Source organism: Halichoerus grypus, chromosome 5 (assembly GCF_964656455.1).
Source record: "Halichoerus grypus chromosome 5, mHalGry1.hap1.1, whole genome shotgun sequence".
NCBI classification, from domain to species: Eukaryota; Metazoa; Chordata; class Mammalia; order Carnivora; family Phocidae; genus Halichoerus; species Halichoerus grypus.
In genome coordinates, this window is record NC_135716.1 from 23,077,226 (window position 1) to 23,221,404 (window position 144,179).

General features: G+C 36.5%; 1 long non-coding RNA gene across 1 annotated transcript; it reads right to left on the reverse strand.

Moving 5' to 3' along the window:
* Nucleotides 1-22,621: 22,621 nt before the first annotated feature.
* LOC144381709 (uncharacterized) lies at nucleotides 22,622-87,763 on the reverse strand. The gene is made up of 3 exons (XR_013447479.1): nucleotides 87,602-87,763; nucleotides 86,668-86,742; nucleotides 22,622-22,818 (listed from the first exon to the last, which is right to left on the reverse strand). It is a non-coding gene; the product is annotated as an uncharacterized LOC144381709 (long non-coding RNA).
* Between the last annotated feature and the right edge of the window lie 56,416 nt (nucleotides 87,764-144,179).

The window sequence follows — 144,179 nt, forward strand, 5'->3', positions numbered from 1 at the left end:
CCCTCCCTTCCCCACTCCCACCCCCACCTCCTACCACCCGCTACTATATTTGTTTCACAGGAAGGGACTATATAGTAAAACCTTGAGAGATTAGCAGCTATTGGCGAGTCAGGACTTCATTTTTTATTTCCTAAATCATTGCCTTTTAGACACAATACCATAAAAGAGCATCTGGGATATTCTCAATGAGAAAATTAAGAAAGTTCACTCTAGAGGAAGGTTTGAAACCACAACCTCACTTAGTTTATTTTGAAAATTAATTTTAGTCCCTAAGTTTTCCTATTGGCGTCAGTCAGGATGACATTTTCATTTAAAAGATGAACTTTGAAATCTACTTATATGTACTATAAAGCCTACTTATATAGAAAGAAGTTGCTGTTCTAATTCAAAAACAAAAAACAAAAACCAAAAAAAAAAAAGAAAGAAAAGGCAATTATACTAAAGGGTGGAACTGTGCTTTAAAGTCCAGCCATGTGGCTTCTTATGGAAGTATAATGAGTTAAAGATGAAATTCTTTTTCTAGTTTGCATACATCTTGTAAAGATTCTGCCCAGTCAAATGGTAATTGGAGTCTCTTTTACAGTAAATATTATAATTTTTAATCCTAATATTGTAAGCTATAAAATGTCTTCCATTTCCCTAGCATATGTTTTTTGTCCTGTTTCTCAGTCCAAGAGACAGAAAATAAAATAAACACCTTAATGAACAAAATACCAATCCTCCTGAGATTCTGTGCCTATCTTATGGACATAACATGGACCAAGGATTTGGAGGATTCTCCCCAGAGAGCAAAAACCTGCCTCACTTCTCAACCCAGTGTGTTCTGCAGAAGTATTCACTTTGGTTTATTGCTAAATGGCTGCAAGCTCCCAGTAACTTGCAATTTGCAATTATAAGTGTATTTGTAAAGTGTAAGTGGGTTAATTTTCCCCCTTTGAGCTGATAGTAAAGCACTCCAAGATGGCTGTGAAGTTAGGGTGGAGTCCTTTCAGACACTGGGAGGCTGATCACGAAAATATGGCTCTCTGTTGGTCTTTTTTATTAATTGCAAAAACATGAGGAGGAACTCCTGTTAAGGAATCATATTAGGAACAAGCTATTTTGAATATTTCTCCCTAGTGATTACAGACACGTCATGAGGAGAACTGAGACTTTGAAGGAAAGGGTTTTCAGGCATTGAGTGTTTAAGTGGTTATTTGTCCCCAGCTTGCCTGGTCAGTGTGTGCACTTTTCAAATGACCATTTATTCCTTTTGTCAATGCAAACATCCTGACTATTATACATTACAGTGAGGGAGAAATTCTACAGAGATCTAGATAAACTCATCACAGCTGTTCTACCATCTGACAACCTGATGGTCATGGGGGACCTCAATGCACATGTTGGCAGTAGTGCCAAAATGAAGAATTATTGAACCACAGAGGATTAGTTTCTTCCTGCATGGTGAGCAGACCAAGCAAAAACTTGTAATCACGGACAGAAGCTTCAATCATAAAAGTTAGAAGAAAAATATCATGGATATGCCACAAGTCAAAAATAATGGCACCTCACCCATTCTGCCATTGTTTTACAGCAGAATGCCAAGGGGTTAACAATCTGAATGGGTCAAAGACCATTACCCAATATGCTTCAAATCATAAGAACATAGGATGGTTGTGTACTACCATGAGTTTGATATTTGAATAAACTCAACTCATAGAGAATGATGATACCTATAAGGAATTTTTAAGGATAATAGAGCAACCATCATAGAATAGAAGACTCCCTTTGGCAAACTCAACATAAGTCATTTTGTGCTGTCATTTGCCTACGAATACACCAAACTTCAAACTGCGGTGTTTTCCATTCTACAACATTGTTTTTAATGGTTTCCCAACTCTGAAATCCTGTAATTCTGGTGATTCCATGAAATCCCCAACCCCTTACCCACACAAAATACATCTGCTGAAGTCTTGACAACTTTTAAAGCTCAATTCAACTGTCAGTCACTCTTTAAAACTTGCCCTTCCCACACTCACTTGAAGTGATCTCTTTTTCCTCAAAAGCTTGTAGCATATTCCTGGCAAATGCTAGGGACTTAAAAATACTTCTTATAGGTAATTATTTATATGTCTTAATTGACCTATAAGATTTTTTGCCTTTTTTTTTTTAAGTTTTTTTTTTTATTAACATATAATGTATTATTTGTTTCAGGCGTACAGGTCTGTGATTCATCAGTCTTACACAATTCACAGCACTCACCATAGCACATACCCTCCCCAATGTCTATCACCCAGCCACCCTATCCCTCCCACCCTCCTCCACTCTAGCAACCCTCAGTTTGTTTCCTGAGATTAAGAGTCTCTTATGGTTTGTCTCCCTCTCTGGTTTCGTCTTGTTTCATTTTTCCCTCCCTTCCCTATGATCCTCTGTCTTGTTTCTCAAATTCCTCACATCAGTGAGATCATATAATTGTCTTTCTCTGATTGACTTATTTCGCTCAGCATAATACCCTCTAGTTCCATCCATGTCATTGCAAATGGCAAGATTTCATTTTTTGATGGCTACATAATATTCCATTGTGTATATATATATATATACCACATCTTCTTTATCCATTCATCTGTTGATGGACATCTAGGCTCTTTCCATAGTTTGGCTATTGTGGACATTGCTGCTATAAACATTGGGGTGCACATGCCCCTTCAGATCACTACATTTGTATCTTTGGGGCAGATACCCAGTAGTGCAATTGCTGGGTCGTAGGGTAGTTCTAGTTCAACTTTTTGAGGAACCTCTATACTGTTTTCCAGAGTGGCTGCACCAGCTTGCATTCCCACCAACAGTATAGGAGGGTTCCCCTTTCTCCACATCCTCGCCAACATCTGTCGTTTCCTGACTTGTTAATTTTATTCATTCTGATTGGTGTGAGGTGGTATCTCATTGAGGTTTTGATTTGTATTTCCCTGATGCTGAGTGATGTTGAGCACTTTTTCATGTGTCTGTTGATTTTTTACTGTCTTTAGTATAGAAAATGTAATATATTCATTTTTTGTTTCCAATAGCAAAAGTCTTTTATATAGTAAGTTCTCAAGAGTAACTGAATCAAACATCTATTAGCTTGGATCTGAAAGTGATCTGGACATCATATTGTGCTTTTGAGATTCCCCAAGGACTATCTTTTCCAACCTCAATTTGATTACCTACTTTTTAGATATTTAGAGGACCAGTGACCAGAGTATCTGTATAGTGGTTTTCAAAAATTCCAGCTCTGAATTGTCAGGGAAAAATGTTGGCTCTACAGAGTCTCCATTGTAAAAGCTGGTGGTGAATTCATGTCATGTCTCTTTTCAAACACTGGCTTTCTGAAATACGATGAATTACCTCTCTCTTATAATTTCTGTCAAGAAACAATTATTTTTATAATGTGAAATGAATATTTAATAATACCCTCCCTGGTTTGCTGGTTCTTGTTGTCCACTTTTCCCAATGATCCTTTTTTTCTTAGAGAAGGTCATGTCTACCAATTAAAATTGAATTATTTAATCCTCTAAAATGATAACAAAGTCAAGATAGGAAATCACTTCATAAAAAGGGAAAAATCAGAGCCTAAGATAAGTTTCTGACAATACAATGGTAGTAAATGTAAGTAAAATGGTATAGCATGAAATGAAATAAGGAGTTCTATGACATCATAACATGGGTTTTAGCCTAGGCTTACAATGTGAATGGTTAACAAACCCTTCTCTAAGTTTCTCCCTCACTGACAATATATTCCTCCCATGGAAGGTTCTTTATGAGTTCATTTATAAAGGCCGTATAAAGTGTTTTGATCTAACTAGAGATGCATTTTATGTGAAGATAAAGCAAACTCAACAAAAGTGTGCTTGAACTAAGCCATCTTTGGGGCAGGTCAAAGTCAGGTGCTTAAAAAAAATAGAATTAAATTTTCAAATCATTAAAACATGCTTCCTCCATTTATTCTTTCTTCTGTGCCTGTTTGAGACAATAAGAGAAGACGTGTTTGCTTTTTAATGTTTCATATGAGATTTAAGGGAACATAGCTTTCTCTCTTCCAAAGGTAGGCATAACTTGGATGACTGCTAAAATAAACAGTACACATTATGTGGCAAGGTCGCAGCATGCTTTTTTTTCTGGGTGCCAAGATTTCAAAGGATAATTTTACTTTTACCTCTAAAGACTCTGGGATCTTGACTTCATTACACTCTGAATATTGTATTTTGTTCTGTGAGGTCAACATGAGTAGTGATCGGACCAGAGGGAAAAAGGCACGACCACCTTTAGAAAACTCCTAAGTCACAAGACAGATTCTTTTCACTGGATTATTAAGGTTTTTCCTTCTCAAGCAAAAGATATAAAGAATCTTTGGGGGAGTGTGGGTTATTCTCCAGAGAGAAGGGAGCAGTCGTCCCTGGTGAAGCTTTCGGCTCAACAACAGCATCCCCACACCACATCTTGCTCCCATTACTGCTCTCTTCAACTTATGCTGACAGCCAAAGTTCAGGGGTTGCTTTGTTTCCCTTGTAGTTGATGTTAGTTCAACATTTGACTCTAAAGGTGGAACAAGCACAGAAATTAGTGCACAAGAATAGGAGAAGAACCTTGGCAGCCAAGAATAACATATGTTTTACACTTGGGGCAAGTACATAAATTAAAAATGGAAAAAGTGGGCAAAAGTGAGATAATTGGCTAATATAAATACCTGTCAAACCTGACTTTCTCACAGAGATTCTGAGCTGAGAAACAAATAAAATCGCTCACCACCCCCAACTCACATGCTATGTCTTGACGAAAACCTCAGGGTCCTTTTACGAGTTTTGGCTCAAGGAATCTGGCATATAAGTGGGAAGGAATTAAGGACAAGCTTTCCCTAACTATTTTATGCCAAAAACTTGTGTCTAAGAAGAACTCCAAAAACAGTATCTCTGTTTATTTAGACATAAGTGTAGGCTGTTGATGGGAGCCTAGAAAGCATGAGAAATTGCCTTTCCTTCTTCTGAGGGCCCACATTTGAATGTGCTACCTGGATTTAATGGATCAGTTTGAGGAGTCTACGAAGGTAAATGATAAGATTAAGATTAGTTGAGGAGTTCAAGTTCACTTTATGATTGATACTTAGGAGTGGAACTGAAATAATTAGATGTGGCAAGCAGAGGTTCAATAAATCTATATTCTGGTGTTGAGAAGGGGTCAAAAGGCTCTATCTGATCTTATCTTCATCAGCATACTTTGAAAACTTTTTGTACTGAATTCGTAGGTACTGTTGGAAAACCTGTTTGATCTGTATTTCATTTAGATAGTATAATATACATAGGATTAAGGGCTAAGCTTCTTTTCTAATTAATCATAGAAATATATAATAGGTATAGGAAAATTATTTCCCCCTTAGGTAAGGAACTCTTTTTTTAGGGAAATTTTCTTTTTAGGTGAAGTGAGTGGGACTCATGAGACTGCATGGTTATAGATTCCAAAAGAGCAGAGATAAGTAAACTGCTCTACATAAAGCGGAACAGAAATATGATGGTGAAGGTAAAGCATTGTGAGAAGAAAAAAACGTGGGAGAGAGAAAAGGCCAAAGAATATGGCAGTGACTGGGCCCTGCAAAAAAGTAAAATAAAATTGTACACCTGAAACTAGTATTATACTATATGTTAACTAACTGGAATTTTAATAAAAACTTGAAAAAAATAAAAAATAAATAAAATAAAGAGACCAGTGAGAAATTCCCAGAATTACTGGAAAAACCCATTTAACAGGGATATATAAGGGAATATCTTAACTTTCTGTAAAATTGGGACACATCATGTCCCTACCACAAATCTCTACGTGAATGCAATATTGACTGAACAGCTCAGTAGCAAGTGTGGAGATAAGCCTGACTTTGAGAGTTCAACAGGTACAGGAAATAGGATCTCTGGGTCACATTAATCCCCCGGATTTCTTTGAAAGTATTTTATTTTCCTATTGCATATCAGATAGAATTTTTAAGTGAATGTTATCTAAAGCTAAGTTACTGGGGTGACCTCAGTTGATACCTGGGTTGTTTGAAGTAGAGCGCTTCTATTTTTCTCCATTAGTTGTCACGGGACCACTCAGGAGACCCCAGTCATGATGGATATAGGGTACATACAATTTGGCCATTATGGAATCCGTACTTAAGTAGCATAAGAGCTCATCAAAATAAATGAGGCTAATACAATAATCAGAGGATCTTTTCGAATCCTCTTCATACAATTGATAATTAACCACAGTTTGGCATTGAGATAATAAACTAAACTTTGGATATCTTTCATATATTCCATCTTATCCCCAAGAACATGCTTTCCTAAATGTTTTCATGTTATTTTCAAATTATTTTCAATGCCCTAAAAAATTGGGGCTGTCAAAAGTAAATAAATAAAATAAAATTTTAAAGTAGAATGTGTGAGCAATTTCAGCAAACCCTCAGGAATGTCTTTTTCTCCCTGGGAGACAAAAGATCCTGCAACAATATGCCTGTGTATCCACCACATAACTTCATAAGGGTATTTCCAAGATGACACTACCTAGAACTACCTGGCTTCCTTCATGTTTCCTCTATGAGAGGACTTTCAAAGGAGTTCTAGGAAAAACCTTATCCTGACAATGCTGTCATTAGTAACAGCCTCGGAGACCATAAGGACCTTTTCTTATGAGAAGCTTAGCAAAAAAATCTGGTCTTATTTAAATCAGCCAACAGCAGTATAAAATTGTCAGAAAATTAAGTCACATTCAGAGAATTAAAGAGTATTAGAGACATTTTTTGATATCTTCATTTATTTTCAATCCATCCTTCCTCAAATTAGCTCATGTCTAATAGCCACAAGTGAGGCAAGGAATGTCTTTAATCTAATACAAACCAACATATTTTACATCTTTTAGAATATCATGGTTAAACAGGTGGAATTGTTATTTTCTTATAGTGTGCATGATAATTGAATTTCAGCCTGAATAGAAGCACTAAATTGAGTATTCTATGCTATTCCAGAATAGAACTTGTTTAAGAAATTATGACTGCAGCAAAAACTAAGATTCTTTTGAGGCTAAAATCCCTGAAATTGATTCCATCTCTTAACCCCAAGAAAGACACATTTTTGGCATATTTCAACCTTTTAAAGTACTTACCAATAGATGCAGGTCCAACATTTAGAAAATCTTATTGAAAATGTGGTTAAATTAAAAATACAACAATATCTCTGTTATTTTTAATTTAGATTTAAGGCTTAATTTCCACCAAACCAAGAGTTGTATGTAACAATACATTTCTAAAAATCCCAGAGATATTTGTTTAACTCAGAAAGTCAGAAAACAGCTACATGCACAACTCTCCTTAGTATTTGTCTTAATTATGATATAATGATGAATTAATCTTATTTGATTCACTTAAGATCTTTTCTGAGGCAACAAATCCAGCAATAAAAAAAGAAATAGAGAAACCCCCTGATTGTACAAAAATAATTCTACATTTAGATTCATTTTTGCCATATTAATTGCATTATTAAATAGAACAACACATACTTTAGGGGATAACATACATAAAAATGAACATGTGTCTTGGGCATTCAACTTGAAAACAGTCGGGTTATTTCCAAGCCAGAGCCAGGATCAATATTTTTTCAGGATTTGGGAGATGATCTAAGGTCTGACTTGACATGATCCTTTGTGTTCATTATCAATCAAACACACTCTTAAGGCAAAATATTTTTCATAACAATGATCATAATTACAATTCTATTTATATAATTAGTTAGGAGTTAATTTATTTAATGACAACCTCCAAAGCTGTAAGATCTATGAGAAAAAATCATAAGTAGGGGGCACCTGGCTGGCTCAGTCAGTAGGGCATGTGACTCTTGATCTTGAGGTTGTGAGTTTGAGCTCCACATTGGGTGTAGAGATTACTTAAAAATAAAATGTTAAAAAAAACCCACCATAAATATATGTTGAATGAATGAATGAATGATTGCTTGAATAAGCATTTATTCTTATATTTTTAAGTTTTTCAAACCAAGAGATAAGAATCTCTAATTTATTAGACTTATTAGATATTTTGCTATTTATTAATTTAGTAAAAAGAAACTAAATCATGAAGAAAGCAGTTAAATTCTGAAGATGAAGTTAAATTCAGTTTTTATTTCATTGCTATATACATGAAGTTAAAAGGTTTTTGTCTGCTTATTTGAAAATTCATTATTCATCAAAACTAAGGCATTCTTTTAGATCATTTGGCCCAGGGACCATTTGTGTTTTCCCAAATTCCCTACCACACACTGTTCTGAACCTACTGGCTTTTCAGTGAGCAGTATCTAACATTATACACAAAACATTCCTCAGCGGTAACTACCAAATTACTTTAAATTATTTTCCTTGCCAAAAAAAGATATCTTAGTGTACACATTATAAAGCACTTTTCTTGTAAAGCATGCAATTAATATTTAATTCCTAGAAATTATCATCAATTACAAAGCCATTTCTTTACACAGTATTTGTTTTGCTAAATACAGTAATGACTTTGAATTTAATTACTGTACTTTGTTATCAAAAACTAAGTACTTCCACAAATGGCTTGTGAAGGTGCCACTTTTTTTTTGCAACTGGCAAATATAGTCATGTAAAAAATAATTTGTTTTTACCTCTTAGAGTTTACATTTCAGGCAGAGGGAGTTTCAAGTAACATAATTCATAGAATTATAAAACTTTAAAATTTTGTGATAATTTTGTGAAAATGACTTTTAACCATACATTTTTACTACTTTCTAGAACATGTTTATAAATTCTCAAATACATTTTTTTGCTGTAGAGGCAAAATAAGTTTTAGTATTTATATAGTCATTACAAATATGCTATGTTCTTCATAAACATCTTATTTTCTGGAATTTTTCAAGGCCGATACTGCATTTGACATACAAGTTACAGAAATACTAAAATCATTTTTGTCTTACTCTATCAAACATTACACCACAACTGCAAAAAAACAAAGGCTTTGGATGAAGAAACAGTGTGGTTTTGTACCTGAGTAACATCTCTACATCCTGTATCAAATGTTATCATTGTTTTTAGTAATTACCTTTAAATCTGTAATATATGTTTACGTTGCTGCATTGTCTACTAAAAACAGTGGCAGTGAAAACTCAATCCCCTATAGCATTTTTTTTCCAATTAGAAACTTAAAGCCATAAGAAATACTTTAAAAATAAAAAGCACATTTAAATTGAAAAGTCTATCAATGAAATACTTTAAGATTTAAATTGCTTAAAATTTTCTCCAATGAAACTGGGATAGAAATATGAGTTCAGGAAAAAAAGTACAATGTAAAATATTTGTTAAAAAAGAGCTCTTTAATATGACATCTAAAAATGCATAACAGTGGGTTTCAAATGGCCATGGTATTGAGATTATATAAGTATGGTGTAGTCATTTTATTTGAGGATGTCAATATTATGACATTTTGGAAACTGTAACTTTTGCAAGTGTTTAAACTGGAGATGAAAAGTTTTAGAGGCCAATTTAAAAATCTGTAAGAAGAGTTCCATTTAATATATGTAAATATTCCCCCATTTAGTAGATGGAGCTAAATCTCCTAAGTCCCCGTTGAGAGTGGGCTAAACATAGTACTTGATTCAAAGAATAGAAAGGGAAAAATAACAACTTTACAGTGGAGAAACCTGGCAAACACTATCTCAACCAATTGGTGAACATTAACAGTAGCAGTATAGTCATAAGGATATTATGATTTGATATGATGAGGAGGGCATCTCACACTTGTGATCTTCTTTCTAAAACTCCATAAACCCAAAAAAATCATGAGAAAAAAAATTTTTTTAATTGGAATTTTACAGAATATGTGGCCAGTAGTCCTCAATATTATCAAGGTCATGAACAATTTAGTAAAGACTGAAAAACTGTCACAGACCAAAGGAAACTGGGGAGACATGAAAACTAATGCAGTCTGGAAGCCTGGATGATATCCTGGCACAAAAAGGAGGACATTAATGGAAAAATAGGTGAAATCCAGATAGAGTCTGGGGTTTAGTTTTTTTAAATGTGTAAGTATTTCAAAGGAATTAAAAATTCTTTGAGGGGCACAATGACAGAAAGTTTAAAGATAATTGACTACATCAAAAATCTGACAGGTATGCAAGTAGATATGAGGGATTTTTTTTTTATTCAAACATGGCTTTTACTATAAACACTTTGGGAATATCTTAAATACCTACCAATAAATATTGGTAAAATTGGATAATGAGTACTACACATCCATTAACAAGATGAAATAGAAATTGCCTCATCAACAGAATTAAATCTAAAAAATAAGAAAGTTGTCAAATGATATGTGCAGTGTGGTGCCATTATTTAAGGTTAAAACATACCTAAAACAATTTTATGATTTTTTTTGTGGATACACCCATATTTAAGAAAAAAATACATGCATGGGAATATTGCACATCTACTTCAAGTTAGTGGTGAATTCTCAGTAGGGAGGGAAGAGAATCTAATTACGGAGAAGTCTACAGAGGGTTCTAATTTTATCTGTAACATTTTGTTTGTTTTAAAATAATCTTAATCAAATACGGCAAAATGTTGAAAATCTGTTATTATATTATGACATACATTATTCTGAGTAACTGCAGTTTTTAATACATAAAACTAAATAAATAAATAAATAAAAAGGATTTCAGGTGAGCAGTCGAGGTTGGAGTCTAATAGGAAGTTACTAATCAGAAGTCCACAGGAATAGGTAGTACTTAAAACTTCAAGTGATGGACTGGAGTAACCAAACTTGTCATCTGCCAGGTACCTGGGCCTTAGCCATGTCTAGATCAGGAGTAGAAATCAAATTGCATGGATGGTGGCAATGGACCTGGTGAGAAAGAATTTCAGTCTAAAAGCAACCAGGGCACTCAGGATTCATACATAAGGACACAAAACCAAAATCTAGCTGTTAGAACTGAGATTCAACATTGGGACCAAGGCAGCAGAAAGTAGGAATTAAAACCAAGTTCCATTAAATCTGGCTAAGGAAATACTTCCATGATATTTTCCAAAGCAGATGTCATTACTAACATGTCACTTGGGTCAAGTTACTTACCCTTGCAGTGTCTTAGTTCTTCCATCTATAAAATGGCGACCTTTATAGAGTAGTCATGAGTATTGGATGATTATTATTTGTTAGGTGTTTAGAGCAATGCCTGGCACCTAGTTAAGTGTGACATAAGTGCTTACAAAATAAAAATAAATATCATCATGTCTAATAGAAGTACTTTTCTTTTGCAATGTTGATGTATTCTACTTAAATTAATTGTCTCATTTGGCAGGAACAACATGATCATATGCCAAAGCTTGAGTTGCCCTACACAGCCCTTTCTCTAAAAAAATCCAGAACGTATCTCCTTTGTGTGCACTCCTTTGACAAGCACTGAAAAGTGAAAAACTTTTCTTTTTCTTGTCTTTCATGGCAACACTCATTGACCTACATGTTCTGGGTAAGCACCGTGTTAATAAGGACTGCAGCAGGGAATGGTGAAAGTTCCCGAAGAGGCAGGTGTGAATCATTTGCATTTTATCAAGATATAAGCACCTCAGGTTTTACATAAAAATGAAACCACCTATTAATATAATAGAGCAGCTTGTTTTTTTTAAATCTATATTTTCACCATGGAACAGTTTGAAAAAGTAAACTTCTGTCTGTAGAAATATTGTGATTGCTATATGACACATGATCTGGCCAAAATACAAATGCTTTTTTTTTCTGAACTTTAAAACAGTTCCTTTACTAGCATTATTGCCTAAAACATCATTAAAATAAGTATTTCTCTTCCCTACATCAAACAGAAATCTACATCAGCTCAGAAAATATTATGGTTTATTAAGTGATCTATCATTCCATAATTGAGGATTTATACATACTTTCATGTAGTAAAATGCCTCTAGCCTTTAATGTACATACCATGTCAAAAATATGTAAAACCTCTCTCCTGAGATATTCACAGAACATTCAGACAATTTCAAATGCTGTTGATGGGAATGATGGTAGAGGGTTTGAATTCACTAATGTCGTTGAAGGAAATCTAATGAAACAATGCGTTGTTTAAAACCTATCATTGTTTTGTCTCATTTTTCATCACAATATCATGTAATGTGGATGCATATGGCCACTGCTTGTCAATTATGACATTCACAGATAGCACAAGCCCGTAGCTGAGAGCATCAGGGAATGAGAATATTTGTTTCTGCAATATTTGTTTCTTAGTGCAATTGCACTAAGAAAGTCTACCTTGCTTGGGAATAAAATAGATATGTTACCGGAGTTACAGAAAACAGCTCTGTCTAAAATTTTGGAAAACCACTTTGCTCAACATCGGACATAGAGTTATTTAATTTTTATTATGATGATGAAGTGCTGAGCAGTAGATTAAATTATTAAATGATTGCTTTCATCTTGCTGTTGGGGAGCGAAAGAGAGAGAAAGAAGCCCTTGGTGCAAAATCTTATTTTGATTATTTGCAATGATCAAATAACAATAATACTTATTCAGTAAGTTTTATTACTCATCACTTAATCTGCACTAATCACTGAAATGATTAACAAGTGACTCATCGTCAAACCAGCAATCATTTTAATCTGATTAACTTATTCTTTTCACCAAAAATACTTTCATGAATATGATGAATACAATATCACAACACATGGAACATAGAAAAAAATATACCTTTATATCCAGCCTGATGGTGAATGTATATCAGGTTGAACCACATAAAATTGCCCTATGTGTAGGTCGAAAACAGTAAAATATCAGCAACATTAGTTGTTGGTACAATCTAATATTTATGGGTTTTAAACAGAAATTACCAGTTTGGCCTTCCAAATGTTTTAAAATATGTAGTTGTATACTTGAAATAAGAAATCTGAATTTTCATGAATAAAATAGAATGATTTATCAACAGAAGACACAATCTGGTATGACCTGTCTAAAAGAAAGCCCATTATCCAAGAGAAAGGAAGGTTATAAGTAAATCAAAACAGTAGATTGTTCTTTCATTTTTATGACAATTGACCTATGCTTGACTAAAATATTGTGTTTAATCTATGACTCTACAAAGTAAAAGGAAAATAAGACATAAAGAACCCCAAAAAGGCAAGAAAGATACTAAGAGTATGCAAAATAGAACTGATACATTTTTTTCCTTATGGTAACACTTATCTCTTATTTCAGTAATGGAAATCTATTTTCCTTATATTGTATACTTTAGGTGAGTTTAATGCCATACTCTACCCACTCCCTGCTAGGGAAATGGCACATGACCTGGGTATGACCAACCAGGGTTCTCCCATAACCTGGACTACAGGAATTGTATTGGAGATGGGTATGCTATGGACATTGGCTTAATTTGATGATGGGCTTTTTGGAAGAGAGTATCTCCTTTCGGCTGGGATAGCAGGCTGTAGGTACAATGTTAGTCTGAACCTGCTGGTGATGAGGTTTCTCATGAGGAAACCCCTTTGCCTGACAGTGAAGCCAATAAGAAAAAGATAGCCCAGAAAGAAGGTAATGTTGGGATGAGGTGGGGATGAGGCAGGGGCCAGAGTGCATTCCTTAACCCTCATGTGTGAGGTATTGCCTGAAAGGTGAGGCTGGATCAAGTGTCTCAAGCATTAAGACACTGAGGTTGGAAGTAAGGAAATAGAATCCTGAAATGAACCATGGACAATGAGGCTGAGAAAATGCCTGGGTGGGGATCAGAGTTGAAGTTGACCTACATTATGATTTTTCTCAGACCAGCCCTGCTTATGAAGCTGACAGGCATTTGCCTGAAAAATATTTATAATCTGAGTTGTTGTGGCTTAGGCATGTTCTATAGGGAAGTAAGAGAAATAGAAAAGCCTGGGGCGTAGCTATCAGGAATGGACTGATCATTCTTAACCAAAGGCTTTGAGCTTTATTTCTATAGTTTCTATGTTTTAATTGTTGAACTGGCCATGACACATCTATCTTTCAATATTTAGCTGAATTACATTTCAAATATGTAATATTGATGGGGTTGGAATGGTCAATGCAATGACCATGTCCTAGATGTAGTAGTTGGAAGTGGAAATGTAAAAATATAATCATTACACATTGTAAAAAGCAACTGGAATTACAAATTGAAGCTGAGCATGAACATCAGGTAGAAAAAGACTTGATTGTGAAACGGTTTTTCACAATTACCTTCCAAAATTAGGCTCTGAAATTTTTCAATATGGTAGTCACTGTCATGGTTACAGGATATGCTTAGTGGTTAAAACTTTAATGTTGGGACCAAGCTGACCTGTCAAGTGTCAGCTCTGTCATTTGATATCTTGGGCAAGTTATTCAATCTCTCTGAACCTATTTCCATGTCCACAAAGTGAGTCTAGCGATACAAACCTCAGGGTTGTGTTGAGAATTGAATGAAAGAACAAATATGAAGTGCTTGGCACCTGGAAAGGGCTCAACACATTGTGGCTATGACTTTTACTACAGAATTAGAGAAATGTGAAGAAAATACATGATGTAATTTTTGCCTTTATACAATCCTATTCATTCTATAATGTAGAAAGTTGTTTCAGCATCTTTGAAGATCAATAGCCCATGATCATAAGTTAGAATTCAATTTTTCTGAAATCAAGAAATTCTTCCATATGTCAACCAACATTCTTACTAAAATCTAAACATTCCTTTAAGTTTTGTCTTTTCAGAGGGAAAAAAAAAACTGGTTGTTTTCAGTTTGATCATTTTAAGCTTTGTTACCATTTTCTCTCTTTCTTCAGGTTAAGTAAGCAACCTTAATTTTTAAAAATGTTCTTTTGGCTGCCATTTCTTTTTGTTTTGTCACTGTTACTACAAAGCCTGTGATCATGAACCAAATTGTAATGATGTTTTCTGTCCCCAAAAGTCTAGACAGTTGGCCTATCACTTACTGAAGATTACTAAAGTTGAGGGAATATATTCTAATGGCATCAATAATGGTTTTGTGATTTTGATAGAGTAGTAGTATTGTGTACATTTACCTCATTTCTTCTGTTCAGAAGAAGCAGCCACCACAAAACCATAAACTGATGAATCAAGTTCCCATTAAAGATAGAGTTTTGTGTTAGAAGGAAAAATATTTGGGCATTAAAGGAAATAGCTAAGCAGAGAACACAAGATCAGGGGAAAAAGTAGAAAGTAAAATTAGTATAAAAGGAAATCCTTAAGCTTTATTCAATTGAACCATAATGCCACAATGCTCAATCAGAAATTGAACTGAGTACACTCTTCAGACTACCAAAGCCTGATTCAGCAACACTGAAAAATTTATTGATGGCTCTTCTTGGCTTTGGTTCTCCCTTCCCTGCGACAGAGATTCTATTAATGGAAATTGCACATAAGTTTTCTTGACTTTGTTTCTACAGATTTATTCCTATGTCAGCAGGTAAGAACGGCAACTTCTTTTGAATCAAAAGCAGCATTAAGAAAATATCATTGCCTTTTCCATAGACTCTAATATAATTATTGCATTGCTACTTTAAATATTCAATGCCTAAGAAATGAGGCAGTAACTTCTCTCTGGTGGACTAAAAAGAATCATAATCTATGCATTTTGTTGGTAATTAGTGCCATGGGACTTGATGAGATTATCTGGGAAGTGAGTGTAGATAGAGGAGATGTCTTAGGACTGAATTGTGACTGTTAACAGGTTGGGAAGGCAAGGAGGATCAACAAGAAGACTGAGAGGGAACTGCTCCGGAGGCAGGAAAAGGACCAAGAGAGAATGGTGTCCCAGAAGCCAAGTGAAGAACCCATTTCACAAAAGAGAGATTATCAAATGCTGGAATATGGAGTAAGATGGAGAAAAACAGTGGTATAAGAGATCTAAATCCTCAATTTCAGTACTAGGAAGTGAATAGATACTACCTACAACAACAAGCTTAAGCAGCAATAGTATGTGCATGTGATTTAGAAATATGAAGTTAATGGCAAAAGAAATAGCTAAAGGTGCTGAAAATAGTTGCCTCTAGGGAGTGAGGAGGCTTAGGCAGGAGTTGCTGTTTTTATAAGCTATATGGAATTTGTGGATTCTTTAAGTTATGTGCCTACACAATTGTGATAAAAAATGTTAATTAAAAAAACAAAAAGAATCATGATCTAGCCAGTATATTTTCAGCTTTTGGTTAAGCCTGAGGGAAGCAGGTATGTCTGGAGATATATATATATTTTAATCTGGAGAAATAGCACATGACTCTTCTCTGCCCTTCTTCTGATAGCACTAGAAAGCACATTGAATGACAACTAGGAGAGAGTCTTATTTTCAAGCAACCTTGGCAAAGCATACCCTTAGCTCGTCATCATTACAATTTCTCCATGCCAGAACCTTACAAGTATGGAATAGGTCTTCAGTTCTCAACCCTAGGATATCCTCCTTTCTCCATTCTAGGACTAGTGTCCTGGATTCTTACGCTTTGGCAGGGCAAGAAGGGAACTGGAGAGGTTATTAAAGGTGACTCAGGCACAAAGAGATACACAGATCTGATCACCTGAATTGGATGAAAAGGTGGAGACTGAGACTCAGAAACAAAGCAGAAGCCTCTGTTCCAAGGTCAAGGCTGACCTGGTAGCAGGAGTGACTGAAGGCTGTTTGACAGTGTTGGAATGGTATTTCTGAATTCCAGCATGCCTCAGGTAAAAAAAAAAAAAAAAAAAAAATTGGTCCGGGTCCGGGGTGAGTGAGGTGAGAGGGTCTATTTAATCCTGCAGTTGGTAGTTAACTTCATATCCAGGGTGAGCTTGGCAGTGCTGGGCAATGCTGACCTCATCATTTCAGGATGGGCAAGACCAGAATCTAAGCCAGGATTAGAGTAAAGCCAAAACTAGATCTCAGGCTGCTTTGAGGTTCATTATCTCCTTTTCCACATCAAGCAATCAAAGTCTCACTGGTATGGCCCAGACCTGCTTGTGAATCACGGAGATAAAATGACTCGATACTCTATTTGACACTGACAGCTGGTTCAAACAACACACCCACGTGTGGGAGCTTGGATTCTTTAGTCCTTCATTTGATCTGGAGGCACCTGTCATTGGAGTTGTGATTGATTTCCCAGATTTCTTTGGCCTTCCTGATTGATTCTTTATATCTCCATCTCTACCATGTAACCCTTTGCCTTTTTAGAACCTAGGCCACCATAGTCATTGGTGCACTTTAGTTCTTGGTAAATGATAAGCACCTTTGAAACTTTGAGGGATACCTTTGCTGTAAATCACAATATGGCTCTGTCTTCCCTGAGCTACACAGAGTTGGAAAAATACTTCATAACTTTGCATTTCTTCTTGCATTTGTATTTGGGGGAGCAGAGTCATCAGTAATAGCATATCAGAATGAGTGTCTAAAAAACATCTGATGCCCTAAAATATGATTCTACTTATCTGGACATTGCAGATTCAGTGGTGAGGCAAATAAAACTTTCTCATCCCTAACCAGTGCCATAGGATAAGATCATAAAAACAGCGCTAAAACCAGTTCAGTACCAAGCACATTACTGAAGCAGGAGAGAGAATACTGCCTTTCAGCAGTGCTGTGAAAAATGGTATTTTGAACAGTAAAGGGATAATAAAAAACATTATTATTACAACTACCACTCACTACTGAAGGAAAGTTGCTGTGGTTATTAGAAGTTTAAAAAAGAGAAGCGTATATTATTTACATTAAAGTTTCACTATGACCTTTCTGACAGTGAAGTTTGGTGTATGAATATTTCCATGAATTATCAGAGGAGGTTGTGAAATTTTCTTTTCTTTTCTTTTCTTTACAATAGTATCATGGTTAGATTAGTTGCTCATGGGTGTGGGTTGCAGAGGTCTTGTCTGTTTGACTAGTGTTATGTAATGACTAAGGGAGAAGTGGCACCAGTTGGACCAGCATGGAAGTCTCTCTCTGGGTTTTGGAACTTACTTCTTATCTTCTTCACAGTTTATGTGGGGAAAAAAATAAGGTGATTGAGGAATACCCTTCATCTGAAAAACAGATATCATGAAAACATAAAAGGAATAGGCATAGTTAAGAAATTATATATGAGTTTAAACTTACCGGTAGAATATCCTATACTCTATGTATGCTCAGTAAATGTATCTTTCATGTTGTTTTCTTTATGTAAAGGCGATTTAATGCTACATTCAAGAGCATGGAATTTGGAATCAAACAGGCAAGTGTCAATTCAACTTCTTGCTCCACCCCTCACCATGTACCTCTAACCAAGTTACACAATTTCCTTAAGCCCAAATCACCACAAGCTCAAAATGGAAATAATAACCTCTGACTGATGGAGTTGCGAGTGGATTAAAATGAGAACATTTCTGTAACACACTTAGTGTACTACCTAGGATATGGTAAACGCTTATTAAATGATACCTACTTTATTGTTATCCTCATTTAAGAAAGATTCATTTTCGGCAGGATTATAAGTCAACTCTGATATGTCACTGTGAGAGCACACTGGTGGGGATATTTTTTAGGTTGGGCACCACCAAGAATCAGTAGAGGTAAATTCAAGTTTTTGTGTTTTATACTTCTCAAAGCCACTTAAAAGTTATCCCCAAACGAAACATTCATAAAAGCATAACATAAACGTTCCAGGCACAAGGTATGAAGTCTCGTGATCTGGTTTCCAAACTTATTTTCATAGTATTCTAGGTGTGTGATTCTGGACAAGTTTCTTGATCCTTTATGTACCTCAGATCCCTTATATGTAAAATGGGATAATATTAGTAATGCTATAGATTAATCGGAAGTATTACGTAAGATTAACTTTGAAAAGAGCTTAACACAGTGCCTGGCACAAGGTTCTATAAGCTATTATAATTATTGGCTGACATGATTTCATTCTTGGGAGCTGCTATCTTGAAGAGGCTTTCAAAAAGTGTAATTGTTAGAGTTTTTTAAAAGATGGTTAAAAATAGACCATATTTTTCTCTCAAACTGCTACTGTCATAAAGTACGTTACATGTTTTTTTAGATCGTCACATTTTAAACTTATATTTCTATATCCTTTCTTCTGTTGCATGTCACTTTACTTTTGACTCTCAGCAACTTAAAACTGAAACTCCGTCGGGATGTGAAGTTTACCCTCTAATCAAAGTGCCAGTGCTCTTCAAAAATCCTTTGTGTGTGAAGTTTAGAATCACAAAAGACTGGAACCCTTTCTGCCTTTTAGATAGTAAGGGAGCATGCTACAAAAATATTCTTTAAAAGACAATACTGAGATTTACATTATCAAAAATTCAAAGATGCTCTTTTCAAAAGCCAAGACCACCAAAGCCTCAGGCCAATCGAGACATGGTAAGATGCAGCCAGCAAAGCTGGCCAGGATATCACTGTGGATGAGTTAGAGGAGGAATCACCCCCAAGCAATGGTAGCTCTCAGAAGGGGGCCTGCCCTTCACAATTTAAGCTCTTTGAAGCTGCATTTCCTTCAAGCAATGAGAAGTCTTTGTGGTGATGGGAAACATACATTTATAATTATAGAAGAGCATAATGTACACTATACATGGCAGAAAAGAATGCAAGGGTTTAAAGGGAAGTCTTGATATACACACAGCCTCACTCACACAGTGTCTTTCCTAAAATGTTGGGTATTTCAGTTTGTCCTTAATTGAAATGGCCAGGAGGCAGCATGGTGCATAGCCTATTCCCTTTCCAGCACCCCATTTGGCCCTGACCCAACCATGCCAAGATGGTACTATAGTATGCTCTTTGTAAACCCAACTGCTTAAATAAAATGTATAAAAATCATGAAATGATTTCAAAATGACATAACTATATGCTTATACAGCATTTGAGAAAGTTAGCAAAATGGAATTGAATGACGCCCATAATATTTTTTTTAACTCCCCCTAAGTAAAACTTGAGCTGATTAGCCCATTCTACCTGAATTGTTACTTTTTTTCCTTTTTTTAATTTTTTGTTTATTAGTTCCAGAGGTAGAATTTAGTGATTCATCAGTTGCATGTAACACCCAGTGCCCATTACATCAAGTGCCCTCCTTAATGCCCATCACCCAAGTACCCCATCCTCCCCCCACCTCCCCTCCAGCAACCCTCAGTTTGTTTCTTAGAGTTCAGCATCTCCTATGGTTTGCCGACCTCTCAATTTTCATCTTATTTTATTTTTCCTTCTCTTCCCCTGTGTTCATCTGTTTTGTTTCTTAAATTCCACATATGAGTGAAATCATATGGTATTGGCTCTCTCTGACTTATTTTGCTTAGCATAATACCCTCTAGTTCCATCTATATCGTTGCAAATGGCAAGATTTCTTTCTTTTTGATGGCTAATATTCACATATATATATAGAGAGAGAGATAGAGAGTACATCTTCTTTATCCATTCATCTGTCAGTGGACATCTGGGCTCTTTCCATATATTGGCAATTGTGGACATTGCTGCTATAAGCATTGGGGTGCATATGCCCCTTCAAATCACTATGTTTGTATCCTTGGGTAAATACTTAGTAGTGTAATTGCTGGATGATAGGGTATCTCTATTTTTAACTTTTTTTTTAAAGATTTTATTTATTTATTTGACAGAGAAAGACACAGCAAGAGAGGGAACACAAGCAGGGGGATGGGGGAGAGAGAAGCAGGCTTCCCTCTGAGCAAGGAGCCTGATGCGGGGCTCGATCCCAGGACCCTGGGATCATGACCTGAGCCTAAGGCAGACGCTTAATGACTGAGCCACTCAGGTGCCCCTATTTTTAACTTTTTAAGGAACCTCCCTACTGTCTTCCAGAGTGCCTTTTTTAATTTAACACTGACATCTCTAGTTTATACATTCAAACATCCTAGGATATGGGTAAAAGAAACTCATGTTTGATTGATTGGAGGAAAAAAAAGCAAAATAAGCAGAAGTATCAGAATAAATAATACTGGTAAGTTTATTAAAACATTAAATTTGTTTTATATTTCTATATTCCTTTAGGAATTATAAATTTATATTTTGAATACTTAGTGGAGAATACACAAAAAGATAAACTAAATTATAAGAAGTGTAGGTAAAGCTTCCAAAGTAGACTTTAAACATAAAATCAATGGAAAAAAGAACCCACAGTGGGAAGACCAAAGATGAAAAGAAAAAAGCCCCAGAAAATTCTCGAAGAATTTTCTATTGGACGCCATGTTATAGATAAACTACTAGAGATATAATGTAAGCTGATAGCCCCAAACTGTTCAGCAACAACAAAAGCAGAACCCTACAATTTTATCCTAATAATTGGTCATCATTACACAATATGGTATAAAAGGGAAACATAGGCTTTGGAATCAGTTAGAACTGAGATGTGCATTCTGGATTATTATTTACTATCTGTATGAATTTTAGCAACTACCCAGCCTTCTTGAGCTTTGTAAACTCCTATGCACATATTGAATATGAGAGCTGCCACAAAGTATGTGAGAGGTTAAAATATGATGATCCACATAACAAGCCTAGCTCAAGGACTGGAATATAATTGGCTCTTCAATGTTAGTTCTTTTTTTTCTCTCTCTCTCAAAGCCATTTTTCTTCTAAAATTTGAATATGCTCTAAGGAGAAAGGAGATTTCTTTCACTATGATAACCAGTGTAGGTTCATTTGAAAGGCCTTTTTTTTTTTTTTTTTTTTTTTAGCCGTATGCTTCTTTATCTCTTCTTTTCATGAGTACATGTGCATTTGCATGCATGTGTGGACATGTGTACACATGTGTAAAGTCACCTTTCTCTGTACTTGCTCTTGTTGGATATAGGTTAGTTAGGGGCAAAGCATAAATTGTTCTAAAGTTCAGTAGGTAACTCATTATTTAATCTTGGCTTAATAGCCTACATAGGTCACGGGAGGTAGAACTTGAAGATAATGAAGCAAGTGATTCATTGAATTGACAACATTATTATATTCATATATTTCAATTTCATTATGATGAAGTAGATGGCACATTTGACTAGAAGTTTTGACGAGATTCTCTCCTTGACAACACTACTTACTGATTTGTCATATGACTATAACTGGGGTGTGTCAATTTTTTTATCTTCAAAATAGAAATCACAGAATAGTTGCTCTCTTTCCCACAGCAATTTTTCATGTATAAATTCTAATTATATTGTAAGTACCTTGGAGACCCCTGATACCAATTCAAAATAACATTTTGAGCATTTCAAATGTACTCTGAAAACTAGCAGTCTCTGGGTGGACTGCTTTCCTCTAATATGTTATTTTAGAAATATGGTGAACATGTCTCTTTTTGATAAAAAGAAGAAGAAAAAGAAAAAAAAATAGTGCTGGTAGATAGCCAAAAGTTTATGGTGGGGGAGTATAAAAATAGCATTTTGGGGGTTGATATGCTTTCATTTAATTATTCCTGAACTTCATGCCAGAAACCACTGAAAATAAGTGGCAGTGTCACATGGTGTTTGGAAGAGTTGACAGCAAAAGTAGACATCAAAATCAGCATCAGAAAAGCACCAGACCATTTTCCAGGTTGTTACCAAGGCTGGTGAAGAAAAACACAGAGCAAAATAGCTTACATTGGAAATAATGATTTCTCAGTTGTATTCACTCTTTGATGATACAAATACAGCCAGACCCAATTACTTCTTAAGAAAACGCATTGTATTCTTTGGGGAAAGATTAATTATAAAACAGTTATAGGGATCATGGAGGGAACTCCCTGGAAATGAGTATCAGTCATAATGAAGGACCAAGGAAACAGACTTAACTGGAAGCCATGTGAGGACAGAGGATCATCATTCTTCTTTTCATCATGGTGCCCAGCACGATTCCTGACCTATAATGGGGGATCAATGAAAATCTGTTGAATGAATAAGTAGACCCTTGATATGAAGGAGCTGGTGTTCCTATATAAATTATGATACACATAAAGTGAAGGACATTAGTTTATAAGACTTGGCTCTATATACTTTTCCCAATTCTTACCACCAGAGGAGATGACATATAAAAGGATGATTAATCAATTTCAAACATCTCCCTTCCTCTTTAGTCCATGGTCTTCCCAACACCAATCCATCACCATCTGCATTGGTTGACTTCAGTTGTGCACCACCCCTGACAATTGGTTTCATTGGCAGTTACTCTTCCCTTTAGCCAGAGGGAGAACATGTAGGCTTACACTCTACCTGTTTACTGCTTCAGCTAGGACTCAAACCGAATGGAGAAGCTTGCTCTTTTGCAGCTCCCTCAGAAAAGGAATCAACAACAGTGACCACCATTTACTGAGCATTTACTATGTACCATGCTCTTCTGAGAGCTGTACACAAGTGGCATTTTTAGCCGTCAAATAACTCCACAAGTGGGGTAGTATTTTTGTCTCATTTTAAAATAAAATAAAAAAAAATAGAAATACAGAGGTCAAGTAACTTGCTCAAAGTCAGTGAATTCCTAAAAGGCAGAACTGGAATTTGAACCAAAGTCTGTCTGACGATTAGGTCATTTCAGTGTTTAAAATCATCCATCTTTTCTTTGAGAATCTGTGACAGGCACCCCCCTCGAGACAATTAAATCCCCTTCGTGTCAACAAGACACAGCTTTTCTCTTATACCTAGCACCCTCTTGAACTATCTTCGCTTCAATTTTTATTTTATTCAGGGCAACTTCATTATAATAAGATCAACCCTATTGAACTAATCAAGCTGAAAAAAAGAAATTTAAAGATGGGCATAGTCTTTGCTCAGTCACGACTTGATTATTGCTCACTCTCCCATGAATGTCTCATATTCTCAACAGTCAAGTGTAGTATGGTTGGGCTTTTACTCTCTGCCTCAGGCACAATTAGAAGCAAGAGCACAAATAGCACCAGGACTCTTCATTGACTTTCATCTCCCCCTTTCTGTGGAGAGTTGATTTTATTCTCAGACTGGCTTTCTCCATATTACCAGGAACATGACCACTGGGAAAGGGGCTGCCTTTTTTCCTTTAAGTGCATTAAAAAAACTTGAAATAACCCTGCCTATCTCTGTTTGGGCCTATGTCTGGACCTATCAACCCCTGGCCTAGATAGCAATTCTCATCAGAACCACATAGAGCTTTGGGAAAGAAACAGTTTCTTAAGGGAAGGAGGGGTCTAGGCAGACAAATAATAGATCTTCAACCAGTCTCATCAGGAAGTATGCTTAGGTAATACAAATTTGTAGATACTTCTAATGAAGGGAAAAGGAAAAGTATAAGAAAATTTCAGTCAATTAGAGAGATACAGTCTCAATTGTTGTCTTCTGCAGACCCTCCATTTAGGGGAAAACCAAGTACCTGGTGATGTACTTGCTGGATCAAAGGAGTGTGATAATGCTCCTCTGACTCTCCTATCAGAATACTATGCATTCAGCCATTACTTAATACAGGGGAAGAAGAGGAAAAGGAGAAGAGGGAAGGAATAGAAGAGAGGGAGATAGAGGAAGAAAATAGAAAAAAAATGACAGAAGAGGGTTAGAAAGAAAATCCTATTGTCATATAAATCCACTGAAATTTGTCAGAAAGCATAAAGAAAACAGGTAGAGATGTATACAAATGGAGAATTTTAATCTATATCTGCCCTTGTAGATTAGATATTATATAACTATAGTTTTATTTTTTTAAGATTAAATTTCATGTAATTTGATAGTGTTTTAGGCTCTTCCAGGGAGTCAATATGAGTGTTAAATTGGATTACCTAAACCCTTGCATTCTCTCTTTGTTCTACTTCATCAGCTGGCAAGCAATTGCAAAAACCCAGCCAGGAACCAACGTTCTGAACAGGAGTTGTCCCTATATTCTATATTTACTCTGTTTATTCTTAAAGCGTACAACGTAAGAAGTGTCCCTTTGAGAAAATGGTGTTTTCTAAAGTCCAAAGTTATCTGAACCTATATGAAACTAAAAAAAGTCTTGGGTTGGGCTTATGGTTTGAGGTTTGAATTAAAGCTTAGGTTATTCTTATTTTATCTGTACTAGTTTTCCATCAGTAATTATACTGTTTCTATCTCTCTGTCTTCCAAAGCAGGACATTATCATGGGTTTGGATACAGTGAGAACAAACTAACCAAGTTTTCTGCCCATATGTCAGAATGAACCTGGGCTAAACATGTCTACAGGTTTAACTTTAACTACATGTATATTTGGTTCACTTTGCTTCGTTTACATTTCTTAGCTTTAGCAGGCCATATTTATATACCATAAAAATACCAGTGAGATACCAGGATCTTTCAAACCCCAATATTATACAAATAGTTGATTATAGGATAAGATCATGTACAATTCATGTACTTCAAAATAGAATATCTTCTGGATTCTTTCTTGGGGAATAAACTCAACATGTCATTTAAAATCTGTTCTACTCACAGCTCTTTCTAAGTGAGACAGCCCTGTCTGAGGATACTACTAAAGGGGGAAATTTATGAGACTGTATTTTGCATTAGCTTGTGCATCTGTACTTCTACCTGCCTCCCACAGCCATTAGGACAAGACTGGATAACTGACCCAAGACAGCCAATCTGTAGGCTAACCATACACCTAGAAATTGTCCTGCTATGGAAGATAGATTTATTATCATAGTCAATAGATTACTTTCTTGGGAACTTAAATGGGGTAATACAGAAATAATAATGGTGTTAGCATGGGAGCCAAAGCTTCCAAATAATGCTGAGTCAATCAGGGCCATGATAGTCCTTAGGCATAGTAATAAAATAATAGTCAACAATACTAACCATTTCCAGTAAAGCAGCTATTTTACTAGTATTATCTCATTCATTAAATTTAAATTAGTTACTACTTTCATTTTATCTTATAGTTCATGAAACTGAAATCAATGAGATGAAGTATATTACCAATCTGAACAGTCAACCACTGGCAAAACTTGCATTCAAATTCAGATTTATATCACTTTATAACCCATGATCCTTATTATTATGCTATATTATAAGATGGAATTTTAGGAAGCAGAAACAATGAAGAAGCAGAAGTTAAGAAAAGACACAAAACAAAGGAAAAAATATGCCAGTTGGTATTGAGAAGAAAATGAAGGTACAGGATAGAAAGCTTTGTTAATTTAATGGTGGGTCACTTTCTTAAAAGTTCAGATTTTACTGCTCCTATGGTTCCTAAAACTAAAACCTATATTCTATACTCATGAGGAAGGATCCTTCTATGGCTTAACCTATGGGGATGATGGTAAGATTATATCCTTCAAATGTACCTCCAAAGTATTTCTAAGGAATGCCCCCTCCACCCCTGCCATCTTGCCACTTCAGTGAGGGTGTCCGGCTCTCCCAACTGAGAAAAGCTAATTCAGAGGACTGCCGCTTATTAAGAAGATCTTAAGCAAGGTCTACTTATCCACTTATTCATGTGTAAGTTCACTTATTCATGAGCAAATTAGTAACTGTGTACAGCACTATATAATCATAATAATTTCTCTTTTGAAGAAATAGAGGAAAAATATTCTCCTTTTCTATAGAGAGGATTTGTAGATACTCCACTGTATTTGAGTAATTTATTCATTCAATTAGAGCTGCCTCTCTATTTATACATACATTAGAGTATAAGAGACTGATGTCACTGAAAGGAATGTCCTTAAACACATAGGAACATTTCAAGTATATTGCAAAGTATGTTAAATAAGAAACAGTATGAAATTTAACAAAGTAATAATATTTTGTGATCATATAGTAGAAAAGAGAGATTCTCATAGATCAGCACATGTGTTTGTACTGATCTTTGAAAGAATGACAGAATGTGAAAAGTAAGGATGATGTAGCAAGCTTTTCATAAAAATAATACTGATTTATTTTGGTACAAAAGTATCTTTTGTTCTATGAGAAAATGATGACAATTGTTATAGTTATTTTTGTACTATGTGAATTTCGCAAAAAGGTTTGCCAATCCTATTGTTGGTTTCCAGTTCTTATTTATTTAAAAAGTATTTTCTTGTAGGTAAAATCCCCAAGTTCAGGAATCACTGATACAGAAAATGATCATTATTATGGGAAATTTTGGAGATTAAGAAAGAAATATGTGAATGAAAAGGGGAAAACAGCTTCCACTAGATTTAGTCTCTGGGAATAATTTTAAAAAATAAAATAAAAAAGGGGCGCCTGGGTGGCTCAGTCATTGGGCGTCTGCCTTCGGCTCGGGTCATGGTCCCAGGGTCCCGGGATCAAGCCCCACATCGGGCTCCCTGCTCTGCGGGAGGCCTGCTTCTCCCTCTCCCACTCCCCCTGCTTGTGTTCCCTCTCTGGCTCTCTCTCTCTGTCAAATAAATTAAAAAATAAAATAAAATAAAATAAAATAAAAAGTTAGAGGCTAGGAACTTTTAAATTTAAAAGCTATTTTTTAATACACCCAAACTTTGGGCTATGTATCTGTAATAAGCTATGATTTTTTGAAGTTTTCTCATTGTTGATGGTATTTCTATTTATCTGTATTCCATGTGAATGAATAACTGAGTGATTGATAAGACAGCACCCATAAAGTAAACTTCTAGAAACATTTTCATTAAAAAGGCAGAGCTAATCTTACCACAGAATCTCATTGGCAGAATAGGGAAATATTGCAACTCACCACAATAAAGTAAATATTTCAACAAGATTAATACCTATTTAAAAATGAAAACTGCTGAACCGTGGCAAGTAGAAGTCACTAAACATTTGATACATGTTTCAGCCAGGTTCTAGCCAAACCACCGAATTGTCCTGTCAAGTTATGCATCAAATAGAAGCTCAAAGAAAAGGAACTGATGCTAGAATCCAGGAAGGAACAGGACAGGCTTAGATTTCAAAAGTGGCCCAGTAAGCCTTGTGGTTCTTCCCCAATGCAAAGGGCACTTTCTCCTGGTGCAGAAGGACACTTTTGTATCTGCTTTAGGAGCTACTGGGTTTCACTTATGATCAGGTAGCTTACTTTTGCTCTGCTAATTGCCCATTCTTGTTTATTTACAATTTGGAGTAGCATCCTTGTCACACACCTCCTTATCCTTTCCCTCAGTTATCTTTCTTCTAACGTTTCCTTCCACACTTCCTGTAACAGATGGAATGAAGGAAATGTCTGATCTTACTACAAACGACTCTCACAACACTCTCTTTATTGAGGAACGAGGAACCATATGAAATGATTAAAAATTGCATTGGAAAGGCTAACACTTAAAATCTTAGAAATAGATGCTTAACAAATAAAATTCAAGTCTAACTTTATTCTCAAGACAATTTAATAATTCAGTAGGACTAAATCTGAAATTGAGATAATTCTGTTAGGGTAGACCTAAAACTTATCTCCCACTATCCTTAAAGCAGGAGAATTCTACATAAATGACAGTATATCTGGGTAAGGGGAAGAGAATCATAGAATTAATATCTAATTTTCAGAGAGAACAAATGTAAAAAGGATTTACATTTTTTTGTATCCTGGTAAATGCCAAAGCTGACTACCTCTTCTTTCAAGCAAATGAGAAAGGCATCTTGTTTATTCTTTGTTTATGATGATTTGACTGTAAGAAAACTGGATTTTATTTAAATATTCTCTAATTTGGATGTTACTGAATCAGGTTAGTCCTGCCTTTGTTAGTCCAAAACAAGTTTCACTAAATGAAAGCTTTTAATTATTTAATTATTGATCAAGAAATCAATATCTTGAAAAGATATCTTGTACTTCTCTGCTCATTGCAGCATTATTCAGAGTAACCAAGATGTGGAAGCAACCTAAGTGTCCATAAGTGGATGAATGGATAAAAAAAAGTGTGGTGTATAGACACAGTGAAATAGTATTCATCCATTAAAAAAGAAAGAAATCCTGCCACTTGCGACGAGATACATAAAACTGAAGGGCATTATGCTAAGTGAAATAAGCCAGACAGTGAGAGAAGCAGACAGAGAACACAAATACTGTATGGTACCACTCATATGTGAAATCTGGAAAAAAAAAAAAAAAGCTGAACTCATAGAAACAGAGAGGAGAATGGTAGTTGCCAGGGGCTAGGGAGGTTGGGGGAAATGCAGAGAGGTTGGTGTAAGGGTGCACACTTTCGGTTATAAGATGCATAAATTCTAACGATCTAATGTACAATGTAGTGCCTATAGTTAGTAAGTTGTATATACTTCAAATTTGCTGAGAGTGGATCTTAAGTGTTCTCACCCCCCCTCCCCAAAAAAAAGTAACTGTGAAGGGATGGATGTGTTCACTTGATTATGGTAATCATTTCACAATTTATATGTTTATCAAATCATATTGTATGCTTTAAATATACACAATTTTATTTGTTAGTTATACCTCAATGAAATAATAAACACGTAAATACAAAAAATAAATACAAAGCTTAAAATAGATTAAAAATATCTATATATGTCTCAAAAAAAAACCACATTTTGATGAATTTTTTTTTTTAAAGATTTTATTTATTTATTTGAGACAGAGAGAATGAGAGAGAGAGAGCACATGAGAGGGGGGAGGGTCAGAGGGAGAAAGGCAGGCTCCCCACCAAGCAGGGAGCCCGATGCGGGACTCGATCCCGGGACTCCAGGATCATGACCCGAGCCGAAGGCAGTCGCTCAACCAACTGAGCCACCCAGGCGCTCCATTTTGATGAATTTTACAATATACCTGATCTTAGTGAGATTGGTACATTAAATATAAAGTAGTCTTTTCTTCCAAAAGGTTACATATAAGAACTCCTCCTGTCTTTCTCTGTCCTGAACATCATTCCATCACAAATTTTGGGGACCAGGACTATTTGATCTATTAAAAACAAAAACAAAAACAAAAACACACAACTAGAAGAGCTGATAAAGTCAACATATGTCCTATAGAAGAACTCAGAGAGGAGATGGGCCAGTCCACTGTCCTGCTAATTATCCTAATAAAGGAATGGAGGAAACCTGTCTTAAGTGTCTCTCTTAAGAGGCATACAGAATGTTTATTAAAATTCTTTAGAATGTTTATATGAGGGCGTGCCTGGGTGGCACCGTCAGTTAAGCCTCTGATGCTTGATTTTGACTCAGGTAATGATCTCAGGGTTGTGAGATCCAGCCCTGCATCAGGGTCCATGCTAAGCACAGAGTCTGCTTGGGATTCTCTCCCTTTACCCCTGCCCCCACTCTTTCTCTCTCTCACTCTCTAAAGTAAACAAATAAAATCTTTAAAAAATGTTTATGTGAAATAACTTCTAGCAGAGACCCACTAAGGTAAAAGAATCTTTATGAACCTAGAAATGTTTGGCTTTGGGAAAGACACTGAAAACCAGGTCTGGTTCTTCAGGCAAATTGGTTTCCTATGACTTTGGAGTGGAGGGCTGGTTCACTAGGGAAGGCATATTAAGAAACTGGATGTTTTCTTTTTAGTTATAGTGTCTAGAAAAACCTTATTCATACAGCATGGACAATGAGGGTCAACGAAGAAAGACTGTCATATTGGTCACAGAGACAGTATTTGAGCCCTGTCATTGTCTTTTATCCTGTCTGAAAGTGAAGTCTTAACTCTGGTCTGCCTTCCAATGGGGTAGAAGTACCATTGCAACAGGAACCAGACAGCCAATATAAGCAAGTATAGCATTTGACCCTGCACTCTAGTTTCCTTTAGGAAACAATTTCTCTAGTCATTTTAACACTACGTTGACTATTAAAGGGACAAGTTAGGTGCTATAGAGGCATGTCCCTATCTTTTAAAAATAAGAGCTAGCAAGTGAATACTAAAAAGGAAGTCTTCTTTTCAGGTGTCTAGAAAAGATAAATTGTTACCAAGAATATTTAAAGGTAAGTTTACCTTACTATCAAATTGAAAAAGGAGAATTAAAGTAATATCAAAGAGGTAGAAAAATCTTATGTGTCTGAATTAGCTAGATGATTTCTATATAGTAAATTTTTTTGAATGGCTATACACTTATCTATCGATCACCTATTGATATAAATCGTAAATTTTGTTTTTGTAAAACTGTACTAAGCTTGGGAAATTAGGAGACATTTCACTATTAATGGAGAGTTGTAGGAAGAAAATGAACAGTGAGTGAGATGATGGGGGAAAACCAGGAGGAAATACCAACAACTTTGTTCAACAAATTGTGTGAGCCACTTCCCTACCATCCCAGTTGCTGAGCAGAATTTACATTTCTGAGCTCCACTAGTGGGGCCATTTGCATGACAGTAGAGAGATGCCTGTGTGTCTCTTCCAGTGGGTGAGCCTTCCCCACCCTCACACCTCTGCCCTGGCCTAGTGCAGAGGATCATGATGATCTTGGCAGGGTCTTGTGGAAGATGGTGGAAACAAGTGCAGAAGGGCTGAAAGGGGGGCCACTTGATGATTAGGAACAGGAGTTTGGACTTTATGGAAGCAATAAATGAGCTTCAGTAATATTGGTTTCATTGGAAGAGTACCTAGCTCTACCCTAACCAATATCTGAAACGTCTTTTACTCGAAATTAGAGTTGGCTGGATTCAGGATTGAAAGAGAACATCCAAAATAAATTGCCCCCCCCCCAAATCAGAGAACGTTCTGCCACCAGTATCCCTGCAGTAGTGACATATCTTGCCACCTGTGGTCCCCATTCTTATTTCTTGAAGTTAGCACCACCCAACACTATACTCTGTGTTCTACACAACAAAACAGATAGTTTTGTGCTCTTGAAATGTCCAAAATTTGTTTATATTTTGTATTTTTACTAATAGCATGTAATGCGTAGAAAAAGCCGATGTTCCTGGAGCCTTGTTAGCACATTTTCCTTATTTTTTATTCCTTTTTGTTTGTTTTGTTTTTGTTTTTGTTTTCTGTAACTTTACTATATCATTTGATTCTCTTTGGTAAACTTATAATGAAATTGTGAAAATGAAGACTGGATTTACTATTGTCTACTTCTAACACATGGCATCAGCTCGGTCACAGTTTCAGGCCATTAATGATACAGAAGTCTATAATTAGGAAGATAGTTATCTAAATTGTGCTTTCTATCACTGTGTTGTTCTATTTTCACAAAGACTGTAACAATAATCTGATTCTCCACTAGAGAAGTCCCACACATCCTGTGAAATGATGACATGCTAACAGCCTACTATGGGGACAGAGATTTCTGGATTAGATGATGGACATTGGAAATCTTGTACACTTGTAATTTAAACCAACAGGTCTTGCTCTTGAATGCGGTGTCAAAATAGATGGAATCAGTTTGATTTGACAGTAGCCTGTTCCCCCATCTTTTCTTCCTTTCTGACAACATGTGTTCCTTATTTTCAGTGCAATCACTTCCCTTACTGCTCACTTCTGATGAACCACTGCCCTAGGACAGCAATCGCCCAAGGCTACTGTCCTTTGGCCCATGATTAAAATCCTCACTTCCCTTTTCTCTCTACCCAAGTGGTCCTCCCCATAAATACTTGTATTATCTCAGAGCCAGATGTTAAGGGAGAAACTGTTTGATATGGGAGAGGGTTGGGGTGGTACAGTGGTTCAGAATCTGCAGTTAGAGTCCAAATTTCTTATTAGCTGGGTGAATTTAGGTCAGTCTTGAGCCTCAGTGTATTCATCCATAAAATGGGGAAAATAATGCCTAAATCATAGGGAAAGCATTTACCACAGTGACTGAACATACTGATTCTCAATAAATACTGTTATTACCATTTTCAGGAGGTTTTGCCTTATCGAAGACCTTTTTCAGAGCCCAAATTAAACTCACCTTGGTTAATTTTGTGGGGTTGGGTAGGTATTGTGATAAAGTGAAGTAAAGAGTCCTAATTACAATTGGAGAAATTTTACAAGGCAATAGGGTGGGAGAAGGAATAGGTCACCTAGGTAATAACTGAAATCATATCTCTAAAACTTGCTCTTCTGCCATTGGAAGAGAAACCCCAGGGAGCTCAGGTAAGTGCCTCTCAATATTGTCATCACTGTGATTGGGAAAACTGGTCAGTCTGCCTGGGACATCCTGTGATCCTTCCTCGAGCAGGTTAACATCTACGCGCACCTCAACATTTAGCTTAAAGTCCTTTCACTCAGCAGGCCTCCGGTGACCTCTTAAAACTAGGTCAGCTGCCCCTCCTGCTGTAGACCCTTCCTTGATGCGGTCCTAAAGCAAGTCACACTTTCTTGTAACTGTTCTTCTTCTCACGGTCCCGACTGTAAGGTTCTTGAGAACAGGGCTTTTGTTCAACATTGTATTTTTCATGTCTAGTGCCGTCGTTAGTTCAAAGGACACATTTAAAATACTGATGAATGACTAAATAAGTACACTGAGAGATTGATAAAGGCAGGCCACTGAGGGAGAAATGTAAAGGAGAATAGGCTAAAATAAAAAGCAAAAGTAAATTTAAAATGTATTGGCCCGGAGATGTGAAGACTACAAGGGAATATCATGGCCATCTTTAAAATTTGGAAGGCTGTAAATTCATTGCCTTATGTTTAGTCAATTAACAAATAGTAGCTGACTGGCTTCTTTTTTTTTTTTTTTTTTTTAATTTTATTTACTTGAGAGAGCAAGAGAGCATAAGCAGGAGGAAGGGCAGAGGGAGAGGGAGAAGAAGACTCCCCACTGAGCAGGGAGCCCGAAGTGAGGCTCAATCCCAGGCCCCAGGATCATGACCTGAGCCAAAGGCAGATGCTTAACCAACTGAGCCACCCAGGCGCCCCAGTAGCTGACTGCTTCTGATAGGTTCCGAGGATACAGGGCAGAGAAGTGAGGTTCCTGACCTCACAGTGATCAAAACAAAGCAGAGAAAATACAGATGTTAACAAATAATAACAATGTGATGTGGTTAGTGCCACACAGTGGAGAGGGCATTCAGCTAACAGGTTCCAGAAAGAGTTCTCAGGCAGCATAACGCCTGAGTTAAATCTGAAAGGTGCCCACAAAAGGAAGGAAAGAACTAGACGGAGATGACCTCTGGTGAACATGTTAATTTTGATCCTGGGTCTCCCAGTCCAGAATAAGCTGTCTGCATAAGGAAGAAGAATGCCTGGCTCACAGAACCAAAGCATCTGGTGGAGACTTCAGGAATGCTTAGGTCAAGAGGCTCAAATATTGTCTTCAGACATCTCTCTTTCTCTCTCTCTTTATCTATTTACCTATCTCTGTCTCTGTCTCTCTCCTCCTGTCTCTGCTTTTTGCTTTGTTGACGTTTCCTTTCTCGATTTTTACTTAATGAGCCATGGCAGCCACCAGCAGCTGCAGATACCTCCTCCCAATTACCACCTCACCAATCCTGGTAGAATCACAAAGCTCTGCTTTCTTTTAGCACCAACAAAGCCCTTGAATCTAGTCATATTGGTCTGCCTCATGATATGCCCATTTCTTAACAAGTCAGTACAGCCAGAGAGATGAGCTGCTCTGCTTGGATGTTTGAATCATTTGTTCACCTCTGGAATCTAGGGTGAGGTCAAGCCCATCAGTTCACGTGGCCTGAAAATGGGGAGTTGTGTCAATGGCAAAATGTGGGGAGGAGCTAATACTAGAACAAGGCAGGGATGGACATCAGACTGGCAAAAACCAGGTGTTCATTAAACACATACACACACCAGTGCACCTTAATGACATTTCTTCCATATGTCTGTCTTCCATAATAAACTTATTAAATATTTTAATATTATTCCTGTACACGTATCCTCATATATTATACCACACGCTCATATAAATAAACACAAACATACCTGGCAAATCACAAATTAAAAAAACATGATAAAAGTTTAACAATAACAACAAAAAGGTACCTGTATAATACCATAAATATCATTACACTTGTGGGGTTTGGTAGAATCCATACTAGCCAAAACACTTTATACTTTGATTATTCACTACCTACATTATTGCTGGCTGCCTCATGCATGGCCTCCAACTATCAATGTCAAGTGTGATGGGCAGGTTATCCTCTACATGGTTGTGAGCATTCATTTGATAGGGATCACTGTATTTTTTTTTTTTTAACTGGAAAAGATCTTAAAGACCATATTGTTTATCCTCATATCTTACAAATAAGAAATTAAGTCCAGAGAGGTTCAATACCATGCGAAATTTTCAAGTCTGATGATGAACCAGTTTCCTTAAATAAAACACCAAATGACACTTCTCAATAGAAAATATCAGATAGGCATCCCCTACAGAAAATAATTCTAAAACTGGAATGAAATCTTAGATCTTTTTATTTTTGCAAAAGCCTCCAATTCTTGAATTCCTGGATTATAGTCCATCCTACTAATATTCCTCCCTCTTTCTGGAAGTTGTTTTAATGTTCATGTTTGACATAAACGGTAGGTGTAACTTGATATAATAAATGATCTTATTTTTGTTCTTGGGGTTACTTCACCCTTACTCAGGAATGAACCATTATGCTTTTCGATGTGGTTTTAAGAGATCCTTGTTCTTTAGTCACTTTTTGACTTGACTTTACTATGATATCAAAAGAAAAAAAAAATCCCTGTAGGCATTCACAGTTATATTTCACTCTAATTACAGAATTCTTCAGCAGTATACTCTGAAGCTCTAACTTTCTGAAATGGATGTTTTTGGGGTAGATTAAGGTGACAGCTATAACGCTGGGTAGGACTTTGAAGTGTTTAAAAATTCCTCCCCACAAGATAAGCCTGAAGCTGAATTTCAGCCAAGAGTCTGTAATAGCCTAAAAGTGTGATGTTTTCCATTTGTTTCTTCAAAGTTTTTTTCCCACTTTATCCACAGAGGCAGAGTTTTCCTATTCCAAGCCTCATCTTTTCCACAACCTTTTCCTACCAGCAAGAGATTTTAGAGGATCTACCTCAGAGAAAGCAAATATGTTATGACAGGGGATCGGCCAACCAATCAGTATCTGATCACCTATGAGATGCATTCATAGTGCTTTTAGAGAAATGTGATTGCTGCAGGTTAGCCATCCCTAGACAAGATTGAAACAAAGGGTATTTGCAGGTGTGTCAAAAATGTCAGTTGAAGGTCAGCTATGGTTTATAATAATGATTTTTTTAAAACAAACTTTATTAAGATATACTTCTCATATTATACAAACCACCCATTTCAAGGATAGTTTTTAGTAAGTTTACTGAATGGTACAACCATCACCAGAAATCAGTTTTAGAACATATTCATCCCCTCAAGAAGATCCCTCATGACCATTTACAGTTAATCCCCATTCCCACCCCCAGGCAGCCACTAATCTACTTTCTGTATCCAGAAACTTGCTTTTTCTGGACATGTCGTATAAATGGAATCATAGACTATGTAATCTCTTCCATCCAGTTTCTTTCATTTAGTAATGTTTTTGAGATTCATCCATGATGCAACATGTCATTGTTTGTTTCTTTTTATTGATGAATAGTATTCCACTGTGTGGAATGATTTTTAATGGCAATGGTTTGAAAACTATGTTTTTCATAGTGCCTTAAAAGCTCTGAATGTTGATGGATGAATTAAGTCTTATTTCCCCAATAAGTTAGCACAAGAGAACCTATGACTAAAAGGGGCTTGAAAATCGTTGACCTTTGGGTTGCTGCATAATTCCTTCATGCAATAATTCATCAAATACTTATTGAGGTCCTATAATATACCAGGTATTGTGCTGCCCAATGAGAAGATAGGAGGGAATAAGGGAGGCATCATTTCTGTGCTTATGGCCCCCCATTACGGTCCTTTAGGGGAGATGGGCTTTAAACAGATAATTAAACAAGTATGTTTTGGCTAAAATTGAGATAAATGCTGCTATATAAAAGTGCAGGCTGCTGTAAGAATGAGTAATGGAGGCATCCAGCCTAGTCTGAGACTCAGGAAAGATTTCCCTGCAGGAGTTGTATTTAAGCCGAGATCTGAAGGACAAAATATTTGGACAGGTTTACTAAAAATAAGGAAAAGAGATTTCTGCTCAAAGAACAGACTTGGGAAGGATGAATGCATTCCAGGAACTGAAGGGATGCCAAGGTGGCAGAAGTATGGTGCTGAGATAATGGGAGATGGGCACGATGCAGGAGGGGCCCGGGGAAGTAGCAGAGGTCAGGCTGTAGGACTTGGCCACTATAAAGTTTTAGAATTTTATCTTGAGGGTAAAGGATACCATTGCAGTGTTTGAAGCAAGGGAGTGATATGGTTAAATTTGTGTTTTCATAAAAAAGCATTACTCTGTTGTATGAAGAATACATATGTGAACAGCCACAGTATTGTAACAAACTGGGACAGTGAGCTCACTATTACATGAGTTTCACATGTAATTTGTTCCCTGATAACTAAGTATCCCCATTTCCTAGAACTGTGCCTGCTACATCATAGGAGCTCTTCTGGATATTTTTCCAAAAGAACTGAAATCAGGATCTCGAAAAGATATCTGTATTCCAGTATTCATTGTAGCGTTATTTATAGTAGCATAGATTTGGAAACAATCTATATGTCTAACAGTGAATCAATACATAAGGAAAATGTGGCATATACATGCAATGGAATATTATCCAGCCTTAAAAAAGGAAATCTGGCCATGTGTGACAACATGGATGAATCTAGAGGACATTATTCTAAGTGAAATAAACCAATCACAGAAGGACAAATACTACATGATGCTTATATGACATAGATAGATAGATAGATAGATGATAGATAGATAGATGATAGATAGATAGATAGATAGATAGATAGATAGATAGATGATATATATATATATATATATATGAGAGTGAAACTTATAGCAATGGAGAGTAGAGCGGTGGTTGCCAGAGACCAGAGGAGGGGAAATAGGAAACCGCTCTTCAGCGGGTACAAAGTCTCGGTCACGCCAGCTGAGTTACTGCCAACAATCCGTTGTCGTACAGCAGGGGGCCTATAGCTAACAATACTGTATTGTACACTTAAAATTTTGTTAAGAGGGTAGATCTCATGTTAAATGTTCTTCCACAATAAAAAATAATTGTTGAATAAATGAATAAATGTTAATAAGCAACATCCCTGAATTTAGGAATAGCTTACTTTCCTTATAGATTAGAAGGGATTCTTGATTACCTCAATAATGAGCTTATTTTCATCATTTGCCTGCTAATATGTTTTTTTGAGTGGGAGAGAAATGAGTGAAGTGAGAGCTAGTGTGCCAAAAATAATGAATAACCTTGGGTCTGGGCAGGGAATGCATCCTTCATCCATCACACATAATGGCAAGAGAAATGGTGAGGATTTTGAGGTAACTCATGGTAGATATAACATCACATAGGATAATGCTAACTTCTGTTCAGTTAGAATGGCAAACCTATTCTAACCAAAATCAAACAAAACCAACCAACCAACAGACCATTGATTATTTGAGGAAAAGTACAGAGAGTCAAATAGACTTTTCCGGGTGTCAAAGTGATTATGGGTTTCTGATTTTTGCTTCTAGTAAAACTGTTTGGAGGAATGTTATTACATCATGGCTGTTCCACACCTGCTGAGGGATGTCTTCCTTCATCAGCCTTGAAATTGGTTCTTTCATCTCCAAACTGCAAAATGTAAAAACATTTCCCTCTGCTTTGGACTATCTGGTTGCTGGAAACAGATTCTGAAACCCATCACTGACTTATTTACCAGGAATACTAGTTACGCTGTCTTCCCAAAGCAGAGAACTAACATCTTGGGATAGCAAACTTATGACAACCTTTATTATTAGTGTCTGTTTTAGAATATTTTAGAAGTCCCTACTTTGAAACATCAGTGAACTATTTTAGAATTTATTGTGCGAAAATTCTTGGCTACCTACTTGCCTCCATTCATCAAAAACTTAGAATGGGTTTATACCAGGAACGAAATGTTCCTTTGGATTTTTACTAATAGATTAATGATGCTAATAAACATGCAGGCAAACCAAGAAAAAAATGGTGGGACGTTTATTAGACTCACTTCTAAGAATCTGTTAAAAATAAATGGAATCATTTAATGATTGAATGTACTTGTTTATATTTCAAAGCTGATTAACTTAAATTTAATCTTTGTTTTCTTTCATTAGATGCTGTGGAAGTTCTCTATCATTACTTTAATTAGATGCATTAATAAGGTTTTAAGACACCTCTGCACAGAACTATATGCAAATTCAGGAGGATGAACCTGAATCTGGTAAGGTAAAAGTCCTATTTCTAACGTGTTTACTGAAAGCTGGTTACATTTTTTTAGTCTTTTTTTTTTTTTTTTTTTAATGTATGTATGTGAGTGTTCACTAGGATCAATAAGAAATCTTAATCCATTTTAGTTCTCATTTGGATCTCTAGAATGTACTGAAGCTCCCAGGAGAAACTCAAGATCTTTATCTGCATTTCATATAATGAACCTAAACACTATGGTGCTGAGACTAAAGACAAAAAATTAAGCAAGCACAGATTTGCTCCTACAGGAAAAACAGAAGACTGCATACATACCCGTAACACAAATTCCTTTTTAAGTAGATGTTCATGTCTTATTTATCTCAAAGGAACATAAAAGAAAACTCAAAATTCATTTTAGAATCAGCTGTCTTTCAGAACTAGATGATTACTTAGAAACTCTTGAATCATAAGCCATGGTTAGCCCATCTGAGATTTGGAGGGGCGGTGGATTCTTTGGCTTAAAATTTAAGAGCAGTGTAAAAACTTTGCACAGCGAGATTTGCTTTCTGAATTACCTTGTATTTGACCAATCACTAATGCAAGAATTCATGTGTTTATACGTAGAAATAACAGAGATATGTGAAAAGCATTTCAGTAGTCAGTGTTTTAAATCTTTTCTTGAGCCTTAAAAGAGTTTCTTTGATTTTATTAGTGATAATTTTATATGCATTCATGTAATCTTCTTTCATTTGGGAATCACCTTTTTCTTATATACCTGCCTAACAGACCTTGAACATTAAACTAAGATTTATAAATATGTAATTGGTAGCATATATCAGCATGAACTATAAGGTTCTTTCTTAAGAAGCATTATATAATAAATGACTCCTATTAAAATGGTCTAATTAGTTTTAAGTATTTAACCAGCATTAACAGAGAGATTCAAAACTCAGCCTACCTAGACTGTGTATTAGCTTATAATGACTTAGGAGTAATCAGCTTTCCCCGATGGGAAAGCTCTCACAAGGAAGAGCGGAAATAAAAATAAAACCGTTTTAGAAGCAGGTAACTAATTATGCGCAGATCATTTGTAAACAGCTTTTCCCCTTTGAACAAAAGAAATAAGCTTAGCTGAACTGAACTGGAGCGCTCACTGCCAAACCCACAACAGAGCCATTTTCTTAGAAGAATAGTCCTATATTATGGATGTAGTGATGAGTAAGACACCAAGCTGGGCAGTGATCAAAAAACAAACTGATATTTGCTCTAGCTAATTTGAATGGCTGGGCTTTGGGGCAGCTGGGATGGAGTTTGTATCTTCTTCTTCTTCTTTTTTTTTTTTTTTTTTTTGAAAAACAGAGGCCTTTGTCTGGATTCCCAGTGAGATGCTGGATTACAAACATTCCCAGTGAGATGCTGGATTACAAACATTACAAAGCATTCTTCCCCACCTCTATTTTAGTAGCTACAGCTTTTCAAGGAAGTCTTTGCTTCCGTCATTCTTTCCTGATTTGAAGGGTTCTTGGAATCCATAGTAAATGCAATTGGAGAAATTATCTGAAATTTTTGTGCTATGTTTCATGTCTTCATTGGCAAAGATCTTCATTTCAAAGTTATTTTTGGAGTAAAATCAGACCCATGTTTGCTTTGAACCTAGTTGTGTACTCTGTGAGTCTGTTTTGTTTCTCATTATCATTATATTAATTGAAGTTCTGTAATAGTCACTAGTGCCTATTGTATGTCAGGTATTGAGTTAGTACTTGACCCTGGCTCTCACTTATTCATCAAAACACCCCTATAAAGTAGATATTATTATCCACATTTTCAAGATAAGAAGACTCTGACTTGTTGAGGTTAAGAACTTATCCAAGTTAAACAGCTAGGGAGTGGGAAGGCAGAAATGGATCCTACCTGCCTGACCTCGGCACGGTGTGCTCTTAATCACTGTGCTTTAGAAGAGAAAACATTTTCATGATCTTCACTTCTTATATAAATAAAAAATTGGTTGCTCCAGATGCCAAGGATTCTGAATACGGTGAGGGCTAGTTAGATGAAGGTCAAAATGCAGAAGGCTATTCCATGGGGTTAAGTTTGTTCTTCCATTGTGCCCAGAATCTGCACTGTAATCAACAGTCGTGTTTACTTTTCTCAAAAATTTGGTTCATGGCATTGCTTTGCAATGATTACGGGTTTGCAAATTTCCTTATCCTGGTTCATAAGTGATGTCTTATTCACTCAAAATTCCTTCAGAAGAAAAGCTTTAGAAATGCAGCCTTACCAGAGGTCATCTTTCGAATACAATTGACTCCGCTGGGCACTGAGAGGAGCAAAATGCACTATGGTGGTCTAGAACAATAGAAGTCTAATAGGCATATTTGCCCGTCTTTGAATTTCAGTTCTGCTTTCTGAACAACGTGCTTCACTAGCATTCAGATTGCTCAGTCTAGAAAATGCTTGGTGAAAATTAAATTAGAAAGAGTGTGTGTATAATCACCACGGGATGTTTGTTTTCTTCCATCACCTCAATTTCTCTTCGTTATTCTTCCCCCATCTCAGTATTTCCTCTTTATTTTCTCTTTCTCTCTTGTTCCCTCCATTCTCACATTCTCATTCTCACTGAGTTTTCCCTTCTCATCATTGATTTGATATGGGGGAAGGTAGGAAAAGTGGTTTCTAAATTCTCTTAAAGTAATTCTATTCTGCTACTACCCATTTAGCTACTTATGATGGTCATATCACATAACTGACATTCAAATTTTCATCTCCAGTTTTTTAAAAATAATGAACATCTGAAAAATGGCCACTAAGGGGAATCCATTGAAAATGGATACCACATTTCAGGGTAAATATTGCATTTTGTGGCGTATTTTGACAAAAAAAAATTGTCACTTTTTTACCCAACAAAAATGCATGAGAGCAATTTTCACTAAATATGTAACTTTTGTAGAATGATTATAATGAAGATTAATTTTGCTAACATGTTCTGTGGCCTCATTAATTTTTCCAATGCATTCCTTAAGTACTAGTTGTATTCTTTTGAATTATCTAGCATGTGACCATCCTTTTTGATGTTCTCTCTCTCAATAACTGGTAGGGATGAATCCAAGTTTTGTGGGACTTTTTAAGAAAAAGAATACAATATTATGAAAATAAAATGGTTAAAAAGTGAGCACTTACTTCGAATGAGCAAAGGAATCACAATAAATTACAAATGACAAAATTCTGACAAATATCCAGATAAACACAATAAAGCCAGAAAGCATGATAAAATCCAGAAAAACAACAAAATATTTTCATTAATTAACTGCTTGATGTACATCTATAATAATTTTTCCTACTTTTTTGGCTGCTTCTTTATTTTGATTGCCTCTTTATTTGACAATGATTTTATGTTTTCTGTAGTGAACAGAAATATATTTGAGTCTTTTCTCTAGCATTACTATTTTCTATTATTAATGGTTTAGAAGATTTGTTTCAGTTCCACTACTTGATATTGCTTAATGTCGAATACCTCTTAGAATATATGTTAAATTTTGAAAAACCTGTCAAGGTTTTGTTTGTTTATTTGTTTGTTTTCATATAGCAGGTGTAAGATTTGGAGTAATTTTCCATAGACCAGCTCTGGCTCTAGCCAATTATTTTCTTTTGGGACTATTTGCCCTGTGTTATCAAATATCTTAGCATGATCCTGAGATGCACATTTTATGTGAAATTTCCTCACTTTGAGGTGTTAAGAATGAATTCAGGTTTTTAAGAAACACTACGTGGATAAACAAAATTTGTCTGTTGGTCTACACAAAGGAAAATGAAGACATTACATTTTAATTTAATTTTTATTTTGTATTTATCTTTTGTTTTATTTATTTTAAGATTTTATTTATTTATTTATTTGAGAGAGAGAGCATGAGAGAGAGCACAAATGGTGGGGAGGGGCAGAGAGAGAGGGAGAAGCAGACTCCCTGCTGAGCAGAGAGCCCAACGGTGGGGGGGGAGGGGCTGCAGCTTGATCCCAGGACACATGAGATCATGACCTGAGCCGAAGGCAGAAGCTCAACTGACTAAGCCACCCAGGTGCCCCTATTTATTTTAATTTTTATTTTATTCTTGGCATATATAGTTCTGTTCTTTCAGACTAACACTTTTTAAAAAAAAATATTATATTACTTTGTGCCAACGTATAATTTTATAATATTCACATTGTCATTTTATACATTTACAAGGCTCAGATATTGATGCCAAAATGAAAATGAAGAGGGACTATGGAGGGGTGAAATATTATTGTGTAAGTTGAAATATGGCCAATATATTCATTCACCCATAGGTTAGGACACAGCTGGAGAAGACCAGAATGAAGCCGCATAAAACGTGCAACAAGAGCTGGGGTCCTGTTTGCCAGTATCTAAGAACTATACCAGATTTCCACACCAATTTATGAAAAAATATTCTTAGCAAAAAAAAAAAGGGAATGCCTTTAATGTGATAAAGTGTATCTATTGGGGCACCTGGCTGGCTCGGTTGGTGGAGCATGGAATTCTTGATCTGGGGATTGTAAGTTCGAACCCCACGTTGGGTGTAGAGATTATTTAAAAATAAAATCTTTAAGATAAAAAAAAAGTATCGGGGCACCTGGGTGGCTCAGTTGTTAAGCATCTGCCTTTGGCTCAGGTCATGATCCCAGGGTCCTGGCATAGAGCCCGGCATTGGGGTTCAGTGGGAAGCCTGCTTCTCCCTCTCCCCCTCCCCCTGCTGGTGTTCCCTCTCTCACTATATCTCTCTCTGTCAAATAAATAAATAAAAATCTTTAATGAAAAAAAAAAAGTATCTACCAAAAAATGAACACCAAATCTCATACTGAGGAGTAAAACACTGAAAGCTTCTCCCTGAGATTAGCAAGAGGGTAAGGATATTTTCTATCACTGTTTCTATTAAAAATTATATGATGGACTTTCAGTTGGAAGGCCCATTCAACTCCTTTTCCATCATTTTTTTCCAGTTTCTCCTCTGTTTTTTCTGAGGCTACTAAAGGGACATATTGACTATGACTCTCTATCTCAGGATTCCCAAAAAGCTTTCATTTGAGAAAAAAAAAAAAATACCTTTCTCAATCCAAAACACAAAAATCTTCAGAACTACTTCTCTGATTCCATTGTTGTAATGTATGCCTTTTCAGTTGGGACTAGAATCTCCAGTTGTTTTTTTCCTTTTCTTCTTTTTTTTTTTCCTGAATCTTTTCGTCTTTTTCTATACGCTTCTTAAATTTTAATAATAAAATGTTCCATTAAACCCCACACAATTCCATAAACAAACAAAATTCAAAAGCTATGTTTTATATTTTAAAATTACCTTTAAAATAATAATGTTTACTTATTATTATTACATGTAGTCCACCCGTTGCAGGTTCCATCTCTCTCTCTCTCTGTCTTTTTGGCTTTAATAAAGTATGAAGGACGCATAAATGAGAAATGAAATGTCTTCATTCCCTGCAGTGCTAGTTATCTGCTGCCACCTAACAAATTACCCAAAAATGTAGTGGCTAAAAACAACAAACATTTATTAGCTCATAGTTTCTGTGGATCAGGAATTCAGAAGCGGCTTAGCTGGGTGGTTCTCAGGAGAGTACAGACAGGGTGTTGGCCTGGGCTGCAGTCATCCAAAGACTTGACTACAGCTAAAGGACCTGCTTCCAGGATCACTCATGTGGCTGTGGGGGGGAGATCTCAGTTCCTTGGGGCTGTTGGTTGGAAGTCTCTCTTCAACACATGGCAGCTGGGATCCCCCAGAGCCACTGATAGAAGAAAGGGCAAAATGGAAAGCAAGCAGAAAGCCATAGTGCCATTTCTGACCTAGTCTTAGAAGTGGCATGCATCATTGCTGCTGTATTCCATGGTCACACAGATCAACCTGGTATGATTTAGAAGGGAACTACACAAGAAGATGAATACCAGGCTGGCTACTGCACCTGACAAAGGGAACTCCTTTCATATTTCATCTTAAAGGATCATTTTATCTTGGAAGCAGTTGGTGAAAACTAAAATAGATGAACCCAAAAAGTCTGTCGTAATTTAAATCATAGTCAGTTAGCTATTTTCATAAATTTTAACAGTGATTTTCCAGTTGGCAAAATAGGACAATACTTACATTTAAATATACGTCTAAGTGTATGTCACCAATTAAAAAAAAAAAAAAAGCTTAACATGGAAGGATTTGATTTTAGATTCCAAGTAACTTTTGTTTTTACATTGACAGTAAAAGAGAAATGGATGAAAGGTTTATATTCTTTCAGAATAAGTGAAATCTGCAGTGAATGGTGTGCAAAATTTTGTCACATTGCAATCCAAATGAAACAAACGAAATCCAGACTTATTTTGAGTGAGTTAAATCAACCTGAGCCTATAGCCCAGCTACTGACTCCACCATAATTAAGTGCTAATCGCATGGGTGTGCTGTTTTGTGAGGCAGTAAACCAGTTTCCTGAGTGGATAAACAAGGACGTTGAAAGCCAGGGTGCTTAACCTATCAAGGAACTGCAATTTTCTTGTAGAAAAAGAGCAGACCTACCTGTTTTTGCTATTAAAAGTGAAAATTCCTAAAAAGTGAAGGAATGGGTCATTTTTAAAATTGGCTAAGGAGTGGAGGCATTGGTGAATGCAGAAAAGTGTTTCATAGGCCCATGGTCTCTACTTTGAATGTCTTCTGTAGAATTCAACAATAAACATATTTGTCTACTTGTCAAATACTTTCTACCTGTAAAACATCTTTTATGCAAGCACCTAAACTCATGAGTGTTAGAGCTGAAATGAGCTACAGATTTTGTTGGTCTATACAAGTTTCCTCTCCCATTCATACCAAGAATTTTACAGATGAGCAAAACAAGATCCCAAGAGGTCAAGTTACTTGTCCAAAACCACATATCTAATATAGAAGAGCGATTAAAATACAGATTCTGTGTTCCAATTGGCTTGAAATTAAATCCCAGTTACATGCACACTCTATGATCCTGGGAGACTTAAGCTCTGTGCAGTTCAATTTGTTCATCAGTAAGTCAATCATATCTACCACATTCATCAATTCCACAAATATGAGGCAGGCAATCAGGATAGATTGCAATCAAAGAGTTTTTGTCTATGAAGGAAATAAAGGAGAGTGCTGTGGGAACACAGACCCTAAATCCAATTTGTCATAAGTAGTCACATATGAGCCTTGCATGGCAATGGGAGGATGAAGAGGAAGACAGCAGGTCTAGGTGGACAGTATAGCATGTGCAAAGGTCTAGAGATTACAGTGAGCATGGCATAGCAAGGAATGGCAACATTGAATGAGGCTGGAATATGGATGGTGAGGTGGGAAGTTTTAAGGACTAACTGAAATTTAAGATAAATGGTTTAGCATAGTGCCCAGTCTATGATAAATACTTGGTAAGTGATAGATGCTGTCACTAATTTTAATATTGTTATTATTAAACATTAAAATTATAATTGGAAATCCAAATTCCTAGTTGAACTTACCTCTGATTTCCAATGTCTTTTTTTTCTCTCTCTCTCTCTCTATCAAGGTGATTTACTGTAGTTGTTTTTCCAGTGATAAATATCTATTGCTTGCTTCTTCTTTACCAGGATCTGTTCTGCTCTAGGCATTGGGAATTTGCTAATTTGATATAGGATTTAGAGGATAAGAAGGGGTCCTCTGTGGTAAGGTGATTGGGTTTTATTTTACATATGTTGGAGAGCTTTAACCTAGGGCGTGATATGATCTGATTTATACTTTACAATAGAGCTTCTCAATTATGACACTATTTGCATTTCTGGCTAGATAATTCTTTGTTTTGGGGGTAGCATATGGACCTGTAGGATCTTTATGGCATCCCTGGCCTCTACCCACTTAATGCCAATAGCAGCCACCAAGTTGTGTAAATCAAAATTGTCTCCAGACATTGCTGAATGTCCCAAGACAGGCAAAATTTCTCCCAGGAGAGAACTACTGTCTAAAAATGATATCTTTGGTCACTGTGTGGAAAATTGGCTGGGGAAATGGGGTGGAGGGGAGGGCAAGGTATAAACAAAGACTACTAAAGGCTATTATAGCAATCCAGGCAAGAAAAAAGTGACTTGATGGTGGAATAGTAGAGACTAGGAAAGAGAATGAAATGCAGGATATATTTTAGATAGCTAGAAAGTACTTCGGAGGTTGAACCAACACAACTTGGGTGCGGTGACACATTAACCATACATCTTGATCCATCTGAGAGAGACCTGGCTCATCACTATTTCCTGATATAATTATTAATAGTGCCCCTTTCCGTTTCAAAGGTGTCCTCATTTTGGACAGTAAATGACATGTTTGCCTTGTGATAGTTGAGTGACAGTCCTGAGACATCTACTTGTATTTTTCATATTATCTTGTCCATGCAAGGGTCTTAAATTTTCAGTCTCTCTCATCTGATGAGATAAAGAGAACACGATGTGTAAATATTTACATAGAGCAAGGAATAGAGTAATTCAGAGGAAGATAGAGGGGCAATATATACCCTAGTCTATCACTTGCAGTATGTTAAACACAACTTTATAGTTTAAATTACCATTCATCTCTGGGCTTTTCATAGATAGCATCTAGGGAAAAGAGAATGAGGTACATATAATAGTAATGTATCTATTTGTTCATTACATTTAACATGTCTAAGCAGGGTAGTTTGTTTTGGTTCCACAAGTTATATAAGATACACATATATTTAGGGATTTTAACAAAATGTAAACTTGTAAAACATTTTTAAAAAATTTACCAATTAAATAGATGTGTAATTTTCTTCATTTCTCTGTCTAATGATGAATTAGTTGTTGGAGCTCCATGCTTGTTTTAATAAGGTCAAGGATGTGTTAATCCTCATGTGGAATGGGAAAGACACTTTGCCAGTAGTATTTTTAAAATAATGCATTTTGGGAGGCCACAAGAAAAAGAGGAAGAGAAAGAAAGGCCAAAGGAAAGAAAGTGAACATCTCTGCACAAATCCATCTCCATTAGTAGAAACGAATGAATGAACAAACAAGAAAACACAGATGCCCAAGAGACTGTGTGTAGGAAATATGTCATATCCAGGACAGACTGTTACCACAATGTTCAGAAACACTTGTGGTTTTTTGTTTTTGTCTTTTCCATTATTTTGTATTAAAGTACTATATGTGAAGAAAGTTCCCTAATCTAATCTGCACTTTAGTCTTTTGGGGTTACTGCTATCATCCTCATTTTTCAGACAAAACGCCCGAAACTCAGAGACTCAGGTGAAAGGTAACATGACCCTGATGAAATTCCCACCCAGCTGCCTCTAGCTCCAAAGCCCTCCTTCCTCCCATTTTACCTCCCTGCATCGTGATATTACTGAGAAAAGCTCTGTTTTATTGTTGGGAAATTAACATTCAGAGTAATGAGATGATCTGCTCAAGGTCCTAAAGACAATGGGTGAAGGAATGGCTTGAATGGAAGCCATCTAATTTTTAGTTCAGCTTATACCATAGTATTTGGATGTTGAGAATATTAAAATTCAATGAGTTTCTCAAGCACTTTCAACAGCCTAGCATGGTTTATCAGCGATTCATTTTTCTCAAACAGTCTCAGTAAATTAAGAAAAATATTGTCATACAAACCAAAGGAAGAGGGATAATGTTCAACTCCATAGCAGAGATACTGAGAAAGTGCCTACATGCAAATAGTATATGTTCTGTAGCTTGAAGCACAAATGGAAGATTTATAGAAAACTTACTATGTTGCCTCCCCAATTAGTAATCGGGAGAGACTGGTTATGGTTGTATGGTGATTAAACATATGGACTTTGGAGTCTGAACAGCCTTAGGTTAAATCCTGGTTTTTTCCTCTTAGAACTTTCTAACTCCATAACTGTATCTCAGTTTGCTTATCTATGAAGTAAGTATAAAATGATATTTATACAAAGGATTGTGCCGAGGACTAAATAAGATTTTGAATAATAAGGATTCACTGAATACTAGCCAATACTATTTACTAAGTGTTTCAACAAAAGTCTACTTGACTACCTGACTTTTCAGTGCCTTTTAATATTGGACGGTCTTTTTTAGGGATATCTTGACAACTCACTTCTGGGTCTTCCCTTTTGTGTGTAAGTGAAACAATTACTGTAGACACTTTTGAAATAATCTATACACAAATCTTCCTTTCTCCCTTTAGAGTCATAGATATTTGGGGATGACAGAGAAACCTTAGAAATCTGTTGTTATTCTTTTATTTACAAGCACGTAGCCTATGCAGTTTAGAGTGTAAGGGCTTGCCCACACAGAGCACGGCAGTGCTGGTATAGGAACCTGGATCTTGGCTCATTGTTCTTCCTTCTCTCCCAACATTACCACATCATCCCTGTGTAATGTGTCCAGCTTATTTATGTCTCCGATTTAATTTTTGGTTTCAGCAAATTGCAATAGAGCAGATACAGCTCTTTTTATTACTGTGGTGGATTGAGTTAAAAGGTAACTCAAATTTAGAATTATCATTTTTTTATTTTGACTAGCCAGCCTTTCCCAAGTTACCTTTAAATATGTCAGGGAGCTAAATATATATCGATAGTAGGTTTGCCTAAGGGAGATTTAGTTCATTCTAATTGGCCAAACACTTTCAATTTATTCCTACTAAACAGGCCTTTGATATGGAGAGATTTATAGCTCCTCTTTTTTCTATCTAGAAGATAAATACAGTCTGAGATCAGAAGGGACTTCCTGTAAACCCAAGAAGGTTTCCAGATTGATGGGTTTTTATTTGTCCTAGCTTGTACTGGTTTTTAGCCCTGACCCATTCAGCGTGTTTCAAATATATTCTATTTTACTTTATTTTTACATCTTTCTTCAGGCGACTGACCTGTGTCTCTGTTTCTTCACTCATTTGTGTTAACTGCATATTGTTTAAACCAAAGGATTAAGTGGGGAGTCTGTATTGCTTAATAAATTTGCCAGAAACTGGGTAGGCCAGCTTGCCTCTGTTCATGGAAAGCATGAGTGTTTTACAATTCATTCTGGGAAAACTTATGAACCCATACAAAAGAACTACTTGCTGTCTTGGACTTTGGATACCACAAAGGACTATTCAATTAGAGCTTCCATTCAGTCATAACTAAAACCAGTGTTGGGTGAGAATATGCTCATTTACAAATGGGTATTTGGGTAATAGTCTCTTGATAATCCCTTCTTGATCAGTTCTGTATGTGCCTCATTTTTTAATTTCTTTCTTTATTATTTTGTTTTATTCATAATGTCTAATTATAATTCAGTCCCACACTAACAGAGATCTTTTGAAGAATCCCTTTGCTCCCCAAGGGTCTTGACCAACACCCATTTCATGTTCAATGTTGCATCTCCATAACTGTTTCTTCATGTCTCTCCGTCTTCCCTTAAAGAATGTGGCCTGGAGAAGACCCCAGATAATGAATTAATACCCACCCCCCCTCAAATACTTCAGTTCTAACTGATGTGAAATCATATAAAGACAAGCATAGCCACAAACACTCACCTCTATTTCTACACCTCCACCCCTACTCAGTACAAATTAGCATATCCTCTACCCTGGCCCTTGAGAGCCCAACTAAACATGTCACTCATCCATCCAACAAACCAAGAGTACCTTGCTCTGTACATAGTACCATACATGCAAAGATGAACAAAACATGATCCATCCAGTGCAGGAGACACATAGCTTACTCAGGATGGAGATAAAGTTAGAGGAATCTGAAAGACCCCAGACATTTGTGACATACATCATCAATGTAGTTGGTTTATATGTATCAGCTACTTCTTTGCTAGATGTCATTCCTAGTCAATTCTGAATGTCTGCTGGGTGAAATGCAGAGAGTGATTCCTGTTGTGATCTCTGACCAAAATGCTAACACAAACCAGATTGCTAAAGGTTTCTACATTTACCCTGGGGAAATCATATCATTAGAAATTTTTGTAAGTTTGCCAAGCATTTTGCAAATGATACTTACTAATCTTTGTATGAAGTGAGCTCAAATCAATATAAAAGAGGAGAAATATTTAAAGAACTATCAAAACAACTGTGGGTACCAAGCCTTCATTTGGGGAAACCTAGGAAACTATAGTAATGAGAAATGTAATATACTGTCTTATTTTCTCATTTATTTTTTGTTTAGTTTCTTGGCAAATATGAGTTTGAGTATTCCAGGGAAGGTGAACTTTACCAACTGTTCCTGGAGACTGAGTAGGGTTCAAGGATTTACTAATAAACAAGAAAAATTAGCTAAGTGCTAGGTGTTTTGTGAAATTGAAAGTTGTTTTTACAGGTTAAATTTTATATGAAAATTTAAATTATTGTTTCTGTTTCCAAATCCTTTTTCTCTTGATTTAAAGTATTATTACTTCAACCAGTAAAAATAAATTCTCCCAAGTTACATCAACAACCATGCCAAGAAAATAAGAGTTCAAATGTTGTAACTATTAGGCATAAACTGCATTAATCTATTTTACAATAACCAAGATTATTTTTAAAGAGAGAACAATGTTGCTATGACCCTTCAAATTTTTATTCACTACTTTTTTGCCCTAGCATATACTTTATTTAAAAATTACATTTACTCTAATTCTTCAATCCAAAATCCCATTTCTAAGATGTTTTAGCAAGTTTAGACTATCAAAGACTAAGGTGAGATATTTAGAGACGTATTTTTAGAAAGAGGTCTTTCTAGCAAAGTTTCCCGTCTCATTTCATTCCTTCCAATTTAGTTCTTACCCAAAGCAAGACGACTATCTTTTAGAAATATGAAGATTAGGAAATGAGGCAATATTCTTCCTATAATTTCTTATACCCATTCCCTTCATGTGGTCTAGCCAAAGACATGTACTTGTTAGGGATCCAATGACTACAAAAGATTTGTTATATCACACCTTAAAACAAGGATATTTAGACAATTCATATTTTTCAACATCTTTCAGAATAGTAGGTCTTTAAATGATATAATAGTTTACTGGAACTGATGAGGAACAGACAAATGAAATATTAATTAAATCTTCTAAGTTACTTTCTGAGATTTTTTTTATACTGAAAGACAAATTAGCAAATAACTTCTGAATTGCTTCTAAATCCTCAAACATTAATGAACATTTGTGGTTAATTTTGTATATTTTACCTAGCACAAATAGGAATTTGAAAATTAATTTGATTTTTGCTAATAAAATGACTGTAAAAATGCTTTCTCAATGTGCTAGTAATCAGGACATTTACTGATGATTCTAGTAGCAAATGATGGTAACCTAACTTGATCCAACTTAGGTATAACGATTTATTGGTTCATCTGATCAAAATACAGACAGGGCCTATTTAGGTCTTAGGGACAAATAGGTCCACAGGCAAAAACTTTTCCCAATTTCAGACTATTCTTTTGGAAAAGTAGGGCAGGAAATGTTTAATATCATAATTATAGTGATGATTTTCCAGGTGAATACATATTTCAAAACAGATCAAGGTAGATACTTTAAATATGTGCAGTTAGTTTAGTGTACTTTGATTATACCTCAATACATTTGTCTAAAAAAAGAAAAGAAAAATAGAGAACTTCCCAAACTTACATTCCCCAATTTTTCCCTCCAAAGGGAGTAATAAGATCTGCATCCTTTGGTCAAAATCCCAAGTTCTCTAACTGGTCCATCTTCAATCAAGAGCCATGGCTAGCTCATCACCACGACCAGGGAGCTGAGATGAGGTCTTTAAGAACATAGCCATTCCAATTCCATCCACATGGTAGAAAAACATTTCTACCTCCTCCCACAAAAAAAAAAAAAAAAAAAAAAAAAAAGGAAGTGCCATTATGACTAGGAAAAAAATATATATGGGCTCTATATTTGAATCTATGACTTTCATGGGCAAAATATACAAGTAAATATCAAGTCAGCTAACAGCATTAAATAGATTTTACTTAGAGGAAATTTAGCAAAAGTTTTATCTTATGCTTTTTTTAATATCAAAGGGTTAAAAAACCATTAGGAAGGTTTTTCAATGAAAAGCTCATTCATTTCCTTAAGGCAAGGCATGTTGTAGGGAGGAAGGTGGTTGGACAGGAAAAACGTAACATTAACTATGAAAATATATTCTTTAAGATTCAGATTTAAAAATTAGTTAATTGTCACTTCTTAAGGGTCTCAATAACCTTAAATATTGCTGCTTAAGCAATAGACAAGTTTTGCTGGGAAATTAAGAAATGCAAAGTGGCAGAACACATAGACACATACATAGTGTTTCCATTTTTTTCTTGACGTGATAAGTAGCAATAAAATACAATGAACACTAAAAGGTCTTTTCTGGGGTGGGGGGGCGGTGAGTAATAATCATTCAATAGGTGCAATACTTTTCAGTTTCTTTCCATTGTTTTTTTCCCTGGGAGAGCTCTGAGTCATTAGCTGGTAAATACAAAGGGAGAAAGGAAAAAATAAAGAGGAGAACTAATGATTTTTTATTTATTTGAGAGACACTTTAAGAGTTTATGGATTGTCATCTTATTTAATACTGACCACCCTGAGTCTTATCTTCATTTTACAAACAGAAGCTGAGGCTTAAAGAATTAACCCAATTACGCATATTTAATCAACGTAGTAGATGCTAAATTTCTCAAACTTCAAAGCCCATGTTCTTTATCTTACAGCAAACTGTTTGCCATTTACAATAAGGAAATGAAAGAGCAGCATTTAGGATCCTTATTTAATTCTGCAGTTAAGTGTGGGAAGCCAACTGGAGAAGTCCTACTGTCCTTTACTCATCATGCCATCTGCCCCCCCCCTTCCATTTCCTCTTTCTCTAGAGAGCCAGAAGCTTCAGTAAGCAGACTTTGAAATTGCATGAAATGGGACTCTTCTAGATTCTGTTTCCATTGAACTCCAAGATCACTGATTGTAAAGGGATTTTTTGGACTAGGATAAAGTCAACTACTAAAATTCCAATGTTGTAAGGTGAAGAGAAATCATATTTAGTGAGTTTCTGCTTTCTACATTAGTATCATCAAATGTTTTATCGATTTGATCACATTTCCTCTGCACAACCATTTAGATAACTATTATTATCCCAGTTCCATGTAAGAAACCCAAGGCCTCGAGAACTTATATGCTCCTGAATTGATGGATTCAAATTCAGATCAAACACCAAAGCTCAGACTTGTTCCTGTTAATAAACAGAGATTAATTGCATGTATTCCACATATGAAGGATTGTATTATCAGAGTGTCGGATGTAGAATCTACTCTAAAAGACTCAATTTAACAAATATATAGTAGGGTCCTGATTTATGGCAGGCTAGGTCCTTAGATAAAAAGAAGACTAAGACATTCCTTACCCTTCAGGAGTTCATAATTTCTTGTAGAAAACAGATTGAGAGTAATTTGAATAAACCAGAGGGTAACACAGTCTTCATAGAAGAGAGATATAAACAAATTAACACCAAACTGTCTAATCCTGAGAAACCCTTTTCTTCTTGTAAAAATACATATGTATATATCCACTTTCGACTTCTGTTTTGATTTTTAACCTCCTACTAAATAAAGCTGCTCTCTGAATGAGGGCCCAAGTTTAGCAAGTATCTTTGTATTACTCATTTCCAGAGTAAAAGATTTCCATATAAAACCCTTATAAAATATTTTGTAACTTTTCTATGATTCAAATCTTTTTCCTAAATGTTTTGTCACTTAGAGAGACCTCTGGTTCCATAGCACTAATGTTTCTTCAGTATTATATTAACTTACATATTTTCTATAATTTTAAACAAAAGCTAAGTCTTAAATGAAAACAAAACAAAACAAAAATACATAGATTTCAAACAAACAACCAGAAATGTCAATCAACTCTATGAGATTTGTGACAAATCTGGTTAGGACCTTTTAAGAATTGTATAATTGGTTTCAGAATGGAAAAAAAAATTTCATTAATACAAACTTGTAAAACTGTTTTTTATGATCTCCCCCTGTTCCAGCATGAAAATCAGCTATAGGCAAAGCTGAGCTGGCTGTAGATGGTCCCCATGTAGATTTCCTCGACACTCAAAATACCTCTTTGGCAGTTTAATTCCAGAATTAGAGATTTACTCCTATGGCTTAAGATTTCTTAACTCTTATTAAAATGTAAATATGCCAAAGAAAATAGTATCTTGAACTTTGCTAGTTCAATATTTACTAAAGCTAAATATATGCCTACCCTTTGATACTACAATTGCTTTAGTAGATGTACAAGCAATAGAAATATTTTCATATGCTAACAGAACTAAAATGTTCTGACAGCACTATTTGTAATAACACCAAATGTAAACTACTTAAGTGGTTATCAATAAAATAGTGGGTAAATAAATTGTGATTTATTCCACAATGAAAAATACAGCAATGAGAATGATGAACTGCAACTATTACAACAATATGGGTGAGTCTCACAAACGTAATATTGAAGAAAGAAGCTAGATATGAAAAGATATACATATGGTTTCATACGTATGAAGTTCAAAAAGAGTTCAAAGTCATCATTGATGTTAGAAGTCAGAAAAATGGTTACTCTTTGTAGGGGTGGGATAATGCTTCGAAACAGGCAAGGGAGTCGCTTCTAGAGTCTGGTAATGTCCTATTTCTTGATCTGAGTTTTCATTGTGTATACATGGCCAATTTGAGAAAAAACACTGAGCCATAGTTTTTGATTTGTGCACTTTGTGTGTATATATTGTATCTCAATAAAAATACAAAAATATAATTTTAAAAAACCACAAAGCTTTGCCAGTCACTATAACTTAATACCAATAAGTTGAACCTTTTTTTTTTTTTTTTAATTTTGCTAAGGTGTGTACCAGAGTCAGAACACCTGGATTCAAGGTCAGAATGTAGCTCAAGAGAAAGGTGATCCAGAAAGGGAAGGTTATGGGATGCTAGATGTATATAGGCATATAGCTGAAAGAGAAAATGGAGCTGGTGATTCTCCAAAGGGTTCAATTCACTGTGATTCAGATTTTATCTCTTAGAGGAAGGCAGTTTATTTCAAAGTAGACACTCATTAACATAGCAACATGCTTTGTTTCTTCTTTCTCTCTCTCTCTCTCTCTCTGCTTGTATGTGTGTTTGTGTGTGTGTGTGAGAAAGAGAAAGAGCATAATGCTCTGAATAGGTGAAAATTTCCTTGCTTCCAGTTCGTTACATGTTCTGTAGGCACTGAATTAAAATTGTCATTTTGCTGCTTTTGGTGCAGGTTGATCTTTCTAAACACAACTCTTTCCAATACCATAATTAATGTCTTGGTTTCCAGTAGCTTCACATAAAGCCCAAAGTACCCTTATATAATTCCCACATGACTATCCTAAAAAACAAAAAAAGACACAGACTATTCAATCTCCATGCTTCGGTGGAGACAGGACATATCCAAGTCTAGAGACAATTGAATCCACAGGCAAAAATTCTCCCCAATTTTGGACTATTTCTTTCAAAAAACAAGCAGGAAATGTTTGTAGCATGATTGTTGTGATAATTCTGATTTACTTTGAATTCTTATTGTATTAGTTGTCTGTTTTCTGCTGTGTATATATGTGTACAACTTGCCCTAGTTTAGTTGATTCAGCCCTCCACAGGCAGGGGACATTTGGTGGAAGCAATGTGCCATGCTTAGCCTGTAAGATGATAAATACAGCTTTTTGATCCCCTAACACTCAAAGATTTCTGTTGCCTCCACCCAACCAATTCTAGCTGAAGGGGAGCAGAAAGATGTAGCTGCTTGCTCACTTAATACAAATATATTTTGCATGTCACTAACTAGTCTTAGAACTATTTTTAATAAGTAGATTTTATTCCAGCTTCCAGATTTGCCTTACATTGTTTAGCTGAACCTCTACTGTTGGATATTGAGATCATTTTTATTTTTGCTTCCATAAAAATATCTACATAGGTATTTTTTGCAGACCTTCATAGCTATTTCCTTAGGGTAAATTTTTAGAAGTCGTATTACTGAACCAAGAGAGTTGTATATCTTAAGGCATTGGATATTGAATATGTACCATTAAATTGACTGGGATCATTTTTATCATTCTTCAAGTTTTCCAAAGGGATTAATTGGGCTTAAGAGAACATCATCAGTCATAGTTGAATTCTCAACTCCTTTTCTATAGAGAACAGAAGTTAACAAAAACTTTTTTTAAAGGTATAGAGTCTGACATGGGACACCTGGGTGGTGCAGTCGGTTAAGCATCCGACTCTTGGTTTGGGTCAGGTCGTGATCTCAGGCTTGTGAGATAGAGCCCCACATAGGGCTCCATGCTCAGCACAGAGTCTGCTTGAGATTTTCTTCTCCCTCTGCCCCTCCCCACCGTACTCACACTCTCTCTCTAAAATAAATAAATAAAATTTTTTAAAAAAAGATGTAGACTGTAACATAGAAGCATATTATAAAGTAAAAATCCTAAATCCTTAAAGTCAAAATAGATAGTGGTTCACCTAGGTGGATTCATAAATGACTGAACCACCGCATTCAATGCATGTGGCTTAACAATAGTCAAAATCAAGCTATAAGTAATCGATAGCATGCCACAGGAGGCTGTATTCAGTTCTGTCTGGTCCAATAGTTTTATTAATGATTTGGTTAAGAGCATCAGCTTGTGTGTTTACATATTGTTTGCATGTTTAGTTGACATTGTTTTGGGAGAGAAACATAAACTTTTGGAAGATAAAATTCTAAGGAGGCTCAACAAATTAGAATGGTAGATAAAACTTAACATGACATTTAACTGTTGTGAATTTGCATATTGAGAAAGAATAGGAATAGATCAGCATTTATAAAAGTTAATAAGGGGTTTTATTTTACCAAAGCTGCACAAGAGGTCATTGTTAGATAATCAAGTTATTATGATGCACGATTTTATTACTAGATATATATATTCTCTAGAATGAGGGAGGTGATATAACAAATCTATGTACCTCATACCAAGGACATTGACAGACTAGAATTTATTCAGAGACACATGATTATCTTAGCATGAGTCTCTAGTTTTATTGGGTGATGAAATCTCTGTGCAAAAAGAGTGATAGAAAATGAGAAGAGAGTCAGGGCAATAGGGAAAGCTTACAGAGCCATCCAAAGCCTCCTAAAAAAAACAGTCAGTTGCTTAGTCATGTGGGATGTCTTCGGCAAGATACATAGAACATTTGGTAGGGGAGAGAAAGATAAATTTATCTGTGGGCTTTTTCCCATCTCTTGTCTCTCTTGGGTTAAAATTTGTCCTACAAAGTCTTTAAATGTCTGTATTTCCAACTTGAATTTACCAAGCCCTCTGGGCATCACTGAGGAAGCCAGAGACTCCATAGATTTGGTTGCTTTGGTCTTCAGTTCTGGAAATGCTGGAACCCCTACTGCAGTGGATGATACAGTGAAACCCTTGGTGAAGCCCAGATCTTGGGGGAATGGGCAGAGTTGGAATCTTGGGAGATAAGATGACAGAGACAATGATGGGGTTCTCCATTCATCAAATGTCCAAGGCCCAGAAAACAGGATGTCAAGTAAAAATGGAAAGGCCCATGAAATGGATCCAGAATAATCCACTACTTTATATAATCCACTACTCGAGCCATTCAGATGCATTTTCATTCTTTGTTATATATACACATATAACATATCTTACATAAGAACTAGATGCTTTCATTTCTTCCCAAGATGGGACAAACAAGAACATACCAGGAATGTAGTGACTAGTGAGGAACGTAGTGACTAGTGAGGAATGTAGTGACTAGTGGCAATCTCCTAAAAAAGACTTAAGGAATACTAGCCAACCAAGCCACTGCCCCTCATTGCTACAGCTGCATCTGGGGCTCTAATATTTATGTCATCCTCCTTTATCACCCTTTCTGGATTTCCTCATCCTCAGCCAATATTTTGGCTGGTCTGATTGCTTATCAGGTGGAATGGCACAAACCTTCATTTTTCAGGGGCCTTCAATTACTCATTCGCAGTTGTTTGGGTATGGGAATAAGGGTTCCTCTAGTGAATATTCTGGGTTCTAGGCACAATTTTTCTGCCCCCACTGTGTAGTAACAAACCTATGATTTAATATAATCAGAATTGATTATCCGAAGAAACAGAACCTCCTGTCTTTGTCCACTGGTTCATTGGTATGAGGTATAAAAAATGGCCAGATGGTAATTGGTAGTCTCGACTTCCTCATCAATAGAACTTTTACTGTGTCCCTTTGTAGAAGTATCTTCCCTGGGAACTGGCCTCCTAACTATAGGAATGGAATGCACCAATTGCACAAGTGGGTCTCTAAGAGTGATAGTGACAGGAGCTAATTATTTCTTATTTTCACCACTTGGCTCCTGGACCCATATACTTTGTTTATTTGAGACATAGCACCACAAAAAACATGTTTGATTGGTAGCCATACATGATATCTTGAGGCTAAGATAGGCAGGGGGCAGCTGTTTCTCATCTCCTGCCTATTGGTCAGATGGTCTCACAGGATGTTCATTCCTAACACTTCAGGGTTTTATTACCAAGCCCTTCTGGGCCTTCTGGTGGAGCCAAAGTCTCCATAGGTCCAGTAGGATTGGACATGGACCTTCAAACTAAGGAGAATTAGTGTGTGCAAATGAGGAACTTTTAGTAGTACTAATGTTATTAAACTCAAGACCAGAATACTTAACTGTCTGTACATATTTAAGATATTCAATCAGAAACTTGACAACTATTTGCTGAAGGATTTTATAGAAGAATTTCAATAGTACCTTGAAATTTGTGAGACTGTGATTCTTAGAATGGTAAAGCTCTATTTATTAGGTAATTTTTCAACAGTTTCAAACAATATACAAAACTTAAACAATGCACAGAATATCTTTGGAATATATTCGCAGCTAGTTAAATTCTTTTCCTGTTGAATGAAATTGGATATCTGATTTTTTTCTTTTGGGGACATAGAAGAAAACAGACTATGAGCAAAATGTGACCAGGGCCATAGGTTGACAAGTGATGAGTTATGCTAGGAAACCACAGCATTAGTATCAGCAGTCTTGGAGCACTCAGTATGGAAGTAACCAGCTCCCATAACCTGCACACTATGACCTGAAAGCACCACGATAAAAGCAAATTTATTTTGATTTACTCTGCTTCCATGTGATCATGAATATTGCAATATATTGTAGAAAAGTCTTTTTACCATATTAGTTAAAATGAAATTATTTTGTGCAAAGACTAATTCAACTTAGCAATTATTTATAGAGCACTTACATTGAAGGAGTCCCTCTTGTCATATGTGGAGGAGGAGATAGAAAATTGCTTCAAGTGTACAATAAATATTTGTTAATTGACTGTGGATTTACTTATGGCATGGTCTACCCAATGGTAAAAGTTTTTTAAAATAAAGACTAACTTACAAAGTAAAAAAGGAAATTTTGTGCCTATGTGTAATCTTAAAAGTGTCCTGAAACTGTTAGATCTATTTTTTCTGAAAGTATCTACCACTGTTTCATTTATCTAATTCTGTCTACCTCATCATGCAAGAAATTAGTAGCTTACAGGAACAACTATTTTCTTATCTCGCATGGTTTCTGTGGCTCAGGGATTCAAATAGGGTAGTTTTTACTCGAAGTTTCTCATGTGGTTATAGTAAGACATTGACTGGAACTAGAACAGCAGAGGGGAAGGTGCTGAAGTACCTGGGACTTGTCTTGGCATCTCTCTCTTCATGTAACTTCAGGGCCTTCCATGCAGTCTCTTGGCATGTGCTAGTTTGGGCATCCTTACAGCATGGAGGCCTTAGGAAGTTGGATATCTTACATTACATTACAGGCTTCTGTGATGATGTAGCCTCAGAAGGCACACAGGGTGACTTCTGTCATAATCTATTGGTCACAATAGTCACAAAAGCCTACCCAGTTGCAAGAACAGAGGGTTGATTCTACCTCTTGATGGGAGGAGTGTTAAGGTTACACTGGAAGAAGGGAATGTGGTATGGGAAATACTGTTGTAACCATCTTTGGATAATGCAATCTACTACAACTACGTTGAAAATATGAAAACCAAAAATTATCTGCTAAAACATAGGGGTAATAATGTGCCCGTGAAAGTGGGTTTGCATTGCTGCATTCCATAGAGAAACACTAACACTCCTTTAAAAAATTGAAATAGTGTTATGCGCAACTAATGAATCATTGAACACTACAAAAAAAATTGAAATAGTGCATTTAAAAATGTGACACTACGCAGTGTAATCTACATATTCATTATGCTCCTATAATTCCAGATGTTAGGGATTAAAAAGGCAAGGAATAGCTAAAACCTGACACCCTTTAACTTCTCCCTTTCTGTTCCCAAGTAGAGAATCAAATAGAGTTCCTTTTGGAGAAAATGGAACTTAATCACATATTTTGTTCATGACAAGTGAATCTGAAAAGCAGCAAAGAACTCTTGGCAACTTTTCACATTATGTAGTCAGAGCGATGACAAGTGCCTCCAAAACGGGTGTCCTACTATACTATAAAATAAATTGTTCATGTACAAAGAATCTGTACAATGCTCATCAGAAGCCTCTACGGGGTCCTCATAGCTGCTGGATTACAAATGCACGAAAGCAATCTCAGAGATTCCTCGGAGGGTACTTATATTTCTTTAGAAAGAAGATAAAGAATTGCTCAAACTAGGTTATTTGGGAAGGAAAATATTCACAACCACTCCTGGGTCTAACTACCTCAACAGATTCAGTCAACAGATGAAATCAATATCTTGGTTTTAATATGTCATCCCTTTCTTTGTAACATGCTCGGCCCTTAAGAAATACTTTCTTTCAGGTCCCCAAATTTGACTGGGCATTTCTGCCCTTTAGCCACTGTGGATTCTTATAGATACCAAAGTAAAAGGGAAAAAAAAGCATTGTCATTTCATTAAATGCTATTATTTTTGTGTTCAGACAATAACAAGTGTTTAGTGATGGAAAAAATCTTTCATTTCCTTTTTCATCTACAATGAAAGGTATACTCTCCAGTTTGAGATCTTATCAATTTTCCCCTTAGGATCAAAACATAAACAAACATATTGCTTCATTTAAAGGGAAAAGATGCAAAAAAGCACCAAAAAAAGTAGACAAGTTGACAGACACATTTTAGTCTGCTTGTTTCTGTAAGGAAGACATTGTTAACTATGTGCAAATATTTTCTGCAGGATTTTTTAAGAGTGTAAGCTGTTATTTGGGGGCCATATCTACCTGTTGTGTGGTGAGACTCTTTAGAAAATAATTATTTTGAAATTTTGATTTTTGTTCCACTTCAGTAAAGTGAATCTCAGCCTTGGTATGGACCAGTAAGTAAAAAATTAATTCCTAATGTAGATTCCTAAAATAAGCCACTGAAAATCCCAAGCGTCAAAGTGGGAGAATTATGACTTTGTAATGTAGCCATAGCATTAAGGAATGATTCCTAAGGCATTTTCAATCTGCAACACCTTTTAAAAAAATTAGTAAGAAAAATGACCTCGCTTCTAATTCGTTTTCCCAACACTGATGTATTTGACTTAGCAGTGTCTGGATCTAAATTAAGATTAGTCTCTAAAGTACCTTTTGGCGAAGGAAGACTATAATGATTTTATTACTCTTTTTACATGAACCAGGAAAAGGAATTTTACAAGCATGAAAAGGTTCTTAAATAGAGCGGGTAATGGAGGAAAAAGAACGAATGAAAAGGTAAAATCGAGATCCTTCTCTCATTGCGTTGTTCAGCTTCCCACATCACAGATAGTGGTGAGGCTGTTTGCTCACTTGGTTAATCTCATTTTTCCCTTATCAACCCACAGGGTGCGTCTTCCACCAGTGTTAAGTCGGAGTTATAAAATGGACTCTAGGGTAATGTAAGGGGGGGACAAACAAAAGGGGCTATTCGCTCCTGCTGCCTGTGTGTCACTCTGACTGGTGTCAGCAGGGATTATGTGCCCCGTGTAGGAAAATGTCTGTTTACAACTGGAGTGGATGCATTACTCTGCCCTATTACCACCATCTCACTTCAGTTCATTGGAAATGGAATGGATTCGTATGGGGTATGTGTGTGTTTACTTCAAAAAGGCATCCTTTCAGAATGGGCCACTAATGTTGTAAACCTCATTATGTTTTGGTTTTCTTTTTCTATATACTAAAGTAATACAGCTGGCTTTCAGTATTCATTCTTCCTTTTCCATGCCCTACCACCTAAACTTAAAACACACACACACACACACACACACACACACACACACGGGCAAAGGCACTGTTCAACTTTTAGCTCATTTACATTATTTTTTTAAGGCACGCAATATAGTTGAGTGATGTTAAGCTCAACAGATTGTAAATGGAACCCGAAGTACCTTGTTAAGACAAGATGTGTTTGCTGTCCACTTAAGCACTTCTTGTTGCCGGTAGTTTTTCCCAAAATTATCTGGGTGTAAGTGATGTAGCCAGTGGTACTTGTGCCATGGAAATAGCTGTGACCTATATTTTTATGCTTCAGGTTAGTTTTTATTCTGCTTTATGGTGCTGATACCCTCCACACTCTCACCTCATTCTTTTAAAGCAGATCCTCTTGGCATAAAACAAAGCAAGCTCTCTGCTCCCATGGAAGCTGCAGATTTGTAAGCCTGCTGCAAAGATCTCTTACTTTTGAGCAAAAAAGGTCGGGATGATTAACATAATGCTAACTCTGTTGGACCCCTTCTGTGCTTCAGTTTCTATCCGTGCACCAGTCAATAAGGTTAAAATTATACAGTCAGGGATTGTTTACTTTAAAGCTGCTTGCAAAATATCAGGAGAGTTTTCAAAGCATTAGCAACCAATTTAAGAGAAAATGAGTGGTAGAGGGGTCAGGGGGAAATATTTACTTTGGAAGGTCAATTGAATATTTGAAGAGAGTAACAGGTTTGGCTTCTAGGGTCAATGTTAATGTATCTAGTTGTCTATTTGATCCTAAATAATTAAGCTGTAGAAGCAAGAGGTCGAAAAACTTGTTGTAGATTAGGTCCCCAGCAGGGACCGTGCCTTAAAGTAGTCTGAACCAAAAAAAAAAAAAAAAAGGGAAGAAAGAAAAAAGAAAAGGCAGTGCGAAGTTTGTTGCCAGGGCAGGTCATAGTCTACTGTCCTGGATCTTTAGTCTGGGCAACTCCACAGGGATCAAGGCAGTTACATTCTCCTCTGTCAAGCCATGTGGGCACCGTTTGTCCTGTTACGTGTATTTTACCTGTTAGTGCCACCAATGGTGCTGACTCGACAGATGTGATTGCTTCGGGGAAATGCATAGCCTGGTGGCTTCTGGAAGTTGAGTTATCACCAATGTTTGAGTCACACACACATTTCAACATGGTTGGCTTTCTTGAAATCAAAGTACACCCCCTAATTATGCTAGTTAATTGCAATTACTATACTTGAATTATATCCATGATAAATGAGCACTGGCATCTATCAAAATAGTGTGTTTTTTTAAATTTTTTAATTTTTTTATTATGTTTTGTTAATCACCATACATTACATCATTAGTTTTTGATGTAGTGTTCCATGATTCATTGTTTGCGTATAACACCCAGTGCTCCATGCAGTACGTGCCCTCTTTAATACCCATCACCAGGCTAACCCATCCTCCCACCCCCTCCCCTCCAGAACCCTCAGTTTGTTTCTCAGAGTCCATAGTCTCTCATGGTTCGTCTCCCCCTCCGATTCCCCCCCTTCATTCTTCCCCCTCCTGCTATCTTCTTTTTCTTTTTTTTTTTAACATATAATGTATTATTTGTTTCAGAGGTACAGGTCTGTGATTCAACAGTCTTACACAATTCACAGCGCTCGCCATAGCACATACCCTCCCCAGTGTCTATCACCCAGCCACCCCATCTCTCTCACCCCCCACCACTCCAGCAACCCTCAGTTTGTTTCCTGAGATGAAGGATTCCTCATATCAGTGAGGTCATATGATACATGTCTTTCTCTGATTGACTTAATTGTGTTTTTTTTTAATAGAAAAATTTGTGTACTTTAACATGATTGTGTTATCTGCAAGAACATTTATGTTGTAAAAATCAGGGGGTGAGAAGTGGAGAAGCGTTGTGCTTTTCCAGCGGTAATTTTACTGGGCTTATGGCAGGCATAATTCTCACAGATGAACAGCTTAGTTTTTCCTTTTACACATCACACTCAGTGAATTGAGTGGTCACAAAAGTAATAATGATAAAAATAAATAAAATGTTGGGCTGTTTATTTTATTATTAATTTAATTATGTGTTTTTAAATGTACCATATCCAAAATCTTTTCTGGCATTCTCCAATTTAAAAGTCACTGTCCAGTTGGAAATTAAATAATTTTTCATCCTCTATCCTCTGATTAAAGTAAACTGAAACCAAAGGTTTATTTAGGATGCAGATCTGATTTTTAATATTTTTTTAAAGATTTATTTGAGAGAGAGAGAGAGAGAGAGCACAGAGGGAGAGTGAGAGGGAGAAGCAGACTCCCCACTGAGCAGGGAGCCCGATGTGGGGCTCGATCCCAGGGCCCCGAGATCACGGTCTGAGCCGAAGGCAGATGCTTAACTGACTGAGCCACCCAGGTGCCCCGATTTTTAATATTAAAATCATATTTTCTTGGAAGAATTTTCATTGCTATGTCTATGCTCTGTACTCTACTGTTTTTTTTTTGTGAAAGTTCAGGAAGAAATTTAAGATTGTTTTCAGATACAAATCTTGCATGTACCCACCATGAATCTGGAAGGAAAAATTATATTTTTTTGCACATGGTGTGTCTTCTCAAATTTTATATATTATAGAGCTTCAGGATATAGACAGGATTAATTCACCAGATTTTGAGTACTTTTTGGTTAGTAAAATCAAACTATGCAAAGTTCCTATTTGTGTTAATAAGTGAAATCGGGATGAATGGTTTTATGTAAAACAGAAAACAAAAACTCTATTGATCTCAATCAAATTCAGGTGAACAAAAGGAATTATATAGGGTTGAATTGAATGATCTTAAAATGCTTCATTTTTACCTCCTGGGGATTATTCTCTAAGGTGTTCCTGAGATGTTAATACTTTGGGTGTCATCCTCAGTCCAAAATATTTTAAGTTTTGTAATAGCAGTTATTGTCATCATATAATACAGAAAAAAGAAGAATCACCAGCTAGCCTGGCTCTGGTATAATCATGATATAAAATATATTTTACATTTAATAAACGTAAATTATGTGTCAAAAGGTAAAGCAACCTATAATTAATAGGAACTTGGCTTGTGATAGCCAAAACACATCAAAGCAGTCTGTTTCTTATTGACTAATGCATGTGCTCTGGGCAATCCCTCCTCCCCCTACCCCCCATCGGTTGGGATCTTTTAAGTTTAATAGTATAAAATGTCCATGGAAAGGTTTATTTTTCTTTTTAATAAAATGTCTGCTGGTCATTAAATTTCATGGGTGCTGGATGATTATTCTAATGGGATTTTAACATATGAGAGAAGAGGGGCGTGTGTATGTGTGAGTGCATGCGCGTGCGCCCATGTGTGCGTGACAGTTTCGCACCCTTCAAATTGCCAGATGAACAAGGGCACAGATGCCTTTTATTATCAGCGATTAAGAAAACACACACTTCTCCTTGAAGGAAAATTTTGTATTTGTAACTGAAAATTATCCCCACGCACTCTGCATTTGGCATTCCTCGTGCCAAATGGAGGGAAAAAAATAGATACCTTTAAGATATTAAGAAGAAGTATGTATTTATTACCTCTGAACATTCTCTCCTGTTAAATTGTCAGGGTGGAGTGCTTCTTTAGCCTGAAATACTCCTGTTTGTTTTTAAAGCACTTTAGAATGATTTGCATTAAGACAGAGTATTGAAAGCTTCAAAAACTGGAAGAAAATTGTATCCCTCTTATAGGAAGCCATAAATTTTTTTTTTTTTAATCCTTTGCCTTTAGAAAGCTTTGAAATGCTTTCTAAAAGAGATTGGAGAACCAGACAAGAATTTATTACAACCGTCTTTTTAAAAATGGAAGTCAAGCTGAAAGTGCTCATTTTATTGTTACTCTGGTTGTCGTTGCTGCTGCCGCTGCTGTTTTGATAGAGTAGAATCTCCCTGTACCTGGGCCCTTAGGAGACCTGCATTTGCTGAGCATCCTTGTTACCTTTCAGAGCAATCAATGATTTGATGAGCTATGCTGCGAGCGGGGTTTGGGAAGAATTTCTCGGCTTGAATGTCTTCCCGTTTTTAGAAACTGTGTCTAAAGGTTTGCATAATTAAAAGTTGGACCAGAAGTGCTCACAGACCCCAGATCCTTTCTTTGCTTCAATTCTGCCCAAGTAATTCATCTATTACAGTTGTTCTTACTAGAACACAAAAACACTTCCCTTGATTTTTCTGTAGATCTATCCTAGATAGCAGCTCTGTTTCACCTTTTCCTTTTAACTTTTTTTTATTTTGTATAATGTCTTTCTTAAGCTTTTATTTTTAGTAACACTCAAGGTAGACAGAACGAAGATACATGTTGTGTGTGTTAAAAATCTTCCACATAATCCCTAACAGAGTCGTCATATTTGGTCACAGACCTATTTGATTTTTCTTTTCTCAAATACTATTTTCTTCCAGATGATAATCTCTACACATGTCTGAATAATGCCTTACCGCTTAGTGAAGAACTTCAAACAGCATTAAGAGCAAGGCTTCATTTTCTGTGCATCATCGCAGGGCAAGGGATTATTGTAATCCCCATTTTATAGACGAACCATTTGAGATTTAAGTAACTTGGCCAATGCCTGGGAGTAAGTCAGACACGAAGCCAGAGTAAAACTCGCAGTTTATGATTTTGATCTTAGATGAACTTCTCTGTCTTTCAGCAAGTGAACTTGTTTTCCAGTTTTCGAACATGAAAGAATGAGGTTATTTGGTGCGACTTCTATCTGTAAAAGGCAGAACTGAACTCATAGTGTTAGATCATTTCCTGACCCAGTTTTAATCCTTCTATAGCCACTGATATAATTAAAAGCTTCTCTTCCAGTTTGCACTTTGGTTTTCTTATTAATCAAAAAACAGCTTAAGTTAGACTTTTGCAAGGGCCAAATATACCATTGCCAAAAATTCTATCAGTGGAAGAAGTGCTGAGTATATAGCTTTTTTTTCTTGCTGTTTAATTAAATGTATGAATAACAATACCTGCATGGCCATTCTCCCTGAAAGGTAATACGTATAGTTTAGAATGCACAGAAGATTTTTAAGTGATAGCTTCAGGATTTCTACACTAATTTCTAGACTGATTATGTAAACATATCATCAAGACTTCAGTATCACTATGCCGAAATCTGACTGCTATACTACCCATATGCATATTTCATAACCAACTTGTTTGCCATATTGTAATAATAGTAAGAATTTATAAGCCTGTGACATAAGATGTGATTTTCTTTTTCATAACGAGGAAAAAGTTCCATGTTATTGAAGATTTGAAGAGTTATTTTAAGCTTTTCATTAAAAAAAAAAAATAGCTCTGAAATTTTATAGGAAAATAGTCTGGAATTTCTGATGTCAGTCACAATAGTTTCCAAATCGTAAAATGGTTTCTTAAACAGAAGACAAATTAATTTTTTTAAAAAAGTAAAATTAAGCTAGTTCTGGAAGAAATAAGATAGCTTTATTTCAATCCACATGAAAATTAAAATTAAGATTAAAATAAAATAAATACAAGCTTTCTCTTCTGTTAGACCTGGGATGTGACACAGCTGACCTAATGATTCTCATTTATAACTAATTGCTTGCAACCTTCTGAATAATTTTCCTTTCCGTCTAAAACTTTCCATCGTTAATCTCAGGCCAATAGTAACTTTTTGTATTTTAAAAAAATATTTAAGGAGAAATTACTAACACTATTTTGATAATTCTTAAAGGGAATTGACATATCCTCTTACATTTAAAATATTATCCAAATAATTCAAAAATACACCCTCAAAATGTCAAACTTACGTAAAGTCCTTCATTCTACACAGAATTATTGCTCTTTGAAACTTTAAACATATACCAAATACATTGAGGTGCTAGGAATGTTTTAATACACCGGTTACATAGCATTTCTATGAATCTCTAATCTGTTGCTTTTAGAAACATACCCTTAAATGCTATATATTCCATATTCCATGACAGAGGCTGTTCCAAAGCTAAAAGACAGCACTGCCTAATAGTAATGTAATTGGAGAAAATCCTAATTGTGTTTCACCAACTTGATTTTCTCTGATTAAAAAGAAAAACTTTAAAGTTGGAATAGTAAACATTAAAGGCAATTATACATTGCTAGCTTTAAGCAAATAATGTGGAAATCAGAGTTGAAAAAATACCTTTTCTAATTCAGGCACATGTAATATTCTTTATTTTATTGTATAATAGCTAAATGAAAGACAGAAGGTAATAGTTGCTAATGTATTTGAGATTCAAATAAGTAGCATGGTTGCTGTACTCCTATTCACCTCTTAGGCAAAACTAGTTTGAAACAATGCATATGTCCTATTTAAATAAAGCTCAGTCAAGTACCTCGATCACTACATAGAAATAAGGCAGAGGGGCGCCTGGGTGGCTCAGTTGGTTGGGCGACTGCCTTCGGCTCAGGTCATGATCCTGGAGTCCCTGGATCGAGTCCCGCATCGGGATCCCTGCTCGGCGGGGAGCCTGCTTCTCCCTCTGACCCTCCCCCCTCTCATGTGCTCTCTCTCTCTCTCATTCTGTCTCAAATAAATGAATAAAAATCTTTAAAAAAAAAAAAAAAAAAAGAAGAAGAAATAAGGCAGAAAAAAATAATCAGTAATTAAAATGCAAGTTCCAAGGGGGAATACCTTTCCGAAGATAACCAGAGGAGCACCTGACTCTAAAAATGGCAGGCAGTTCCCAGAACTGTTGAGTGCCGTGTGCTAGCAGGTGGAAGTACAAGTTTTAGAACAGCACTTGCCTGTCAATAGCTTCATTATAAAGCTGGCAATTTAATGAAAACTTCAAAATAATTATTGAATAATTAAAATATTAGAATAATCTCTCATACACTCTGGTAGCCACCATTTTAATTATGGCAAATTATATCTTCCTTTAGTGATTTCACTTCCCGCAGTTCTTTAGCATTTTCAAAAATTAGTGACTTGTCTAATATGTTCTGTGAGATGCTGAAACTTAACAGGCAGATGGAAGCTGTATATACTTTTTCAATATAAAAAAGACGCCTCGCGTGAACGTATGGGTTACAGAGCCCTAGACTAGCACTCTTAATCATAGACATATAACAAAATAGTTCCGTTTTTATAAAAGTGGCCTTTTCCCTCTATCTAGTTTATATGACTGCAGTTTAGGATCTCCATTTGAAGGCAAAAAAAGGTAGAAAGTAACAATCCACTTATCATCATCACATAGCCATTAAAAAGATGAATCAGAAGGTCTGCCTGCTGATTTATTTAGTTGCATTTATCTAGATATTTTCTAAATAGGAGAGTTTAAAATTTACTCTTCCCTACCTAAAAGCTCTTTTTATATTTAATCTTTCTTCTTCAGACTAATGACTTTATTACTAGAAATCTGTAATTCCATGTTAGTTTATCCTAACCCAAAAATAAGCCTCAAGAGTTTTGCGTGTTAGCCTTCTAGAGAACTTTGCCTTGACTTATCTTCGTAACATCCCCCAGAGCCTTCCCCTTTCTCATGTGTGAACCTACTTATATGCCCCCCCTTCCTACTGCTTCTGGTTCCTCTCGCTTTAGTATGTTGGGCATTCCTATAAAGGATTTATAAGTACCAAATATAGTTAGTGGTCGCCTGTTGTTCATAAAGGCCATGTGTAAACTTCTTCCCTTGAATCCTTATTGAACATCTCCTATGAGTATTTAAGTAGATAAACTGCTTTGATATTTATATCCATGCTCCTGACCACAAACCAATTGTATAGGTAGAACCATGGCCATTTACTGGATGAAGAAATTAAGAGGTACATGCTGAAATTCATATGAAAAATTATCAGTTTTGTAGCCTGCACTCTGTAAAGCATTGCACTGGATGCTCTCTAGGTAGGATCATGTGGATTCTTCACAATAACCTAAGACTGCAGTTTTCCTTGAGCCCTGTCTTTCTTTCCCATCTCATATCCATCTGATCCCTCAGCAAATCCTGTCTTTTCTACTTTCAAAATATATCGAGGATATGACTGTTTCTTACCATCTCCACTGCTATCAGCCTGGTCCAAGCCACCAGTCTCTCACCAGGAGTACTGTGATAGCTTTCTAAGGGACCTCACTGCTTGTATTCCCTCCACAACAGTCCATTCTGTTCATAGCAGCCAGAGTGTCTTGTCAAAACACAGGTCACATTATATCACTCATTTGCTCCCTGCCCTCCGTTGGCTGTCCATTTCACTCAGAGTAAAAAGCACAATGATTAGTCTGCCTTGGTAAATCCTATATCATGATCCTTTCTGCTGCCCTTCTCTAATACCCCACATCTTCTCTCAACTCACAGTCTCTGCTTCTGATCTTCTCTTTTTTTTAAATGAATCTTTCCTCAGATGTCACTTTGACAAGGTGATGCCTAAATTGGGCTCCCTACCCCAAATGCAGTCATTTTCCCCACCCTGATACTTCCTGTCATTCTTAATGCTCTGTTTTTTTTTCTCCACATCACATAACACTATCTAACATACCATATATTTTGCTATACATTTTAACATATATTAATCACGTCTGAGTTCTTCCAGTCCTAATAGAATGGAAATTATATAAAGGTAGGGATTTTTAAACTTGTTTATAGATAAGGATGGTGCCTAGCACATGCAAAACACTCAATAAATATTTGTTAAGTGAATGAATAAATACCTGCATGAGGGTGGTACTATTACCTGTATTTTAGCAACAGCTTAAAGATGATGCTTAAAGTGATCAAATCATTGTCTGAGGGCACAAAACTAGTCTAACTCTACAGCCGTGCTCTTCAGTACTACTCTTTTCAGCCTGTTAAACTGGAACACTAATTCCTGAGACTGGTGCTTTTCCTACTTGACCATGCGATCTCCTATATAGCATGTCCCTGTAAGACATGAGTCCAGACAAATAAAACACAGAGTAAGATGGCATTCTAGCTGTACTAAATATAATGTCTTGCAGAAAGTGGGCATGTAATGCATACTTAAGGGCATGGGATAAATTGAAAGATTAAGAATTATCACATGCATGTTTGCCATTTATTTTAGATATAAGAGTTGTGGTGTTTATCAGCAAATGACTCCATTTCTTACCAGCTGAGTGACTTTGGAGAAGTTTCTTTACTTCTCTGTGCTTCATTTTCCCATTTATGAGATGGAGATAGCAATAAGGGATAGATGAGGTTATGTGTAGTGCTTAAAGAAATGCCTAACACATAATAAGCGCTCGATGAGTTCCCTCTTGCTAGTAGCATAATTATGGCTTTGCTGTTATTTTAGGTTGAATAAAACACAGACTCCCTACTGCTACAGCTCTACATGGTCTCACTTCTACTCAACACTCAACTTCATTTCTTCTCCTTTCTGCCCACATGCTCCAGCCGCCAGGCTTTCTTGCTCTTTCTTACCCAGGTCATTTCCAGCTCAAGGCCCATCACCTGTCTGTCTCTCCAAGAGAAAAAACACCATCACTGCCTTTTCACTATTGAAGTCTCAACAAAAGATCGTCTGGCTTCTGCAAGGCTTCTGCAAATGACCCAACGAAAGAGATTTATATCTCTCCCACCAATCTTTCTCTATCAGTTTTCCTTTCTGATTTTTCTTTCCGTATTTGGAGTTACTTAATTTCTTTCTTTTTTTAAAATTGTCTGCCAATGGGAATAAAAAATTACAAGAGGACAGTAACCTTATTTCTCTTCTTTACCACATCTCCTTAGTACCTAAAGCAGTGCTTAGAACATATATTCTGGGTGCTTAGTAAATATTTGTGGAATTATAGATGAGTAAATAAATAAATAAATAAATAAGGCAGCCTGGTTTAGATTAGGGCTCTCAGGTGTAGTAGTACATGGAAACACATCTGACAAAGAACAATCTAGGAGGTAAAAAAGAGGGCTCTAAAGAGGGACAATCCTTGGGCAAAATGGATGTTTTGTTTAACTTCAGGTACAAATGTTATATTAAACTCTTTAAATACAGCTCTTACACTTCCTCATAGCATTAAAGTGCAGTATTCAAAATGGTACAATTGCAGAACATTTTGAGGCTTGGTTCCCATCTGTGTTGAAGCTTATTATTTTGGTACATGGCCCATGTTCCCAAGGCTCTTTTCTCTAATATAGCCAGCATATCATTTGACCCCCTAATTACTGAAGAGAATCTGAATCCCCATGCTTTTGAAGTACCTACAGGTAATGTGAATCATTAGAAGCATATGTCATAAAAACTGAAGACATTTTTCAAATCACTTAAATTATAATAATTAATTTAATATGCTTCATATGTTTAAACTATATTTAGTTTCAAGCCATATGCTTTCTTACATGAAATGGAGTTCCAGATTTTTCTATTGCTTTTAAAATACAGTATCCAGCACATCAAGGGTTAACATGCCTACACTAGAGAAACATGTCCTAGTATCTGAAATAAGTATTAAGAAAGTATTTTGCCTTTCAAAACAGAAAAGACCCATTTTGAATAACACCATATCCTAAGCCACTTACTTCTACAATTGTGAATGCTTGTTGCATCCAGGCAGTCTTGAGTTTTCTGTTCAAAGACCTATGCGGCCAACTCGGCTAAGAATATTGATGTCACAGTCTAAGATAGGTTCCTAGCTCTATTTTGCAGACTTCTTTTTTTTTTTTTTCTCCTGAAGAATCTGTTTTTCAAAATACTTTTAGATGTTTTATTTTTTGTCCATAGATTGTTCTACTTTCTCCCCCATTCTTTCAGAGATGAGTTAGCTGTTCTAAAGTTTATCATTGCTTCTGTTTTATATTTTGCTTAGCTTACTTTTCAACTGTTAGCATCACAAGGCCATGTAACAGTTAAACCATGCCATCGCAGCTTTAAGGATGAATCAGATATAAGGGAGAGATTGCTGACAATTTACACAGAGGCAAATAAAATATTTTATGACATAAATATAACTCAAAGTGGAAATACTCATCAACCAGCACTGTTTCTTCTTCTTAGATTTGAAATGCTTTTTTCTTTTAAGAGTATTTAATTTGTGGCAAATACTAAGAAGTAGATTCATTTTAATTTGCTCTCCCTACTGCTTTCAACATTTATTGGGTAACTGGGCTGATGATGGGATGAAATGAAGACTACCACTTTGTGACAGACAAGTTCGAATTAAAGGCACTAATTATTAAAACTATTGTGTCAGTTCTTTGACTTTCGTAGACTTATATGTAGCAAAACAATGATATCATTTTAGGAAACAATTTTTGATAGAGGTGGAATTTTTTTTCACCCTGATTGAGGACTCCTAGTGATCATTTTATTTAAGAGAAAAGCCTCTCTGTTTCAGTTTGTATAATTTGGGTTACTTCAGCAATGTAATAACCTGTGCCGGGGTCTATTGTCAAACAGTTGTGCATAAAATCACCCTGATATTACTCTAGGGAGATTAGGGCAACCAGAATATACCACCACCTACATAGCTAAATTCTGAAAGGTTCTTATTCCAAATACACGTGAATACTTGTTTTGTTTTGTTTTATAGACAAGTGCTTTTGCCACATGTGTAAATCCCGGGGAATCTAGTTGACAACATATGATATTCCCTATTCAATGTTTGTAAACTCAAATGAGCTGCAGAAAGAGTGATTTCCAGGCCAGTGTGTAATGCTGCTAACCAGCTGAATGGACAGGGCTGGCTATCTGCTTCTGGACTTGCTTTAACTAATGTCCACTGGAACATGAGAAGAAACATAAATAATTTTTCTTTTTGCAAAGACTACTTCATTACAGGCCAGCTGTAACCTTAATGATCAACAGCTGTAAGTATGCATCAGCCAAAAGCAGAGAATTAGGAGAATAAATGGAGATTTAGGAAATAGAAGAATTGACAGGTGTTAGAAAAAAAATGCATTATTGCTCACAGTACTAGAATAGAATATTCAAGTACAAAGTTTATAGGAAGAACGTTCTTAGTATTAAAAAAAAAAACAAAACTACTAGTAATCAGTATTTCGGCAAAAGAATTGGTCCTTGGTTCTTAAAGTTATATCCACACTTCTAACTCTAATGCGGTATTTTTTACAAATGCTGTGCCAACTTGGTTGGCAACGGTCAGTGCATGAGCATAGATTTTTGTTTTGTTATATGTGCGTTTTGGGAAAAATGTGCACTTATTACTCTGGAATTACTAAATATTTTTTGAAAAATAGTTTCTGACCTATGCTAAAGTTTTGTTTACTAATTAATCATACATTTTTCTGCTCAGAAAATTAAAGTGAGAACTGTAGCTTTAAAAGCTCTGATTTTTCTCAAATAAAAGCCAAATTAATAATTTTATGCTATCCTTCAGGATATTGGAAAGATCTACTTCAGCAAATTTTGAACATTACTAATCACTTTTATGACACATTTAAAATTTTGCTGGGCATTTTTTTCTACTGTACTAATTGTTTAATTAAAGGAATTGGGTCCAGAATATCAGGTAATAAAAGCATTGTTTCCAAGGACTCTGTAAATGACTCTCTGATTTTATTTTATTTTTTTAAGATTTTATTTATTTATTTGACAGAGAGACACAGCGGGAGAGGGGACACAAGCAGGGGGAGTGCGAGAGGGAGAAGCAGGCTTCCCGCTGAACAGGGAGCCTGATGCGGGGCTCAATCCCAGGACCCTGGGATCATGACCTGAGCCGAAGGCAGACACTTAACTGACTGAGCCACCCAGGCGCCCCTCTCTTTCTGATTTTAAAACTGTGATCTACCCACAGGTTCTCCAATTCACTGGATATTTTAAAAGATAGTTGTTTATAAGAACTTTCAATATGCAAATGTGTGCACTCTAAATTGTTGCTAGTCAGTAAATATTACTGGCGAGTTATTTTATGTACAGCCATTTCAGGTTTGTGCAATAAGCAAAATCTGTTCTATAATTTCAAATAGCTCTTGGAAAACAATTATTTAGATGATAGCTTTGGGTATAGAGTATACATTTAGAGTAACATTTAGGGGGAATTAGGAGGTAGGATGAAGGATAGCAGGGAAGGAGTCCTTGGTAATCAACTCGCTGTTCGTGTTTATTCTCGGAACTGCCAGGTGATGATTTATATGTATATTTTCTTGTAAAACCACAATTCATTAACTTCCCTGAGACTTGTGGCTCTGGAAATTTAAGTTACATTAAAGCTGCAGCACCTGCTTGAACTTCTATAGGTTCTTTGCTGGTCTCTTGGTCTCTTTCTGCAGACCATCTGCCCATAGAAATGCCAGTGCTGCCTTCTGGCACCCTAGTGATGCCATGCTACCATTTTACAGCATATTGAAAACACAGTAAACACTCGAATCTCCAAAGATGCAATGTGAGCAGATTGCAGGACTAACCTCTTTACACTACTGGTGCCAATTATAGCATTCTACAAAGCTACTGCCTCCAAAAAATATCATTCTTCTCCTCCTCATCGGAATTACCTTCTTCTTTTATTGAAAACCTTTTTCCCTTCACTGATTTTTGCTAACCAAATTTTGCGATAAAATAAGTGAAAGGAGGCACACTGGACATATATTAACATACGTTAAAAGCATATCCATTTACCTCCCCCAGCCCTTTCTTGTCTATATAACAAGGCTCATAATGTCTTCCTTGTTCTTGCTATTAAAAAAAAAAGTTTACAATTCATACTGCAAAATATTCTGGTAAAGCCTCTGGCAAATGCATACAGTAAATCAGCCCTGCCCTTGCCGGAGTTTTAATTTGCATGCCTGCGTCTCTGGAAACATTCCGGAGTCTTCTAAGAAAGCATTCCAGTGTCTGCCTCTGTAAGAGTCCATATGGCAAATGCCTCTGAGATCACAGAACTTTTCTTATTTAAGGCCAAACATATCCCCTTTATGTTTGGAGTTCTCAGTAGGAGCCTAACAAAGATTCTGGAAATTATGGGGAAAATAAAGGCCAAGTGGAGTCAAGAGAATGAAGGAAAGTATATTGGAAGACAAAAACCTATATGTGCTGATTAAGCGGCACTCACATAATGCACATCTTGGAACAAGGTACACTTCTCGTTCTTTGCTTCAGGAAATGAGAATGGAGAGGGCATATATCAGATGATGGAGTTGATTAGGTTAGCAGTTCAATTAAAATGTTTAAATGTTCCCTCTGATACATACTGATTTTACATTTATTTTACTCAGGGGACACCTACTATGAATGTTATTTAAAATGAAAGATCTTGCGATTTCAAGAGCATTTGATTTTTTCGAATGGGGCACTTATAAATACCATGAGTGTTCAGACAAAACTTTCAAGTGTGTGCTCACCCAACCCAGCCCTAAATGTAAAAGGCAGCCTTGACTCCGGAAAAATAAATCACAACATCACTCTGTTTCTGAAATGCAAAATTACAACTTTGAAATCACATTTAGGACCTTGTGCTAACAATGAAGAACTTAAAGGCAATAATGACAGGGAAGATATTTTAAGTGAGTCTTTGCCCCTAGAGACTTTGGTGGTATCCATTCATTCCGCAAGCATTCACCAAATGCTCTGCATCCCACTATGTGCTGGGAGGGGGAAGAAACAATTGCACCATAGTTCATCCCTTTAAGAAACCCACAGAGCAGTGAGGGAGACAGACATGTAATAGATGATTGTAAAACCACGACATGACAGAGCTGGCTTCAGAGTTAAATTTCTCTTCCCACCACTACCACTAACCTGATGGGGTCAAGGGTCTTGTAAAAAATAACCATTGAACTGAGTCTGAAGGCTAGGAGTTAGCCTAAAATAAATTGGTCTGGGATTGGAATGGCAAAGAGACATCATGAGTATGGTTTGAAGTGGGGCAAGAAAGAGCCCAGAATGCTCCCTTAACCACACGTGGTTCTGCACAGCTAAGATGGGAAGAGTGAGGAATTGAGTGGTGAAGGGTGATGTTTTAGAGGCGAGCAGGATGGATCTAGGCTCTGGAATGCTTATTAAAGAGCTTAGATTTTTTTATTTTACGTCTGGGTGCCTCAGACTTTGTGTTTTTTGTCACAGTTCTGTATCTCTATAAATACGTTTTTTAAATTTATCCTTCTGTTTAATGTCAATAAATCTATTTTAAAAAGAAACTTCAGGGACGCCTGGGTGGCTCAGTCGGTTAAGCGTCTGCCTTCGGCTCAGGTCGTGATCCCAGGGTCCTGGGATCGAGTCCCGCATCGGGCTCCCTGCTCCGCGGGGAGCCTGCTTCTCCCTCTGCCTCTGTCTCTCTCTCTCTCTGTCTCTCATGAATAAATAAATAAAATCTTTAAAAAAAATAAAAATAAAAATAAATAAATAAATAAAAAGAAACTTCATGTACATTGGTTTCAGAATGATGGATTTAAAGGGGAGTGACTAGAAGTGTGTTACCTGACAGCAGAGAGGAGGACAGGAGGTGGGATAGAGATGGGTGACACAAGCCTTAGAGGGAGGGAGTCCTCATGGTGGGGGGGACCCAGGACAGTACAAAACCACACATCTGGCCCTTGGGGACTGGCAGAAAGAGGAGCCTCAACTACATGAGCCACAGGGACAATATTTTCAGGAGAAAACCAGGTCAGGCCAAAGGAAAAAGAGTCCTCTGCCTACATTGCGAAGATACAGTAGGATCTGTTAAAAACAAATGAAGACTTATTTCGCTCAGCATAATACCCTCCAGTTCCATCCACGTCATTGCAAATGGCAAGATCTCATGACCTCACTGATATGAGGAATTCTTAATCTCAGGAAACAAACTGAGGGTTGCTGGAGTGGGGGGTGGGGTGGGAGGGATGGGGTGACTGGGTGATGGTCACTGGGGAGGGTATGTGCTCTGGTAAGCGCTGTGAACTGTGCAAGACTGTTGAATCTCAGATCTGTACCTCTGAAACAAATAATGCAATATATGTTAAGAAAGAAAAAAAGAAGAAGAAGAATGTAGCAGGAGGGGAAGAATGAAGGGGTGAAATCGGAGGGGGAGAAGAACCATGAGAGACGATGGACTCTGAAAAACAAACTGAGGGTTCTAGAGGGGAGGGGGGTGGGAGGATGGGTTAGCCTGGTGATGGGTATTGGGGAGGGCACGTTCTGCATGGAGCACTGGGTGTTATGCACAAACAATGAATCATGGAACACTATATCTAAAACTAATGATGTAATGTATGGGGATTAACATAACAATAAAAAAAATTTAAAAAAAACAAATGAAGAATTCCAGAAGCAAAGAAGCAAGGAGGGTGGGCCACCATGAGGCTTCCAGGAGAGGACATTTATGACAAGAGCAGCCTCAGGGGACTGGAGAGGATGGGAATCTGTGGGGAGCAGGTGGTGTCATCCAGAGCCCAGGAGAGCGACTGAACTCAAACGGTCAAACATTTGCCCACTTGTTTTAATGCCAGAACTGGTGGAGCCATTGGAAGCTCAGGCTGATAACAGAGTAGATTTGTAAGAGTAGTTTTTGATTGCCTTTTATCAACCCTGTCCCGAATCCAAGCTACAAGGCAAACTAGTTCTATTAGCAGGACTGCAATATTGACTTTGGTTTCTTACCTGTTGTGTGAGCTTGTGCCTCAGTTTCCTCAGTAGAAAAATGGGCTTCATCATACTTCATAAAGTTGGGACAATTATTAAATGAGATAATGCATATAAAGTGCCCCAAAGATTAAGTGCCCCCAAATTTTAGCTAATGTGGCATTGAATCTGAGCCACTTGGAATGGAATGTTTCATTCTATTTTCACTATTGTGTAGCAAAATTTTAGTGGAATATCTTTATAGAGAAATACTTAGGACATATATTATTCTTGGGTCATATACAGGATGCTTTAAACATTCCAATAACATTTTGTTTTATTCCAGGCACTTAAAATTATCTTTACTTTTGAAAGACCAAAATCGATAGGACAAACCATCTTCATGACAAATAATTTAGTTTAAGACACAAGATAGAGTATTTTATAGCTCATATACACATCCATACCTATTTGGTGAGAACACCTATTTGGTACGTCAAATCTTTTTTTTGCTACCACTGCAATATGACTATCATTTCACCTCTGGGGAAATACTCATTTTTTTGCTATTTGCATGGCTTCCTATACAAAGTCCCACCCAAGACTTGTTCTCATATTACTTATATATATGAAAGGAATGCTTTCCATCACTCAGAAACACAGTAAAGCCCTCAAATATTTTTCCATGAGCCAGCTCTAAGACTTCTTAATGGGAACAAATATCGGAAAGGGAATGAATATTACAGATAGGCAGACAGGATGGAAATTAATGATGACTGATTCAAAGGGTAATAGTAGAGGAGCTATGGACCAAAAATTAGAAGAATGGATTCTCCAGGCTTCCCTGCCCTCACACTCTACATTTCTTTGCCTCATTCAAGTTTCTCTGCCATCCTTATTCTTGTTATAAGATTACTGGCCAAATATGGAGGGATGAGTAGAATGGAAAGCATTTACTCATTGTCATCGCTCAATGCCATTGGCTCTCTGAATGATCACCATGCTCTTAGCCACTGCTCTATGGATCAAGTCCAAGGAAAGATATAGGAGTTGGTGGAACAGTACACTCAACATATCTGTGTTTCAGAAAATGCCACTAAGCAACCCGGGTTTCCAGAAATTACTTCTATGCAGATTCTTACTATTCTCCAAACTGGCACCTTAAAAAAATAGTGAAATGTATTGTCTTTGTTCCCATCCCTTTCTTTTCAAACTTCTGATATCAAATACTTTAAAGCCTTCCCAGGATTTTCTGCCAGGAGTAAAAGTGATCTGATGAATTAATTCACATGAAATCATTGTGACTAAATGAGTTTATTCTCCCTGGGGTATATTTAAAGTGTTGTTTGAAACAAAAGAATGAATCACTAATCATAAACTTTTAGAGAAATTTTATTGAGAAGGAAATTTCACCCATCCTTAATTTTCATCCTCTCTATCTATCCATAATATCTATTCACTTTCCTATAGTTTGTTCCCACATAGGCCTTCACCTATATGTGCATAATCCTAAAGACAATATTAGGTTTATTTTTCCCTTTAATTTGCTACTTGATTTATGTGAAAATTATACTTAAAAGCACTTTTTTCTCAGAGTTGTATCATGAATACAGTTATGCCAGATTGTAGGCAGATTGTAACTACTCACTTCAGCTTGATTGATCTTATTCCTTCTCTTAAATGCATTTCCTCCAATTGCTTCCTTTATTCTCATCCCATTTTACCTTCTAAGGCAATGAAGGGAAAACAAAAACACAGAAAAAAGAAAAAGAAAATTCTCACTTGAACTTATTTGTATCTGAAACAGGACAGCAAAATACGTTTGCTTTATCCTTTTAAAAAGATTTATTTATTTGACAGAGAGAGAGAGAGGGCACAAGCAGGGGGAGTGGCAGGCAGAGGGAGAGGGAGAAGCAGGCTCCCCACGGAGCAAGAAGCCCAATGGGGCTGGATGCAGGGCTGGATCCCAGGACCCCGGGATCATAACCTGAGCCAAAGGCAGATGCTTAACCGACTGAGCCACCCAGGCACCCCATGCTTTAATCTCAATATTTAAAAAGTGAGTATTTGTTCACTATTCATAAAATTTTATGAATACTTGCTGATATTGAATATGAAATTCATATCATGGAGAGTTGTAGGCAGTACTCTTGATGAAAGAGAGAGAATAGATCATGGAATGGTCTTATCTCATAGGGAAAAATTATAAGAACTTTCAGAGGAGAAAGGTATGTACGTAATTTGGTTTGCCAAATAATAGCTGCCATGCTGGAAAAAAAAAAGTGGAAATGGCATCTTGCTTTGGCTTAAATATCAGCTGTGTGCTTTTTAGCTAAATTCTGGGGAATGTACACACATGTACCAAAAAAATAATCTTGTCAAATATCCCATCCTTCACAATGGTATTAAAGATGCTTTCGGTGGGTTTTTAGTTCCGTAAATGCTTGCTTCATCAGAACCTCATGTGCATTAGTTGTAATGTTAATTTTAAATGAGCCCAAACTCATTCATTTCAGATTTTTCAAAGTTTATTTCTAAATGTTGATGGGATACAGGGAAGGTATATGTTGAGGACAAGATGGTACACCAGGATCAGAATTCACATGGAAGAAAAAAATATACAGATATTTATATGCCCATCACAGTTCAATCAAATCATGATTTCTGGGAGTGGGAGGTCTAGAATCTACATTGTAATGTAATAACTACTCCCTGGGTGGTTTTCATGCCTTTATCTTACTCCAGTATAGATCTAGAATCTACCACTTCTCACAGCTACCCTCTGCTCCAAACCATCATCATCTCTTCCTGGATAACTGTGATGGTCTCCTAACTTGTGTTCTTGGCCTCTTTTACTTAATTATCAAAACAGAAGCCAGAGTGACCCTGACATAACACAAATCAGATCCTGTCACCCTTCCACTTGACACATTCCAAAGCTTGCCCATCTTGCTCAGAGTAATATCTTAAAGTGCAGGACCAGCAAGAGGCTCTGCACACTCTGGCCCCTCGTGAACTCACTGACCAAATCTCTTATTTCCCTCCCACACCGATAAATCAGCTACAGCCTTGCTGGCCTCCTTGCTTCATTTTTTTCTCCCCCCTTCAGACTTTCTGCAGTGATGGGAAAGTCCCCACGTCTGTGCTATTCATTATGGTATTCACACAATACCATACTGGCTGGTAGTGGGTAGTAGCCATGGCATTTGGACAGCATAGGTTAAGACTCATTTTCCCTTAGATAACTGCTCTTCCTTTGGGGGTCTTTAATGTCACTGTACCTCAAATTCCAGCACCCACCCTTCTTAGTATTTTCTGTCCCCTTTCCTCATTGATTTTTTTCTTAGCATTTATCACTACTTACTATACTGTATGTGTATTAAGTACCTATTTAGTGCCTGTTTGCCTCACTATCATGTAAATCTGCACAGGAGTGGGGAATTATTTTTCTTGTTTTGTATTGTTTTTGTTTTGTTTTGTTTTGTTTTCATTCACTGTTACTTCCCCAAGAACCTAGAATGGTATCTGGCACAGAGAAAGTTGCCCCAAAATATTTGCTAAATGAGTAGTAAATGACTACTCATCAACACTTTGTAAAACGGTCATTATGGCATTTGTGTTGGTAATGACACTTGGTGGAGTAGTGGGAGAAATGATAGAATAAGTCAATACCTCTAAAATTCCTTACTCTTCTGAGTTTTGAAATACTCAAGCCCAAGGAGGAACTACTAGAATTCCAAGCACTAAGTATTCCTGATATTGTAAGTTACTGCACAGGCCTGTGTAACGCTGGGGTGGAAATTTTGCTCTCGCTGGGAGTGCATGCTTTCTTTTTTCTCCAGCTATTTATTTGCCAGTAAAAACAAAAACAAAGCAAAACAAAAACAAACTTTCAGGTTAGGCCAAAAAAATTCCCATTACTAAAAACAAAGAAACACACAAACACAAAGAAATTACTCCATGATCACTTACCGTCTTAAAATATCAAATTTACTCCCTCCGCTGCAGCTACCTAGAAGTTTATTATCCAATGTCATGCTCCCTTATGTTGGGCTATATCACAAGATAGAAATCAAATTGACAAAAGCATACTTCTCTTACAAAAATGCATAGAATTTTACTATATCCAATAAAAGTTCTGAATGACTTCCAAAAAGCTTGAAATAATATATAAATTAAAATTTCAAAATAAATCTTTTGGCAGTAACAGTCTGAGCCCTCAGATGGTGTTTCTAGGAGGAATGGAAGAGCACGAGGGACAAACCACAAATTTCATCTGACGCTGGAAGTGATCTTGCTAAGGAAATATTAGGGACAGAGCTTAAGTTTGATTTTATTTCCCTGAATATTGAATGCAATACTTTTTTCCTGGTTGGTCTTAGGATAAGTGCTCCAAAATGTACTGAATGTGCCTGTGATTCTCATAGACGTGGGCAACTATATGTCTGCACTTGTAATCACTCTCATCCCCCCCCGCCCCCACCCAGGAAAAAATAGAAAGTCTGACACACACCATCAAGCTATTTTACTGTGATTACCTACAGGTTAAGCACTACCCTCTGAAGCAGATGGTCAATTGCCAGTCTAATAGAAGGAACTGTTATCCTTCCTCTCATCCCCTGAATATGCTTTTGATACTCCTCATGCCAGCAAATTGCTCCAGGTTCAAATAGTGCCCTAAAGTATCACAGAGAAACTGAATAATTGAGGCTGTCAGACAGCCTCTCTTTTTCCATCCTTTCCCTTTGTATAGGAAAATTGTTCTACTTTCATATAATTCACATTCAAGAACACAGCACAAGGGAATATGATGAGGGGACCTTACAACTCCATCAAAATTAAAATCATAACAGTATGTAAGATAAATAATTAGCAGTAAGTGTAGTTTCCAGAGTAAATAATGTCTATTTTCACCACTTAGCATATTCTGGCATGAAGCAGAATCCTTTTTGTGAGCCAAACAAAACAAAACCAAAAAAGTTACCTTGGATTCATTTTAAACTGTCACAAACATGCACTGCCCATCATTGTCCTATCACAGTGCTAGTTCATGTTGGAACCTATTTTGGGGAAATCTTCACTTACTAAGAGCGGGGAATGCTTGAGGACACAATGCCATTTATCGTAGCTTAAATATTTTCAGATGAAATAGCCAGGTGTAATGGGGTGGAATAAGCACAGAACAAGAAAACGGAGTTCAAGTTCAGCTCTGCCGCTTACTATGTCATCTCGGGCAAGTTTGAATTCGTATTTCTTCCTCTTCCTCCCCAGGGTTAAATGTGAAGTAGATAATATAGCTGGTACACTGTGGATGCTGATAACTTATGGATATCGTGATTATCATTATCATTATTAAATTGTGCAAACAGTATAGTTACAACTAAAAGATATTCAAAAGAATGAATTCATAGGGAACACAAGAAGGGGATCCACATCAAAGTGTGAACAGCATTGTATTTACATGATAGAGAAGCCTTTTTTCTAGTTTCCACATTTTCCCGAATTTTCTTTAATGAATTTAATTTCTCTGCTAATGGAAACAGTTGTTCAGCTTTCCTACTGCAAATGACTCTTTTGCTTATCCATATCCTTCAGTAGGAAAAGATAATCCCAATTATCTACTGGTTCCCATGAAATGTGGAAGTACTTTTTCAACATTGTATATGAGGGAAATGTCCAATTTAATTTGCCAGTATCATGCCCTCCTTAACAATTTTTAAATCCCCCTGAATCTGAAGGAAAACTAGCTCTGACTTCTAAATTAACATTTTAAAAGAATTATTTGATGAAGAAATGTTCTGAAGTGTTTATAAACTTTTCTTCATTGAAATGAGAAGTTCCTTTTTTTTTTTTTTTTATACCAAGACTGAACAAACTTCTATCCTGAAAACCACAAGGTTTGAATAGAAATTCTGGGCAAACCATTCTTCCTATTCTAGTTCCTGCCTCAGATCGTAGCGAGTTACAATTTTCACGAACAGCAACTCCCTTTTCAGTGAAACCATATAGATTCACACACCTGGAAAACCTCCAGCCAGCATTTAAGATCACTTCATTTTTCTATGTTTAGGATTCAGGAATCATCATTTTTTAGTGGGAAACTTTCCATAGTGAATATATGATTTCTTAAATGCATATTGTCTTATAACAGCCGTCCCAGGGAAACTTCCCGCTGAGATTTCTTCTGGCTCTTTTTTGGCCATTTTCCACTACTCATTTCTCCACCCAAACGCCTTTCTCTTTCACCTGGTTTTTTGTTTTTGTTTTTGTTTTTTCCTTTGTGGACAATGTTACAGTGTGTCTTTGAGTTTGAAAGAAAATTTGAAAAATTGAAAGAAACGATGGAAGAAAGAAAGGCAGGAAAGGGGAAAAGAGGGAACAAAGAAAAAAGAAGGAAGAAATCCAAGAGAAAAACTTTTCCTCATTCTTTCTGCTCATGATTATCTCAGCCTTCGACGGCTGGCCAGCGCAGACTCGCATGTGGACTAGAAAGCCTTAGTACAAGGATTCAGTGAAAATCTTCCAGGAGGTGAGGAAAACTGACTGCTCTTTTTTTACCCACACAGCATAAAGACAAACAGCCCTTCTTCAAGTGTCAGTCTCCTCAACTCCACCATGAAAATGAGGTAGTGGTCTTCTTTCAAAGGATTCCCCTCCCTTCACCCCCGCCTTGGAGGCTCATTCCTGCCTCTCTGGCATTCAGCAAATGACGAAGTCTTGTTTTGCCAATTTTTCAACCTTTGCGTCATCCTAAGACACCACGTAAGCACTCTTTGCCCTGCCCCAGAAGGTGGCAAATAGGTCCTTAAGCGCACAGAAGGGGGTGTATTCTCCCTTCACCACTCTATTTATCGTATCTTTCCTTAGGAGAGGAATCTAAATGTCCCTGGTCACCTTGAGTCTTCCACGAAATGGAAAGAGCTTTGCTAATATTCTCCACAGAACCCTCTGATTTCATTCACAACGTGACCTAAGAGCCCAGAGTTGTACTTTTTCGGCCATTAATCCTCCCCCCAACATGTAGCAGTCATTAAGGTGGTTACTTACCAGCTCTCACTGGTGAATAGACAGAAAGGAGTAGAAAGGAAAGTTGGCAGGGTCCGTGACAACCGATAGCTGCACCTGGGAATAAAGACCCCAGCTCTTCTGACTAGTGGGGAAACAGTTCCCCCGTGTCAACACGTAGCCCACGGGGCAGAGGTAATTTTACCATTTTATGACCTCCTGTGCTTGGCATCTGTTCTGGCACAGGCGACTGAGTCTATTTTGGGGATCAGTTGTGTATTCCCACATCGCCCTTTTCCTCTGCCTTTCACTCTGTTAAATATTCTACAGTATATTATCACTTCATTTTATTTCAGTTATTTTCTCTGACAGTGGTGTGGGGCAGTCTGGACTCAGAGTCACTTCCTCTCTCAAACTCAATCTGTCTAAATGTCAAAAAGGAAAAAAAAAAAAGTAGAACTCTTTCAAATCCCAACAATCTGGCATTTCTGAGGAAATATTTGATAGGTGTTGCATTTCTGAAGCTCTGTTTGCTGGAGGCAGGGGCAGGGAGGGGAGACACAGGGGGTTGAAAATACTGTTACATTCATGTTAGGTTTTTCCAAAAAGTGACATTTTGTTCTTAAAAGGCCCAGTCACAAAAGCAGAGGCTATGTTGACATAAAGGTCTGTTTGTTTGCTTGCTTGTTTGGAACAGTACTCCTCTCCCAACCTTTACTCACTGGGTAAAGATCTGAGACACCTGCCAACAAATGTGGGCAAATGACTTGGTCAGCAACTTGATAGCGCTCACAAAGCCGAGAGATTGTCTATGGCTGTTCTCCCCTTCTTTCCTCTCCCCTCCTTGGTTGTCTCTTTCCCTCCCTCCCCCCCCACCCCACTCTCTCTTTCCATGCTGTAGGACTGTCAAATCTCGTGACAGGAAAGGACAAATCTTGGACAAATTCAAATCTTTGTTGAAGGTTTGGCTACTTACCTTTCAGTTAAATTGGTGGCATTGAGTATTTTCAGGCTTTTTCAGACCATCCTAATTAAAGCTCTCAGGAATAAAATTAGAGATGACTCCACTAGGTCAACAGAATTCAGTGATAACATATTACTCTGTGGAGGAGTATCTGAGATTCATGAAATGTTTTACCTAAAAGTACTTCTGTTGAGTAACAGTCAAGAATGCTCCTGCCCTTGGAAACAGCAGTGGATCCACCAATAATGCTGAATAACAGCTGCACAGAAACAGGAAGTGTCTGTTGCACCACAGATTTCATAACTTTTAGAAGCCAGGGTAGCCTTTTATTCCTTTAGTTGTTTCAGAAAAATAAGAGGGGGTGAGCGTAAGTATAGTGTGACAACAAGCATGGTGTGGAGGGGAGAGCAGGGCAAGGGATATAAAGTTGGTTGAGAGTCCACAGCATGTATCAGGCACAAAGCTAGGCTTTTAACAGACAATAATTCATTTAATTGTCAGGCCATCTCTGGGAGATGTTTTTCCCTCCATTTTAAAAATGGAGAAACTGAGGCTTAGCCAAAAATAACAATTTGCCTAAGATTACAACACTAATAAATAGGAGAGCCAGGATTTTTTTTTTTTTTCCTCCTTATTACTAAAGTCCATGCACTTTCTATAACTCTGAACTGGGATCTCAAATTTGTGTTGACCAGGCTTTTTCTTCTCCCTCCCACTCCCCCTCCTCCCCCTTGTCCCCCTTCTCCCCTCCTCCCCCTCCTCCTCCTCCTCCTTCTTTCTTTAGAGGCTTGCCTGCTCTCTAAGATTTGCAGGAGATTGTCAACCTTCAGAATAACTGCCCACTCATCTGGCTAGAATGCATGCAAGGCAAAAGGAAAATGTATTCTGGGTTAGGAAAATCATCACTAATTTCATTTTCTATATCCCAAGGACAAAGGCACGTTGGCAAAAAAATTGGGGGTAGTCTAATATTTTCAATTCATTTATAAGTTGAAAACAATATTGTGAAATATTTGAAAACTTTAAGCTATTTTGCATTTAAGGACATTATCATCACTAGATAGTTGTTTATTTTTAAGCACTGGAAAAGAAAGAGGCTATATGAAAATACCAGCCAAAATTATGTATTAGGTTTCAGAAGATTACAAAATAAAATGATCTTTTTCTGTATTTAAAAAAAAAAAAAAGAAATCTGCTGCCTTGAAAATACACAGAATTTCCTGAGTTCAATTCATGAGAAGTATGAACCTGGTTTTTAATAAGTCATTCAAATATGTTTTTAAATCAATGAAATTCCGACAGGATTTCATATTTTTCAAGTTTGGCAGAGTTTTGATCAAGAATTCAGGGTCTCTTCCTACCCTTCCAATGTGGGGTTATTTTCCAGAAGAACTGCCAGTAATTCAGTTATCTTTTTGAAAGAAACAGGTTGTCTGAGACTCTCTGGTTCTCCTGCTTCCTTGTGAGTTATTCCTTAACTCAACAGGAACAAGCCTTTTCCCTTAGACTCACATGGCAGAGGCTGGATATTCTAGCTTGATTTTTGGCTCTTTCATCCATCCCTCTTCCTCAATGGCGTGCCTGTACTTGGGATGTTTTTTCTTTTATCGGAGGCATTCTGTGTCCACATATTCACGAGACCGTATTTTAGCTTAGGAACGGCAGAGGCAGATGATCATGGGGAGATCTGACCCTTGTCTACCATACACTCTGTGACAAAAAATATTTCTTAAGAAAACTCCAATAACAGAGACATTTAGTCTAATTTGGCCATAACATTAAGGATAAGGCAAGAGCAATTTATCCCATTACTTTGTCCTTTCACTTTGATTAAAGGTGGTCTCTTTGAATACTCTTTAGTATCTTCTGACCTCACACCTAAACATTTTTTTTATTAAGATAAAAAAATGCATGATGAAACAAAAAGCCTAGGACTTCTGACAAAATAATTCCAGAAGGCAAATGATAGCTATAGACCCCAATCACTAACATATAGTAAGACAGTACCAACAGGAAAAAATACGACTCTAGAATGTTGAATTCTCCCTGACAACATGGTGTAATGTGTTTTGGATAATCTTGGAAGCAGCCTTGGGTTACAGACATGGAAACTAAATGTATACACACACAGAAACGCATAGAGTTTTAGATACCAAACACACACATACATAAATGTCATATATGTTTGTGCATATTTTATATATACAACATCTTATTGTTAAGGCAAACCTCTTTAGGAATCAATAGTGACCTTATTTAGTGAATATATGTACTCTGAAGATACACGGCTCTGTGTCAAACATCATGTAGGAGTTATGTTTTCCTAAAGTCACTTATAGGTACAGTAAAGTTGTTTTATCAAATCACCATCAAAGAAGATGCCTCCCTCATTCATACACCACTCAGCCAAAAAGTAGTAGAGAATTCTTTGTTCCTAGCTGTGTCTCAGGAATTTGCCCACAAACCAAAGGGGCAGGGACACACCAACATTTCCATTTTAAACATTTATTTTTTTTTCAATTTGCACGTTGAAATGAGAGGACTGTATGAATAGAAATTTATGTTCCTGGTATAATTCTGGTAGATATCATTCCAGTGATATTTTCCATTATATTTTATTTCCACCAGTTACTCAGAATTCTCTAGAAAAGCCACACTGCACTCAATAGCCTCCAGCAAGGAGGAGAAAAAGGCCACGGTTTTCTATCAGATTCATAGAAAATGGTTCCTTTCAGGGAAGAAAGAACCTTGAAGTACTTGCCAAGAATGTAAAATTCCTGGTGTATCTGGAGTTCAAGCGTCTTCTTGGTGATTCCTGTGTAGAGGAAGAATGTGAAGTAGAGAGTGAAAGATTAAAAAAAAAAGAAGAAGAATAGTATATATTTCAAGGGAGCTACACGGAGCAACTGAACAGCCATAATGATCCATAGCAGGTCACGTAGTGTTATACCTGGGGATTGTACCTGACCTCAGGTGCTCCTGAAACCAGGATTCTATTATTTGGAATGGCAATTAAATTGAGTTTCGTTCACCTGCTCTATTTGCCAGTATCTGCTGGCCGCCACGAACTGTGCTGGGTGCTCGGGGTACAGGAACAAGTGTCTGCTGTCACAAAGATCACACTCGAGTGCAAGAAAAAGCAGTTAAACAAAATGTTCTAACTGGAAACGGTAAGTAAGAGAAGAGCATGTGTGGAAAGCACTAAGTCTGGGCAGGTTAGAGGGGATGATCCAAGAACACTTTCGGAAAGCATGACACCCCTACTGAGTGTTCTAGGATGAATAAAGAAGGGCAGGGTGTTCCGAGCCCAACCAGGAAGAAAGATCAGAAAACCTCAAGTGGTTTATGGGCCCAGGGGTATGGGGCTCCTTGCTAGGGAAAAGGTGAGAGTTGGTCCTAAGTCATAGACAGGGGTCCGATCGGTCCCTTGCTTACCCCTGTCTTCAAAGTTCTGAAGGTCTGTTGAAGGAATTTAAATAAGGCAGTGGCGTGGTCAGATCTCTTTTCTTCCTCATATGATTAAAGGCAGGGTGGAGACGCATGGAAGGTGGCGCTAATTCTTTATGAGGGGGACAGATTCATCCTCATATCCGTTGTTCAGAGCAGAGTCACCACAGAGGTGGAGGCCCACACGCGGTTTCGTGTCAAGAGCATTTATTATCAGAAAAACAAAACAAACCAATTCTGCTCAGGAATTATTCGCAGATGGCTGTGGAAGAATCACAGGTACTCTACATCCCCAGCTCAGATCGCTGTTCGGCCTCATTGATCATTTATCTGAGACTTTTTTTCTCCAACAAAGGCCCGTTCTGCTTCCTTTGCATCTTAATATGACTCAGGACCAAATATCTCATCTCTCATGATACCTGAGTAAATCCAAAATTCAAAATGATTTTTCAGGAGAAATCAATTTTTAATGTAAGTTTCTTCTTTAATTAAATGTATCATTTTGTTAGCGGAACGAACATAATGAACATAATGACTCACCTTTATCTACTTCTTTTCCTGTTTGGGGAAGTGAAGGTGGGACATAGCTTACTTAAAATGGCTTCAGGCAAAGATGTTTCCACCTTTTTTGGCAGTCCTTCAATAGGACACGCTAGCATTTCTCTCCTTATCACTGGCAGCCTAAGCAAGTCTTGGTTTCGAACAGAAATTAATATATAAACATTTGTTTCATGTACACTTCTTTTTCTAAAGCTGTGCAGCAGCGTGTGCTGGTTCTTAAAATGGAAACCTCACTATATCATTTGCCAAAATAAACCAATGTTCTTATAATTCACTAGAAAACTCGGTATCTTTTTAAATTTGTAAATTAATCCACGAGGTTGGAACAGAGACGTGACCTTTCAAAGTGCCCCTTTACTAATAGTATCGCTTCTTTAGTTATGTTTCTTTTCTGTCCCAGAAAAATGTATTTTCTTCATTTTGAAGAGAACCCCGTAAAGACTTTGCTGATGGAATCAGAACACTCTGAAAGGCCATTTAAGAAAGTAATTGGGAAGATATGTTTATGTTCAAAAAGGTAGAAAGGTAGCTCCCAAAAGTCAGATATTCTCAGTAATCATACTTTCTAATTAGTTTTCCAAACCATTCTCATTTGCATCAGAATACAAAATGCTGGTGGCATATTTGCCTCATGCACCAAGTATGATTTTTTTCCTGAATCTTATTTTTTTCCTTGACTCTCTCCTGTGCCTCTGTACTACTTCGTTCTGTTCCTTCACTTCCCTATTGATTGTCTCTTCCCCTTTTCAATGAGTTTTTAATGTCATTGTCCGGCTAGTAAAAATAACCGGAAAGTATAAGACTCCATGCTAGGAACTTGGCACATATTATTTCATTTGATCCTCACATAAACCCTGCAAGATGGGTATTACATCTCCATTTTTTTTTTTTTTTTTTACAAAGAAAATGAAGAATAGTTAAGCAATTTCCCCATGGTCATAAAAAAGAGACAGGCTCAACTGAATCCAAAGCTGATGAGTTCTGTTCCAACCCTTCACCTCCCAAAGCATGATCATTTACACCATCACATTTTTGTGATCAGGAAATCTTCATTAATTCAGCATATTGTGTCTGAGCTCCTCTGTTTGATTTCTTAAAAACCTTTTCTAATTTCTTCCAGTTGAACTCAAAAAACTGGAATGGAGGGCAGACTGGGTACCAGGCACTATTCCGGGCACTAAGGATGACAAGAAGGCTAAGGTGTTCAGCCTAGACACAGCCGAGTCCATCTGCTGTCACTCCTTGACCTCTTCACATCTGCTTGGTCAAATCCAGATCTTTCTTGTCCTTCACTCGTGCCATATTCTTTCTCATTGTCTCACACTTATCCTCCATATCCCATCATGAGTTCCCTTTCATGTTTTCAAATTATGTTCTTTCAAGGCCCAATTCAAATCTCACTTCTTCCATGAGGCTTCCCTGATCTTTGGTGAAATCATTGGTGCCTCCTAGTTTAACTCTTGGTATCTTCTTGTCTCCTATCTGTTCTTTTGATCTATCTCACCAGCAAGATTGTAAGCTGTATTGAACATAGGAACCTGGGCCCTCCTTTTCTTTTTTTTTTCTTTTTTTCCACTTCTTACATAGCACCAAGCCTGCAGTAATTACTGAGTTAATCATCCTGTCTATCCATTAGCTGTAGAGAGAGAAAGCAATAGTGACCTGATGGAATCTGACTCATAGCCTAGAATTACTGGAACTTTCTCTCCACATTGCTGAGTAGAGAGCCTTGTCCAGTATCATGAATCACAGAATATCATCAAATTAATTCTCCCCCTATGAGAAAATAAAACTTTTAAAATATTAAAAAGTATTATAAATCATAGAAGGAGGCCTCATGAAACATGGGCCATGCTCCTAGCCATAATATTTCCAGACCTTGCATAAGCCAATACACATTGTCTTCACCTATAGAATGAAAATAATTATGTCTAGCTATTAAATTTGATACATGGAAGGCCAAGAATTAAAATTCTTATGACTTAAGTTACTTTAAAACTAAAAACAAAAAAAAATCTCTTGGAACCCTCACTGTAGTACTGTTTTGAATCAAGCCGTTTTCTCTGTGAAATCCACTAAGAAGATGGCTTCTGAGATAAAGAAAGCATGTGGCAGTAAGAGTCAAGTTCAACAAGCAATGAATGAGTGCCCACCATGGCCACACCACATGCTAAGCTTGAGGGGATAAAGCTTGAACAAGACAGTCTCCCTGTCTTCTAGAAGTGACAGTCTCAATGCCTCCTATTGACATTAGATATTTTGTGACAAGTGGTGTCGGGGTAGGGAGTGCTGTGGTGTTTGAAAAATTGCCTGGGGAAAAGGAGTCTCCACATTTATTCCCACTACACAGATCTCACAGAGTGGATATGAGAAAAGTTGAAGAACATTAAAATCTTACAAAACAACTAACAGTATGACTGTGAGCCCGCGAGCCTTGATGTAGATGTTATTATTTTCCTGTCCCCCCCTCTCTCGGGACACAGTGGAACTCTGGTGCCCTTGACGTGAAAAGTTGCTCCTGGCTGTAGACCGACACTGGCAAGAACTCAAATTTCCAGGTAGGTCAGGGAGCATGGTTTGCAGATTTTCTGATAATGCTATCAACTGAAATCGCAGTTCTAAGTACAGAATCAAACATCATTCCAATATCCTGCCGGGTTATCTTGCATAGAATAAGAGAGACAGCACTCGCATAATTAAGCCTCAGGTTAGAGCTAGATCATGTTCACCGCCAGGCATTTCTGCGTAGGATATGAGCAGACCCCCAAGATAAGCCCTTCCTCTTTGGGCAGTAGAGCTCCCGATGTGCCCGCGAGTTTTCCTGTGTTAAATGGCCATGAAAGACACGCAAGGTGTCCGTCCCTTGTTTCTGTGCCCAGTACATTAAACACAGGAGGTTTTCTTCTGGTTCTAGATTGTCAGAGAAATGAATTTAATCGACTCTAAAAGGGGCCAGAAAATAAGCCTTTTTTGTGATTGAGTTCTACCATTTTTGCCTGGTAAGAGGGATTATACCCTTTCATGTGGCTGCAAAGTAGATATCATGCTTGAGAAGACGTTTCAGCCATTTCAAAACATGTCTTTTCTTTCCCAGTGACCCCCCTGCACTCTCCTGTTAAGATTCTGAAATAAGGAAGTTAACAGGCTCAGAGATCCCACTGTTTCCTATTTCTATTTCCAGTAATAGCTCTCAGGGCTACTTTGTCACCAAGACCCACAGAATTGAATGTGATTGCAGCAAAAGGTACTACGAGTAGAAAATGAATTCCTTATGTTGAAAAGAGAAAAATGTGTGGGTGCTTTAGGAATGAGGTTGTAGACAATGGTGGACTTTTCAACAGCGTATTACAAAGGGATGGCGAAACTGACAGATGATCAGGCGATTGACATAATTTTTTGAAAATAAAAAAGCTGAGTTTTCCAATTTATTATGGCTTTCGTGCATTTTCCTTTTAAACTGCTGCTTATATTGCTTACGAAAAATTTACATGCAATCTATTTTGATGTGTTTTGTCAGCAACATTTCATAAAGCAATATGAACTCATATAAAGTCGACTTACCCTGTATAGTTTTCTTCCAGGAAGTAAAAGTCCTTGGTTCAAACCTTAACCCGATGATTCTTATTTTTTAAAAAGGCACCCAGTTATCTATGGCTACTCAATCGAAATTGAAATGGAGACGTCGTTTGAGATTTGGATGCTTAGTGACGTAACGAATTCAGAGAAAACTTTTGGGAATTTGGACAATTATCTCTCAGAGAGTGCCCTATATTTTAGTCCCGGGCATATTATCTAGGATACTTTGTTTCATCTTTCTGCCATAACCAAGCTTTTCTTTTTCTTTTTCTTTTTTTTTCATAACCAAACTTTTCAAAATTTGAGAACATATTCAGTGGACTTGCATATGCTACACAATGGTTGGGTTAGAAATTCAGCTTGGGAAGTCAGTAATTCCATGTAGAAAAATTATCAATTAAAGCTTCTTACATTACCAAGAAGTATAATAAAGTGTGTATCATTTATATAAACAGCCTCATACAATACATACACATATGTATACTACACAGTACGGTATTTAAAAGTGAATGTATTTTTATAACTGTGGTAAAATATACATAACCATTTTTAAATTTACCATTTTAACCATTTTTAAACATACAGTCCAGTGAGATTAAGTACATTGGCATTGTTGTGCAATCATCACCACCATCCATCTTGAGTTTTTTTTCATCTTCCAAAACTGAAACTATGTGCCCTTTAAACAATAACTCTCCATCTGCCCCCACCTTCAGGCAACTACCATTCTACTTTCTGTTTCTGTGAATTTGATTAATTTCTTGGTACCTCATGTACTAGAATCAGACAGTATTTGTCTTATTATGACTAGCTTCTTTCACTTAGTGTAATTTCCTCAAGATTCATCCATGTTGTAGCATGTGTCAGAATATCTTTCCTTCTTAAGGCTAAATAATATTCCACTGTATGTGTAGACCACATTTTGTTTATCCATTCATCCGTCAGTGGCTTTTTGGGTGGCTTCTACCTCTTGGCTGTTGTAAATCATGCTGCCTAGAACCTGAGTATACAAATGTGTTTTGGAGTTCTTGTTTTCAATTCTTTTGAGTACAAATCCAGAAGTGAAATTGCTGGATCATATGGTAATTCTATTTTTAATTTGCTACAGAACCACTATCCTCTTTTCCATAAAGGCTGCACCATTTTACATTCCCGCCAGCAGTGCACAAGGGTGACAATTTCTCCAATCCCTGGCAGCTCTTTTTTCCCCCCCCCCTCTTTTTCTTTCCTTTTTTCTCCCACTTCGGTAATAGCCATCCTAGATGGGTGTGAAGTGGTATTTCATTGTGGTTTTGATTTGCATTTCCCTAATGATTAGTGATACTGAACATCTTTTCAGGTGCTTCAGAGAATTTGTGTATCTTCTTTGGAGAAAGTTCTTTTCAAGTCCTCTGACATTTTTCAATCAGGCTGTTTGTTTTTGTGCTGTTGAATTGTAGGTAAATGGATGCATTTTTTTTTTTTTTGGCTTTTCTTTTATTTTTTTATTTAAATTCAATTAGCCAACATACAGTACATCATTAGTTTTTGATATAATGTTCAATGGATGCATTTTTAATTACATTATATACATTGGAATAAGTGGAATGTATGATATGATCCCATTATAATGTATTCTGGGAAAATTCTGATTCAGGAGAACTTGAGATCTATTGACATATGACAAAAACAGCCAATGCTTTGACAATATACCTGGTGTTATCAATAGTACAGAACATACAATGGGAAAAGGAGAGATTTAAGTAGAAGAAGAAAGAGGCGGAAACCACTGGATGGCTCATTCAGGCAAATTTGCAAGTCGTTATATGAGTTTTGATGGGTAAGTTACAAATTTAGGAAGTGAATGATTCATTTTTCCATTCCTGATGCTTCTATTACAAAAGATATTGTATGCGCTCACCTAGTTAACAGCAGTGAGCACCTAAACATAATAGATTGTTTGGTGAGTATGCTTCAAAGTTGTCAAGCCAGGCCGACTTCTCAGTTGCTAGGCTGTGCAGAAACAGCCTCAGACTGTCTTCACACAACAGGTCACTATGACCTCTAGTGTTCTGGCTCCACCTCTGAAATCCCTCCTCTAGCTATGGAAGTTCTGCCAAACCCTCTTGACAGTAAAACCTCCAACAGATTAGTCTGCCGCCACCGCTGTTGCTCCTGGTGTTGCTGTGGTTTCCCCGCTGTGTCCTACTCACCTTTGTCTGGCCCCAACTTGTCCATTAACTTGTTTCTTCTGCCCACCCTGCCTATGCTTTCCTCATTTCAACACCCCCTACAGCGGTGCTTGCGCTCCCTGCTGTCATCCGTCCCGAGCACGTGTGCAAGTCGCGGGGACCTGTTGCAGCAGGCACTGTTGGGCGCTGGGCCGTGTTCCAGAAAGTGATTGTAAGGGCTCCTTCTTAGTTTTTAAGATTAAATGAGGCTCAGGGATGATGCTGATGGAATTGTTTAGAAAGGTGGATGGGGTGCCTCTGTAGTCGGTCTAGGTCCTACATTAGAAGGATTGGACGGACTTGCCTTTCAAGTCTGGGCGGATGCACATTTGCTGGGATGCCCCGAGGACTTTCTACTTTAAACGCATGCGAGGCAAATCCCATTTTGAAAACTCCAAGAGGTTGTTTATTTTGCCAACACTATGAAGGTTCTTCACTGATTCACAGACAGATTTTTTTTTTTTTAGCCACATGGAAGTCATGCAAGTTTTTTCAGACTTCTCTCTGTTATATACTTGAAACACTATCATTGCATTCCTTTCTTTATTCAACACACAGTTCTTGAGTGCTTCGAATGTACCAGGCACCGTGCTGAGGAATAGGAAGCAAAGCATCATGGTGAATAAGATTATGTTCCTTGGAGTCATACATGCTTACATTGCTTCCCAGCTCTGCCACTCACTAATGGAATCCAGGGCAAGTATCTTGACCCCATTAGTACTCATTTACCTCACTTGTAAAATGGTGAAAGTGATAGTACCATTCATAACACAGAATAACATAGCAAGGGTTATCTGGCATGTATGTATGTAAACTACTTAGCACAATGCATGGTACAGAGTAGTAATTTAATAAATGTTTGAAATTATACTACTGCTGTTAGTCTTGCATTGAGAGGTGGGATATGAGGTTTTTATCCTCAAGTAATGCATCAGTTCCCATGGAGACAAGCATGGAATCAATTACAGGACAATATAAGTACTATAGGGAAGATTGTGAGATAGAAGCTCTAATCAGGGGGCAGGGCTAATTAATTCTGCCTGGCAGTAGGGAGTAGAGGAAGTGTTTGTGGTTGGCATCTCAAAGGAGATTTTACTTGGGCTGGAACTTAGCAAACAAAAAAGATTTTGATAAATCTTTTAATGTTGTAATTTCTTTTTTAATTTGGTGTGTTTTTCGACATGTCACTTCAGCCTACAGTGTCCTTTTTCCCTTCCATTCTAAAGCCCAAATTTTATCAGTCCTCTCATCCTTCAAGACCCTGTTCAAATGTCAAATCTTCCTGATTCCTTCCCCGATGAGTAAATAAATTAGACATTCCTTGAAGGTATACTTGTATGCTGGGGACTGAAAATAATTTTTCTTATACAGAAATTTATTTTGGCAAGAGAATTACTGCAATGGAATATAACCTGTATTAACATGAGTGCCCTCCATCATTCTCTGAGATGAGTATGATAAACCTTTCCATTTTTGATCCAATTAAAGCTAGTGGAGGTGGAAAAAACCATATGGACTCCTTTTCTTTTTTTAAGTTGTATGAATTTTCAAGGCATAACTACCCAACTGATTCAGAGACAATAACATGCCAGTAGAGTTTGGATATAATCTGCTGATATAACATAAAGGTCTTAGAACAATAAACAAAACCCATAATATAGGGAACTGATGGCATCAGGATAATTAGATCCATCAGTACATTTAGTAACAACCAAATGAAAGAAAACCACAACCCAGCAAGCTAGAGGCATATTGCTGGTCCCTTTTTGCTAAGTATCCAACTAGATAATATTCAGTGATAATGAAAATAATCAGTAAAGTTTACTGCATAAATAACCAAGGCAAATTATACCTATAATAATTCCAGAAAAGTAACACCCAGGAGACAGCACACAACATCCACCCAAATTTCTACCTTCCACAAAGTATTGCCCAAGTCCTAGTACTGAAAATCCAAATGTCAGCTCCAGCAGAGACAGGATCAGCACTCAGATAGGAAATGACAAACATGCGCCGTAAGGGTTCTGGCAAAAAGGCACGAGAATCTGCTATATCAAATGTTCACCAGCAGAAAGGAAGATGGAAAAGGGGGTGGAGAGAGCTGTGGGGGTTAAAGTAGCCATAAAATGCAGCATTGACATTTTTGCATTGGAAACAAATAATAAATGGATGGTAGGTTGAATTTTACAGAAGCCACAAACTGGCTATCTGATGTATAAATGTGGTCTATTGACATATTTTGCAAAATAATTTTTAATTAGAAGATTTCACATGAGAGTCCAGATTTCTCTTTTCATTTCAAAATTGGAAGCATCCACACACGGATATGTGTATTAGCCTCACCCTCACCTCCTTTAAGACTTCATTTTGCTCAGTGTGTAAAATGTGAATATTAAACAAATCTGGCACCTCTGGGCCTGTATTTATCCATATAATAACTGGCATAATTTAAGGAGAGGCTGCCTTCATTGGACAGTTCCCACACTTTCCAACCTACCTCAAACCCCAATTCTCACATGTCAGCCCTCTCTTTCTTAGCGTGCAGTTTAAAAACATCAGCCTTGTTCTAACCACACAGAAATCCTACGAGAATCAATAAATATACAAAGTAAGTTTTAAAATAGCATACCCAGGGCCCTGTATTAAATGCTTTAATATACATTAGTATCTGTTTGACAAAAGAGAAATCTGAGGTTCATGTAGGTAAGTAAAGTCAGTTACCTAAAAAAGGAGGCCTGAGATTTAGGCCATGATTTATCTGACCTCAAAGCCATGCTCTTCACTCCTATTGAGTCTTAGAATTTATTAAGACACGAGTATTTTTATCTGTGGAAAAGCTGGGTTGAAGTGTCTTTATAAAAGCAAGGCTTTATTCATCTTAAATCTAAGCGAAACAAAGATACCTGTTCTGAGAAAGAAAATAATATATATTTCAGGAGATTTTTCAAGTATCCCTTAATAAGATCAGAAATAACGTTTGAGTTGAGGGATGGAACCAAGACCCCAAACTTGTTCTCTGGGGGAATGTGCAGTCAGTGGAAACACCTGCAGACTCTTCTACTACCCAGTGGTAATCCCCCAACCAGCCCCCGTTTGAGGCAGTGCAATGGCGGGGGCCTGGCAGAATGGCAGTTCTTATCCCCACCTTGGAAGGAGACTAGAGCTGTGTGATTTGCCTGCCGGTCATAATCTGATCGGTGCTCACCCGATAAACAGAGAAAATATCAAATGTTACATTCCTGTTTACTCTTCATGAGTTATGTGACTTGGACTCATCTCCTCGTTTTTTATTCCTATTTGACAGAAGCTTGGCTGTAGGGAAACTGCGGTTTCCCTATGGGCCTCATCAGTTGTGAAGAAAGACAGGGGGACAATAATACTTCCTGTGGTCTTGATCTATAAATCCACAGAGCACCTCCCCTTGCCCCACAACCCCATAATAATATTTTCAGCTTCTGTTCATGCTTGCTTTCCAAAATCGAACCCCAGATAACAGCTCTGACGATCCAAAGGAAATTGTGGAGCCAGCCGTCTCTTCATTCAAGTCCTTAGGAGATTATGGACCAAGACAAACAAACAAAGACTACGAACATCCCCGGCATTATTTGGTTGTGTTTCCACAAGCGTTAAAAAGCTTGGCAGACGGGTTGCCTGGGTGACTCAGTGGGCTGGGTGTCTCACTCTGGATACGGGCTCAGGTCTTGATCTCACAGTTGTGAGTTCGAGCCCTGCCTCGAGCCCTGCCTTTGGCTCCATGCTGGGCATGGGACCTATTAAAAAAAAAAAAAAAAAGCCTGACTTCAGTACATTCAAATATAATCAGTTGATATTCACAGAAAACAGTTACCCCTCAAGGCTCCCCAGTTTTTTTCTCACCATTTCCTTCTTCAACATGGCCAGAAGGAAGAACTATTTCCTCCCTATCCCCTTCTTACTTGACTTTTGAACCTCACAATCCCATCTCAGTTTCCTGTCCTCTTATATGAGGGAAATATTCATACCTTTGCATTCTCCCCTCTTATATGCATGATGTTTGTGTGAAAAGAAATAAAGATATTACCTTGCTAGTAAATCCTAAACACCTATTTCTGTTTGTTTACTTAGTTGATTGATTAGTTAGGAGGGAGTGGGGTTTTTCTAATTCTTTTTTTTTATTATTATATTTTTTTCAAACATCTCTTAAGCACCATGATGGGGTATATGTTTGTGACTCAAAGAGTTATATAAGTCTGGGGTGCCTGGGTGGTTCAGTCAGTTAAGTGGCCGGCTCTTGATTTCTGCTCATGTCATGATCTTGGGGTCATGAGATCAAGCCCCACATTGGGCTCCGTGCTGGGCATTGAGCCTGTTTGGGATTCTCTCTCTCTCTTTCTCTCTCCCTCTGCCCTTCCCCTGCTCTCTCTATCAATAAATAAATAAATAAATAAATAAATAAATAAGTTTAAAAAAAAAAGAGTTACATAAGTCTGATGAGATATATGAAATTTGGAGGAGGCCCCTTTGTCATTAAATAGTTGAGGTCCTGGCATGCAATGCCCCAGGCTTAAGCCAGAGGAAGGCTGGCATGACAGAACCCGTGATGCCTGGTGGCATGGCCAGAAAGGATGTCCACAATACCATGTTTTGCACAAACAAGTGGCATGCTTTGGATGATACTAAGATTCTAAAACACTTAAAAATAGAGTTTTGGAAAATGTGCATTTGTTTTTGTTTTTTTTTTAAGTTTTTTTTTTTTATTTATTTTTTGACAGAGACAGAGACAGCGAGAGAGGGAACACAAGCAGGGGGAGTGGGAGGAGGGAAGCGGGCTTCCCGCCAAGCAGGGAGCCTGATGCGGGGCTCGATCCCAGGACCCTGGGACAGTGACCTGAGCCGAAGGCAGACGCTTAACGACTGAGCCACCCAGGCGCCCCAATGTGCATTTGTTTTTGAGACAACTTAAGTCTATACAGAAACTGTATAGTCCCAACTATCCTGATTTTAAGGTAATAAATAAAAAGGGAGGGGAGAGGCAATTTACTATGATTTCTTAATCAAACTGATTAACTATTTGGTTGGATGGCACCAAAGACTGTCAAATTCAGGTGACGTGTATAATGCTGTGATCTGAGAACACTAAACCATGACACAAGAAATTCAGAGAGAAAATCACAAGTTAGATCTATAGCACTAATACAAGACGTATTTAGAGATATATCCCCCCTCTCGATGGTATGAAACATTCATTAGTTCTTTAATTGGTGAAGAAGTACATTGATTTTGATATGCACCCTTTTCACATGATGAATAGAGAAAAGATGGCTTTTCCAACAGAAATATTTTTATATACAGTTTAAGTAGGTCTCCGCATGAAAATTTTCCTCAATTCTGGGATGTCTGTGGCCCTCACTGGGTTTAAAGATTGCCGCCCACTTTGGAATTTGTTTTTTGCCCCTCTCTCAGTTGCCCTGCATACTGAGATCATGAGGTGCGCTGCTCGTTGGGAGGGAAAAGTAAATATTGGGTTGCTCTAACTGAGGTCATAGTTTCTCCACGTCTAGACACACTAGTAACTGGTGCCTTCTGGACCCGCCGTGCTTTCCATGGATTTATAAATGTATGAATTGCTTTGTATTTGGTTCCATAAAATGTACTGCATTTCCAGACAAGTTTCAAAATTGTATTTTAGATCTTTCTGATAAGTCTGTGCTCGAGCCATTTTTCTTCCACCAAGAGCACACAACTCTACATAATGAATTGGTAGACAATATGATGGCTGTTTTCCATATTTTCAAACTCACCAGACAAATGACTTTTACTTTTTGTAAACTAGCTGTATTTTTTTTATTCCATTGGTGCTGTACCCTTCTTTGGCCACTTTGAGTTTCAATGAAAAAAGGTAGAGAGAAGAAAAATAAATATCCTCTAACAATAGCATGAGGAAATAATTGCTTGTTGTAGAAAAAGAATGAATCAAAATTATTTTTTCTCTTTTACATTTTTTTCTCCTTGTAGATAGACCATTTTGCTTTGGTTCTTTTATTGCCTCACTGTGTCACAATATATAAGAAAAGTGAAGTATGAGAAAAGACACTCATACACATATGTTTTTAAGGATAGTCCAGGGAAATAAGTCTTTATGAATCGGCCTGAGCAATTCTACAGACTGTATGACTTTTGATTCTATATAGTTACTTTCTTAAATTCACCAAATAATCACAAATGCAGATCTATATATATATTTCTACGAACAAAAAATAATTTATTACTTGTTATGCCAATGTCCAAATAAAATTTAGTCCTTTTGCGTGTGCTTGCTAGAGAAAAACATGTGTTCTAAAACATACCCTGTGGGCCTCTGTGAATATTTCAGGACACAATGTATTTTGTCAGCTTTTTTTAGTTATTCTGAGCATAGAGTATTTCATAATTTCTAAGTCTCTAATTGATCCACATTATTTAGAGTATTTAGAAAAACACATAACATATTCTTTGAAATATGAATCCTAGTTGTGTTTCAGTTATTACTGTTTTTAAATTGAAAATAAGATATTAGGAGCCAAACAACAAAACCATTGAAAAAAAGAATTCAATCTTCATAATTGCTATTGCATCCTCATAATTGCTATTGCTATCAAAAATTTTTAAGTTACACTGATGGTCTTAAGCTAGTCGTTCTCTGTAGAAATGCCTTACCAATGATGTAGAAATGCTTACCAATCATCTGCAATGATACCAATGATTGGTTTTGTTTTGGGGGAAGAGCTAAACTACCTCCAAGCTACCAGCATCCTCATCATCCTAATAGTCATATCAAATTTTTGTACTATTTTATTAACTGAACATGAGTATGCAAGGGTATCATCTTTGCCTAAGTTTCAGGAGGGACAGCCCTAATAGTGAAAATACTTCAAATTGGATTTCTTCTTGATTTGTGCAGTGAGTTTTGCTTTCTTGAAAGAATAAGGTGCTATACTGAGAATCCATGTGTTGTTCCCCATGCTTCACCCTTCATCTATCCCCACTTTCTCTTCTTGCCCTACTTCTACTTGCCCTCCAGTCTGTCACCTTATGAATTTTCCTATGTCCTCCAATTTCTGTTAAATAACCTCAGGGTTTCCTATAACATTTTGTATTTATCTCTATGACAGTACTGGTACTGAGTACTATAAAACTCATGTTTTATCATAGTGAGTTACTTCTATGTTTCTTTTCTTCTCTGAGTTTCTAAAAAGCAGAGACCTCCAGGATCTTGTCTAGCTAGTCAATGAGTGTGAATTAATTAACCAGTTCGTGTGTATTTAATAAATGTTTCTAAACTAGTTAGCATTTTGAAAGACAATTCATTTAGCTCCATCAGTTATACAAAAATAAATTACAGTTGGAAAAAAGGGCTGATTTTTTAAAAAATACAGTGATGAAAATATCTGTGTGAGAATCAGGAAAAGAATTGTCCTTTCTTAGTAGTTGAATTTGCCTTAAGAAATGACCATTTTTTGTTAGTTAGCTGCATGGGGGAAGAGGTAAGACCCTAAGAGCAAGAGTGAGCATTAATAGCTACTTACTGAGTTTTAAGGAATCAAGTACATTTAAATGTAAAGCTTTTGTTGTCCTAACTCAGACTAGGCAAGCAAAATTGGAGCAAGGACTGAATTGTTTCAGAAAATTGAAAGTATTTCAAAGACTGTGAAAAAAAATAGAAGGAGAAGAGAAGAAAAGAAAGGTTTTTGACATATACAAAGGGAATCTGGGAGAAAGAACAAGAATACCTATTAGAAATATTTAAGTTTTACCATGCAAAATTTATGTATGTTGTAATATCTCTTCTTTTTCTCTCCATGACCATATCATGGACTTGAATCTGTATTTTGAGGAATGAAACGGAATCATGAATATAGTTTCAAGGTTTATTGAGAACAAAACCATACCATATCTGTATTTTCACTGATCAACCTAAGAAGCACATTTGGTGGTTATGTGGAAACATGGTAATGCTTTAAATTCTAAAAGAATAGGAAAAGTAACAGAATAATATTAGCAGATTCAATTGTAGGAAGTATAAAATTTTATATCATAGGAAAAAAAAGTATAAAATAAAAATACACCTAGAAAATACTTGCAGGACAGGGTTAATTCATTTGTAAGAGCTCATAAAAATTCATAAGAAATCATCAAGTCACTAATATGGTAAAAAAGACGAAGAGACAGTTGATAATTAGTAAACAAACATATGGGAAAATGCTCAAACTCACCGGTTATTAAAAGAATGTAAATTGAAAAAAAATTACATTCCCCTTTCGTATCATTAAATTAGTAACATTTTAAAGTAACATTATAACTTCATGTGAATGTGCATGTTTGCAAAGTGGTATGAATTCGTTTATTCTTCACTATTGGCAGTTTAAATTGAACAATGTATTCAGGAAAAAAATATATATTATTTTATGTTTCAAAAGCCACAAATATGTTTATACTCTTTAACCTAGTTTTTCTGGAATTTATCACAAATAATCCAAAAGGCAGAAAATGTCATATAGATAAGTCTGTTCAGACCAGAGCAAATTAAAGCTATTGATTTTTAAGAGCAATATATTTCAAATGCTTTTAAAATTTTTTCTTTACTTTAGTCTCGTGTTGTATTCAAATTTTTTAAAAAAGGATCAGCTTTTCTTAAAGCTTTCTTTTTAAGTTTTTAACCAAGAGTTTTAATTTTCCTTCTATCAAAAAATAAAGATCATTTTATTTTATCGTGCAAATTTTGCTCAAAAATAGTGAACAAATATTAAAACAATTAGAACTTAGCTTGTGACAGTGCTTTGGTTTTGGAATTGCCATGATGTTGAAAAATAGATTAATTTCTATTTCTTGGGCTTCATTCATATATATATTCTTCTGCTTTTAAATGAAACAAGATTGGTTCTATAGTACATACTGGGACTTTTTTTCAGGTTTCCAATAATACTAAGTTTAGATAAGCCTTATTTTTAAATAATCTCTTTTTTATGATCAAAGAATAATACATATTCACTGTAGTAAATTTAGAAAGATAGAGAAAAGCATGAAGAAAAATATAAAATCCCCAGGCTCTCACCATCCAAAGATAAGCATTATTAATATTATGATTTCTATTCATTCTATATCCATAAACAAAAATGGACTCATAAAGTGTGAAAATGTTTTGTAAACCTTTTTTTTAAGTTTCTATAACATATTTGTGCCTTTTATTGTATATCCTATCACATCATATTTTTAATCCCCATTTGTATCTAAATCTGCCTTATTTAGTTCAATATCAAGTGTTGAATTAGATCTGTTCTTCTAAAAGGGGGACCAAAAAAGAAAAAGCCATGCAAATACCTCATAAGGAGAGAGAAATAATAGTACTAAAAACATTTTAATGAAGGACACTTCTGTCTACCCAATTCCTTATAAGTCTGTTTTAGGCAGCAGATGTCAAATGTTTTTGTTTTATGGTGATTTTTACCATAGCTCAAAAGTCAATATTCTGCTGTCAGATGTGGGCTTACATGTGAAGAATAGGAAAGGAACTTAACTAGGAAGCACTGAGCTCAGGGAATTGAATTTGCATGTAATTCACTAAGCATACATGTTTACATGACCTTTAGAAAAAGGAATTAAACCAGTTTTTCACTAGCTCTAGGCAATCCACATTAAAGAGGCGATTGAATCAAGAATCTAAAATACTCTTTACAAGATAGCCAGGCTAACAGAAAATTACTTTAATTCAAATATATTTCACTATTAAATCCATAGTGACATTAACATGACACGTTTACCCTAGTAAGAAACTGCAGATGTGAGTTTAGTTCTAGCCGAGTTGTTACATGAACCATAGACGATTTTACTAAGCACCAAAACAATTCTACCTCTCCCCAAAAAGTCAAATGCAATATTTTCAAATCTCATTTCAAAGCAGCCAGATTTTCTTCTGGCAATATCCTGAATCAGTTCCAGATCTGTAATTAATGATAATGTTATCATAATGTTATGATAAAACTGACATAAAATCAGGAAGCCTGGGTTAGCATCCAGCTACGTCAATAAATGTCTATAGGATCATAAGCAGGTAACTTAAACTTTCTAGGACTTAAATTTATCATCTTTAAATAAAAATATTGAGTTATGTAATCTTCAAGATTCCATCTAGCTCTAATGCTTTGGTATTCTAGTTCATATTACTTATCCCTTTTGAAAAGATATCAAAGTGATATCAGTATATTCCAAGAGACTTGGTACATATTGCAGCCTCAAGGATGGAATAAAATAGCTAAATCTCATCTCGTTTTCAGGCTTCCACCTAACCCAGAGGAGCATGTGACTAAATATTTAGTGAATGCAATGAATGACTACATGAGTATTCTGCTATAAATATATATGTTCAACAAGAAGGGGATTGGATTAGTATGCCAATACCATACTATCTATTGTCAGTGTTGTATACAGCATATCTATATTGAGCTGGCATACAAGTTCTGTTTTCTTTACTATATATTTAACCTCCAGTTTGTGTATAGAAAAGATTCTAACTTAAAAAAAGAAAGGCAGCAAAAAGAAGAAGTATTAGAGTCCAAACAGATAAGAGGGGAATAAAAAAGTTGTTTAAAATTATTCTAGTATTTGTCTTTAAAAAAAAAAAAAAATCCTCTCTTAATTTCCTGCAGACATATAACTGAGAATTTATTTTTCCCTGGGAGGAGGATGAAGAGCTGAGAGAGATGATCAGTGGTAAAGGAGGGATTACCATTTGGGGGACAATTCAGGAAAAATAAAAAACAATTAACACACGCCAGGGATTTCAAGGGGGAAAAATGATTAAATGAACTATATATAGCCTAAGCACAGACCAAGGAAAGTAACAGTATCTATCCAACAGTATCTGAGGATTTAACAGCTTTTGTTACATATGATTCAATTCAGTGCACTTGAGTAAGAGTCAATCTTAGGAAAGGCTGAGCAAAGGAAGTGGAATACCTTATAGAAAACTAATCAAATATGAAGAATTTTTAAAAATAATTATGGGTTCATTTATATGCTCACAGGAAAGAGTAGACTTTTGGGGGGATCAAGGGAAATCTTGAAATGAAGGCTAAGGAAATAAAGTAAAATTTTCTTTTAAAGTTTTTTTTGGAAGTAAAAAGAGGAGCCAACTTTGACTAGGTATTCAATAAATATTTTGACAATTATTAACTACCAAATATGTGCATGTACTACTTCAGGCTCTGGAAATTCACTGCCTCCTGCTCTCTTGGGGCTCACATTCTGAGGGGAAGTGGGGAAGAGAGACGTAATTAACAGGTGGTTGTACCATGTGTCAGGTGCTGATAACTGTATGAAGAAAATTAAAGAAAGATAAAGAAGAGAATGACTTGGATAGGTATTATTTGTATAGGGGTTCAGGAAAATAGTGTTTGTAACTTCTATTTCGAAAGAATTTTCCTGATTCCTATAGGGAGATGTTATTATAGAGGGGCAAGGGCCAAAGCAAGAAAACCAGTCGGATTACTAATTAGTTCACCTGGGTGATGGTGGTAGCTTGGATTACAGTGGTGAGAATGGGATTGAGAGAAGTGGTTGAAATATGCATGTTTGAAGGGGAAAACCAAAGGATTTGCTGATAGATTTAGATATAGGATGGCAGAGGAGGTGGGGAGGGGGGGCAAAAATGAAGCCTGTTATTGCTGCTAAATTATAAATACTACAAAGGAAAAGACTTCACCTGTTTTGTTCACTGATATGTTCCAAGCACATAGAACAGTGCCTGACACATAGTAAGTGCTCAATAGATGTGTGTTAAATAGATAATTTTTGGTCTGAGTTATTTGGAAAAATGGATTTTTCATTTACTGCAGTGGAGTTATAATATGGTGGGAACAGGTCAGAGATAGGAATCAGAATTTCAGTTTTGTACATATGAAGTGGAGATGTTATGTAGACATACAAATAAAAACATAGACTAGGTAGTTGGACATACAAGTCAGGGCTGGGGTAGTTAATTTGAAAGTTCTGGTATTTAAATCCATAGAACTGGATAAGATCACCTAGTAACTGACTAGGAGGGGGAAAAAATGGACTTTAGGACTGAGCATTTAGATACTCCAGCATTTAAAGGTTGAAGAAATAAGAAAGATCAGATCCTTCTCATATGGCTGAGAAAGAGGGCCCATGAGATGGAGAACAATGAAAGTTGAAAATGATAGAATCCAAGCAAAGAAAATGTTTCAGGAATGAAGGATCAATTAACTGTCTCAACTATTGCTGAGAGATCAATGAGTACTAGGGATGAGAATCATCGGCTTTATCATTAGTGACCCTGAGAAGAACTATTTAAAGTTAGGACAAAAGTCTAATTGGAGTAAATTCAATAAAAATATGAGAGAAAAATAAGTGAAGTGACAGTGAGGTTAGACAATTCTTTCAAGTAGTTTTACTTCTAAAAGGACCACAAAAATGGAGAGAGGACACAAAAGATAGGAAGGATTTTTACAAGATGGGGGAATAGTGTGACATTTTTACATGCGTGTTGTAAAAGAGAAGGAAAAAGGCAATGAGGCATTAGGTATAGGGTCATGGCAAGAACAGAATCCTTGAAAAATCAAAAATGGAATAGATTCAAGGCACAAGAGGAACTGACCTTAGCTAAGGAGCACAGAGAGTTGAAAAGGGAGGCAAAATATATGGAGAGAGATGTGGGTATATTTGAATTTTTTTTCCTTAGAGAATCATGTAGGTGCTTGAAACAATTCTTCATAAATTAGGAATTCATCAGCTCATTCATCAGCTAAAAATGAAAAATCCATCAGCTAATAATGAGAAGTAGAGAGAGGTTATAGGGAGTTTGAAAAGGGGGAAGGGTGAAGTAGCCTTCAATAGGACTAGAAGGGTGATTGGATTAGAGAAATGTACAGTAGGGTTGCAGGTAAGTCTCAAGAATTCTGCAAAAAAATGGTCATGAATTTAAAGTGAGAATAGTCAATGTGGTGTGGTTTCCAGCCATATTCTAAAGCTTGGGTGCAAGAACTGAGTAGAAGGATGGTTAGATTTAATCAAGGTTGAGGGTTTTCCCCCAGAAACTTGACAAAGGGGGAGAAAGTCAAGAAGTTGAAAGTATGGCAAGGGAGTAATTATAATACTGGATCAGGAGATTTAAGCCATATGAGAAGGAAGGTGAGATCATGGGGGAGGAATAAAAGACAATGAAAAAGTCATAGAGTCGCTGGATCAGAAAGTTTCTGTGAGGTTGTTGGATTCAAGGTACCAGTGGTTTACACTAAAATTTGAAAGGGTGGTGATCAGAGAACTGTATGCTTGAGCTCTAGATGATGGGGTGGAGCTACCATAATGACCATGCCAATGGGTAATTGACTTTGAATGGAAAACAAGAACATCTGATGGTGACAGGATTGCCAGATCAATACTGAAATCACAACGACACAAGTAAAAGTGTACAGAGATTAAGACAGGTGGTAAAATACTCAAGTAATGAAGTAGAGAAAAAAAGAAATTTAATAGAGGAACACTGATATAGCTCACTCATTAAAGAAGAGCTAGATAGCCAAGACTTGAGAAGAGCAGGATTCAAGCAACAGGAATCTGTGGGCCTTCTTTCTAAGATGTTGTCATCCAGCATCTCAGCTCCTACCACCTTCCATTTCTGGTTATTTCTGTTAAATATAGAAATTCTAGGGAGAGCTTTTGATTGACCAGTTTGGTTAATGAGTCCATACTTTAGATCAATAATACTGTATCAGGACCTCTCCTTGGCCAAGGATGTGGGAATCTGGTGCCTAAAGAAGTATAGGAATAGATGTTAGGGTGATATAAGAAACAGCTGTTGTAGAGGATATCACCCAGGACGAGACTAATTAGGGATGGCAAAATATTTCCCCTGGGGCAAAATAATTCTTATTAAGTGTTTGATAAAGTCACAGCCCTTGCTGATGGTTTGGAGAGCATCAACTTTTGATATAAAATTGGAAGACAGAAACCTAACTATACTCTCATCTACAACCTTACCAGAGAAGTCTGATATCATTACTATTGGAATATTTGAAAGATTTCATATTCATGTTGTATCTATTTGTCTGTAGTGTTTACCTACAGGAGAAAATTCTTAAAACCAAACCAAAAGAACCCACACTTTTAACTTAAAAAACAGAACACTAGAACTTATTGAACATTCATTATGTTTCCTGGCACTGAGCAACAAATGAAGAGGGGAGGTGGGTAGCTGGCATCCCACTCCACAAGTAACCTGGAGGGAATGTTACCATTAGTAACAATTGATGGTGTAGATAATATAAATAGATATAGATCTGTCATGATCAAGTGTTGCCCTTGGTGTCTGTCATATATATAATATATATATAATATATATTTAATAAACACTTATATATGTCACATATATTACCTTTGTGTGTAGTTCATTAATGTATGCTTATTGTAAAAAATGCAGAGTTTTACAGATTAAAAAGTGAGAAATCATCATTCACCACTTCCAGTTCTTCAACACCTAATTCTCCTCATCACTTCACTCTGCCAAATCCTTCACTCTTATTTCAGAGAATTAGAACATTTTACCCATTCAAATGTATCACTCTCTTCCTGTGTAAACTTTTAAAAAATCACTTAATTAAGAAGGCCTTTAACACCTCAGGTCATAAAAATAGTCTCCAGTGTCAGGACGCCTGGGTGGCTCAGTCGGTTAAGCCCCCAACTCTTGGTTTCGGCTCAGGTCATGATCTCATGGGTCGTGGGATCAAGCCCCCGCCGCCCTTGTTAAGCCTCCCTTTGAGCACTGCATAAGGCTTCTCACTCAATGGGTAGTCTGCCTGGATATTCTCTCCCTCTGCCCCTCCCCTTGTGCACACACTCTGTCTCTCAAATAAATAAATAAATCTTAAAAAATATTCTCCAATGTAGTCTTCCAAGCTTTCAGCTTTGTTTTGTCATTGCTATTGTTGTTATTGTTTTACTGTTTAGATATTTAATGTATTTTTATGTGTGCTATAGGAAACGGACTTAACTTTTCTATTTTATGAGAACATCCCATTGTTCCAACAGAGTCCATCTTTTCACCACTAATTAAATTTTCATCTTTATCATGGTGTTGGGCATCTGCTTTTTTATCTGGTTAGTCACATCCAACCATCTTCTACTAACATAGCTCCACCTTCTTTGAGAGGTACTGTCATTTTTTCCATCCATACAGTTCTCACAGGGCTGCAATAAAATAATTCAATCTACTGAGGCAAGGGGAATGGTCAAATAACCCAATCCATGTTATTCTGATTGTGTCTGTCTGGAATTTGAATCCTAAGTACTGACACACTATGACAAAGGACAGTGAGCAGAACCAATGACCTATATTTTGCCAAAGTCAATGACCATTCTTTTCTTCTCATTTGATCTCTCAGTAGCATGTGACTAGTTGACTACTTCCTCCTTAGATCATTTGCTCTGGTTTTCCATGTCACCATATCAATCTGAATTGCCACCTGCCTCAATGAGTCCCCTGTGCTCACTTTTATCCTCTTTCATTTTTTATACATTTTACCTGGGGCCCTGAACTTGCACCTTATCCTGGATCCATCTCCTCTTTCTGAAATTAACTTACTTACGTAATTGTTCAGGACTTTATTCTTTGCTTTCACTAGAATATAACTTCTTGCAGGGCAAGATTTTGTCTATCTTTACTGCTCAATTGACAGCACCTAACATAGTGTCTGACAAATGTTAAGTGATCAATAAATATTTGCTGAACCTGAAAAGGAATACAGCTCATTAGAAAACTGTATTTAAACTATATTTAAATATCTTCGACATATTCTTCGACATATACTTCTTGTATGCTTTCTGAGTATTAGGTCCTATGTTAGATACTGGGGCTATAAAATGGCATAGGACACCATCTTTATACTTGAAGAACTGACAGTCTAATCAGTGGTTACCATAGGGAGAGGAATGCCCCAGACATTACGGGAAAACCTCAGAATTGGGTGGGAAAAGGATAAGTGAGAAACTTTTCAAGAAAATATGGACAAGTTGGTCCCTGAAGTTAACATAGAAAGCAATACAATTTATGTCTTTTGTACCAAGATAAAATGTAATATCTGAGCAAAAAGCATCATCTGGAAACACCCAAAGATGGAAGACTCTGGTGCTAAATTCAACTACTGTAGTCTAACATGACCCCATTTCGGCAGCCACTCACGAGATTGCCCCAAATGATCTAATTGGGAGAGAGAAAAACCGTTTCTAAAAACACCCAAGTCATATAACACTTCATTACTCAAAGTTAACATCTTCAGTCATACTTTAAGTAGTAAATCACCAAAATTATAGCAACAAGCTTGCAATATATTCAAGAACTACAGTACAATCTGTCCTGACTAAATTTTCATTATGGACTTCAACATTTGATATGTGACAATATCATATATAGAAGTTTGGACTCTTGGTCCTGAAAGGTCATTTTAGGGGCAATGAAAAGAAATTACAAACTATGCAGTACACCAGATGCTGTCAAAGAACTCTGCTAGGTCCTTCACCAGTCGATTTAAGGTCTCTTACTTAGGTCCAGGACAGTTACCCTTTTCATGCCCACTTTCTCTTCAACCCAAGAGTCTCCAGAGACTCAGTCAACTTCTCTCTACTGTGTAAATCAGCCTCCACTGTATGCCAAGTTGTAGGGAAAGATCCCATTCACAATAGCAACAAGAGCTCTAAAATATCAGGGACTAAATTTAAGAAATATGGAAGGAAGCCCAACCTGAAGGAAAAAAAAATGAAAAAAAAAAAAAGAAACTTTAATAAAAAGCATGGAAACACAGGCCGTGTTTATAAATGATAGGACTTAATTAGGTAAATATGTCAATTTTTATAAAATTTATTTATAGATTATTTAAAATTATCAGAAATCCTAATCAAATTGTTAATGGAATCATTTTTTGGAACTTGAGAATTTAAGTTCATCTGGAAGACTATGCAAAAAGAACAAAGTTAATTTTGGAAGAAAATCCTTAAAAAAGAAGGAGAGGGCATCCTAATAATACAAACTGTGTAAAACTGGTTTTGAAGTAGTTGGATGGATCTAAGGAATAGACTAGAGAATACAAAATAAGACACACAGAGGTAGGAATTGGCATTTAATTACATAAGTTAGCATTCATTGGTTGTAAGCAACAGCAATGAACAGTGATTAATTCAGAGATTTTCTGAGTAGCTCATAGAATGAAGGGCATTTTAAACAAATGGGCCCCAAGAAATGCAGGAATAAGTGAACTCTGGGGTTTTCAGTACTAAGCCAAAACAAAGCAAACAAAACAACAGCAGCAGCAACAACAACAAAAACACCTCACGGGTTATCTCTAGGTGGTGCCAATAGAGGTCATTGGTGACAATAATGACCTCTATTGAGGTCACAATAATGACCTATATTGATGTCCTCATATTGAGGGCAATAATGACCTCACCAATCCGTGAAGTGGTGAGAAAAAAGATACCAGGTTGATGTTGGTTAAAGAGAAAATGGAAGGGGACAAGAAGAGAAATAATAAATATAGACAACTATCTGGAAGACTTCTGCTATGAAGAGTTACAGAAAAATTGGGTAGTAGCTAAGGACACATTAGGTCAAGGGAAATTTTTGTTTTGTTTTTAAGATGTGTAATATTAAAGCATGTTTGTATGCCAATTATAATGAGCCAGTTCAGAGAGAGAATGAAGTTGATAATGCTGGAGAGAAAGTGTACCATTATAGGAACAAAGTCCTTGAGGAGGCAAGACAGAAGTCAAGGTTTTTAATAAGAGAGATTACATTTTGGGGCACCTGGGTGGCTCACTCATTTAAGCATCCAACTCTTGGTTTCAGCTTAGGTCATGATCTCAGGGTCATAGATCGAGCCCCATGTTGGGCTCTATACTCAGTGTGGGGTCTGCTTGAGATTCTCTCTCCCTCTCCCTTTACCCCTCCCCCTGCTCACACACTCTCTCTCTCTCTAAAATAAATAAATAAAAATCTTTTTTTTTTAAAGAGAGAGGATATTTATTTTATTTTCATGAGAAGAACGTGGAGTATATGGATTCTTTTTTTTTAAGATGATATTTGTTTGACAGAGAGAGTGAGAGAGCACAAGCAGGGGGAGCAGCAGAGGGAAAGAGAGAAGCAGGCTCTCCACTGAGCAGGGAGCCTCTTATGGGGCTCAATTCCAGCATGACCTGGGCAGATGCTTAACTGACTGAGCCACCCAGGTACCCTGAGTATATGGATTCTGATACAAAAACAATAGTGGAATAAATAGTCAAAAGATAAGGTGGTGCTATTTTCTTCTGTGAAATACACAATGAAGTTATCACCTGAGCATGAATCAGCAATAGGAGATTAGAGACTTTGACAAGAAAGAAGAGGATGAAACAGTCATCCCAGATTGGAAACACAAAACCAAGTAAAGGGAGTTAAATCAAGATCTCCAGATAGTGCAGTAATGTGCAAACTGAGCCCAGTCAGTACCGAACGTGGTTTGTCTTGCTTTATTCTTCAGTATTTACTTCTCTGGTACAGAAATGAGAACATGGATTCTTAGATTCAGCACACAAATAGTTAGGCTTGGATGTTTTCTAGACAAGATGAGAGTGTTTAAAGGAAATCAAGGTTATTTGCAAAGAGATGTTATATGTGCAATCACAGACTTAGGATGGGTAATGTGGAGAATAAGGACATGAGGAGAAGGATGATGAGTGAAAAAATAACACAGCCCATGGGTTAGTGGCAATCAGTGAGGTCTAAGACTCGCCAGAGGAGGAAGGCTAGAGAAAGAGAGATGGAAAGAGTAGCAACGAAGGCCAAAGGGTAGGATGTTTGACCCAGAGATTCGGGATTTGCTTTAGTGTTTGATGTTGTTAGGAAAAGGGCAGGGCAACTTGAGTGGGTGGCTGAGATCATTGGAACTAAAAGGTCACTAATTAAAGAGGTCAGAGAGATGGGTGGGTCGAAGACTGAATGTTCAGATCACCAATTTTAGTAATAGTAGCAGTAGCGCTGTAGGAATCTGTGAGCTAGATATTAATGAAACTAATCAATAAATGAGGATGGCATGGGAGGGGTAAATGGTGACACACTTCAAAGAAGTTTTGAAGTAAGAAGAAGGAAGGAGAATCGGGGAGCAGCAGTATGGAGGAAGGGGGACACCATGCACATTGGGCCTTGAGGGATAGAAAATATGGGGCACTGATCAAACTCTACTTAAGAGGCAAATAGTGAGAATAGCATCTTTAGTGCACCACTATGTTTCAGTGAATTCAACAGGATGCAGGGAGTGTTCATGACATAAATAGAAGATTGAGCGGTTGGTTCGTGCAGACCAGGAATTCAAAAAAAAAAAAAAAAAAAAAGGAATTCCAGAGGGTCAAGTGGAAGAGTGCTGTCAGGGAAGGAGGGATTCCAATTAACAGCCTACAAGGAAGTATGGGGATGGGTGTCCATACTGCAACCAGGCATGGAGGATGAGATTAATGGCATTGGCCTAGAGCGCAAGGCAATGAATCTCTCAGGGTAGCCTGCCACTCTGGAGATGAAGAACTGAAGCAGAATGGAGCATGCAGAGACATTTTTCTTTCATTTTTTGCACTGGAAATTCAGCTTGGGATCTTTAGAGTCATGTTGTAAATTCACTGTAAACAGCACTTGATCTGTTTAAAATTATCATTTTTATTATAAAATATCCATGGTTATGATCAAAAAAATTCAAATCACATGGAAGGTTATATATTGAAATGTAAATGCCCCCTTTCATTCCAATTCACCCTCAGATATATTCCCTCAAAGTAATTGTTGCTAACAATTTTTATATGTTATTCCAAAAATATTAAATCCAGAAACATAAATACAATATTATGCACACTATTTTTCACTTGTTTTTTTGCTCCTTTAATTTAATAAGATCGTAGATAACTTTCTCTAACAGTATGCATGTATCTACACACCTCATTTATTTAAAGACTGCATAGTATTTCATAGGAGATATACTCTATAAAAGGCTAGATTTAATATTATCATACTGACCACCCTTATTTTTGAAGACTTAGAAACATCGGAGCTAATCCTGATTAAGAACCTTTGTCAAATATCTTAGCAAAGACCAAGAAAGGACCGACTCAGGGCAAATGAGTGAATGATGAGACTGGAATTGCCCTTCAGCAAGCATCTCACCTGGATCAGTGATTTGCCAAATTTCTCTCCCTGTCACATATTAAACAAGCAAAGGGTCAAAGTCTTGACCAAGGGCAGTAGTACTGCTCCTCTGAAGGACGCACTTGCACTGATATTAATGAAACAATTTTTGCTGAATTAACTGAGAATGGGAATGATAATTTATCTGTTAACTGTGGTCACTCATTGATCTCCTAGTGCCCTAGGACATAGTATACTATTATCCTCTCCCTATGAATCATTTCTATTTGTCTTATTTAGCTAAGTTTATTTACTTTGTTTACCTATTCTTTGCAGTGAAAAATAGTAACAAAAATAAAAACAGACATTTCACAATGAAAAGCACAGCATCCGGCACATTCTAGAACCAATGTTTCTACAGACTAGTTTTTACAGAGATACTTCTCAATTTCTAGAATACATGCATTTCTGGGGGGGGGGAATGATTATTTAAAGATTTATTTATTTATTTTAGAGAGAGAGAGTGCACAAAGGGGAGGAGCGGTGAGAAAGGGAGAGAGAAACTTAAGCAGACTCTGTGCTGAGCGCAGAGCCCGACATGGGGATGGATCTCAGGACTCTGAGATCATGACCTGAGCCAAAACCAAGAGTCAGGCACTTAGCCAGTTGTGCCACCCAGGTGCCCCTGAAAAAAAATTGATTTTAAGGTGAAACTTCTTTTCCCATTGAATTTTATACGTATTGGAAAATATTTGCCTTATAAAATCCATAAATTCAATGAATTTTTTTCACTTCATATTTTTTAAGTTCAGAGCACATTTGTGAGCAAGATACAGAGATTTACCATAAGCCTCCTGCCCCCACACAGGTATAGCCTCCCTCTTAGCAACATTTCCTATTGAAATGGTACATTTATTATCATTGATGAATCCACATTGGCACATTATATCATCCAAAGTCCATAGTTTACATTAGGGTTCACTCTTGGTGCTGTATCATTCTATAGGTTTGGACAAAAGTACAATGACATGTATCCATCATTACATACACTATCGTACAGAGTACTTATTTTCTTTGTCCTAAAAATCCCCTGGGGTCCATCTATTCACCTCTTCACTCCCTCCCCTGGCAAGCACTGGTCTTCTCACTGTCTCTATGGTTTTGATTTTTCCAGAATGTCAGATAGTTAAAATCGTACACTAGGTAGCATTTTCAAATTGGCCTTTTGTATTTAAGTTTCTTCATGTCTTTTCGCAAGCTTGATAGCTCATTTATTTTTAAGGCTGAATAATATTCCATTGTCTGGATGTATTACAGTTTATCTACTGAAGGACAATATGGTTGCTTCTAAGCTTGAGCAGTTATAAATAAAGTTACTATAAACATCCATGTGCAGGTTTTTTGTGGATGTAAGTTTTTAATGCCTTTGGGTAAATGCCAAGGAGCACGATTGCTGGATCATATGGGAAGAATATGTATAGATTTGTAAGAAACCACCAAACTCTCTTCCAAAGTGGCTGTCCCATTTTGCATCCCACCAGCAATGAATTCCTATTGTTTCACATCCTCCTCAACATTTTTTTTCAAATAATATCTTTTTTTTTAAGATTTTACTTACATTCCAGTTAATATACAGTGTAATATTATTTTCAGGTGTACAATATAGTGATTCAGCACTTCCCAGACAACACCTGGTGTTCATCACAAGTGCTCTCCTTAATCCCTATCACCTATTTCACCCATCCCCTCAACCACCTCTCCTCTGGTAACCATCAGTTGGTTCTCTATAGTTCAGAGTCTGTTTCTTGGTTTGCCTCTCTCTTTTTTTCCCTTTGCTCATTTGTTTTGTTTCTTAAATTCTATATATGGGTGAAATCATGTGTTATTTGTCTTTCTCTGACTGGCTTATTTTGCCTAGCATAATACTATCTAGCTCCATCCATGTTATTGCAAATGGCAAGATTTCATTCTTTCTTTATCGTTGGGTAATATTCCATTGTATATATACCACATATTCTTTATCCATTCATCAGTTGATGGAAACTTGAGCTGTTTCCATAATTTGACTATTGTAGATAATGCTGCTATCAACATCAGGGTGCAGGTATCCCTTTGAATTAGTATTTTTGTATTCTTTGGGTAAATATCTAGTAGTGTAATTGCTGGATCATCGAGTAGTTCTATTTTTAACTTTTGAAGAACCCCCATAATGTTTTCTAGAGTGGCTGCACCAGTTTGCATTCCCACCAACAGTGTAAGAAGGTTTCCCTTTCTCCACATCCTCACCAACATCTGCTGTTTCCTGAGTTGTTGATTTTAGCCATTCTGACAGGTGTGAGGTGATATCTCATTGTGGTTTTGATTTGTATTACCCTGATGATTAGTGATGCCGAGCATCTTTTCATGTGTCTGTTGGCCATCTGTATGTCTTTTTTGGAAAAATGTCTATTCATGTCTTCTGTCCATTTTTTAATTGTACTAATCATTTTGGGGGTGCTGAATTTTATAAGTTCTTTATATATTTTGGATACTAACCCTTTATCAGATATGTCATTTGCAAATACCTTCTCCCATTCTATAGGTTGCCTTTTAGTTTTGTTGATTATTTCCTTCACTGTACAGAAGATTTTTATCTTGATGAAGTCCCAGTAGTTTATTTTTGCTTTTGTTTCCCTTGCCTCAGGAAACCTATCAAGAAAAAAGGTGCTATGGCCAATGTCAAAGAGGTTACTGCCTATGTTCTCCTCTAGGATTTTTATGGTTTCAAGTCTCACGTTTAGGCCTCTAATCCATTTTGAATTTATTTTTGTGTATGGTGTAAGAAAGTGGACCAGTTTCATTCTTTTGCATGTTGCTAACCAGTTTTCCCAACACCATTTGTTGAAGACACTGTCTTTTTCCCATTTTAATATTCTTTCCTGCTTTGTTGAAGATTAATTGACCATATAGTTATGAGTTCATTTCTGGGTTCTCTAATTTGTTCCATTGATCTATGTGTAGGTTTTTGTGCCAGTTCTATAGTGTTTTGATCACTAGAACTTTGTAATATGACTTGAAGTTCAGAATTGCGATGCCTCCTGCTTTGCTTTTCTTTCTCAAGGTTGCTTTGGTTATTTGGGCTCTTTTTTGGTTCCATACAAATTTTAAGATTGTTTGTTCTAGCTTTGTGAAAAATGGTATTGGTATTCTGATAGGAATTGCATTAAATGTGTAGATTGCTTTGGGTACATATTTTAACAATATTCGTTTTTCCAATTCCATCAGTGGAATGTCTTTCCATTTCTTTGTGTCCTCTTCAATTTCTTTCATCAATATTTTATAGTTTTTAGAGTATAGGTATTTTGCCTCTTTAGTTGAGTTTATTCCTAGGTAACTTCCTTGTCAACATTTGATAAATTTTTATAAGAATCTTTAAAGCAAGCAATTAGTTTTTGGTGGCTAGTGTAAAAATTTTGCTAAGACTTGTAGCAGATCACCTATTTCCCTATTCTAGGATATCTCCCTTTTTCCCTTTGGGTTCTTGTGATCTCTTTCTCATTTCGTAGGAATTCTTCTTTAGCTAGAAATCCTCAAAGTCCGTATTTAGTTTTTGTGGCTTGGCTTCTCCCTTTCTTATCACCGAATACTTTTTCTTGGTTTTTCCTCCCCAGTATTTAATCACTATTTTTCAATGTTTTCAATGTTTTCAATGTTTCCTTTGAACCTTACCCACTTTCTCAGTCCATGAGTTTGGGTAGGTCTGCTCTACTGCTCTCAGTAGTGGAGTATGTGACCCTGTTCTGGTCAATTAACGCTCCGAGTCCCCCAGCAAAAGTGGGATGGTCATAGTTTTCTGGTTGGTTCAGTGACGAGCTCATCTTAGAATCTATGTGAAATCTGGAAAGAAACCTTTCTTTTTCTTTGGCCTGGAGTATGAGGATGTTGGCTTGAAACTGCCAGTGCCATTTTGTCACCACCTGAAACCTGATAGTGAGGCCAACATGAAGCAAGAGAGATCCAGGAGACAGAGACCAGGTTATCATCATATCATTTGATTCTTTGAACTGCACCTCTCTTCATCCATTTGGGCTGCTATGACAAAATAACAGACCAGGTGGCTTATAAACAATGGAAATTTATTTCTCACTGTTCTGGAGGGTGGAAATCCAATATCAGGTTGTCGGCATGGTCAGGTGAGGTCCCTTTTCTGGATGGAAGGGGCTTTGTGGGGTCTCTTTTATAAGAGCACTGATCTTATAAAAGAAACTCCACTGGCATGACTTAAGCACCTTGCAAAGGCCCACCTCTTAATACCCTCACCTGGAGCATTAGAATTTTAACATATGAACTTGGGGGGATCGCAAACATTCAGACATGCAGCATCCCTCCTGAAGACTGTATGAGTACTTTTCTGTTCTGTTAGAAAAAATAAATCCCTTTTTTATCATCATCACCATTATTATTATTTGTTCTAAGCCACTTTGAGGAGGGCTTTCTGCCACTCGTAACTGAAATATTCATAACTGATGAGAGGAGCACGTGGGAAATTTTGACCTTCCTTAGCAAACACCCATAGCACCCAGTGGTAAAGAAGCACCACGGAGAGGGAGGCTGAAGCCAAGCTTGCAGGCCCTCACAGGCCACACAAAGTGTTTAGGGTTGTACTATTAGTACTGTTGGAATTTGTCAAACAGTTGGGAATTGGGAAAAGAATGTAGAGAGAGACAAGTATGGCTACAGGGAGACCAAGCTCTAAATAATCCATGTGAGAGATGACAAAGGCTTGAACCCAGGGGTAGCAATAGAGATGGGGAGAAGTATGTGTACTTGAAATATTTTGTAGAAAGATTTATGGGTCATAAATCACAGGCTTCTCCAGCTCTAACATTCTACCATTTATTTGACCAAATGGCACAATTGCTAGTATTAATTCAATATGCTTCCCTGATGTTCTGAAGTTTTTTTCCCAATTCAAATTCTATGAGGCCCTGGACATAGCACTTGAATGTCATGGATCATTCTGTTTTTACCTCCCAATATCAGCCCCTGCTCCTTCCTTGCCCTTCCTCTCTCCAAAGAAATGAGATACAGAAAATAATAATCAATAAAATTGATGTTCATTCTCCTAATCGTCTGCCAATAATATTTCTTAATTGCTGCAGTGGGTTTTTTATTCAGCAGTGTGTTGAAAGAGATAAGTTAATCCAGCTGCCAGGATGACATGAAGGGAGACATAAAAGTTATTGCTTTGGGTGCTGCTTTGGGCAACCCTCTTTCATTTTTCTTTACTGTTTCCCTATCTGTCGGAAAGGGGAAAAATATCTTTGCTGTTCGCTGATCTCTTGCACTGTCATACACAACTAACCAAAAAATAATATTTTTCTAGGTAATGTACTTTCATGTTTGATTTGATGGAATTTCATGAAGCCCTGACATGATTTTGAAGTTCTCTTTAAAGATCCAATGACTTTTGCGTTTGCTGAACTCTGCCTTACAGAAATGCATTCTTTTAAACCCCTGAAAAAAAAATCTGCAATAGCATTTATCACTTTACTCCTCCTAAACCTAAATAGGCCAACAGAGCAAAAGCAAGTGGCTTGGTAATATACAGATTTGCCTCACTTTACAGAAAGATACGTTCCTGAAAATTAACCAGTTTTAAAATAAATCCAATCCTTCTTTTAAAACTCTGGGAAGTGGACTTTTTCAGGGAACTCACCATCTACTCTTTTTGAATGAAGCTGCATCCTTTTATAATGCAAGTATTCATGGCTGAATTTATCTGTTTTACTACCTAAAAGATTTGTATTTGTTTATGAATGGCACATTTACATTATTATCATGTTCAAATGACCAGTAATAATAATAACAAAAATTCGTTTCTCAGTTGAGTACACAAACTTAGTACCAAAATATAATATGTAATTCCCAAGAAAAGAACATTTCATATATATTTCTGTTCTTTCTAAAAGAAATATCTACACTAAATTATCCATGGCAGTGAAAATATCAATAATATTAACATCACTAATAAGAACAAAGAGCTAATTGGGATCTTATTTCCATGACTATTGTCAAATATAAACACTTATTTTTCACTCTTGTGGTTCTTTGCATTAAGCCATTGCTACCATGACACAAATAAAACAGTTTTTTAAATTTATTTATGTATCGTTGTTTTGTAATCTCATTTGCTGTATATCTGAAAATAGGAATCCAGACTCTTGACAACATATCCAAGAATGTACGGCCCTAATGAAGGTGTTATGTCACTATTTAGATAACAAATATCTGGAAGGGAAAGAAAAACAGACATATGGAAAAAAAACGTCTTGTGCAGTTACATGTTACACGAATACGTTTGTCATCTCAAAGATTTTTGAGGTATCTTGTAGTGAGCAGGTAGCAAGGAAGGGCTGCCTTTGATTCGAAGAAGCCCAGGAAAGAGCTTCTTTGTAGGAAGCCCCTACAAAGCAAAGCATGAAGAATGGTCTGGGAAAAAGAATGTATGAGCAAGGGAACAGGATATGAGCCCGTAATTTTGGAGTTACTTAGATACAGAAGGATGTGTTACATAACATGAGTCTTTTTTTTCCCAAAGATTTATTTATTTATTTGTTTGAGAGAGTGAGAGAGCACAAGCGAGTGAAGTGGCAGAGGGAGAGAATCTCAAGTAGACTCCCCACTGAGCAGTGAGCCCACTGCAGGGCTCAGTCTCTGGAACCTGAGATCATGACCTGAGCTGAAATCAAGAGTCGCTCAAACGACGGAGCCACCCAGGCGCCCCCATAACATGAGTCTTACAAGAAAATAAGTGAAGGGCTAAGAGAGAACCTACATGAACATGTCGTTACTTGAGGAAAACTTCTCAAGCCTTCTACGGTGGTATGAAGCTGGGGGTCATAAAGCGATAAAACAAAACTTCAAAACACTAAAAGGTTGATTATTTAAGGTATCTTTCTGAATAATATTGTCACTCAAGAATGAAATTTCAGGGTCCTGGACTAGATCTCCTAATAATGAGTCTAGCACTCAGCCCTTATAAAACCATCATGTTTCCCTAACACAAATAATACGGATTTTCTTTCTAATGAGAAGACACGGAGGAAATTTCAAGTATCCTCATCCTGAATCCCCTCTTTTTTCTGATCAGCTTCTTTGGTTGTGCTACAATTGTTCCAAGAACCATTTCCTTTCTTTCCCCTGAGCATTTCCCAAACCCTCTGGCTCTCAGTTGTCTATGCAGGCCTCATGGAAATTTAACATTTCATAAATTGGAATTTAAAACAAGAATGAGTATCTGTTTAAAAAAATGTCATTTTAGACATATTTATAATGTTTTATTCCAGTTAACTTAATGGATGCACTCCAGCAATGCCAGATATCTATAAAAGTACTTCTGTTTATTCCCTTGAGCAAAATTTTTTATACTGCACGAGTCAATACTTTAAGCTCTCTCATATTTTTGACCATATTCTTTCAGAGCTTAAACAGTCATTCAGTGTATGTTTGTTAGCAGGCGCTGCTAATATAGTCAATGGGCGCTGAAGTACAAGCGTCGATAGGATACAGTTCTCGCTTCAAGGGGGTATAGTCTGGTATGAAAATAAGAAAACAAAACAAGCAAAGAGCAACAACCTAGACAATATAATATTATAAGTATTATCATGGCTTTACGTGCAGGGTGCAAATAGTCCTCAAATGGAGCTGCATCTAGCCCTTTGCTGTGGAAACTGCTTTTAGACTTAAGAAGGCTATAATGCTTATCATTGTAAAGTTGAATGGCAATGATGTTCAGCTATTAATTGACTTTTCCATTTGCATTTGAGGCAAAAAAAGCAAACCTGAAAAAGAGAGTATGGGTACATTTAATAGGTGGACCTATTAGAAAATTTTCCTTCCTTATTTTCATTCTTACCAGTCCCTCAATACTCAAGTGGAATTATTTGCAGAGATTGTGATACTCGGGGATTTATAAGACGTAGTAAGCAATATCTGTGATTGTTTCTAAAGGATCATATGGAGATAATAATAAATAATGATCATGGGTAGGAATAAAAGTCTGACTTTCATGTAATTAAGTTGCAATGTGGAGCAAATAGTGACTAGGTATTAGTACATAGGAATGTTCAAGCTTTTATATATTGATACTATGCATCATTATACAAATGCTGAAAATGACTTTTGGAATTTCATAAGCAGAGTAAAGAATACTTCCAACATGTTGAAACTGATGTAGTTTTAGGTTAGATATGTTTAGATAGATTCAATGCTTGAGCATGATAGGGAAATTATCAACTAGGAGATGATAGTCGACATAGAGCCAATCACCTTAATTATGCAAATAGATTAATATGAAAATATTGGTTTAATTGGTTTATACACACCCAACAAACAAAGGAAGATGATTTTCACATTACCGGTCTCAGAGACCTAAAAATCCAGGAAATTAAGCTCAATTAAATACAGAATATGTATAATATATTCACCCTGGGAGAGGAGGAAAAAAAAGTCTCTTAGTCGCTGACTAGTAATACGAACTTTACCAAGATTGAGAACTTCCAAAGTGGGAAAACTCTAGGGAAACTTTTCTTAATCATCCTAGGAGAATAGAATGCTTGTAAACCACATTTTAATTCCTCTTCGCTCTTCCTTTCACTCCATCAAAGGTCCCGATGCGATATAGCATGTTTTATTAATTGATTTTTTTCTTCAGTCTTCATCTATACTATGTACCTTATCTGGATATTTAATTGTTTGTCACAAGTGTGAACCACTTTTATGACAGCAGAATGAGCTGGTGATTCCAGCTTTGCCTATGGTTTGACTTGTTCTAGAATAATCCACTTACTTGACTTGTTAGAGCTGTGATACTATGATCCTTTCAGACTCAACCCTCAGATTTACTAGCCATATAAAAGAGATGCTGTTCTCTCAGCAGGAAAGGCTACCCTAAAGGATGTCTGCATCTTGGCACCCCTCCCCAAGGAATGCTGTAATGTTAACACACACTTCCCTCAGAGGGAAAGCAATTCAAAGGTAAACAATCAGCTACCTCTCCCAGACATCTGACACATTATGTACAAAGTACCCTCAGTCCTGGAGGCTATTTTGTCAGGCTCAATCTTTAAAGTATATAGCATAACGATTTAAAAGAGCCACCCGACAAGGGCATGGACATGCCTCAACCTTCACTTGGCTACATTTCAAAGAAACCTCACTGGCCATCTGAGCAGCACTGCTTTATATTTTACAGAAAAGACAAACTTCTGAACAAGGGGAAAAAAAAAAAATCTACCAGACTAGAAAACATTATGGCCAGCATGGTTGTGTAACACACAACACGCCCAAGCAGTAATGAGCCTTGTTCACATAATGTGAAAGTCAAGTGTGAGGTTTTGTTTCTGATTTGGCGTTTTTTGTTTTGTTTGTTTTTTGGGTATTTTGGGGGTGTTTCTCTTAACCTGGTTTTTGCATCTGTAAGAGCAGAGTCTGGTTGTGATCGATTTGGGAGCATGTGGTGATGTACCATCATGCAATTGATGCATCTTTTGGATAGTTAAAGATCTGTCCTTAATAGGCTGATATATCTCATTTTCTTACGTTGAAATACAGTTTTGTATTTTTAAATCATTCTTACTTGTAACAAATTAATTTTGAGTGTTTCTATTAGTTTGTGCCAATCTACACAACTACCAAGAAACTGGGTAAAGGCTAAAAACTGGTTTCTTCAGGACTTTTAAAAGACCTTATTAGTGTGTCAATAGCATTTTCAGTGATCCCCACTATGTAATTATGGACACATACTGTGAGTTTTACTAATTTGAAGTTATTTTTCTACATGGGCATTCATGATCGCATCTATAGGCTTTTACCTATAAAGAAAGTAAATTGTTGGAGTGAATTGTGTCTGAATAAAGAGGTCTACTGAGCTACACAAGATTCTGATGTTCGTCTCTAGCTTTTCAACAAAGGGGGTTCTGACAACCTTCACCAAGGTGCTTTGGTCCCACTAGGGTCCTCCTGTGTGTGTGATAACTTATTTCTTGCTCCATGCTGTGTGGACTATGCTACCATCACTGCTTCCTGCTTCAAGGACTGATGTGTAGGCTTTAGTTTTCACACATGCACTTGCTTAAAGACAACAAAAAAGTCTTAAATATTGAGTCTCTATTAATTGATATCAATGGAAAGCTTAGCCATCGTCAGCATTATGCTGCAAAGCATTCTGAAAGTAAGCCATTTGATAAGTGCTTGCTTTTCTTTCTCTCTGTGAGATCAGGAATTCCTTCCTCCCCAGCTTTGCAGGAATCCTCTGCAGTGTAGGCAATGAAACAGATGCTTCAAAATCATTTTGCCCAAAGAGTTATTTCTTATTTAATGTCTACATTGAAAAGAGCCTTTCCATAGGCCCAACACACCACTCCAAGTCCACAAAGACCATCATGAAAACAAATGATAGCAGAGAGACCATCATTAAGACAAATAATATCACAATTTCTTGACTGGGTGAAGAGAGGTGCATTGGAAAAGATGTAGATTTTGTAGTCTTAGATTTGGTTCAGGTTGCAGTTCCTCAATTACTGTCTGTGGTATCTTAAACAATGCATGATTCAGATTTCTGGGTTCCTATTCCATAGGGATTGTAAGATATAATGCATGCCAAAATAGCTGGCACATTGAACAATTTTGAAATAACCTAGTATTGGTGGTAGTGACTCAAGAATTGGAAAATTGGCACTAAGGAAAACATAAATTCTACCCAAGAATGAAAGAGGAGATGGAAACCCTGCTTAGGTTTGCTGCATTGCTAAGTTGTCTCACATTAAAGCACATATCCTAGACAAGTGCTGTCACTCAGGGGTGTCGGTCCTCACATCCCTAAGGTTGGGTTGGAAGTAGCTGTAATTCCTGACATGCATGACTTCCTTTAGCCACTGTAGTTCAGAAAGCACGTCTCAGCTGGTCTACCTCCATCTGTGGCACGGTGGGGACTGGTACTATATGTCTGGGGAAAAATTGGAGAAGTAGGTAGAATTGCTCCTTTGTGCACCCCTGAGGTTGGGAAAAAAGATGGTATTGGAGAAGGTCATCAACACTGGATGGTAATTCAGATCTACAGGAACAAATGAAAAGAACCAGAAATTGTAAATAAGAGGTTACTATAACAAATTCTATAAATATATCTATTTCCTCCTCTCAGCTTTTTAAAAAAAACATAAATTATGGAAAGTAATAATTATAGCAATGTGTCATTAGATATGTAATACGTATAACAATAATAGCATAAAAAGGGAAGAAGAGAAAATTGGAATGACATTTCTGTATCTCACTGGAATTAAGTTAGTATAAATCTGAAGTTGGTTCTGATAAATTAAGATGTATATTATAAATCATAGAGCAATCATTATGAAAATAACTTGAAAAAAGAAAACTTGAAAAATATAGTAAAACATTATTAAAAATTTAAATAGTAAAGTATAAAATAATAAGTTAACACAAAATAATTTATTACAATTTACCTTCAATAATAGATATTATTTCATATAATGTAAGAACTTTATAAGGATATACTTCTATTCCCCCTCCCATTTTTTGTTATTGTTGTAGATTTTAATTCCAAGTTATTAATCCCACAATGCATTCATATCATTTTGCTTTAAATAATCAAATATGTTTTAAATAAATTAGAAATTACAATGAGGAAAATAATGTTGTTACCATCTTTACTATTCCACTTTCCATTTCTTTCTATACTTCCAAGTTTTCATTTAGTACTATTTTCCCTCTGCTTCTAGAATTTTAATACTTCTTGTAGTTCAGCATTGAAGTATATCAAATTATATCCATTTTTAAATATGAAAAATATATTTTCCTTTCATTTTTGATATGTTATACTTTTATTATTCAATCTAAAGTGTCTTGTAAACTGATGTTTCCTTTGACCCCTTGGGTCTTTTGGAACTGTGTTACTTAATTTCTAAATAATAGAAATTTTTCTTAGATATTTTTCTAAATATTTTATCAGTTTTGATTCCTAATTTAATTCTCATGTAATCAGAGAACATCCTTTCATATTGTATTTTTTTCCTTCCCATTTACTGAGAATTTTTAAATTTCCTATTATATGATTTATCTTGGTGACCATATGCTGTACCCTTGGTATAATTTGTTTTCTGTAGTTTTTATGTGTTGTGCAGTATAAATACCAGTTAGATCAAGATGGCTGATGCTATTCCTTACATCATCTGTGAACTTTTTATTTAGATGTTCAATTGGTAAAAGGGGCATGTGAAACTCTCTTATTCTGATTTTGGGACCATTTTTTCCTTTAATTCTGTCAATTTTGCTTCTTGTGTTCAAACTATATTTAAACACATCCATATTCTTCTTTATCTCTGGAAAAACTCCTTTTCTTAAAAAAAATTTATCTTTCTGCATATTAAAATAGGCACTCCAGCCTTCCAATGCTTAATGATTACACAGTACATTTTTTACATCCACATACTTTCAACCTATCAGTAATCTTCTTACAGCAATTAGTTGATAGTGCTTTTTTAATCCACTCTGACCATCTCTGTCTTAAAATATAAGAATTATACTCTTTTAGCATGCAATATAATTATTGATACAGTTAGATTTTGGTCAACATTTTATTAACAGTTTTCTGTTTATTCTTCTGTGTTTTGTTACCCTGTTTTCCCTCTCATGCCTTATTTGAGATGATTCAAATATTTTTTTTAATTCCATTCTAATTTATTAATTACCTTTTTAAGCCATATCTCTTGGCATCTTTTTGGTTGCTCCAGGAATTATAATATATATCCTTAATTTTTCACAGTCTAACTATAGGAAATATGATACCACCCCGCAGAAAGTATAGGGAACTTGTTTATTCCCTCCACTTGAAAACTTTTATTCTATGGTTTGTCATATATAGTAAATTTAATATATTACAATCCCCAAAAGAAAGTATAAGTTTTGCTTTAAATAACACTATGAAATTTAAATAATTTAGGGTAAACATTTAAACATTTTCTTTTCTTTTCTTTTTTTAAGTAATGTCTACACCCAATGTGGGGTTCAACCCTACAACCCTGAGATCAGGGGTGGCACGCTCCACCAACTGAGCCAGCCAGGCACCCCTAAACATTTTCTCTTATATTTACACAGGTATCTGCCACCACCAAAACTTTGTGTTACATGAAGATTAAATGTTCCCACTTGTTCATTTTCCTCAGACTAAAGATCTTTTCGTCAATCTGCTATTGACAACTTACTTTGTTTTATGCTATCCAAAAATGTGTTGCTTTTACCTCAATTATTGATGTATATTTTTGAAGGCTAAATATTTCTGAGTTGAGAGACTTATTTTTCTTTCAACACTTTAAAAATGCTGGTCCAGCGGTGCCTGAGTGGCTCAGTCGTTCAGCATCTGCCTTCGGTCAGGTCATGATCCCAGGCTCCTGGGATTGAGCCCTGCATCAGGCTCCCTGCTGGGGGCGGGGGGAAGCCTGCTTCTCCCTCTCCCTACCCCCCTGCTTGTGTTCTCTCTCTCACTGTGTCTCTGTCAAATAAATAAATAAAATCTTAAAAAAAAATGCTTTGTCTTCTGGTTTCTCAGACTTGTCGTAGTACAGAGGATTTTCTTTCAGATCTTCAGGCACACCTCATACACTGAGACTGCATTACATCTTCAGGCCAAAAGAGCAGATATGTCGAATTCCCCCTGTGTTAGTCCCTTCTTCCAAGTTTTTACTCTTCTCCAAAATATGTAATGTGTTTTTTTCCCCCCCCTAACTTCTAATAAAATTCTCTCTTTATCACTGGTTTGCAGAAGTTTGATTATGATATTGTTAGCATTTTTAAAATACTTATTATGGTTAAGATCACTGAGTTTTTTGAATCTGTGGATTTAAATTTTAATCAAATCTTGAAAATATCCAGCTGTTAATTTGTCAATTTGTTTTTGCTCCTTCTTTTTTATGGAACTCTGATTACACATTTGTTAGACCTCTTTATGTAGTTTCACAGCTAAGTGATACTGTTCTTTTTTTCCATTTTTTTTTCCTAGCTGTGTTTTATTTTGGATAGTTTTCATTCTTAGATCTTTAAGCAGCATTTTATCTGGTATTAAGCCTATTCCATAAATATCTCATTTGAACGATTGTAATTATTTTTAAGTAGGCTCCATACCCAGCTGGAGCCCAACACCGGGCTTGAACTCACAACCCTGAGATCAAGACCTGAGCTGAGATCAAGACCTGAGCTGAGATCAAGAGTCAAATGCTTAACCTAGTGAACCACCCAGACATCCTGAGCTATTGTAATTTTCATTCTTAGAAGTTCTATTTGTTTCTTTTTCTATCCTCCATATCCCTATTTACTATCTTTGTTTTCCTTTAAATAGTACACTATGATTACAATAGCTTTTTTTATTACAGCATCATTTTTTGATTTTTTAAGGTTTTATTTAAATTCTAGTTAGTTAACATACAGTGGATTACAATAGCTTTTCATTGCTTTTGTCTGCTAATTCTTGCTTTGTTATTATTTTATATGTTTTTCTAAGGACTGATTTTTTTCACCGAGGTATAGCTCACATTCTCCTCCTTCTTTGAATGGCTAGTAATCTTTCATTGGCTCCGGAGCACTGTGAACTTATTGTTATTTTTCTGATTTTGTTGTTTTCCTTTAATGGCTGCTGGCTTGGTTCAGATAGACAGTTAAGTACTCACAGCTTGATTTGATCTTTTGGGGTTAATTTCTAAGCTTTGTTTTTGTGGATGTCAAGTAGCCTTTACTCTTGGGATGTTTTAATCTCACTATACAAACCAGCCCTTCTATAGTTCGTACTAAATTTTCCAGGTGATCACCAAGAAATTTCCATTCTGACTGATGGAAACTTGAATGATTCTTAGTCCACTGTGAGCTCTGAGGACAATTTCATGCACAAAATGGTAGACATTATGTTGTACAACTTTATGGATTTCTCTCCTACAAATATACACATCTGTATTCAAGAGATGTATGGAACTTTTTTCATCACTCCCTTCTCTCCAGAACTGTACCATATAACTTCCCACTGGTTCAGACTTGCCGACTTCTCAATTTCCAGACTTCTTCTCAATTCAGCAAGCCCTCTACTTTGTACATGGAATTTCCCCTCCCTGCTCCACAGTCCAAAATGTCAGAAGTCAGAAGTCCAGAGTGATCTTAAGTTTTACTCATTTGTTTCCTTTCTTTTAAAGATCAAGTCCCACACTGCCTGTGTTTCAAAGTCTGAAAACTGTTGTTTCATCTATTTTGCCCAAGTTTCTAGTTTTTTCAAAATGGGAGGTTAAACATGGTCCCTGTCACTCCACCATCTCTTCAGAGTTTTTAACTTTTATTTTCTCAAGTTGACAAGAGGTCATGTGAGCAAACATGATGACGTAAAGAAGGAAAATGATGTGTGTCAAGATTCTCCTATGTGCAAAAGTCCATAGTCATTAATATTACATCTCACTAAAATTGCAAAGTGGAAAGATGATTGCTCAAATCTATTTCTTGACTGATTTATGAGTATCTTCTACTTACCAGATCATTAACAAAGAACACAAACTCTAAGGATCTTCATGGTTGAATAGGAGTTTACTTTTACATCCATATGATAATGGAAGGAGAAACTTCAAAATATTAATCATCATACCTAATAAATAAGATAGACAATATTCAATAAATATCCTTGATTGCCTGATAATGACCAAGCTAAATAATTAAATTTATTTTTTGCCTTTGTTGCTTCTTGTGACTCCAGATACTAGACCTAATTGAATCAAGAAAAAGCAAGTGTCTATCTGATATTCAAATAGAAGACCCAGCTCTCCGTACCCACACACAAAAAAACTTCTTTCTGGCCTTGTTCAAGAGCCTTAACAAGTTTTTTAAGATAGATGTGAACAAATGTGAATGGTTTCAGTCACACATACAAATATAAAGGTAACACTACTAACATAATATAGTGCTTTTGTTATAGGGATCATATTATAAATTTATTGGATAACCATATACTCACATCAAATTTAAAATGCATGACTCTAAAGTGTTATTAAAGTATTTCATCTTTATATTTTACATGAATTTTGGAATTATTGCCAGATGCTTTTATTTTTTTAAGATGAACTTATATCAGAGGTTGGCAGACCATGGCTTATAAACCAGATATTATCCACTCCTGTCTTCATAAATGAAGTCTTATTGGAACACAGTCACTCCTATTTATTTATATTTCTTTGGATGGTTTCATGCTACAACAGCAGAGTTGAGTACTTGTAGCAGAAGCTTTGTGGCCTACACAGTCTAAAATATTTACTATCTGCTCCTTAACAGAAAAGAATTGTCCAACTCTGACTTATATGTATGTGGCAATAGGAGGAAGAGATTAAGGAATGGAAAGGAAATGATGGGGAATGAGCAAGGCAAAGATGGAAGAAGGAGAATGAAGAGAACTATGTCCACATGTTACTATATGTATTACTCTTTGATCCTGTGCCTCACTTGAAATTATAAATTTAAAGATAATTTTTAGCATCTGGAAGAGAATCTAGAGATCATTTAGACTTATAGCAAACTCTGAATCCCGCTAAGTTCTTATTTCATTCAGGTGAAATAGTATTGTAATAATTTTTTGCAAGATTAATATAAGACGAAGATTAAATAAATAGGGTATGTGAAAATGTTTTCTAAACTCCAGTGCTTACTGCTAGTAAGTACTCAATATAATTTGTTGCACCCATACTAGTTATCTAGACCCCCTTGTTTTGTAGAAGAGGAAACCAAGGCAGAGAGATCAGATGGATGGGGCAAGATCACTCTAAATTTATGGTGTATGCGTGAATCAATCCATGGCTTATATTTCCTCTTACCACACAGTTTACCCTGGAGTCCCTAGATCTTTTTCCACTTCTCTCTCCCCATTGCCTATAAAGATTTCCTCAACCCTATTCAACCTCCCGTCCAGTTTATAAGAATAATTGTATCCTCATAGACATTTGGCTTGAAACACTCATGGTTTGATTTGGGTCTGGGTCTTTTTTTTTTAATTTTTCCTTTTTTATATGATTTATCATATTTAGGTTTTGCGGGGTCTTTTTGTTTTTGTTTTTTTTGTTTTTGGGTGGTTTGTTTTTGCTTCCCTCAAGTCTATAGAATGAAAGGAATGGAAAAACATATACTTTATTACACACATCTTATATAAGAACATATCAAAATTAAGATTTGAAACTTATCCAAGGTTAAGTGGATTTTAGCTGAAATATAAAAAAATATGTATGTATATATCTGCTTTTATGAGGGTATGTATATATGTATATACTGAAAATAGATGCTTGAGTACTACTTTACCTTCCCTTAAGTGACTATAGATTGGTGCTGCCCAGAAGTCAGTATCAAATCTAAATAGGACTCTTCTCAACGTATTTTAAAAAGGGATAAGATCACTTCCTGTTAAACTCTGGAGTGTACCTCTAGGTGTACTTTTAACCATTAGAACCACATAGAAAAATCTGACTGAAATACAAGATAATCCCTTTACAACCCACACCAAGGGCACTTGAAGAATTTCTCCCAGGAAAAAGGCTATTTGAGTCATTGTATCTTCATTATCTATAAGGCCTATGGTGTCTGGGGCTTGTGGTTGGCACTCAATTGTTTAGCAAATGGACATTTCCTCCCTTGAATGATTCTTTCCTATCAATCTCCTACCAAAAAAAAAAAATTAATGGAAAGAGGACTTTAAAAATTACATCTTTCAAGCAAACTCTTTAAAATCTTTATGGAAGTTCAAAAACATTTTAAAGTATTTTAATTTGTTTTGTTCTTTCTGTACTTGATGCCAAAGGCATGATGTTGCCTGCCTCGTCTTGCTTACAGGTACAGGCAACTTGACTCCGTCTGATGGAGGACGCCAGGAGAGGTAAGAGAAAGCATGAGATGGAGATGCCATTTCAGAAGCCGACTGCACATCTACTTGCCACAGATCTCTTTTGGAGTGGCATGGCAGCTCAGCTCCAACTCTCTACTTGCTGTGGTGGCAGTAATAAAAGAGAGGAATGTCCTAACAGTTTGTGGGTGGGTGGACTCGGCCAGACCTTGAAGAACCCACAGTGTTCTCCACTTGAGCCCAATTCTGTGAATCACTTTTGTTCCCAGGAGCAGCTGTCTTTCTACTGGGAAAAGATAGTGAGCATATCGATACTTATTAACAATGGAGGCTTGCCGTTCACTCAAAAATCATTTAGATTCCTACTGTTGGCATTAGTTGATAAGTATTTACCTATGTAAAATAGTCAGCGGTGAACTAAGCTACATAGCGATCTGCATAGGTAGAAATGCTAATGAAAAGGAAAGCTGTATTAAAGAGGAATCACCGGTATTTGGCAAGGTTATGCATGGTCTTGTTTTTTAAAGTTCTCAGCTTCTGAAATTTAAGGCAAAAATAAAGGGTGCAAATGAATGCAGCAGGGGGCAAAGCTTAGAAAATTTTTAAATGTAAACAGGGACAAATCGTAATGTCGCATCAATAGAATGGGATTTGTAAGCCAAAGAGTCATCCTTTTTAAGGAAAAGTACATCAGTTTACTTCTCTTATTTTGGAACTATTTATTACAAGAATTTTTATTATTGAACAAATAGTATATATTACATTTTAATTTCATTAAAAATTATATATGACAAAAATTTGGATTTTGGAAAAATAGCAGCCATGAACTATAATCCACCAACCAAATTTTATTTTTGCATAACACTTTATAGTTCATGTCTATAAGTGTGCATCTTCTTGTCACTAACAATTATTAAATATGCATAGACTGTTGAATTCTTCTGTGATTAATTCAGTATGAATTTAAATCCAAACTATTTTGATGAAAAGAAACTTTCTGTAGGGCACTTTTTAGAGTATTGAAAGGTTGACTGTATTTTTCAAAATTTCATTGACAATGGATACTCTCTACACTTTTCTATACTGACACCAAAATGTCTTTACACAGTCATCATTTATTTTGACTTACCAAACCTCAGGGTGGGGGGGAAATAAACAAGTGTGCTTCTTAAGGCCATCTCAAAGGTAGGTGTGGCTGGCGTCCCCTGCCATGGATTTCCTAGTAGACGGCATGCCAAGCTCTTAAGACTAAAAGTAATTATATAAGGTAGTTATTCTTTGCCAGTCAAAAGTGTCTTTTCAAAGAAAGATTTGAATCTACATACATATAAATTCTTTCAAGAACAGAAGTACAAGAAGTACAAGTTAAATGATTTACTCAACTTTCTAAACCAAAGTGAAAGTCAGAAAATATTGAGTGAGAGTAAGAGAAAAATACGTTGGAGTTACAATGGCATTTCTAGGTAAGGAAATTTACCTTGTTTACATTGAAAATGGATGGGCAATGGAGTAGTTATTGAATGTTGCATTTTTCCTGTATTGTGTTTCTCTTTACCTCTATGGTGTACATTATATCCGAAGGGGGGAAAATGTCATTGCGTTTCAATTGTGTATTCGCCTACACTTTTTGTATAAAATTACTTAGTTTAGCTAAATGATAATGTTGAAAAAAACATTTCTCAAACTCTGGTTGTCAGGTGAGAACATCCCCCCGGTAGCACAAGGATAATATGTTTTCAGTTAATGTATATGATGTTGGGTAGTATAGAAATATATCACTGTATATAATTAAACATAGAAACCTATTTATTCAAAATTAGTATTACCTTGATAGCACCACATTTCTTGCTAACGACATCATGATCTTCTCAAGGGTTTAGGTTTAGCCCAACTAGGATCGAATGACAGCTCTTTGACTTCCACATTTATTCATCTGCTTTCCAAGTATTTTGTTTTAAATGTATTAGTAATATTCTTTAAGTCACAACAACCGTAATGTAGTTTACAAAGTGTGCTAAGCCAGGGACGGTTCCCTCTCTTGGTCCTAACAATGCATGTGAGTTACACTTATTACACCATTAATATGACACAATTATCACTCTAATTAGTTGCAGATGTGACTGGCAATTATGTATGTAGTTTCTCCTCCTTTCAGATCTAGTTTTAACATGTCCCCAAATAATACGCTCCCCCCTCCGAAAAAAAAAATCTGTAAACTTCTTTGATAGGAAAATCCTACCTCAATGTTGTAACCCTGTAAAATTCTCAATCCCAATAGGATTAAAATGAAAGAGACAAACTGGACTCGTGAATCTGAATCTTCTCTTTAAGGCCACCAAACACCCCGCTTCCTTGTGTTCACACCCCTAGAAGATTTGCAGGCAGTGGTCATGTTCCTCCTTAGTTGTTGCGAAGCCACGCTCTACATACTCTTTTAATCTTTTTTCATGCAGTAAGTCAAACCCTTCTTTCTGATGTTCTCTGAACTCTTTCCAATACTTTTATATATTTTAAAATAGCATTCTAGTGTTGACAATATGTCTATTGTTTTCTATTTTAGAAAGCTTTTCATGGAGCCAGAGTGACATACCAGGTTCTTTAGATAGAGTTTATTTCAGAGAGGACATATAAATAATAGCATAATTATTACAAATTATTCCTGAAGTGACAATGGGGGAACATAGGGAATCTTGATTTCACTTCTTTTCCACCTTCGTGGGTTGTAGGGAAAGATAGTTTTAAAGTCACATTTATTTAAAAAAAATTTTTTCTTTAAATGTATGTGAGGATGAGTTCTCCGATAGCTAATAATACCTTCCAGATGTCCCTTGGGTAAGTTTGTTTTTCATCCAGTTTCACAAATGAAAGTCTAGTTCCTAAATTCATGCTTTCATATCCACTTATCTTTGTCTCTTCACGTTTAATGCAGACTTGACAATGTCATGGTTTTGCAGGGAAATCAACACACTGTACCTTGATCCTTCAAGAGAATTTGAAATTATCTTACTTTACAGAGAAGGGAATTTTTATTTCACTGTCCTTTACACTTTAGGAAATGAAAAATACAAGTTTCTCTACTTTCTGCCTCCTCCCTTCCCTAAAGAATTCCAAGGTTTTCCAATAGTGCATATGTAACGCACGATCTCTCAAACCATTTCAATTCAAAATGTGGACTACAGAGCTGTTGGTCCAGTTTCCATGGCTTTGTTTGTTAATCATCCTCAATAATTTGGTGCAAAGAGAGATGAGCGAGGATAACAAGGAGACAGGAGTAGAATCTCTCATGTGAATACAGTGTTAGTGAGTGGGAGGTTGGGACTTTCCTATTCCTGTAAGAACTAATTTCATGGATATAAAAGACAGTGTCTCCATAAGCACTCTGCCTGAAGATGTGTAATTATTATCATCATCACTACTCTATTTCCCCAGAAAGAAGGCTGAACCAAAGACCTTAAATCACTTGACAAAACCTCTGTTGATGAAAACAGTTGCCACAAATCTCCGCAATAGGGCACAAACACGTTACATACCTCATCTTGCTAACTCACTATTATTCAAAGGGAGTTTAAATACTATCAGAATAAGATGAGGGCTGCACTGCTAATCAAACACATTAAAACTAAAGACAAGATCAGCAGGCAAAGTCTGATTGAATAGTAAGAGAAGAGTGAACAGTTTGAAACAATGTAATTGGAAACTTTAAAAAGGGGGATGTAGCTGGTGCCTGTTTCCTTGTGTGTGACGGTATGGCCAGGGAGGAGGTGACTACTGACAGTTTGTCTCTAACTCCTACATGCAGATTTCTGGTGCAGGAAAAGAAGACATTCAACATATTCTCTGAAATGTTCAGTTTTTATCAAAATATTTTGGTTATGTAGACATAGTCACAATCTTATTTCTCCATGACGAATACAAGAAAGGGCTCTATAAATACTTTGTGGAGTGAAATCTCATTCCTTCATAGATGTGAGCATATGAACAAAATTTATTTAGAATGTTGGGCTAATTACTCAGGGGTATCATCTCACAAGTCAACTTAAAATTTTCATATGACTGCATAGAAATTTAATTATGAAGCTATGAATATTTCCTCTCTTTCTGTTTTTTGGGTTTTTATCTGTTTGTTTGATAAGCAGAATATTTGAAGAAAGAAAGAAAGAGAGAGAAAGAGAGAGAAAGAAAGGAGAAAGAAAGGGAGAAAAAAGGAAAAAGCCCACCTATTTTTCAGGGAGGGATATTCTTGATGTAATTCTTTTCCTTCTTTTTATTTTTTCCTTCTTTCTTTCTTTCTTTCTTTCTTTCCTTTCTTTCTTTCTTTCTTTTTCTTTCTTTCTTTCTTTCTTTTCTTTCTTTCTTTCTTTCTTTCTTTCTTTCTTTCTTTCTTTCTCTTCATTTAAGGAAGAGAAGCATCATTTCCTGAACCATTATGAACTTTTCAAGATATTTGATGTACAATGTACCAAAACATGAAATGGGCACACATTAAAGTTCCAAGTTGGGTTCAAAATGGAGGGGCAGGGGGCATCCTGTCAAAATGGTCTCTTATCTTGCTATTTGTTTGTTTCTCCTTTAAAAATATCAGAGCACTATTCAAGGCCAATTACAATCCATTTTGCAAGTGTAAGTGCATATTGAGAAGTAAATATAGTAAGGATATAAAGAATGATGTAGAGGGTAGTTTTCAAACTAAGTAGGTAAACATTAGGAAATGTGAAAACTCAGGTAGCAGAATGTACTTTTTAAACACTACATGAACTAAAGTGTAATCTATGACTTTGACAGGAGTTGAAAAAATTAAATCGTTCTCAAAAGCAAGCATACATCCAACAATCATGTTGTTTCCTTACTGTATGTTCATGTTCTTCTCCCTGAAAATAGACTCTTTGGTGTCACTTTTCTCTGAAGGCCAAAGCATTGCTATTGGAATAAGAATAAATTTCAGTGATGTTTCTGCATTAGGAAAAGATTTGTACCTGGTGGGTGAGAAAATCTTCAGTGGCTTTCATTTCCTCCTTAATCTCCACTCCAGAGTGAGTTTCTCCAAGTCTTTTCTTTTTCATCTGGAGCCATGACTGAAGGCGAGTATAGATCCTTCTGAGCCATGGAACAGAGAAGTTTTTCCCACCTCCTCTTGTGAGGTTCCACAGGCCATGCCCCTCAGGAACTCTGTCATTGACATTTCCACTCAGGTTGCAAGAACTCTTTTCCATGCACTGGAAATGAGTAAAGGGGGAGAATTCCAATATCTTAGGGAAGCTGGCTGGGCAGCTGAGTGGAAGGACTGTCAAAGAAACAGAATTTCAGTTTTTCTTATCAGCCATTCTAACAGTAACGAATAATAACAGCTAACATTCTCTGAGCACATAGAAGGGCCACATGGGTTCTACGTAGTGTATTAAAAGAAGGCAGAATTTGGGAGAAAATCATATCCATAAACTTCTCATCTGTAGGATTTGCTTCTCATCTGTTTGCTCTCCCACCCTTACAAAGGCAAATTGGATGCAATAATCTTTAATATTTAGAGGTATTAGATAATAATATAATAACAGTGTCAAATACAGTAAATTTCAATGTTATTTTTAAGATGTCCCTTTACACAGATTTGCAAGAAACCGGAGTATGTAAATCAGTTTTTAGAGAACAGTTTTTCTACTATCCAAAGGATCAGGTCATATGAGCATTCATTGGAACTCTACCTGATAATAGGTTAAAAATGGTTTTGAAAGAATATTAGTTAAAAAAATATGTGCAGTTTCTTGTTCATTGTAATTCTACATACAGTGCCTGACCTCTAAATCCTCCATGGAAATGTTACTTTCACTTTGGTTTTCTTCCTTTAGAGGAAAATAATTTTAACACAGTTTTTTCCCCCAAAGATTCCCAAATGTAAGTGTGAAATTTACCCATCATAAAACAGTACACATACAAAAAAAAAATATGAGTTTTTTTTCTGTAAATGTATATTTTCCTAACTGTAGTAATTTCTATTGTGGAGATGAATTATTGGTCTTAGGAAAATTGATTTCATAGAATCATAGGCTGGCAAAACATCCTTTAGTTCATGTGTGCTTCTCAAAAAGATAACTGTCTAATATATCCTTAACAATTGGCAGAGAATGAGACTCCACACCCTTTCTTAAAAATACAATTCATAAATCTCTAATCAACAAGTTTTATTGAGAGGCTTACCTAAAGAAAGCACTTACAAAAATCCTATTCTCCTTTGGAGGTTTTGAGTGGAAATACTAAGGTTGCTTTGCTTTGTTCCTTGCAACTATTTGAATATTATTAAACATCAGCTATCAACCTTCTCCAGGTTACATGACCAGCATTCTGTTTGGCTTGTTTTGCCATTTGTGCTTACTTAGCCCAGAAAAGACTGAAACATCCTTATAATATAATACTGAGTTAGAAAAGAAATAATACATTATGAAATCAATTATTTGTTGATAGAAATCAGACTTTTGTTGAGTTTATGGGATTTGCTTATTTAGCAAACGTGTATAAAACTATTTATTATGTACCAGACACTTTGCGAGGCTCAGGTTATAAGAAGTCATAACGCAGTTAAGTAGCAAATAATTACACTAGAATCTGATAAATACTGTAAGAGAAGGTTATATAACGTGCTCTGAGAACATCGGAGAGATCTGAGTCCAGAGAAGTTGGAAATATTTTCACACAGTAAATGACATTTGAAATTGAGTGGCAGCTTTCCACGAGAAGTGAGCTTCATGTGCAAAGCAGTAGAGTTCTTAGGTAGTATCGTTAATGACAAGTAATTCAGTTAGGCTGAAACATAAGATGCGCATGTAGAAGTTTTGGGAGTTGGGACCAGAAAGTTATAAAGAAGCCTAGAGTTGAGGGTTATATGCCTTGTAAAGCATTTGGGCTTTATCTTGTTGGTTCAATACTGTATGTATTCCTTCAAAAAAATCTTTCAACAAGCATTTGGTGAGTACCTACTATGTGCCTAGTAGTGTGCTAAACACCTTAGGTACAGCAGTGAGCAAAACAAAAATCTCTAGTATCAAACATTTATATTTTACGGTGAAGACAGTAACCAATCAAGTAGACAATCAATATAATTTAAAAATAAGAATATTAGTATCTTCGTAATACCGTGATTTAGATATTGCATGTGTTATAAAGTAAATTAAAATAGCATAAGGAGAAAAAAAAGTGACGTGCAATGGGAATAGCGGACAGGGAAGTTTCTCTAAGAAAGGTACCATTTAGGGGCACCTGGGTGGCTCAGTCGGTTAGGCGTCTGCCTTGGGCTCAGGTCATGATCTCAGGGTCCTGGGATTGAGCCCCGGCATCTCGGGCTCCTTGCTCAGCAGGGAGTCTGCTTCTCCCTCTCCCTCTGCCTGCCGCTCTGCCTACTTGTGCTCTCTGTCAAATAAATAAATAAAATCTTTAAAATATAAATAAATAAAATAAAACAGGGATCGGTTGATCAGTTTGAAGGGACACAGTGAGTTTTGCTAAGGATCTGAGCCAAGAGTATCCAGGGCAGAGAGAAGAGCAAGTTCAGTGATTGTGAGGGATGAATGTCTTAAGTGATAAGAGACCATCATTGAAATTCAAATAGGATGAGGTATGAAGGGTATGGCACTATCCCACACATTCAGAAAGCCCTGTCATTAACAAGAGGATGAATGAAAATATATTCTTCTTTGCTAGGGAAAAGAAAAAAAGCTTTACGTAACAGAATTAATTGTTCTGTCCTTTTTAATTGTTAGCTCTAGATTCCTTTTTATACTCTCATTGCCTCTAATCTAGAATGAAGACTTTTGGATACTGATATTTTTAGAAGGACGAATGTAAATATTGAACATTTGTCTACATTTTTAGATTTTTTTTTAAAGATTTTATTTATTTATTTGTCAGAGAGCATAGCGGGGGGGGGGGAGGGGCAGAGGGAGCCCAAGCGGGGCTCACTCCCAGGGCCCTGGGATCATGATCCAAGTGGAAATCAGACGCTTAACCGACTGAGCCACCCAGGCGTCCTTACATTTTTAGATCTTAAAGTTGGTGTTGGTACCCAAGTGTCAATGTTAATGGATGGGATGGGTGAATGTTGTCCATTTTGACCAGAGAAACTAGGCTTTCATTGAAACTGTTAATGGGAACAATTGCAACGGAAGCTTAGCATATTAATGGCAACTCAGAGTTCAGTAGGTTCTTGGCTTTCACATTCTTTTGTTTTTCATATGAAAAAAATGCTGTTCCTCTTGTTCTTCTTCTAGGTATTTGTTACTAGGTCTAGATACTAAAATACAGTGTTGCTGGGAGATGGGGAGGGGTTTCAGTGTTATTGCTGACAGCAGCTGGAAGTTCGCCTCTCTGCTCCAAACGGGATTTAGCTTCAACTTAACACTCATGCTCATGCACCTCTGGAGACATGACAAAGACAAATTGATTGACTAAAGGGACATCAGGGGCCAGAATGAGTAGCCAAAAGAAGCTTGCAGCAAATTTCAGTACCAGAGAGTTTCACTTGCTACCTTCTCAGAGCTTTCTTACATAACAAGGACACTTCCTTTCTCCATCCTGAGAGATTCTTTGTTGTTTTATAATTCATGTGCAGGGGACAATATTTACCATGTTAAATGTCCTCAAATTTGCACCGCATTTGATTTTATGACTAACCTTCTCTTCTGTCACCTGACATTTGCCAATGAATTTCTGTTCATAGCTAAAGCCTTAGACAATGACTTCACA